The 144179-nt window shown below is 36.7% G+C and overlaps 1 protein-coding gene across 3 annotated transcripts; it reads left to right on the top strand.

Annotated features, from left to right (window-relative positions):
- Positions 1 to 28555: 28555 nt before the first annotated feature.
- LOC131152288 (uncharacterized) lies at positions 28556 to 133557 on the top strand. Of its 3 annotated transcripts, XM_058104100.1 has the most exons (9): positions 28556 to 28944; positions 30037 to 30248; positions 55386 to 55667; positions 58401 to 58523; positions 70763 to 70828; positions 93810 to 93960; positions 125378 to 125598; positions 133033 to 133069; positions 133162 to 133557. In XM_058104100.1, the coding sequence occupies exons 1-9, from the start codon at positions 28590 to 28592 to the stop codon at positions 133278 to 133280; spliced, it is 1566 nt and encodes a 521-aa protein (XP_057960083.1). In that variant the 5' UTR covers positions 28556 to 28589; the 3' UTR covers positions 133281 to 133557. The 3 variants fall into 3 exon arrangements, with proteins under 3 accessions (XP_057960083.1, XP_057960084.1, XP_057960085.1); XM_058104101.1 differs by lacking the exon at positions 70763 to 70828; XM_058104102.1 differs by lacking the exon at positions 30037 to 30248 and having other exon boundaries at positions 28743 to 28944.
- The last annotated feature ends 10622 nt before the right edge of the window (positions 133558 to 144179 follow it).

The following is a 144179-nucleotide window of genomic DNA, read 5'->3' as shown; positions in this document are numbered from 1 at the left end:
TTCAGGCGAGGCGGTTGTTGCTAGAGGGGTCTCAGGGATATGTGGCCTATGTGAAGGAGATATCAAAAAGGGAGTTGAAACTAGAAGATATCCCGATAGTGAGGGATTTTTTCAATATTTTTCCTGAAAATTTGCCAGGAATACCTCCTGATTGGGAGGTAGAGGTTGTTCTTTATTTGTTTTTGGGGACAACGCCAATTTCGAAAGCACCATACAGAATGGCACCGGCGGAATTAAAAGAATTAAAGGACCAGTTGCACGAACAGTTAGACAAGAGATTTATTCGGCCCAGTGTATCACCGTCGGGAGTGCCGGTATTATTTGTGAGAAAGAAAGATGGGTCAATGAGAATGTGCATCGACTATCAAGAAATTAATAAAGTGACTATCAAGAATAAATACTCGCTTCCCTGCATTGATGATTTATTTGACCAGTTATAGGGGGACATAGGTTTTCTCGAAGATAGATCTACGGTCTAGGTATCATCAGGTAAAGGTCAAAGCAGAGGATGTTTCAAAGACGACATTCAGGACTCGGTATGGCCACTACAAATTCTTTATTATGTTGTTTGGATTGAAAAATGCTCCTACAGTGTTTATGGATTTGATGAACTGGGTATTCCACCAATATTTAGATCAGTTTTTGGTGGTATTCATTGATGACATACTGGTATATTCAAAGAGCCCAGTGGAGCACGAGGAACATCTGAGGATAGTGCTTTCAGGTGTTAAGGGAAAGAGAATTGTATGCGAAACTCAAAAAGTGTGAGTTCTGGATAGAGCGAGTTACCTTCCTTGGACACGTGATATCCAGGGGTGGTATCTTAGTGGAACCAAGCAAGATCAAGGCGGTAGCAATCTGTGTATGACCTAAGAATGTGCAGGAACTTAGAAGTTTCCTAGGATTGGTTGGGTACTACCATAGATTTGTTGATGATTTTTCTAAATTGTCGGGTTCATTGACGAGGTTGACAAAGAAAGGAGTGAAGTTTGAGTGGTCTGATGAATGTGAGCAAAGCTTCCAGGAGTTGAACCAGCGGCTTATCACTACACCAGTGTTGATGATTACTTTAGGTGAAGAGGGTTTTGTAATCTATAGTGATGCATCATAAAAAAGACCCGGCTATGTTCTGATGCAGCAGGGAAGAGTGATAGCATATGCCTCCTGATAGTTGAAATAATATGAGAAGAATTACCCTACCTATGATCTAGAGTTAGCAATGATGGTCTACATAATGAAAATTTGGAGACATTATCTCTATAGGGGTAGGTGTGAAATTTTCACTCATCATAAGAGTTTAAAATACTTTTTCACGCAGAAAGAATTGAACATGAGACAGAGGAGATGGTTGGAGTTGATAAAAGATTACGACTGCACCTCAATTATCACCCGGGAAAGGCTAATGTGGTGGCTGATGCCTTGAGCCAGAAATCAGTGGGTGCATCAATATCTGCAATGGCGATACAACATCCGGTTCAGATGGATTTTGAGAGAACTGAGATAAAACTCGTAAAGGGGGAGCATCAAACATTTATTGCCAATCTTGTGTTGCAGTCGACTTTATAGGAAAGAATTAAAGTTACTTAGAGGAGTGATACAAAGTTGGTAGAGCTTATAAAGAAAGTACAGGATGGTCAGTAGGCAAATTTCAGTATCTCAGATGATGTGACCTTGAGGTTCTGTACCAAGCTGTGTGTACCTGCCGACCCTGAGATTAAGAAAGTTATACTGGAAAAAGCGCACCCATCCCAGTATACGGTACATCCTGGTAGCACTAAAATGTATAAGGATCTTAGGGACTCATTTTGGTGGAGCAATATGAAAATAGAGATCGCCGAGTTTGTAGCACAGTGTTTGACATGCCAGTGAAAGCTGAGCATCAGAGACTGGAAGGGTTATTGCAGCTCCTGTACATTCCTGACTGGATTACCGTTGGCACTATACGGACAGGACGCCATTTGGGTAGTCATAGATCGACTAATGAAGACTGCCCATTTCCTGCCTATCAGAGTTAATTACTCCTTAAATAGACTAGCAGAGTTATATATACAGGAGATAGATAGAATGCATGGCGTGCCAGTGTCTGAAGTTTCAGACCGAGACCCACGGTTTACATCCCATTTCTGGGGAAGTTTGCAAGGAGCCATGGGTTCTCAGTTATCGTTCAGCACAGCATTTCATCCTCAGACGGATGGGCAAACGGAGAGGACGATACATGTACTAGAGGATATGCTGCGTGTATGTATACTAGATTTTGGAGGTTGTTGGATCAATTTTTTTTCATTAGTTGAAATTGCATATAATAACAGTTATCAGACCAGCATTGGGATGACACCATTTGAGGCATTATATGGCAGGAGGTGCTGATGTCCATTGTACTTGGATGAAATTGGGAAAGGACATATTTGGGGCCAGAGCTGATACAACAGACTCAGGATAAATTCAGACTCATCAGAGACAGGATCAGAGCAACATAGAGTCGGCAGAAGAGTTATGCAAATACTCGCAAATGAGAGTTAGAGTTTGACATTAGGGATCACATGTTTCTAAGGGTGGCACCATTGAAAGGAGTTATAAGGTTTGGTAAGAAGGGTAAACTGTGCCCTAGATATATTGGACAATTCGAGATTCTTGAAAGAGTGGGTCTAGTTGCCTACAGGTTGGCTTTACTGCTGATTTTGACTAGACTTCATGACATATTTCACGTTTCCATGCTGAGAAAAAATACGTCCTAGATCCCTCCCATATGATCAAATATGTGGCACAGGAGCTTAGTGATGCATTATCTTATGAAGAAGTGTCAGTGCAGATTTTGGATCGGAAAGAGTAGAAGCTACGTACGAAAAGCGTAGCACTGGTAAAAGTTTTGTGCTGCAACCATGCTATAGAGGAAGCTTTTTGGGAATTGGAGGAGCAGATGTGCCGGAGATACCCACATCTGTTCAGTGGGAACTAGGGTTAAGGTATGTATTTTGATTTGTATAATATAGGATAGGTAAAGTTTTGATTTTGATAAGAATGGTTTTGGGAGAGTTTTCTTGGGTTATTGTAATCTCTTAGGACAGTAAATGTAACCATGGTATTCCTCCACCATAAGTGACAATGATTAATAAAATGGTGGTGTTTCTTATTAAGAATGAGAAATGTAAGAGATGGTAAATTTTTGAGGATGAAATTTTATAAGGAGGGGAGAATGTAGAGACTCAGAAAATATAAAAATAAAAGAAATTTTAAGAAAAGAGGAAATTTGGTTTGAGAAACCAAATTGTCGACGGTTTCGTGAGGGCCATAGAAAACTGTCAATGATATTCTTTTTACCGCGGCTCGGTAACAGGTAAAACGATGAAAAGGGATGGGTTAAAGCCCAAACCATCGATGATTTTGTGAATAGTGCAGAAAACCAACGATAGTTTTCTTTGCAGTGAGCCCTATAAGGAAGTCCCGCAAGTCATTTTTCCTAAAATCAAAACAAATCTTCTCTCTCTCTCTCTCTCTTCCATAAATCCATGAATCCCTCTCCTTCTCTCTTCAATTCCAACTTCGTTAAAGCCCGGATTGATGATCAGGAAACACCACAAGGTTCCTAGTAAGATTGTTTGTAACTTAAGTGAAGTAGATTTTTAGTTTGGGGATTCGGGGCACCATCCCAAAACCAGAGTAAGTGGGGTATTTTAGAGTTTTAAAGTTAATTTGGAGTATATAGAGCTTAAGGAATATTAGATGTTAATATTGTGGAGGTTGCGTTGAATAATTTGGGGAAAAAAATGAATTTTAGGCTTTTGAGCTACAAACGCCGAGGAGCGTATGATTTAGGGTGTTAGTGGACCTCTCAGTAAGTCAGGTAAGGATAATAAATTATAGCAGTCTTTTCTAAAAATTATTGGTTGAGAAATATGAGAAAAGGAAATATAATATTTTACCTGAAATTTATTATGATATGAATATCAGATGAAAATTGTGTGGAATATAATTTATACTGAAATGTATTTGAAATTAAGTTAAATGATTTACATTAAGAATAATGAGCCTATGAAATGTGTACTGAAATATGAGATTTGAAATGTGAACGATGATGAAAAGTGATATATACTGAAAAGTGCCTTTTTGAGAAATGATGAAATATGAAATGTGGAAATGTTTTATTAAGAAATGTTGAATAATGTGAAATGAGATATGTATATGTTATTATGAGATGAAATGGGATATGTATATGTTATTATGAGATGAAATGAGTATTGAATTTGATGAAATATCATTGAAATGATGAAATGAGTTGTGAATGCGGGAAATGAAAATATTGAAAAATATGAATATTGCAATGTTAATGCTGCAATGAGAATGATGAAATGTGAATACTGAAATTTGAATGTTGACCCCATGGGTCACACCCAATTTTGATAATGATAAATACTCAAGTATTTGATGGCTATCTAGTTTGTGTGTAGGGTTATATTTGCGGATCAATTGACGGCACATGAAGTAAAGCATGAAGACCCAAAAGATTTGTCTTGTGTTGTAATTCATATTATGTTTATCATTGGGTCAGTAATAGTAACTAGGTTTACAGTCTGTAATAATCTCTGCATGCAGGCAATTGTAAGCTCAACAAGACCGTAGAATGACCATAGGGACCGAATGACTTTAGGGCCCCCTTCGGTCGACCGACGCCAGTTTTTGGGCGTACTTGAAAAGACCCTAGGTTTCCACACATTGTGCACAAAGTCCCCATAATCACTTACATTATTAGGGGAAAGAATTAAATTAAAAATTGGACTTAATAGGCAAATATATGAGAGGTCGGGCGACCGAACCCTTGGAGTTCAAAACTCCTCGGGCGCCCAAACTGTTGAGAAGTCAATAGTTTGACCAGGCTTCAGGTGACCGAACTTAAAATGACCTTATCGTCCTCGGGCGACCAAACCCAACTCAGAGTACTTTTCACCAACTCGGGCACCCAAACCTTTTAGTTCAAAATGAGCCCCGGGCGACCAAAAGCAAGGGTTCGGGCCACCGAACATTAGAACGGGCACTCAAAGTCACGAACAAATGTTTCTGACTTTGATTCAGGCTGTCGAAACATGACACAGGCGACCGAACTCAGTTGAATATCTTTTAACGCTGTGTCTGTTCGGGCGATTGAACCTAGGTTCAGCCACTCGAACCTCGCTAGTTAAAAATTATTTAACTGCGGTGAAACAAGGTTAAGTTGGGTTATTGAGCTTTTAACATTTTGAATCTTTTCTAATTATTCCCAACAAGTCCCCAACGGTTATAATTTTACCCCTACCTATATATATGAGTTCATTTGTGAGGATTAGTAAGAGATTAGCCAAAATCATTAGTATAAATCCTCTCTATCTCAAAATCATATTTTTGCCCAAATACTCTCATATCCTTATTCCCTTAATACATTTTGGTATTGTGAGAGCATATTGGTTGTGTTAGTGCATATTAGGTTTTGCTAATACTCCTATTATTCTTGTTTGATTGATTAAGTTATTTTTAGGGAGTTAGCAAAGTTTATCCCATAGATTTGAATATAATAAATCTTGTGTTGGGATAAACTAGCAAGCTTAGGGTATTTGAATTGTTATTGCAAGTGTCCCATAGCTTTGATTTTGTTGTGCAAAAATATTTTTTACAAGCTATAATATTCTTCAAACTATTCTTGAGCTTATTACATTGAAGGAAAATATTTTGAGTTAGTTTGATTGTTTGATTAGCATCTTTGAAACCCTGATTAGCTACTGAGATTTGATATAAATTGTTTCAAAGATTTAGCTTGTCTTAGAACACTCTTGAACATTATTGTGATCATATCTTGTTGAGTGTTATTTGCACAATATATACACGTCACCAGGCTTACATTTCCTATATTGTTGATGTGTGGTTGATTAATTATACTATGCATAATTGGGTACATATCTGCTTTACATGAAAGCACTATCACTGTACCATTTTAGTGTATTTCAAATACTATTGTATTTCCAAGCACGGGCCTGAAGAAGGAGACTAGCCCCATGAAATAGTCCCGGATTGGCTCTAACCCGGTTAGGAAAGCTAGGTGCACCATCCTGTTAAGGTGTGTAGGTTGAGGTCGGCCCCGCTAATTGACCAGGTTAAGGTTGAGGTCAGCCCTATGCTAATTGACCTGGTTGTAATCAGTGCCGCTCCACCCTTTAAGTGAGCCATTAGTGGAATCCTCGAACTTGTGAGCTAGAGGCGGGGACGTAGGCACAGTTGGCTGAACCCTGATAACATATTGTGTGCCTTGTTTATAATTCTGCTCTTTATATTTACCGCACATGTATGTTATGATCGGTGAATGTTGCGCATGATTTTAATTTGCGCACGTTATATCTATCTGCGCATTTGGAACTGCATAGATAGACCCTAGGTTGTGAATGTACTGCTGTTGAACTAGCTAAACCTATGGGGAAATTTTTAAATTCCAATTCACCCCCCCCCTCTTGGGAATACACCAAAGCTAACAGTGAATATGAGAATGTGAATACTGCAATATGGATATTGAAATATAAATATTGTAACGTGAATACTACAATATGAATGTGAAATGAGAATACTGGAAACGTGGAAAATTGCATTGTGAATACTACTATTGTGAATTATTGAAATGTGGAAATGAAACTCTGATGGATGGATGTATTATTGAATTAAGTACGGTACTGTTGCTAATGGTGATTAAGTGCAACCACATGGGCTCGTGAAGCGTGTGACGTGACAGTTCGAATGAGCCAGTGTGAAGGGTTATTTTGCCCCATGGGTCCAGACCAAGGTATATGGTAGCCCATTCGTACTACAGACGAGTATATGGTATGATTAATTTGATTTAGCCGGGTAGGCCAACCACGGTTAGGTCTAGCCTTCGGGCCACACAACCCTGACCATGGGGGAAAGCATGGCATGGAGTATGGAGAGTGACCTCGACCATGGGGTGAAGCATGGTGTGGAAAATATCCTCAAGGTTGCCATAAGTTACAGACGCAGATGTATTAGTTACCGAGGACACTCATGAGCTAGATGTGAAATGGAAATGAAATGAAAATGAAATGAGAATGGAAATGAGAAATGAAATAGCGTGAGTTAATAATATAAATAATGAAAGCGAAGTAAAACACTCCACCTGAGGGCTTACTGAGTAAGGTGAGTAGCCTGATAAGTATGAGCTAAAGCCGAACCCGAGTTAATCAAGTAAGGATACAAACAATATCAGAGTAGAGGGGAGCTACATGTATAGGCGTATAATCTCCCCTATTCTTGGGAACTTCACTAGTAAACATGGGTGGCATGGAAATGAATTTGGAAATGGAATTAAATCTTGTTAAAGCTTATGTTTTATATTTATTTGATTATGAGTAGAAATGGTATATTTTCTCAGAAGATATTATCACTAAAATGAATATATGTTATGATATAATGAAACTCATACTGCCACACACTGTAGATAATTTATTCCATCTTACTGAGATGTGTCTTATTCAATCATTTTAATATTAGGAAACAGAAATAGACCAGGTGATAGAGCTAAGAGATAGAGGGAAGTTGATACCTTGCGTAGATAGGGTGAGTGTTCTATGCTAAGGATGGAGGATTCCACTATAGCCTTTTGTGTTTCTTTTTGGGAATGTATTAGACATGTATTTATGGATAAATTAACACTCTGGTATGTGTATTAGGTATGGTATGTATATATATAATGACTTTTGTTGTTAGGTTTGTATATATGAGAATGACGGTGTACCTGGTACCCACTTTGGGTCGGATTATGCATAAATGGTATCAGAGGTGTTGACGTGGCCGATATATGACTAATATCTTTTATTTATATTGAAAAAAAAAATGGTATGAAAAATCAGGGCGTCACAAAAAGGGAAGAAAAAAAAAAGAGCCGCAAGCCATGAGATGGAGCTGTTCAGGTCCCCATTGTACTGCTCTCGGGTCCTCTCCAAAAGCTACTACATTGCAGCTGTTCTCTCCCCCTTGTTGTGCTCGTGTTGCTCCAACGGCGTTGCCAGAATGGACAACTGGTGCGTTGGTATGGTTAGGCAGAAAGTAGTGAGAGGGATGGCTGGAGGATGTGAGAGGGAAGGCTAGAGGATGTAAGAGAGAAGGAAGAAGAAGCTGCAGCAGTAGCAAGCTATGGTGGAGAGACGATTTCAATTGCTTCTCGACTAAGCAAATATGTACCAATACACACAAACAATAATCGATGCACTCATAGATAACAGTATTTATGCTCAAGTGAGATCTTGAAAATTTAATTCAAGATAATATATATTCAACAAGTGAATATTCAAGGATACCTCAAAACCCTAATCAAGTATCACACAAATATTTTATTAAATATAATCACAATAGATACTTAGGGTTTAAGCTTGTAAAAGATTTATCAAATAAAATATTCAAGCTCTCAAGACTTGCAATTTGAATGCAAAGACTATGAAGCTAAAAACAAGTTATTCCCAATCAAATATTTATATATGAAATATTATGGGAATAAGCAATCAAGCAAAACTCTCAAGCATATGATAAGGTTCTGCTCATCAGAGATAGAATCAGTGTAGTTCAGAGCTGACAGAAGAGTTATGCCAATAACCGCCACATGAAATTGGAATTTGACACCGGCGCTCATTTGTTTTTGAAAATAGCTCCGTTAAAAGGGGTTATGAGATTTGAAAAGAAAGGTAAGCTTAGCCCTAGGTTCATTGGCCCGTTTGAGATTCTAGAGAAAGTGGAGCTGATTGCCTACAGGCTAGCATTACCACCTATGCTGTCCAAGATACACGACGTATTCCACGTTTCCATGTTGAGGAAATACGTCATAAACTCTTCTCATGTGATTAGTTATGGTGAATTAGAGCTTAGTGATTCACTAGTTTATGAGGAGGTACCAGTACAGATTATGGACAAAAAAGAACAAGAATTATGTAATAAGAAGATTCCTCTAGTAAAGGTTCTATGGAGAAATCACGCAATAAAAGAAGCTTCTTGGGAGCTCCAGAAATAGATAAGATGGAAATACCCGCAATTGTTCCACGGGGTGTAAATATAATCAGGTAAAGTGTAAGTAATTGTGAAATGTTTCTTTTACAGGTTAGTTTGTATATGTAGTAGTTTAGTTAGTAAGTAGTCTTTTGGTTTTGGGAGAATTTTTATTTTATATATGTGATCTCCCAAAACTCTAAATGTAACCACGGTATTCCTCCGCCATAAGTGAGAATAAGTAATAAAATAAGTAGATTATTTTCTTTAAGGGATGATGAATCGTATGGATAGCAAATTTTGAGGACAAAATTTTTATAAAAAAGGGAGAATGTAGTGACCTAAAGCATTATGGTATTTAAATAATAAGAGAAATAAAGAAAGAAAATTGTATTTGGAATTTTAAACAGGGGTTTTGTCGACGAACACAGCACATTCGTCGACAAACATGCTTAAGGGGATCGTCAGCGGGGACATGTGTCTCATCAACGAGAAGATACCAAGAGGCTATTTATTTAGTTCTGAATTTTGTCGACGAAGAATAGGTGTTCATTGACGAACTTCCTTCGTGGCCACGTCAACGAGAGTCAACGAAGTGATGTGTCTCGTCAACGAAGGTCGGTGTATAAATAGTCCTAAACTTGAATTTTAGCACAGATTATTCAAGAAAATCATATTTTCTATCTCCACTTCTATTTCCCTCCCTTCTCTCTAAAATTCTAGGTCCATTCTTCGTCGGATTGACGATCCGAAGCTGCCACGACACTCCTGGGGAAATTCTCTTCAAGTCTGCTGGAGTGGATCGTTGGTGGGGCTAGCTTGGACTCCATCCCAAACTCAAGGTAAGACTTTTTATTTAGTATTTGACTTTCCTATAGTTGTAGAAAATGTAGTATTCGAAGAAATACTGAAGTTTTGTTCTGGGCGATGTTGTTTACAGGGTGTTGAAAGGGGAACCCGGCGGGTGTAGGCCTGGTTATTTTAGGGGCTTTCTAGAAGTCAGGTAAGGGAATAAACTAAGTCAGGATTTTTATGGAAATGTATATATATTATTTTACAGCATTTAATTTTAGATAAATATGTAAACTATAAAATTATGTTAGGAATAATGTTGTTGATCAGACATATGTTTAATATCTAAATTTGTGTGGCATGAGTAAATTTAACATGAAAATGTTATAATGATACAGGATTTTATATGATATATCAGCGTACAAGCTGAGGTTTTACATGATATGTCAGCGTATAGGCCGAGGATTTTTATGATATGCAATACCGGTGTACGGGCTGTGATTTATAAAATGCAAAATGTCGGCATAAGGGTTGAAGATTTTTATAATATGTTATGCAAAATTATATAAAAATGTTAACATGATGGATATGATTATATATAGCCATGTATCATTATTTGGAAGTATGTTGTATGCTATCAGAACCTGGTTGGCTTGGTTTAGGTTTTCACAAAGCACGGTACCATAGCTATATGATTACGATCATGATTATGTTAGTGCTACCGCTTGCCGTACGGGGCAGTGGGAGATTGGCAATCGATGTGGTTTATTGTAGTGTTGACGTCCCTGGTGTACGAACCAGGAGAGGTGGACCCATCATACTTACAGACTTTTGCTTTTGATTCAGCTGTGGTCAGCCAGCCATCGTCGGGTCCCACCTTTAGGCCGCACAACCCAGTCATATGGGGGTAAGACATGACACTAGCCAGCTAACCATCCAGGATGTTTTCTATGCATTATTATAAAATATGAATTATGTTTACGGAAATCCGATATGTTATATCATGTGATGATTATATATATTTTCCCAGATATGACACAGACAGTTTTATCAAGTATGTTTATGTACTGTTATATGTATAACACGAACATACTCATGTTGCCACACACTGATATTGGCTTATTTCCCTTACTGAGAGGTGTCTCACCCCCAAAATTATATAACATTCCAAGAGCCCCAGATAGAAGAGCGAATAAAACTACGCAGCGCTAGAGTTCAATAGTCCTACCTTACCTGAAGGGTAAGTCATTTTGCTAGGGTCGGATCGATTTTGGGTGGTGACCCTAAGACCCTTTTTGGGATATTCTGGGATATGTATAATCTTATGATGGTTGTAGTAGACTCTGGTATTGTGTTGATTGATAATTTGGTATGTATATGATTTTATGTTTCCTGTTGCTTAGGCTTTCGTGTTGTATTTCTAGTATTTCCCTAGTACTCACGGGTCCAATTTGATTATGGTTTACTAGAATTATTATGCTGGATATAATTATGATGAAGGAAAAAAAGTGCTAAAATTAAGTAGGTCGTTATAGGTTCAATCGACTTAATCATAAATGAACTGAACATTCAATCAGCTAAACCATTGGGGGTTAGACACGTGCCAGTTTGGTCGACTGTAGAAGATACGTTCAAAAACTTTCAGTTGACTGAGGCTTGGTCAAATTGTTGACCCCTAAATGGTTCAATCGACTGATCTGAATATACACAGCTGGGTTCGGTCAATTGAATGACTTTCAGTTATTATTTTAGGTCATGATTTTGAGTATAGTTTACCTCTATTTTCATAGTTATGATTTGTAAGATAGAGGGAATTTTTCCAAGTGACGTGCAGGGACCTAGGGTCATTTTAAGATCTAGGCTTTTTAATTTAGCTTAAAAAACCTAGTGTCGATCGACCGTCTTTTCTATGGTCATTGATTTCCTTATGGTCAATTAAGCATTTAAACCTATTATGCACAATATGTTGATTATTACAGACTATAAAAAAACTTATTACAATTACAATACAACCTAAAAGAAAAACAAAAGAACTTCATGTTCCGCTCCTTTGTAATATCATGGATTGTGCCGAATGATGTGCTCGTTTAAGTGCTTCTCGGCTTCCATAACTCATCTGTCATTCGTGCTAAGAAAAGTAAACATGTTTATACACTTAGCACATAGATAAGATACTGTGGTTTGTCACAATCAAAATAGGAGGCAGACTCAAAAAGTCAACATCGCTAATGTCACAATGACATAATGACAATGAAATTCCTAATAGGCTGAGTTAGACTACATATACAAATGACTAGAGACTTACTTGTGTCAAAGGTAGTTATCTATCGTACAAATTAAGCTAATCTATCATTAATGCCACAATGACAGAGTTCCAATGAAGAAATCTACACACATGTCAAAGGTAGTTATCTATCTTAGAAATCGAGTTGGTTTATTACTAATGTCATAGTGGTAAAGTTCCCATGAAAAAAAAAAATTCCTTGTAGATTGAGCGAGTCTACCCCAGTAGATGACTAGTGGCTTGCTCTTTTTTAACATGGGTTCGGGTGACCCATTTGATTGCCAACATGTTTTGTGGCCATTTGAAAATCAAGCAAGATAAATACCAAACCATTTTTTATCTGACATAACTGCTTTTGTTTTAGAAAACAGAGTCGCCATTTTATTTTAGTTTTGAAAAGGAAAAATAAAGGAAATCCTTTTGAAAAAGAGATTTAGGTCGGGGAGTACCATTATGAATAGGGAAGATAATTCTTTCAATTCCTTTTTGATGAAATTTAAAGAACTAGCATCCTATATCATTCATTTTATGAATAGTTACTGTACTTACCTTGTGTGTCTCTCCCTTTTTTGGGAAAGCAATTTTCTGAAAAATAACCATTGAAAATATGGAATATAAGTTGTAGCAAATGGCTACAGCCGGTCGAGTGCCCACTACATACTTCTATTATTTTTATTTATTTTTTACAAAAAACTTCCAAACCTTTAACCTCCCTTAAAAAAGGCTATTGTAAGGGGTTCATAAAGAGGGCTCAAACTCATGGGGACCCTACCTTCTACTTTGTGTCTATCCAAAATGAACATACATTCATAAAGAATTTGAAAATGAATTTGGTGTTAGATCTACAAAGTATAAGGAAACATAACTTGAAATCCCGAATTTTGCTTTTTAGAAAAGAGGCTTGTTAATCTACCCAACATCCATATTTTAGAGTTCATCAAATGATGTTTTGGTTTCTTGGGGAGGAAAACTATAACATCCATTTTGACATCTTTGATTTTTTTTTTCTTAGAAAAGAAGCTTTTTAATATGCCCAATAGGCATATTATGCATATTTCATTAAAAAAGGTGAATTTTCTAAAATAAACAAATTTTGACCTTTTTAAGTATAAAAACCATAAAAAAAAAAAAAATTAAATGATGATTTTTTACTTTTTGAAGAGAAAAACAATAAAATTGACACCACTTATTACTAGAGGACATAAACATATAAATATTATGGTATTTCAAAAAATTAGAGGAGAATACCAAAAGAATGAATCTCCTAAATTATGTCCAAGCCAGTTGATCATCCTTAGAAGGGCGGTCGACCGCCTACATGCATACTCAACAAAATTTCAATTTTCATACAATTTTTATTAAACCAAAGTACAACCCTACTCTAAAATAATCCTAGGTAAAATGTTATTACTTAAAATCAACATGCATACGTAGGAATCATACAAAGTCAATCACATCAACTCACATTCTCAAACAAGCAATAAAGCAGAAAAAAGACATATTAATGAACATTAAATGAAAGATGTAGGACTAACATATCGAGAGGAAAAATTGTCACTTAAGAGGACTATGAAAAGAAAAAGTGGGTGGAAGTATGGAAAAAATGGGAAAAATGATGGAAATCCAAGAATGAGAGACCTCCTCTAAGCATGCACAAAAAAAATCCTCTAAGCCTCTATGGTTCTACTTTCTTTCCCCCTTTGTAGGTATGCCACAAAATGTCTCCTACATGGTCTATTTATAGACCTATGCCACAAAATGTCTCCTACATGGTCTATTTATAGACCTTGAAAAATGGAGGGAAACAACTTTTATTTTTAAATTTTTAAAAATTTAAATTCAAACTAAAATAACTATTGACAGCCAACTAAATTCTTCTCATCTGCTTCATCTTTTGAAATCATGTCTTTGATATCAATAATTTTTCTAAACAACTTGTAAATGATTTGGTTTCTCGACTTGATATGAAAAGGATAAGAAAATGAAGGTGAAGGGTAATGGAAACTAGGTTTAGGCAAGTTTTGGGTTACATATTGATTGCTGTGATAATACCTTTACTATCCTTTATGAAATATAATAAAAACTTAAGCACAAAAGATTAACCTTTGAAAATAGCATCCACTCCTCAAAAAACTGCCCCAGTTGAAATTCTTGATTATCTATAAAATACCTTAAACTACCCTAGTATCATCTAAACAAACCTTTATCTAAAATTTCAAGTCTCTACTTACTTGGAAGCTTTTATTAATAAAACCACACAACAAGTGTAGACACCCCAATTTTAATCGGGCCTCTTTCAAATAGGATCCCTTTATTTTTTTTTTCCTCATCTCATGAAAAATGGAATTAACCTATGGAGTCATGTGTAACCATTTTGCAATGTGAGGTTAATTTTTGAAACATTTTTATTTTTCATTTTAAGAATGTAAGGGCTTTTAGGATAATATTTTAATTCAGTATTATTTTTAACCCAGATCCTGTTTAAAGCATTTTTTTTTAACTAGGTCTATTGTTTTTTGTGTAATCCCAAGAGGAGGGGTGAATTATAAATTTTAAAAATTCTAGGTCAAACTTCCAGCCAGTAGAATTTCACAAACCTAGAGTCAATATAAAGCACGTATGAAATGGACAGATAGATGATTCCACAATTAATTTGCTCCAGATAAATTTAATCAAGTAGGCACAAGATTGTAAAGCAGATAAAATAAATATGACACCATATGTGTTATAGAGGTTCGGCAACTATGCCTACGTCCCCGCCTCCAGCTCGCAAGCCCGAGGATTCCACTAAAACTTGCTTGCAGGTGGAGTGATGCCGATTACAACATCCTTTTCTTACTGGGCAAAGTAAAGGCCAAGTTAGATTGATAGGGCTAACCCTAACCTTTACAACCTCTCCTTAAAGGGGTGGAGAAGACCCACCTCAGGTCACGCCTGGAATACAATCAATCAATATAAATTTTGTGTACAACACAGATGCTTCTAAGCTAAGCATATACGTACAACAATAAGCACAATACTATCAATGCACTTACAAATGATAAGAATTTATGCTCAAGTGAGATTTGGTTAAGCAGTATTTCAGCTCTCAATAAATGTGTATATATTTGTATATACGTGAGAGTGATTACCTTTAATTCAAGATAATGTAGTCAGCATATAATCAAAGGAACTTTGAAACTCTAAATGAATATCTCAACAAAATAATTTTCAAGTATTAAGCACAACTGAGATTATGGTTCATGCTTGCAAAAACGTATTTTATAAAATAACACAAGCAAGCTTTCGAATATGGCAATAAGGATGCCAAGACTCAAAAGCTAATATGAGTTCTTCCCAAATAATATTTATCAATCAAAGAACTTTAACTTACTCTCAGAAAAATATCAAACAATACAAGAATGTGAGAATAACAAGCTTCAAAACATTATATGATTATGCTCACAACAATAAGAATCAAACTCCCTTCAACTTGCAATTAATTTGCAAATAAGGAGTATAAGAAAATAATACTCCTTGTTTTAAAACAATTTTGGCATGCAAGAATATGAGAGAGTATCAAATGTAAGCTTGAAAATGTGAAGTTTAAGCAATGGGAGTTCAAGAAAATCAAAGAGATTTTTTTGCTAATTATAATGCTAGTTGTGTGCTAATCTCAACAAATGAGCGGTATATATAGAATTCCCTAAATTTTAAACTGTTAGGGACACAAAGGGAATTTTTGGAAAAGATTAATTAAAGTTAACCCCTATTTAACATGGTCAAAAATAGTGAACCCGAGAGGTTTGATCGACCAAGGCATGGGTCGGTCGACCAACCAAGCCAAAGATTTGAATTTTTAGGTTAAGCTTGGTTGACCTTTGAGTAGGTTGGTCAACCTACCGAGAGGCGATTCGGAACCCTTCATGGGTTCGGTCGACCTATGCAAAAGGTCAGTTGACTACTCATGTAGTTCGGTCGACCATGGTGATTTTTGAACTAATAGGCCGATCGATTGAGGGTAGTGGAGAAGTAAATTTTAAAGGGCCAGTTGACTAAGCCTTGGTCAACAAGTTGACTTTGGGCAAACAGTGCATCGGTCGACCATTGGATTATAACAGAAGAATGGTTGGTCGATCGAGGGTATTTTAAATTTACTATTTTTCCCTTAATTTGACCCTAAAGATATTCTAGACCCTTTGAAAGGTTTGACCAATTATGAAACGGGTTTTAGGAGAAGATGCTTGGTCTCTATAGTTAATCTATGGTCTTTTGAGCACAAGTTCCTTACCATGCATGCGATGCAATTATTACAAACTATATGATTACATACCCAATAATTTAAATGCATTTACAAAAGGAAATGAGCGTTGTCTTCATCCTTTGCTCTTCATGTTGCCATGCCAGAAGTGATCTTTTGGCTCCTCATGGCTTCCTTGCGTCCTTACCATCCGTGCGTACTAAGAATTAACCTTGTTCATAAGCTCAGTGCACAGGTAAGAAACAACATGATTTGTCATTATCAAAACGGGATCAAACTCATAGAGTCAACATTCTCCCCCTTTTTGATGATGACAAATACAATAAGTAAAAATGGGTAAGTCTAAAATGACTCCCCCCGAGAATATGCATTCAAATAAAATTTAACGTTTATGGTTCAACCATATTCATAATAGAAGACATCTTAAATAAAACTACATTCAAGTTTTGACAAATATGCTCAGATACCAAGCATGTACGTGGAGAATAAAGATCATGCTAAGATAGATTATTCCAAAAAAATACCCAATTTTGCATACTTCTCCCCCTTTTTGGCATCATCAAAAGGGGTAAAGCCTATTAAACACATAACTTTGGGAAGAGTTTAATGAAATTTCGGCAGCATGCCGTTTGAAAGTAGAGCATTTCCCAAAAAAAAAATGTGCATCAAAAACCTGATTTATTTGAGTACGCAATTTATAGTATGGCACATCATTCTAATCAAGCATGCATACTATCTAGTATTGTCCAAGGCAATCCATGCAATAAAGGTAGTACATCCAATATCCATAAGCAAGTCTAATTATGTAAATCATTATGGAGAGCAAATAACTTTCTCACAAGATATGACAAAAGTATATGAAATCTAAGTTTTCAGAGCCATAGTATTTTAATTTAAGTTGCTCCCCCTCAGTTTATGCACTCCATTTTCTCTAGACAGTTTCTCTACTATGCATTAGGCCTAATTCACGTCTAATTTGTATAAATCTATCCTCTTGATGAGGTTTTGTGAAAATGTTGGCCTTTTGTTCATTAGTGCACATGAATTCAAGTGTCACATCTCCCTTTTGCATATGGTCAAGAATAAAATGATATCTAATTTCTATGTGTTTGGTTCGTGAATGTGAGATGGGATTTTTTGAGATATTAAATGCATTAGTATCATCACATTTGATTAGAACTGTGTCATAGTGCAATCCAAAATCCATAAGTTACTGCTTCATATAAAGCGTTTGAGCACAACAACTTCCAGGCGCTATATATTCAGCTTTGGCTGTGGATAGTGCAACTGAGTTCTGTTTCTTGAAGAACCAAGAAATCAGAGATTGTCCTAAAAACTGACAAGTGCCGCTAGTGCTTTTCCTATCTACATTACTACCGGCAAAGTCAGCATCATAATAACTGAAAATCTTAAAAGAGGTATGCTTAGGGTACCATAATCCTAATTCAACAATTCCAACAAGGTACCTAAGTATTCTTTTAACTGCTAACAAATGGGACTCCTTAGGTGCAGCCTAAAATTAAGCACACATACTGCAACGCCCTGAACCCGAAACTGGGGTCCGGAGTGTTATTTAAAATAAATCTCTAATACCATATAACAAAACAGCAGAAGATCTCCATAACAATTACCAGAACACTAAAAATTAACCTTTATTACAATAAAAATCCCAATACAACATTAAGGTTCTGAGGTCATAAAAAATATAAATAAAATACTAAAAATTCTAACCAAAGACCTTTTCTTCCAACCACACTTCCCTTGTGCACTCTGATTACTGTCATTTCCACATGATATCTGAAAAATGTTAAATATGGATAAGGTTAGACACTTCTAAGTAAGGATGAAATAAATTATTATTAGTGTGTGGCCAATGAGTTTTAGTGTATCATATATATATATATATATAACATTTAATACTGTAACATTCATGTTTACATATAAAACAACTAAACAGTTACATAAACCAATATTTCTATCTTCTCATTCCCTGGATTATGTTTACGTGTAAGCAAATCTATCTTTTGATGACCGCATCTGGTGTATACTCAGGCACTCGCTGTGAGACATTACGTATCACCATCCCCCACCAGCAAGCCCTCGGACTAAATCCCAAGGATCAAGGTCCCATAATGAAGATCACGTCTCTCTTTGCTGTGATATCATCAAACATGTCCCTTAGATATATAATTGCACAGTACAATGCAACCATATCCATAAAGGTCTACCCACATTACTATAAACAACCCGTGACCTCAGCAGGTTTAAATTATACAATAATCTAAAATAATCTCATGCCACACATTTAAATAATAAAATCATACTTTAATTACACTTAGCAAAATCTTATACCTCATAATATAATCATATATTCAAATTTAAAACCAACATATACTCAGATTAAAATCAACATAATATCCATATAATTCTATTTTTTTAATTTAATCGGTTAATCTTTGAAAATCGCTGACATAATTTTTTTCTCTTACCTTATCTCAGGAGTGGTACCTACAACGCTCCTATGACAAATCCACTCTAGTTAAAATATTGGTGGTCGAATTTGGAACCCAAGGGTATTTTCCGTTCTTCGATAGGCGTACGTTTGGCCGAGGAAAACGAGGAGAGAGGGAGAGGGGTTGAGGAGAGAGAAAGTAGAGAGAGAGAGAGAGAGAGAGAGAGAGAGAGAGAGAGAGAGAGAGAGAGAGAGAGAGTTGCGTCTAGGGGGTTCATTCCACTAATCTTGTATAACTTATTTTTGGGGTCATTACATTCTCCCCTCCTTAAAAGAATTTCATCCTCGAAATTTGTTAAATATAATCCTAAATAAAATTTATTGTTAACACCTAACACTAGAAAATATCCTAACCTACCCATTCCTACCTTAATCCTAATTCATACCTATACTCTAATAATAATCATTCTTAGAGTTTACAAAATCTATATCCTAAGCACTGATACCACAATGTAATGCCCCAAACCCGAAACTGGGGTCCGGAGTGTTATTTAAACTAAATCTCTGATACTATATAACAAAACAACGGAAGATCTCCATAACAATTATCAGAGCACTAAAAATTAACCTTTATTATAATAAAAATCCCAATACAACAATAAGGTTCTAAGGTCATCAAAAACATAAATAAAATACTGACAATTCTAACCAAGGACCTTCTATCCCACCCACACTTCCACTGCGCACTCTGATTACTGTCATTTCCACATAGTATATGAAAAATGTTAGATATGGATAGGGTGAGACACCTCTCAGTAAGGATGGAATAAACTATTATCAGTGTGCGGTCAATGAGTTTTAGTATATCATATATATATATATATATATATATATAACATTTAATACTATAACATTCATGTTTACATATAAAACAACTAAACAGTTACGCAAACCAATATTTTTATCTCCTTATTTCCATGGATCATGTTTACATGTAAGCAATTCTATCTTTCGATGACCACATCTAGTGCATACCCAAGTACTCGCTGTAAGGCATTACATATCGCTGTCCCCCACTAGCAAGCCCTCGAGCTAAGTCCCGAGGATCGGGGTCCCTTAATCAAGATCGCGTCCCCCTTTGCCTTGATATCACCAAACATATCTCTTAGATATACAATTGCACAATACCATGGTACCATATTCATAAAGGTCTACCCACATTACTATCAGCAATCCCCATGATCTCAATAGGTTTAATTCATACAAGAATCTGAAATAATCTGATGCCACACATTTAAATAATAAAATCATACTTTAATAACACTCAGCAAAATCATATACCTCATAATATAATCATATATTCAAATTTAAAACCAACATATACTCAAATTAAAATCAACATAATATCCATATAATTTGTAAGGATCAATATGGATTGTTGACATAATCCTTTAGCCCCCACCATTCTGAATTTTTTTAAATTGAAATGGATTCTCAAAGCCGATTATTGGTTCTAGATCTTCCATACTAGCAAAACCATTTCTTATATCACTGCACAAAATGCAATAAAAAATAGACAAAAATTGTCTTAAGGTGATGTAGTGAGAGCCAAATGCATTTTATTCAATTTAAAATTCAAAATAATTTGAGCAAAGAGAATTTACAGGGAAACGTCCTTTTTTAAAGAATGAAGAGAATACTATCCATCTTTTATCTTGAGAATCCAGAGGTAATAGAGTCAGCAAAATCCTTCATTCTTAAAAAAAGACATTTCCCTATAAATTCTCTTTGCTCAAATTATTTTGAATTTTAAATTGAATAAAATGCATTTTGCTCTCACTACATCACCTTGAGACAAATTTTGTCTATTTTTTTTGCGTTTTGTGCAGTGATACAAGAAATGGTTTTGCCAGTATGGAAGACCTAGAACCAATAATCGACTTTGAGAATCCATTTCAATTAAAAAGAATTTGGAATGGTGGGGTCTAAAAGATTATGTCAACAATCCATATTGATCCTTGCAAATTATATGGATATTATGTTGATTTTAATCTGAGTATATGTTGGTTTTAAATTTTAATATATGATTATATTATGAGGTATATGATTTTGCTGAGTGTTATTAAAGTATAATTTTATTATTTAAATGTGTGGCATCAAATTATTTCAGATTATTGTATAAATTAAACCTATTAAGATCACGGAGATTGTTGATAGTAATGTGGGTAGACCTTTATGAATATGGTACCATGGTATTGTGCAGTTGTATATCTAAGGGATATGTTTGGTGATATCAAGGCAAAGGGGGACGCGATCTTGATTAAGGGACCCTGTTCCTCAGGACTCAGCTTGAGGGCTTGCTGGTGGGGGACGGCAATATGTAATGCCTCACAGCGAGTACCTGGGTATGCACTAGATGTGGTCATCGAAAGATAGAATTGCTTATATGTGAACATGATCTAGGGAATGAGGAGATAGAAATATTGGTTTACGTAACTGTTTAGTTGTTTTATATGTAAACATGAATGTTACAGTATTAAATGTTATATATATATATATATATATGATACACTAAAACTCATTAACCGCACACTGATAATAGTTTATTCCATCCTTATTAAGAGGTGTCTCACCCTATCCATATCTAACATTTTTCAGATACCATGTGGAAATGACAGTAATCAGAGTGCGCAATGGAAGTGTGGGTGGGATAGAAGGTCCTTGGTTATACTTGGAAAATATTTTTACAAAGTCCAAACGATATTTCAAAAGGATAAAAATTAGTTTTGGAATAAAAAAGCTAAAGAAATATAGAATTTCGAAGTGTTCAGGCGCTTGAGGCAAGTGCTCAATTGACCAAAGAAAAAAGTTTAAACAAACTAGTATGGTATTAGAGAGTTTGGGCGACCGAACCATACGTTCAGTTGATCGAATGGTTACTGCCATTATAAAGTTCCAGACAGTATTGGTTCGGGTGACCGAACGTGTTTGGGCAATTGAATGTGGAGTTAAGTTGACTAAAAGGCTACCGACTGATTTGAAATTCATATTTTAATTGGTTTGGGTGACCGCCATTTGCATGTTACTTGCATATGCATCCCAAAAAACTTCAAACTCTGTCAAATGGATGTAAAGAGTGCATTTCTAAATGGTTTCATAAATTAAAGTCTATGTCAAACAACCCCTAGGTTTTGAAGATTTCCATTTTCCAAACCATGTGTTTAAATTGTCAAAAACCTTATATGGTTTAAAACAAGCTCCTAGAGCTTGGTATGAAAAACTGAGTGGCTTTCTACTAGAAAATGGATTCTCGAGAGGAAAGATGGATAGTACTCTCTTTATCAAAATCCAGGCAAATGATATGCTTATCATTCAAATTTATGTTGATGATATCATATTTAGTGCCACAAATGAGGATCTATGCAAAGAGTTTGCTAAATGCATGCAAGACGAATTTGAGATGAGTATGATGGGCGAACTTACATTTTTTTTTGGTCTTCAAGTCAAGCAAGCCAAGAATGGCACCTTCGTAAACCAATCCAAGTATATAAAAGACATGCTCAAGAAATTTGATATAGAAAATGGCAAGGCATTGGGAACACCATTGAGCACTTCCACAAATCTTGATAAGGATAAGCAACGAAAACTGGTAGATATCAAGTACAACCAAGTTATGATTGGGAGTATGCTCTACTTAATGGCTAGAAGGCCAAATATCATGTTTAGCGTTTGCATGTTTGCTAGATTTCAAGCCTTACCTAAGGAATCACACCAAATAGTTGTTAAATTTTTTTTATGATATCTGATTGGTATTATAGACTTAGGTTTATGGTATCCAAAGGACACATCCTTTGAAATAATTAGCTACTCCGATGCGGACTATGTCGAGTGCAAAATTAACCGCAATAGTACAAGTGGTAAGTGTCACTTCCTAGGACGTTCTCTGGTATCTTGGTTTTCCAAGAAACATAATTTTGTGGTTTTATCTACAACTGAGGCTGAATATGTTGCCGCAGGTAGTTGTTGTGCTCAAGTATTGTATATGAAGCAACAACTTAAAGACTACAAATTGAATTATGAGTCTGTGTTGATCAAGCGTGATAATACTAACGCCATAAACATCTCTAAAAATCCAATATCACACTCAAGAAAAAAGCACATAGATATAAGACATCATTTTCTTCGAGGTCATGCAAAAAGAGGATATTAATCTTGAATTTGTGAGCACGAATGAATAATGGGCCGATATATTCACAAAACCCCTTCAAGAATATCGTTTCATCTTAATAAGATGTGAATTAGGCTTATTGCATCCTAGGGAAGTAGTTTGAGGAGAATTAGTTTATTAACTTAAGTATTTTGGGGTAATTTCTAGTAATTTGGCAAATCTCAAGACATTTGGCCGACCAAACGGAGTGTCCAATCGACCAAATACTCTTATATTAAGTGTTTTTAAGTTCTTCAAACAGTTCGGGTGACCGAAGGGTGAAGGTTAGTTGACTGAACCCATATTAAACTAGGTCGCTAAGAGTATTAGGTGTTTCAGTTGACTGAACGTACTAAAGACAGTCAACCGAATTCTTTGGACTGAATAACTCATCCAGATGATCGAACACCTACTGTGTTAGGTGTTTTTAAAATTCAGGATGTTTGGGCGATAGAACTACTCGTTCAGTCGATAGAACCTTGTAGATATAAAAACTTTATCTCACATCAAAACCCTAACTTTTGCCTTTTCAGTTCCCCGAAACCTATTGCTCTCTCACCCGAAGGTGAATCTCAATCTATTCTACCTCTTTACACTTCAATTTTGCTTCTTAAACTCAAATCTAAGCTCCAAATCTTCGATTTCTCAGCTTTCCAACTTGAAAATCATGCTTAGAAATAAGAATGTTGCATGAAAGACTCCCTCCTCAAGTCACGATGACATTGAGGTTATTCATCGTTGGCTCTTGACTCCAGGAGCTAAGAAAATCTACAATGTACATATTCGATCTTTGGAACCTATATTAGGTAAGAATCTTGACATACCCTTTATGCAAGAACATTTTCCAAATATTCCTAGTAGGTTCGCTGATTTAGGTTGTGATAGGTTTGTTACTTATCAACCCCAAGGGGTATATCCAAACTTAGTACGCCTATTCTATGCTAATTTAGGACGAGAAGGTAACCAATAAACCACGCAAGTCATGTCCAAATCATTTACGCTCACTCCCAGCAATATTGCAGCAAGGTTCCACCTTGTGGTGACTTTGAGTGTCCTAGAGTAGGACCCAGTTGGATAATGTAACCTGACTTCACTCCCCAAGCATTTTTTCCACTTGTTTTATCTGAGCCAACCAATAATTATGGGCATTCCTCTTTATACAAAAATCTCACTCTTGAAGCAAAGATAACACACCTACTCATCACTTATAGCATCCTTCCTAGGACTAGGTCAAGGGATCACGTATCATATCTGGATTGTTTTGTGATGTGGTCCTTGTATACTGGAAAATGTTTAGATCTTCCCTCTTTCATCGTCAAGTGGATGATAGTCAAAGAGGAAACCTGTAGAGTCATTCTACCTTATAGAGGGGCTTTAAACCTCATTTTTGAACATTTTGACCTTGCTCGTCTTACCACTTTATTCGTCAAAAAGAAAATCATCTAATATATTATCATCTAACACGGTCAAACAAATAGGCTATGAGTTGGCCGATGTACTTGGTTCACGTGATGATGTGAATGTACTTGTGGAGGAGGAACATGAATATGCACGTAGGGATGATCCACACCATGAGGAGCCATCTGCTTAAGTTGGTCAAGTTGCTTTTATTTCAGATTATGCCTCCATATTAGGAATTCTTCATGATCTTCGCCAGCATATGGACTTCATATTTGACACTTTGCAGTGAGATATTCACTCAAACTTTAGTTCCTTCAATCAGCGTCTCGCTAGAATTGAAAGCAGCACAGGTAGTGCTTCCTTGTCAAAAAGGAAAGCACCAATGGAAGAAAGTTTGAGTGAAGAGGACGAAGATCATGATGAGGAGGATGAAAGCTCATTCGGTGGAGATGATATCGATGAGGACTAGATGAGAGTCATGCTAGCTATTAGAGAGAGTGATCTTTGAAACATTTTGTATTCTGGTTGTACTTATTTTGTTTGTTGCGATTTTTCAAACAACTTAATTATGTTTGATTCATGATATTAATGAATATATGCTTATTTGCAATCATTATAAGCTCTATGTGGAAATACTTACCATGTATGCATGTTGATTACTGAATGTTGATTGTGACTTTCTGCTGATGGCTATATCTTTGTGAATATCATGCTGGTTATTGGCAAACATATGTTTGCTATTGCTGTCTATTTGCCTGGTTGTACTACAATGCTAAATTTTTGTTGAAATTCTTTTTGCTAATGTCCAAAGGGGGAGAATAATAAGTAAAATGAGATTTCTAAATGATGAATATTTTTTTTAAGCTAAATGCAAAAATTATTATAATATACCTTTTTAAATTCCAAGTAAAAAAAGGAAAAAAAATTTAGAAAAGGAGAAAATTTAATCACAATTGAGCTTAAAAGAATGTATTTACATTACTTATTTTTATTGTTTATGCTTATTGTGAGGGGGAGTTTTATTAAGGCTGTCTCATTTTGCTCTTTTGTTTGTTATCACCAAAAATGGGGAGATTGTTGGCCTTACAAGGTCTGATCTCATTTTGATAATGACATACCAAAGCATCTAATTGTGCTATCAAGTGTATTTACAGATATTGTAGTTTGACAGCACAATGAATGATGAATAATGGAAAGTTGTGAAGAACACAAGTAAATCAAATATGGCAATTAAAGAAAGTCTTGGATGAAGATCAAGCTTAAGGATATGAAGACCTAATTAGTTTATGATGTGTATTGTAAACTAGGCTTCATGTAAGTACTTTTTAATTGATGTTTGGTACGAAACTCTTAGGATAATCACTTGGACTTAGATACCTTTTTTAAAGACTTGGAAAATATTTTTACAAAGTCTAAATATTATTTCAAAAGGATAAAAATTAGTTTTCGAATAAAAAAGATAAAGGAATATTGAATTTCAAAGTGTTTGAGTGTCTGAGGCAAGTGCTCAGTCAATCGAAGGCAAAAGTTTGAACAAATTGGTTTGGCATCATAGAGTTTGGACGACTAAACCATATGTTCAGTCGATCAAATGACTATTGCCATTATAAAGTTTTAGACAGTGTTAGTTCAGGCGACTGAACGTAGAGTTTTGTCGACCGAAAGGCTACTGCCTATTTTGAATTTTAGATTTTAATTGGTTCGGACAATCAAACTCCTAGTTCAGTCGGCCAAAGTGCATGATAAGTTTCGCGAATGGCCGAAAATCTTTATGATTTTCAAATAGAATGTTACCAAAACTTGCACAAACGGTCATAATTCAAACCTAGCTATTTATAGTTGTGTGAGGGCAAGACAAAACATATTGATTTACATTGAAAATTGCTCCTGTGCGCCATTTTTGTTGAAACTATTTTTCTAGTTTATTCTATCAAGTTTTAAGCTTTCAAAATCTAGAAAACTGAGCCAATTTATTTGAGCTTTTTAGCAAAAATCTTCTGAGAGTATTGTAGTGTTTATTGTGTACAAATCCGATTTGGTTAGAGATTTTTTATTTGTACGAAAATCAGTTCGTGATTTCTCAATGAAAAAACTGACGGCTCTATATTTGAGTCGTTGAGAAGCGGAAGGGTTGTTTTTGCTTGAGAGGCTTCTCCACTTACTGAAGGAGAGAGGTGTCTCCACCTACTGATCGGAGGGATTATTGAATCCTCATAGCGAGTATTTTGAGGCAAGGACATAGGCACGGTTGCCGAACCTTGTAAAAAATCGGGTGTCACTCTTTCCCTTATCTTCTTTATTTTCCAAGCATATTGATCTTGAATTGTATCTGTTGTGTATGTTGTGAATGTGTTACTTTGATTTGTGAATGCTGTGAATGATTTGAATACCCATATTGATCAATCTTTGTTGTAGTTATGAATTTAAGTTTGATTAAGTCTGCTAGTATCTTATTGCATTGGTTCATTACTCATAAGTTCTAGCCTAAACTCTTGTGTGACTGAGTATGCTTTTTATCAATATTAATCTTTTGTAAATATTGTCAATAGTGTGTAATTGATTACATATTGAAATCTCATTTCAGGTTCTCTCATATTTAGGAATATTGGTATTAGTACAGTTGTTTGCTGAAAATACTCTATGGTCATTCAAGTATTTAGATCACTTGTGAAAAACAAATTGAAATAGATTAAACTTTCGTATTAAATTTTAAAATACTCAATTCACCTTCCTCCTGGGATTACACCTCAACTTTCAGTATGTATCTTTTAATCTAGTAATTTTTTATTGCTAATTACTAAATTTAGACAATCCCATTTATTGAATAACAAATTTAATGTATAAAAAAAATCAATTCAATTGTTATATTACTAATTTAAGGGATAAAGACAAAATTATAAGGAGATTTTTTTTTTTATGGGATGGTTCAATTAGAAAAGTATAAAGGTAGATCATTAAATTAAACCTAACTTATAAAACAAATACTTGACTGTAATATAGTGATATTTTGACTTTGATGCTAAATTGTTAAATGAAGCCTTTGAAAATTTTGATTTTCGAATATCCCTTCGCTGTAGACAAATTTATTGAGTACTTAATATATAAAAAGAATGATGATAAATTTTTATAGCCTATACTTAAATAATTTTATTGTTGAACTTCTAATTTTATTGTTGAACTTTGTGTCACTCAGAAAATTAGTGTTATTTTATAATCATGCAAATAATGCTAATTTTTATGGGGTGAAAAAATTATTTAATATTTGTTGTCAAAATTTTGATATGCTATACTTAATTAAATGGTTTTCTATAGATAAAGTTTTCTTGGTTTTATTTATTTATTTATTTTTCTTTTGAAGTACTTTCCTGTAGAACATGGTCTCAATTAATATATATATATATATATATATATATATATTCGCGCCCGCGCATGCACACACACATATTTTTTTTAATAAAAAGTTGATAATATTAAATGATGACATGTGCACGAAGAAAGTATAAATTTTTTTAGTGTTATATATCAACTTTCAATGCTCACAATCAAAAACAAAAAAAATAAAAAATTCAAACAAATTGTTAATGGATAATAAATGCTAGTAATAAATGCTTTTCAGGTTTTAATAGCATTAATAGCTATTTTAGATCCATTAAGGGGTGTGGGGGTGGAGGTAGTTGTCCATCTCAAAGAGGTAGAATACTCTAATTTCGAAAAAATTATACATTCATGGACGTGTATTGTAGATGTTAAATATATATCAAATTAGTCGTTCAATCATTAATATCAGATATATTAAAAATATAATTTATTTTTAATACGTATATAATTTAGGAAATAGGTATACAAGTAAGTTTGCTATTAAAAAAAAAATATCATAGAATAAACAATAAGCGACATAACATCTTATCATTTATTGGAATTAATTGACATTTTCACACTTAGTAAATTTTAACAAAACATATAATATCACATTACTTGTGATTTTCTTTAGTGATACTTTTAAATATTATCTATTTTTACATTTTAAAATTTCAAAATTTCTATTTTTCCTTCAACCGGTCACTGCTCTTTCTATGACTTTAATAATAATAATAATAACATTTGCTTTCTTCACATAAAAAAGAAAAGAAAAAAGAAACTCAAATAAATATAAAAGCTTGCTTAAAAGTAAGAATCCTATTAAATCCGCCAAGAATATGAAGTTCAGACTATGAACACATCAGTGGCGAGCGGATGCTGCGGCAGCACATTTGTTCTTTCCTACCCTCCTCATTCTCATTGTCATATACATCAAATCAACTCATACCTACCAACACTTCCAAATTTTTTCAAAACTGGGTCATCCCAGCATCGGCCAAAGTCACTGATAAAACCATCAAGCAGCAGAAGTAATTTCACAACCGGAAGGTTCCTGCAAACCATCATAGCATGCTCCGGAGACTCTCCCTCGAAGGCGCTCCGGCGGATTCTTGAACTGCCGGGTGTTCACCAGGGCCCCGCCTGCTTCGATGCTCTCAGTGCAAAGCTTGTGGAGAAAGCTGGCTTTCAGTACTGTTTCACCAGCGGTATGTGGTTGTCTATTTGCATAATACGACATTTTATGAGCTTAAACTGTATTGACTGATCCCAGTTGGTTATAGTTGGGGACTGTGAATGTCGGGGATGATTGATTTTGGTTCCAACTTGTGTTTATTTTGTTCCCAGAACATCTGGGTGTGTTATGTTTTGTGTTAGTTTAGTGGTGGTTGTGCTGCTCATGTTATCCGTCCTATTTGCCACATTGACCAAGACTGCACATTGACTGAGACGAGGTACTTAGTTTGATTCTAAGCACCTATGAATTTGGATTTAGGGTCTGCGAATGTTGGAAATGGAGTGTTCTTTTGGTTTTCATATTCTGAAATAGTTATAAGAATGATTGTTTCTCGTTAACTTTTTTTTTTTAATTTTATCTTCTTGATTCTTTTCCTGGTTACATTTGTGTTGGAGTGGTTGTCAGATCGTTCTTGATCACAGATCCATTATACACAGAACAACTCCTTTTCTTTGACTTTGGTCGAGTATCTGTAGATGTTTTTTCAAATTTTGACATCTAAGTCTTTTTTATGTCTAATTTGTTTTTGTGACGGTGGTGTTTGTATTGAGGCTGTGTTCTTTTTATTGCTGTACATGCGCACACATGCACACACACATATTTATTTATTAGTAGGAGTTTAACATTGGACATTGCTGCAGTCAGTTCTTTGGGTTTTATTTATTGTTAATTGTTATATTCCTTTTGGATATTGGGTTTTCGTTGAAACATAAATTTTCTTAATTTTGGTAGCTTCTGTAACAAATATTGGTTGGACAGTTACTTTAGCAGGGTCATGGAATTTGTGGACAGCATGTAAATAGGAAAACTGCGGGTTCTGTTACTTATGCCTCCAAAAATGTGTGCTATCATTTAATTTTTAGTTGAACTAACAACCATTAAACGTAATATAATACCATTTAACATTATGGTTAAATACAATTTAATTATTTTAGGATTATTGTATACTGATCTGAATTTGAGCTTGTTTGTTTCTACTTCTCAGTTTTTTTTTTACTTGTTCTCATCAAACTTGTTCAAACATAGAAACAATTTTATTTTGGTCATTTCATGCATTCTTTAGGGTTTTCCATGTCAGCTGCAAGATTAGGGTTGCCGGATGTGGGTTTTATTTCTTATGGGGAAATGATGGATCAAGGGCAACAAATCACCCAAGCTGTATCAATTCCCGTAATTGGGGATGGCGACAATGGTTATGGGAATGCAATGAATGTCAAGAGAACCACCAGAGGATTTATTAAAGCTGGATTTGCTGGAATTCTTCTTGAAGATCAGGTTCATATTATTAGTAAATTTTTACTACCCATGAAAATAGTTGTGTTATATTAGACCATTTGAATCAACCCCCTTCCCCTGTTCCCACCTACATATATGGGATATTTTAAGAAGTGAACATTCCCCTGTTTTAGTTAGAGTAAAACTTTGTCAAATCATCATGACGTTAGTATTTTAATAATTCATATGGGATGTCTGTGTAAAAGAACAGACATACTGGATAGACCTGCATGGAGAAAAAAAAAATAATGCAGCTGAATGCAAATGGTTGGGATAAAAAGTTAATTGTTTTTAGTTATTTCCTTCCTTCCCCCTTCTTCCCCTTCTCCTTCTCCTCCTCCTCCTCCTCTTCTCCTCTCTCTCTCTCTCTCTCTCATCGAAGTCTATTTCGAATGCTCTTTAAATTTTTTATGCAAAGAAATTTTGAATTGATGCTTGATTTACTTTCATGGCTACTTCAAAATTGGCTTACTGCTACAAGCAGTTTTGGGCAGGTTTGGTGTGTGTAATTGTAGCAGGTATACGTCTAGGAGTTGAATTCTACTAAGCCCTAATTTTGAGATTTGGGAACTTGGCTAAGAAGTGTTCGCTACCAAGGATGGGTATTGGACTTGTTATTTATCAACTAAAAAAAGGCATGTTTTGTGTATGAGTGAAACTATTTTGGTTTACTTGACAGGTTCCCAATAACCCCGTTAGTTCCCTTTCTCAAGATTGTTTAGTTGGTTTTCATTCTACAATCAAGGAACCAAGCAATTTTGAGTTAGTCCTCGTTTACATCTAAGAAAATTGTATATTTATATAATTCTTATTTACATGAAATTGATTGGTTATTCAAAATATTATTTGATTACGTCTTTAAACATTTTATTAGTAACTATTATTACGTACTAAATAAATTAATTAGTGTGAATATAGGTTAAAACTTTTTAAGCAAAGGAGTACTTCACTATAACTTGAAAAAATGTTCTCCTTTTCTAGTTTAATGTGTACAAACAATTTTAATATTTGATTTTTATATAAAATAATGGGTGCCTCATGATTGGATAGCCATTACAATTTGTTATGTGCTTCCATTGGCATTACAACCAACACAACACCAACATGACCTAAAATGATGATCTATAAGATGTCTAGCTTAGTGTATAGTGGAACCGAACAAAAACCAAGCTGTTGGCTCCTCTAATCATGTTTTCTTGACATGCATTTGCTTGGGATTTTGAGGATTCTAATTATGAATATGGTGTTTTTCAACATTGAAGTTTCCATTAAATTTTTATTTACATGGCTAGGATGATTTTTTCTTGAGTTGTCGTCCTTGCCTTGCTTTGGACAGCCTTTGCGGCCTAGTTTTGTGAGATCTAGGGCTGGGGTTAGTGTTGTTCACATGTCGTTCACCCTGTTCTTGGTTCCTTTCTTATTTGTTATTGGTCCATATATCTCATATGCGTGCACATGAATGCAAGTAAGGATTATTAAATTTGATTGATGTCATTGCATTTTGTTTTAAGATATTGAGTGTAGAAATAAAAACATACATATCTTTACCTTGTTTTTTGAATTGAGAAGTATTTGATTCTGTGGCTATTGAGGTGTAGTGTACAAGTGTATATTGTTGTATAAGATAACTCTAGTGGACAATATTAATGAAAGCAATATTAAATTAAAAATACTTGACATATAAGTTAAAAAATAATTTTTAATCAAACTGATAAGAAAAATAGAAAAATGAAATATTGCTAAATTGAAACTCTCAATTTCATGTAAGTTAAAAGAAATGTATTTCTTGTCATCACAGCCCTCAATATCAATTGTATCTCTTGTATGGTTGTACCATTATTTTGTCTATTTTCATAGTAAATACAAATTTTATCTTGATGTGACAAGAATATTTTTGTACTCATCACAGTGACATTTGTCTTGTGCCTATAGAAAATGCTAGGGAATGAGTAGTTTTATTGCGTTTAGACAAAGACTAAAGATACATTTTCTCTTTGCCTTATTTAGTGATTTGATATACATAGTTGCATGACATTTATTAATAGATTGAGAGCATCAAATAAAGTCACTTTTGCTATATAATGAGGCACTTAAACATTCAAGCAAATATAAATTTGCTTGAAAAAAAACTTTTTACATATGATATTGCCCAAAATTTCACAATTCTAATATTTTTCAATCATTTTTATTTCTCCCACAAAAATATAAATTTGATTTTTTATGGAAAGGTTCCCGATGTTTATGGTAATTAACACGTAAATATATTTGTTTGAATTCAGATATGAATGAATCAAATCTGTAACTCTTGTTATCTTTTCTATTCTTTTTAACAATTCACATTCATATTCTTACCTCCTATAAATTTATCTATATATTTTAACATAGCAATGGTGAATATCCAATAGTGTCTTGTAAAAATTAATTTAATAAATAAGTTAGTTCTGCCAACGGAACAGCAAACAGCAAAGTAAAAAAGATTTCTTTCCTCACTTCAGCCCACAATTATTTCCTTATTTCTCAATTCGTTATTTTGTATAGTTAGTATATATTTAGTTTACATGTATAGGGCTTGACAGATTATAGTTTACATGTATAGGGCTAGAATCATGCTAGAACTTATTTACTTTCCATGTATAGCATTCTTGTAAAGTCTATATATAATATACAGAACTCAAAGCCAAATGATTCGGCCATTCACACAATACTTTGACATGGTATTAGAGCTAGCCGGCTGCTAAGTTTTTTTTTCCCCTTGGAATTTTTGTCTTATCGGTTTAGGAGGTGTCTCTCGTTTCAGTGGCTGTTGTGGTTTTTTTTTTTTTTTTTTCTCTCTTCTGGAATATTTTTGTTCTCTGTTCTTTCGGTATTTTTGTGGCTGAGTGGCTGTCGGCACAGCAGGTTTTCTGGTTTGCCATTTATTTTAGTGCAGGCAACAGCTCTCTATTGCCGTTTCTGGTGCTTTTCTGTCTCGGCACGATAAGTTTCTATCCTTGTGATTCTCGGCACAGCAGGCAACAGCTTTCTGTTGCTGTTTCTGGTGCTTCTTTGTCTTGACACAGCAGGTTTCTGTCCATTTGATTCTCGGCACAGTAGGTTTCTTGGTTCAAGATTTATTTTTTAGTGCAGGAAGGTTGTTCTTGGTTCTCTCTGTTGCTGTTTCTGGTAGTTCTCTGTCCATGTGATTCTCGGCACAGCAGGTTTTTTGGTTCAAGATTTATATTTTAGTGCAGGCAGGTTGTTCTTGGTTTTCTTTGTACATGCGTTGATTTATTTTTTGGGCTTCTAGATTTTCTGGTGGTCTTTTTCTTTCGGCAGTCTGCTTTTTTGGGCTTCTCGATTTTCTCCTTTATTTAGCATGGACTTCACACCTGTGTGTGCCAAGTTTATGGGCAACAATTATTCTACATGGGCTTTTCACTTTGAACTTTTCTTGAAGGGAAAAGTTCTTTAGGGTCATATTGATGGCACGGATTGTGCACCCAATCCTGATAAATCCAAGGAGTCAGCGGCTTGTCCTTCATGGGTTGTGCTTGGTGCCAAGGATTCAGCGGCTTGTCCTTCATGGGTTGTGCTTGATGCTCAGATTATGTCTTGGCTTCTTGGCTCGGTTGAGCCACATATTGTCCCCAACTTGCGACCTTATCGCACCTCTCAATCCATGTGGACTTATTTAAAAATAGTATATTATTAAGATAACGGTGCCGGTCGTTTTCAATTAGAGCATGCGATTGCCATGTTTCAACATGACAATCGTTCCATCTAAGACTATTATTCAGGGTTTCTGACTCTTTGGAACGAGTATTATGATCTGGTTACTACAGATGTTCTTGTTGCCTCTCTTCACATTATTCAACGTCTTCACGAGACTAGTCGTTGTGATCAGTTTCTTATGAAACTCCGCCCCGAGTATGAATCTGTTCGCTCGTCTCTGTTGAATCGCTCTCCTGTTTCTTCTCTTGATGTTTGTTTTGGTGAGTTACCTCGTGAAGAACAACAGCTTAGTACTCAAGTTACTCTGGCACAATCTTATGGTATTTCAGGGTCTGTCCCTGTGGCTTATGCTGCTTAATGACGAGGACTGTCTGCGCATTCTAGCACCTTGCAGTGTTTTGCTGCAAATAATTTGGGCATATCGCAGCTAATTGTTCCAAGAAATTATGTTCTTATTGCAAGAAGAAGGGTCACATTATCAAAGACTACTATATCCGCCTGCAGAATCGTCACAGATTCTGGTGGTGAATATGTGTGTACTGAGTTTCAGACATTTTTGGCTTCTAAAAGTATTATTCATCAACGTTCATGTCTCGCTACTCCCCAACAGAATGGAGTATCCGAACGGAAAAATCGTCATCTCCTAGATGTGGTATCTACTCTCTTGCTGGAATCCTCTGTTCCATCCTTGTTCTGCGTTGAGGCTCTGAAAACTGTTAGTCATTTGATTAATCGTTTACATTCTTAAGTCCTACTCATGGAGTCTCCGTATTTCCGCTTATTTGTTAAGCAACCTAGTTACGATAACCTCGTACCTTTGGTTGTGTCTGTTTTGTTCATTTACCTCTTCATGAGCGACATAAATTATATGCTCAATCTGTTCGATGCACATTCTTGGGATATAATGTGTGTCAAAACGAATTTGTTTGCTATGATCCTTCATTACATCGTACACGCATTTCTAGCAATGTTATTTTCTTTGAAAATCAACATTTCTTTCTTGTGTCCTCTTTACCCTCCTCTTCTACTGTGATTCTCCCCTCCTTTGAGGAGTAGTTCTCGGATCCTCATCAAGTCAGTTAAACCAAGTATTGTGTATATGTGACTCTCCCGCCCATAGTCTCTTTCGGTAGCTCATCCAATATCTGATCCTACCATGCTCCAGATTTAGTCAATTGCAGCACTTCCAGAGCCTTTGGTACGTCGCTCTTCTCGAGTATCTGTACCCTCGGATAGGTATGGGTTTCCCTCTTCAAGTTTTAGCAATTCTATTTTAGCTTTTATTGCTGTATTGTCCAAATTAGATATTCCCGCATCCTACTCACATGCTGCCAAGCATGATTGTTGGCGACACGCTACGTAGGAAGAAATTGCTGCTCTAAAGGCCAATCACACCTAGGACATTGAGCCTTGTCCTCCCACCATTGTTCCTTTGGGTTGTAAATGGGTTTACTCAGTCAATGTCCGATCTGATGGAAGTTTGGATCACTGCAAAGCTCGCCTTGTTACACTTGGGAATAATCAGGAATATGGTGTCAATTATGAAGATACCTTTGCTCCTGTGGCTAAGATGACTACTGTTCGTACGATTCTGGCTATTGTTGCTTCCAGTGATTGGCCACTACATCAAATGGATGTCAAGAATGCTTTTCTTCATGGGGATCTTAAAGAGTGTATTTATATGAAGCCACCCCAGGCTTGTTTCCCTCTCCGACTTCACATGTGTGTAAGCTTCGTCGCTCTCTTTATGGTCTCAAACAAGCTTCGAGGGTCTGGTTTGATAAATTCCACACCACTTTATTACGATTTTCATTCAAGAAGAGCAACTATGACACTTCTTTGTTTCTTTGAAAATCAGACATGGGTATTATTGTTTTTTTGGTTTATGTTGATGATATTGTGATTGCTGGTTCCGATTCTGCTTTACTTGCTCAACTCAAGACTCATCTCTCAGAGTCCTTTCATATGAAAGATCTTGGGTCTCTCACATATTTTCTTGGTCTTGGGGTGAATCGTAGTCCCTTTGGTATTTCACTCAATTAACATAAGTATACTAGTGGCTTGGTTGCCACAGCTGGCCTTCAGAAGGGTACTTCTGTTGATACTCCCATGGAATTAAATGTCAAGCTTCGCAAAGAGGAGTATGTACTTGCTGATCCCAGTTTATATCGAAAGTTGGTGGGTGGTCTTGTATATCTCACCATTACTAGACTAGACATTTCTTTTGCTCTACAACAAGTCAGCCAATATCTTCAGACTCCTCGTCATCATCATTTGGCTGCTTTCCGTAGGATCATACGCTATGTACAGGGCATTTTTGCCTGTGGTTTATTCTTCCCTGTAGGCAATTCTACTTGCCTTCCTACTTATAGCGATGATGATTAGGCTGGTTGTGCAGATGCACGTCTCTCCATCATTGGTTGGTGTGTGTTCTTAGGTGATGCATTGATCTCTTGGAAGAGTAAGAAGCAAGATTGAGTTTCTAAGTCATCGATGGAATCTGAATATCGGGCGATGTCCGAAATTAGTAATAACTTCCCAAGAGGTGGGGGGGTGAATTGGATTCTTTTTAATTTTAATATTTTTTTTAAGCTTTGCTTGTGACACCAAGAAAAAACACAATGAATAACTAATAATCACACTTAAAAATACTGAAATTTAAATTCACAAGTCAATCAATTAAACTTAAACAATTCAACCACTCAAGCAAAAATCTTAGTACTTTTATCAATTTCCCTGTAGATGCTCACAACCTTCTTTAGATAACCTCTTCGTATGCACTTCTCTTGATTAAGATTTTCTCAGATTAACCAACATACTCCCTTTTGGGTTTCCGCAAACGGTTAATCAAAACGTACTTTCTAAATATCAAGAGTCTTTGTTTCTTTCTCTCTTTAGAACCTGCAACCTGCACTTTAAATCACACAACAACAGCTTGTACTAAAAATAGAAAGTAAAGAAGAGAGAAAGAGACAAAGTTTTTACGAGGTTCGGCTTCAACATAGCCTACGTCCTCGCCTTTGGCAAAACACCAAAGGGTTCCACTATAGTAGTTCCGTTACCTGGTGGAACAACGCCTGTTTACAATCACTCCTTGGCCAAGGCTAGAGCCCGCCTTCTCCAAACAATATACCCTTGTTTGGTCAATGATCCAACAGCCTGGAATCGTCCAAAATCTACAAGAGAAATATCAAGAAGCTGGTGTACAAGAGATGCTCACACAAAGAGCAGGTTAGTACAAATTGAAACTATGTACTTCAAAAGATAAATATCAAGAAAGAAATACACTTTTGAAGCTTAACAAGGATTTCACCAAATTCCTTTTCTCCAGATGAGAAATCAGTAATCTTTCTTCAGGAATTGATGAGCAAGAATATCAGAATCACAGCACTTTTAGCTTGCAAGAGATTGATCAAGGTGAGACTTTGAGAGCAAGAAAGCTTGAGAGATTTTCAATGCTTGGTGTAATTTTGATTTACAAAAACCATGTATTTATAGGCTTTCAAACAAGTTTCCTTATTGCAAAAGTTTCCTTAGAGAGTTTCCCAAGTTGTTAGAAAATTTGGAGCTCAAAACGGATATTTTTAAAAAATTAGATTTTAAAAAATTTGCTCGTTGAACAGTGTTCAGATGTCTGAAGAGTCGAAGTCAGTCATCTGAAGTTCCTAAAACCCCTTAAAAAAATGAACTGGACACAAGATCAGATGTCTGAAGAGTGGGTTCAGATGTCTGAAGTGTCGGGTTCATATGTCTGAAGTTTCGAGTTCAGACGTCTGAACAGCTATTGCCTGTTTCTGTTTTGTTCCAGAAAATCTTCAGACGTCTGCACTTATTCTTTAGACGTCTGAAGTAATTCTTCAGATATCTGAACATGAAGTTCAGCCATCTGAAGTTACCACTTCAGCCATCTGAACTTAAAAGTTCAATCATCTGAACAACCAAGAAGCTGTTTTAGAAAATATTTTTCATTGAAAATGATTTGCTCTCTTATTCTGATTTTTACAAGACTTGTTTCAATAATCGTAAATAGGTCTTTAGGTCCTCATAATCTCTTGGAAGAGCTTCAAAACATATTTCAAACAATATTTAACTTTGAAATACTTACAATATGTTTCCTAAGACTTTATATGCCATGCTTGAGATCATTCTCATTCTTTGCTCTTGAAGTTCTTTGTATATTTGCTTGAGCTGGCTTTATCTGCAAATGCCTTAGTTTCTCTCTTGATCATTTGTTAGTTTATCTTCCTTGATGACCCACACTTGATCTATATTTCCTGAAACACAAAAACTCAACCTTTCCAAGTTAAATTGTCCTTTGTTTGTTATCACCAAAACTAATTGAAAGACCTTGTTTAGGCCAACAATGTCTCTTGCTTGTTCTGAAATTATTTGGCTTCGAGGTTTGCTTGCTGAGCTAAATTTTTCTAAGACCGATCCTTAAACTCTACATGCTGATAATACAAGTGCTATCTAGATCACAGCCAATCCTGTCTATCATGAGCACACGAAGCATATTGAAGTCGATTGTCACTCCATCCGTGAAGCATTTGAAGCTCGTGTTATCACTCTTCCACATAATTACACTGAATTACAATTTGCGGATCTCTTCACCATGGCTCTCACTCATCATCGACATTGCTTCCTAAGTAGCAAATTGATGCTTGTTGATCAACCCGCATCAATTTGAGGGGGGCTGTCAACGGAACAGCAAACAGCAAAGCAAAAGATTTCTTTCCTTAATTCAGCCCACAATTATTTCCTTATTTATCAATTCATTATTTTGTACAGTTAGCATGTATTTAGTTTACATGTTTAGGGTTTGACAGATTATAGTTGACATGTATAGGCTTGAATCATGCTAGAACTTATTTACTTTCCATGTATAGCATTCTTGTAATGTCTATATATAATATACAGAACTCAAGGCCAAATGATTCGACCATTCACACAATACTTTGACAAGTTCCACAGATGGTTATTGAGCTTGCACATTTGGATTATGGGAGAGAATTTTTATTTTCCTCTTAGTAGAGCACCTATGAGGAGGAGTGAGTTAGTTATTGTTTCTAGCATGAAAAGGGATAGGAGTAGGCTTAAAATAACTTGGAATGAGGTAGTGAGAAAGGATTTAAAAGCCCTAAGTCTAATAGAGGAAAATGTTCTCGATCAGGTGAATTGGAGAAAAAGAATTATGTAGCTGACCGCACCTAGTGGGACTTAAGGCTTCTTGTTATTGTTGTTGTTCTTGTTATGTTATAGTTTTTGTTGTTATCTATGCTAGACTTTAGAAAAATCTGATATTAGGTACTGATGTTTATGTCAGGGTGCCATTTTGTTTCTTTTGATTTTATGTTATATAGCATATCTACCCAAGGAAAACAAGAAGGAAATATATAGCATATCACATGAGAGGGACATGCTAATTAATTATTATATCATATTATATTTATATATATTATATATGAACAATATTAAAATTTTATAACATTCTGTGTTAAATAAATCCAATATAAATAGTAAATACATATGCTTCTTCCAAATTCATTTTTTATTTTTTCAACATTTTCAATATATTACTTCTTTAATAATAAATAATGATAATTTATTATAATTCTTTATTCATAAAACAATGTGCCATCATATCTCTAAAGCATGCTATAAAGTGTGAGAGGAGTGTCCAAAGTGTGTATCTAAGAAGTGTAAAGTGTTTGACATTGAAAATACTCTTTAAAAATTGTGGACCCTTTTCTGAAGTGTTCCATACATGTTAGAAGAATGTTTGATGAGTTTGGGTAAGGAATATGGACATGACATGAACGCAACAACCTCATAGCAGTGCCATATTGTGGTTTTAATCTTACATTTCTTATTTTAGAAATATTTTTAGTTTTATCAGATTAGAATGAGTTGTTAACGGAGATAATTCAGGCAATTAGGCTGTAAATAATGCTGATTAGGCTGTAAATAATGCTGAAAATCTGGCAGCATTTAAGTGCTCAAAATCAGGCAACAAGTATGTAAATCTCTTCTATATAATGAAAGCAAACCTGATGGTAAGGGCATTCAAACAAAATTAACATGGTATCAGAGCCCCTCTTCTGATTCCGATGTTTTGGTCTTAATCACTGGGGTGCGATTCTCATCGCCTTTTTTTATTTTTTATTTTTATTTCTCTCAGTTTCAGCAAGTTCTTTCTAGTTTTTTGTGCGTGTCGGCCTTCTCTGTGGCGTCCACTTTGGTGGTTTTGAGTTTTGTTTGGGGCTGTTGGAATTTGTTTTTTTTTTTTTTTTTTTAAAGTTGCGCACGCTGTCCTTCGTTGCGGGTTACTCATCTCGGTGTTGTTCTCGTGGTGGTTGCACATCTTTGTGACTTGTCGCTTTGGTGTCAAATCTATTGGTTGTAAATGGGTGTGCTCAGTCAAGTTTCGGTCTGATGGGTCACTTTCCCAGATATAAGGCCCGTCTCGTGGCTCTTGGGAACCGACAGGAGTATGGTATTGATTATGAAGAGACCTTTGCACCTGTTGCCAAAATGACTACTGTGTGGATTATCCTTGCACTTGCTGCGTTGCAGGGCTGGTCTCTCTGGCAGATGGATGTGAATAATGCTTTTCTACATGGGGGTTTGAAGGAATGAATCTATGTGTCTCCACCTTTTGGCATGTTTGCTACACCTTCCTCAGAGGTTTGTCGGCTACGCCGATCCTTGTATGGACTGAAACAGCCTCCGCGTGCATGGTTTGATAAATTTCGCTCTACCTTGCTTGCTTTTCATTTTACTTAGAGTCAATTTGTTTCCTCTCTTTTTCTTCGCAAGACTTTTGGAGGAATTGTATTGCTTCTGGTATATGTTGATGACATTGTAATTACTGGCTTTGATACTGAGTTCATTAAGCAATTACAACAGCATCTCAAAGCCTCTTTTCACATGAAAGATCTTGGTCTCCTGCAGTACTTTCTTGGCCTTGAGGTGCAGCTTACTCCGACTAGCATGTTGTTACACTAACACAAATACATGAAAGAAGTGATTTCATTGGCTGGTCTCCAATCAGGTAATTCTGTTCTTACTCCCTTGGAGGTAAATCTTAAGCTTTGTCAAGAGGAAGGTGAGTTTCTATCATATCCATCGTTGTATCGGCAGCTTGTTGGGAATTTGAACTACTTAACAATTACTCATCCTGATATTTCTTTTGCTGTGCAGCAAGTCAGTCAATTTATGTAGGCTCCCCGACATCTTCATTTAGCCGCTGTCTGCCGCATTATCCGATATCTGAAGCGCACCTCTACACGCGGGTTGTTCTTTCCTAAGGAATCTTCCTTACAGTTGGTGGGGTATAGTGATGCTGATTGGGTCGGATGTGCGGATACTCGTCGCTCTGTTACTGGCTGGTGCATGTTCTTAGGCCATGCTCTCATTTCTTGGAGGCAAGACAGAGTTTCCAAGTCCTCCACTGAGTCTAAGTATTGTGCTATGTCTTCTGCATGCTCTGAGATCACATGGCTTCGTGGGTTATTGGGTGAACTTGGTTTTTCTCAGCTTCATTCGACTCCTCTTCATGCTGATAATACCAGTGCTATTCAGATCGCCACTAATGCTGTCTGCCATGAGCGTACGAAACATATTGAAGTCGATTGCCATTCCATACGTGAATCCTTTGACAAACGAGTGATTACTCTTCCTCACATTTCCACCGAACGTCAAACTGTAGACATATTCACTAAAGCTTTTTCTCGGCACCGGCATCAGTTCTTGGTTGACAAATTGATGCTTCTTGGTTTACCAACATCAATTTGAGGGGGGATGTTAATGGAGATAATTCAGGCAATTAGGTTATAAATAATGCTGATTAGGCTGTAAATAATGCTGAAAATTAGGCAAATAGGCTGTAAATAATGTTGATTAGGCTGTAAATAATGCTGAAAATCAGGCAACAACTATGTAAATCTCTTCTATATAATGAAAGCAAACCTGATGGAAAGGGCATTCAGACCAAAATTAACATAAGTGTCTTAATGTGTTTCTAGGTGTTGCTAGGCTTTTTTAATGCCTACAAATAGGATGCTTTGTAGAAAAAATGTTGGCGGGAACTTGGATGTGATTGAAATTTAGGTTTGGGTGAAAGACCTTCACTCTTTGTATATGTGTATTGTATGTATGCATATTTATGCTAATATTCCTGGAAGATATCATTTTCTTGAAGAGCAATAGCCGTTGCTACATTAGCTTTTCCATCAAAATCGTACATTCTGTGGGACAAAATTTTGGCATCCTACATATTTTTTTGGTTGTTAGCAATAATTAGAACTGGAAAATCAATGAGGAATATCACAGTAATATGACGTTCACAAAAGTTTCTTATTGGGAAAAATGTTTGTCACACTTATTCTGAAGTTAATGGAGGAAATTCATCCGTAGACACATACTCTTCCCTCTTTTTTCACTCTCATCCCCATGGCTGAGCATAATCTCAACAGAAATCTTTTGATCTGAGGCTGGAAAGAACGAGATTAGGAGAATTTGCGGTATTTATTGAGAAGAATATGACAGGGAGTCATTGGACAAGGTGCCTTTGTTGGTAGCAAAATGGATTTTTAAAGCTTGTGCTTGATGTGATCTTGACTGAATAGTTTCCTTTGAAGTAGAAGATTTGGCCATTTTGATTTTTTAGTGACAATACTGGCATGTATTGGTAGATTTTTTCAAGTGGGAATCAAGTCAAACAGTAAGGATTGTTTAATCTTCTTGCCTGCTGGTTTGAAAGGAAGTAATTGGAGATTACTTGTGGAAGATTTACGGGGCTTGGTAGGTTGGGGTGATTCAAATGACTCTGATTTCAATGGGGACTGAGTCTTAGAGAATAATACAGTCAAGCATCAGTGAGTGAGGCTATGAAAGGAGGAATTGAATTGGATTCACTTGTTTGTGGGTGGTGGTGTGTGAAATGTGGCAGGTGTGGATCTTTTGGTGATGGGAAAAGTTTTCCTGGTATAGTAGGTGGTTGGTTTTCAGAGTTTGGCCAGTGGTAGGAGCTGGAAGTTCTGCTCTGGTTGTGGGGAGGAAGTTTTTTTATTCTGATGTGGTGGAGAGGTTGAATCAAGAAGCTACCAGCATAGTAAGGAACGAAGTGCAGAGGGAGAAAAATGTTGAGGGAGCAATTGCAGTTGCTGGTTATACTCTTAACGACAATTAGGTGTTTTGCAGTATTTAAGGCAGAAGCAAACCACACCAAATGGTGCGGAAAGCAAGCATCTCTTAGTACTTCTTGAAAGGTTTATATTTTTTAAAAGCCAATGCTGGCTGGTTTTGAGATGCCCAAAAATTTTGAGGAAAAATGACTTAATCAGAAGATGCATAATATTATAATTTTAAAGAGAAATGATGATAATAACTTTTCTCTTATGGACAACCTAATTGATTTGAGGGATGGATTAAGGGAGAAGGTTAGTGGGGGTGATCTATCGATGCCGAATAAAAAAATGGGGCAATGATTTTGATGAGGATAGTGATTTCGATAACTTTGCAGGTGATGGTCTTCAATGTTACTTGATGAATTTTGTGAGTAATATTGGTATGATTTGGATTCTTTAGCAGTTGTGGAAGAAGTGTGGATGCTGGCCATTTGTGGGGTTTTTTCTGTTTTGATGGAACAGAGTGCCCGTGTTTCTACTGGGAAGGGGCTAGCTTTATCTTTTCTTTGGGACTTGTTTGGGAATATGGCTTCTCTTTGGGTTTTCAAAATAGGGTGCTTTAAGCGAACATGTTTTTTGGTTGTCCAGTGGGACTGGAAGGCCTTATAATCTTGATTGTGTTTTTATTTATTTATTAATTAATTTTTTGGATTTTGTTTTATTATAGTTGGATTTCTTATCCTTCTGTATTACATGCCTATTTACTCTAATAACTTCTTTTCTTTTTCAATCCAAACAAGAAAAGCAAGATTTGGATTCCTCAGATTTAGTGAGTGACATTTCCTACTTGTTAGTGACTCTTTTATAAGGTCTGGAGAGTGTTCCCATGGGTAAGGAACTGCAGGCAACTGATGTCAAAAGCGATGATATTTTGCACTCTCCTGCCTCTCCTAGGAAGGAGTGAGTGCGAAGGATATTGAAGCCAATAACTGCTGGATAAGATAGGTTTGTGGTTGTCTCCTTCTGGAGGACAAGATGTGAAGTGGATGGTCTAAGGAGCAAGATGGAAAAAGGTCAATGTAAGCTAGCTAATTTAAAGTGTTTCTCTAAATTATGATGGAATGGGGTCTTTTAATTTAGTTGTGATAGGTTTTTTCTTTCATTGTTTTCATTTTTTCTGTAATTTTCTATTTTTCTTTTGAAGACTACTTAACATTTAGATTTTAATTATCTCTCATCTCTCTCTCTCTCTCTCTTTTTTTCTCTCTCTCGATAGAATGTTCAGAGCAAGATGAAAAAATGTCAATGTAAGCTAGCTAATTTAAAGTGTTTCTCTAAAGTCTAAATTATGATGGAATGGGGCCTTTTAATTTAGTTGTGATAGGTTTTTTCTTTCTTTGTTTTCATTTTTTTTGTAATTTTCTGTTTCTTTTGAAGACTACTTATCCTTTAGACTTTAATACATTCTGTGTGTGTGTGTGTGTGTGTGTGTGTGTCTCTCTCTCTCTCTCTCGATAGAATTCTTGGAGCAAGATGAAAAAATGTCAATTAAGCTAGCTAATTTAAAGTTTTTCTGTAAATTATGATGGAATGAAGCATTTTGATTTTGTTGTGATTGGTTTTTTTCTTTCTTTGTTTTCATTTTTTTTTTTTTGTATTTTTCTGTTTTTCTTTTGAAGACTACTTATCCTTTAGACTTCAATTCTTTCTTCTCATTCTCAATAAATTTCTTTTGCTCTAAAAAAGGTTGGTGGCACTTTGGAGAAATGCAATTTGGGTTTTAGTGAAAGATCTTTGCTCTTTATCCCTTCCCCTTCCTCTCTCTCTCTCTCTCTCTCTCTCTCTCTCTCTCTCTCTCTCTCTTTCTCTCTCTCTTGACAAGATGTTCGAAAGTGTGATATGTGGCCCCTTCCCTAATATTCTAATAGAATGGTTTGAATTGTCCTCTCTTTTGGGAAGGTCTTTCATTATATAGGCAAGACTGCCAGTTATACAAGGAAACTTTAATTTGGACATGTTAATTACACAGAGTGATCTTAGGAAGCTATATATGGTAAGCCAGCTAATTTACATAGAGTGATTTTAGGAAGCTATACATGGTAAGCTAAATCTCCTCTCCTATATATGCAAGTATATACAACCTAGATTAATAGCTATTAACGAGGCATAATTTATGGCCTTCTATTGACATCCTCCCTCAAATTGATGCGGGTTATCCATAAGCATCAATTTGTTTGTAAGAAAATTATGCTGTTGCTGTGTGAGGGCCTTGGTGAAAATATCTGCCACTTGAAGATTGCTAGACACATGAGGAAGAGAGATAGTCTGAGCTTCAAACGCCTCAAGGATGAAGTGGCAGTCAACCTCAATGTGTTTAATGTGTTCATGCAAGATGGGATTGACTAAAATGTGAATGACACTAGTATTATCCGCATGAAGAGAAGTAGGACCACTTGGAGAGAAGCCAAGTTCAGCCAATAGCCCTCAAAGCCAATGTATGTCAGTGCAAGCTTGGGACATGGCCCTATATTCGGACTCAGTAGAGGACTTTGAAACACGGGCCTGTTTCTTGCTTTTCCAAGAAGTAAGAGCCGGACCAAGAAACATACACCACCCCGTAGTAGAAAGTCGAGTGTCACTGCACTCGGCATAATCAGCATCTCTATATGCTACAAGATCAAGTGAAGTACCAGAAGGATAGGAAAGTCCCCAAAAAGCTGTGCCATGGACATAGCGAATGATTTGTCGAACTATAGCCATATGAAGGTGTCGAGGAGAAGCCATGGACTGACTAACCTGTTGGACTGCCTAAGAAATATCAGGTCTAGTAATTTTAAGATAGACTAAGCTGCCAACCAGCGTACGATAGGCTACAGGGTCTGATAACAAGTCACCCTCTTCTTTGTGCAGCTTGAGATTAAGTTCTATGGGAGTATCAAGAGGGGTAGAGTCCTGGAGACCAGCAGCAGCCTCCAAATCTTGGGCATACTTGTGTTGTGACAGAAAGATACCATGTGAACCAGCAGTAATTCTAGACCAAGAAAATACGTAAGAGATCCCAGATCCTTCATGTGAAAAGAGTCCTGTAAATACTGCTTTAATTGGGAGATCAGAACCGAATCAGTACCCATGATGATTATGTCGTCAACATACACCAAGAGAATGACAACACCAATCTCAGTTTTGCGAAGAAAAAAAGATGCATCATACTTGCTTTTGTGAAAAGCAAACTTGAGTAGGGTAGAAGTAAATTTCTCATACCATGCACGGGGGCTTGTTTGAGACCATACAAGGAGCGACGCAACTTGCACACTACCGAAGTAGGGGTGGAAAGTAAGCTTGCAGGAGGACACATATAAACAGCATCCTTGAGATCCCGTGAAGAAAGGCGTTCTTCACATCCATTTGGTGCAAACCCCAATTTTGAGAAGCGACAATAGCCAAAATTGTGCAGATGGTGGTCATTTTGGCTATTGGAGCAAAAGTTTCCTTGTTACTCCATGTTCTTGATTATTTCCAAGAGCTACTAAGCGGGCTTTATACTAGTCCAAACTACCATTAGACTTAACCTTAATAGAATAGACCCACTTACATGATTACATCCAAGTGGAGTCACACCTGCAGGACAATCCACCACTTCCCACGTCTTATTAGCCTCAAGAGCATATAGTTCCTCCTGCATGGCCTGCTGCCAGCATTTCTCTTTGACTACCTGTGAGTAACCAGTAGGAGTGGCGCAAAGGAGTAGATGGCAAGACAGGAGCAGAAGGGGGCAGCACTGGAGGTCTTCGCTGGTATACCATGCCTGGCTGGAACCTTTCAATATGAGTACTAGGAGCACTAAAAATGTCATCAAAAGAAGGCGAGACAACAATGGAAGACTCTGGTGAAGAAGACATAGGAAAGTGTTGTGCCGGGCACCCCACTTGTGCCAAACACCAATACTACAACTATTGCTATTGAATATATAAGAAACTAAAGCAATACAGAAACTAATAATAAAACAGTAAAAAGAACAAGACAAGAAATTAGCGAGGTTCGGTATAGAATTACCTATCTCCTCGGGCGCCGACGATCAATCCACTACTTCTTGACAAAGTACAACTTCGAGGTGTGTTTTACAAATGAAAAGTTGAGCTCTTTATATAGCTTCAACCTTAAGTCCAAAAAACACTTCTCTCCAATGTGGGACAAATAATACAAAAAATTCAAAATAACTTTTTATACTAATGTGGAACTATTCTACCAATGTGGGACAAAAAACAACAAGTCTCCACCTTGACGATAAATTCAACAAATTTTTCAGTAACCAATATTTTCTGGAGTTCCACATCATCGGCGCCTCCAAAAAATATTCAGACTTGCCGGATATTGATCAAGTCCAAACAATGTTTGAACTTGATTGTTGTCACAATTTTGGTCAACATATCTGCGGGATTTTCAATTGTAGTAATCTTCTGAAGAAGTATCTTGCCTCCATCAATAATATCCCACATAAAATGAAACCGAACGTCGATGTGCTTCGTTTGTGCATGATAGACTTGGTTCTTTGCCAAATGAATAGCACTTTGGCTATCACAGAACACAACAATGTGCTTTTGAACAACTCGCAAATTTTCAAGTAAACCTTGCAACCAAATAGCTTCCTCAACAGCCTCTGAAGCTGCCATGTACTCTACTTCTGTTGTAGACAAGGCAATGATAAACTGTAAGGTAGACCTCCAACTCACTGGACCATTAGTAAATGTAAAAACATATCCAGTAGTTGATCGACGTTTATCCTAATCACCTGCAAAATCAGAATCCACATATCCAACAACACGTTGATCAATAGTATTATTTTTCTCAAATACTATACCAACATCAATCGTATTCATAATATATCTCAAAATCCATTTCACAGCTTGCCAATGTCCTTTACCTGGATCATGCATATTCTGCTCACCATACTAACAGCTTGTGAAATATCAGGTCTAGTACAAACCATTGCATACATCAGACTACCAACAGCACTTGCATAAGGAACCTATGACATATACTTACGTTGCTCATCTGATTTAGGAGATAAAGCCGCACTAAGTTTGAAATGAGGAGCAAGAGGAGTGCTTAAGTTTTGATTGCTCTGACATACCAAAACTCTGTACTACCTTCTTCAAATACTGTTTCTGAGACAAACTAACTCTTCCTCTTATTCTGTCTCTGCGAATCTCCATGCCAAGTATCTTCTTTGCTTCACCAAGATCTTTCATCTCAAACTCTTGATTTAATTGACCTTCAACTTGTTGATTTCTTCCCTATTCTTTGAAGCTATCAACATATCATCAACATACATGAGTAAACATATAAAAAATCCATTTTGTAGTCTGCGAAAATAAACACAATGATCATGTTTATTTCTGATGTACTTCTGACCCATCATAAACTGATGAAATCGTTTGTACCACTATCTTAGAGACTGTTTAAACCATACAACGATTTACCCAGTTTACATACCCAATTTTCTTTTCCAGCAACCTGAAATCCATCTGGCTAAGTCCTATAGATTTCCTCTTCCAAATCACCATGTAAAAATGCAGTTTTTACATCGAGTTGAACTAGTTCAAGATCAAATTGTGCTACCAAAGCCAACAAAATTCGAATGGAAGAATGTTTAACAACTGGAGAAAATACCTCATTATAATCAATGCCTTCCTTCTGTATGTAGCCCTTAGCTACCAATCTAGCTTTGAAGCGAACATTATTTGCATCTTGAAATCCTTCTTTCTTTACATAAACCCATTTGCAACCAATTGCTTTCTTACCATTGGGTAGCTGGGCTAGCTCCCAAGTCTGATTCTGATGAAGAGACTGCATTTCTTCATCCATCGCTCTTTTCCACTTGTCTGATTCAGAGTTCCTCATTGCTTCTTTGAAAGTGTAAGGAACATTATCATCTACAATTGGAAGTGCATAGGCCACCATATCAGTATACTGAGTAGGTTTTCGAATTTCTCGTCTTGGCCTCTGAGAAACAATTGATTCTTGTTACTGTGAAGATTCTTGAATTGAAATCTCCTCTTCTTGTACACTATTCCCCACCGTAACTGGAGAGTTACCTTGTGTAGTCTCATTTCTCACTGGGTTTCCGAAAATTGTCTCAACCTCCATTTGTTGTTGAGTACCACTGGTCTTCTCTTCAACTTGTGACTCCTTGGGTATTGTTTTCTTCATTATCGCAAGTTCATCAAAAGTCACATCCCTGCTTAAAATCATTTTTTTCGTCTCTAGACACCAAAGACGGTATCCTTTGACTCCTGCACTTATCCCCAAGAATATTGCTTTCTTGGCTCTTGGATCCAACTTAGATTCTTTAACATAATAATAAGCCATAGTACCAAATACATGTAAAGAATCATAATCACTAGGAGGCTTTCCAGACCATACCTTATAGGGTGTTTTTCCTCTTATTGCAGACGATGGTAGACGATTGATGAGATGACACGCATATCCTCAGCCCAAAACCTTTTGTCTAACCCAGCGTTAGACAACATACATCAAACTTTCTCTAACAAAGTCTGATTCATGCGCTCTGCCATCCCATTCTGCTGTGGTGTATCTCGAACTGTGAAGTGTCAAGCAATACCTTCATCCCAACATACCTTCATAAACAGGTCACTTGTGTATTCACCACCATTATCTGATCTGAGCCGTTTAATCTTTCTGCCAGTTTGAGTTTCAACTAATTTTTTCCACTTAAGGAAAATATCACACACTTCATTTTTATGCTTCATAGAATGCACCCAAATTCTTTTGCAAAAATCATCAACAAGAGTGACAAAATAATGCATACCACCCAGCGAAGCCGTTTTTGTGGGCCCCCATACATCTGTATGGATGTAGTCTAAAATACCTTTAGTCTGGTGGATTGCTGTGCCAAATTTCACTCTAGTATGTTTTCTCAGAATGCAATGCTCACAAAATTCAAGTTTGCACACCTTTGCACCCTTTAACAAACCTCGCTTAGCTAATTGTTGCAAATATTTTTCTCCTACATGTGCTAATTGCATATGCCATAACCTGGTTGTATCTGAACTTGCATCTTTATCAGAAACAACAGCTGCTGAGCCAATAACTGTCCTAGCGCACTCGATTTAATCTTCAAGGTTCCATATTTTAAAGTGATAGTGAACCCTTTAGATTCTAAGGCACCAAATGAAATCAGATTCTTCTTTAGGCTTGGAACATACCTAACATCAGTCAAGGTTTTAATAATTTCCTCTTGACATTTCAACTGTATTAATCCTATTCTAGTTGTTTTACAAGTATTATCATTTCCCATAAAACAACTCCACCATTTAATTCTTCAAAATTAAAAAACCATTCCTTTTTGGGACACATGTGATAGGAACAACTAGAATCCAAAATCCACTCACCAAAATAATGTGACGAAGATGTTCCAACAAGAGAAAAATTTGACTCACTTCCATCATTATTAGCTATATTGGCATTAGAATGTGCTTTGCCCTCATTCTTCTGCTGTAATTTAGGGCAATTTTTCTTCCAATGCCCTCTCTCACGATAAACGGTGCATTCATCTTTAACAGGTCTCCCACGAGATTTACTCCTCCCATGAGATTTACTCTTTCTTCCAGGCATACGACTCTGAGAATGTCCCTTTATTGTTAGTGCTTCTGCTGTTTCCTTATGGACCCTCGGATCCTTCTTTCTGCATTCAGTACTAATCAATGCAGTACAAACAACATCATTAGTAACTTTATCTTTCCCATACAATAAAGTGGTGGTCAAATGTTCATACTCATCAGGGAGAGAATTTAGTAACAAATGGCTTTATCCTCATCTTTCACCTTTTTATCCAAATTTAACAAATCGGCCAAAATTTTATTGAAAACATTTATGTGGTCATTAATTGAAATACCTGGTTGATACTGGAAGCGAAACAATTTCTTTTTCCAAACTCTTGGTCATAAATGTATCTTTCAATGTCTTCCACAATTTCTTTGTAGATGTCTCCCTCATAACACAACATTTCTGATTTTTAAGGAGACACAGACGAATCGTACCACATGCCTGACGATTGGTCTTTTCCCAATCTCTGTCACCCATATCTACTGGTTTATCATCCAAAGCAATATCTAGTTCTTGTTGATACAAGATGTCCATCACCTCACATTGTCACATACCAAAATTATTGGTACCATCAAATTTTTCCACCTCAAACCGAGCATTAGCTATCATCTTCGATGATGATGTCGAAGCTGAAGGGGCTGGAGTTCGTGTGGACAACGTTTCTTCTACTGCTGCACTAGTTTCTGTCATCTTCTATATATTCAATAGCAACCAACAAAGCAAAAGGCCTAGGATGAATAGTACGTACGAACTATGTCAACTCTGTTTTATCCTATGAAATCCCACTTTGACCAGGCCGACCTCCAGGGAGCGACTGAGCCGCAATGGCCTTTGAGCACTCGCTTAGACAAGGTTTTTCTTCGGTATCAAACGTGGAATCAAGGATCCTAACAGAGGAACACCTCCGTATCGACACTATTCAACCTAGCTCTGATACCAATTGTTGTGTCGGGCACCCCACTTGTGCCAAATACTAATACTACAACTATTGCTATTGAATATATAAGAAACTAAAGTAATGCAGAAACTAATAGTAAAACAGTAAAAAGAACAAGAAAAGAAGTTAACGAGGTTCGGTATAGAATTACCTACGTCCTCGGGCGCTGATAATCAATCCACTACTTATTAACAAAGTACAACTTTGAGGTGCGTTTTACAAATGAAGAGTTGAGCTCTTTATATAGCTTCAACCTCAAGTCCAAAAAACACTTCTCTCCAATGTGGGACAAATAATACAAAAAATTCAAAACAACTTTTTATACTAATGTGGAACTATTCTACCAATGTGGGACAAAAAACAACAAAAAGAACCATTGATTTTAAAAAAAGAGCACATTCCTTGAAACACGAACTTGATTAGAGTTTGGATCATAGCATAAATAACCCTTTTGTGTGAAAGGGATGGATTGGGCAGAAAGCTTGTTTCTGTTCGGTGGGGGAAGATGCATAAAACATACACACCCAAAAATGTGAAGATTTGTATAGGTAGGATTGTGATGATAAAGCCTGAAATATGGCGACTTGAAATCCAAAGCTTGGGAAGGAAGTCTATTTATAAGAAAGGTTGCTATGGTAAGTGCTTCTACCTAAAACATAGGAGGAACCGAAGACTCAATGAGCATGGTCTGGATAACATCTAAAAGATGACGATTCTTTCGTTCAGCTACTCCATTTTGTTATGGAGTGTTTGTAAAAAAACGTTGAGAGATAATACCTTTAGATTGCAAGAAAGATTGGAACTCATGAGACATATATTCCCCACCCGAGTCGGACTTAAGGATTTTAAAAGCAGCTGAAAATTGAGTGTTGACAAGAGCTAAGAACAGTTTGAACATATGAAAAACTTTTGATTTGTGCTGCCAGAAATACACCCATGTATATCTGCTGTAGTCATCGGTAAATGTCACAAAATATTTGTGTTGGGCATGAGAAACAATAGGACTAATACCCCCAGACATCACTATGAATGATCTCAAAACTGTGGGTGGCTCTACTTCCTTCAGAAGGAAAGGGTAAATTCTTACTTTTTCCAAGTTTATAAGTTGTACAGTCAGGAAACATAGTGGAAGAGGAATGCTCTTTTTTATTCAATAGACTAGATTTCAACAAATAAGATAGAACCCTAGAATTAGGATGACCAAGGCCCTTATGCCAGACTTGATTTGACACTCTAGACTAAATTCTTACTTTTTCCAAGTTTATAAGTTGTACAGTCAGGAAACATAGTGGAAGAGGAATGCTCTTTTTTATTCAATAGACTAGATTTCAACAAATAAGATAGAACCCTAGAATTAGGATGACCAAGGCCCTTATGCCAGACTTGATTTGACACTCTAGACTTAATACAAAGTAAGAAAGTACAGAGAAAGAAGGTAAGCTTAGTGGAACAGGTAGTTGTAGAGAAAAGAGACATCCATGCTTAGGCCCCTTTGCTATCAATTGCCCTGACATCTAATCCTGCACAGCACAACCACCATGAGTAAAATGTACATCATAATTTTGATCCACAAGCTGACCAACAGGAACTAAATTCACAGAGAGATTAGGTGATACAAGAACATCCTTAAAGGAAGAAGATACATCACCAACTGCCACAATGGGTAGAGCACTACCATTGGCTGTTTGAATATGTGAAGAGCCACAAGATTCTCTGACATTACTTTAACCATGGAGAGAATTAGTCATCTGATTAGAAGCACCTGAGTCTAAGATCCAAGAAGGAGATGAAGAACCAGTACCTTGAAGACCCAATGCTGAAAATGCACTCACAATCATTTCTTGCACCTTTTCTCAAGTTAGAAAAGGTGCTGGAGGCTGTAAAGCAACATCAGAAGTTGCAGCAGTAGCAGCAGGCATAGCTGGCTGTAAGTCACCAGTAACAACAGCATGATAGACCTTGTTGGAGCATGAAGTACGAATTGTACAATCCTTAATAATGTGCCCTGGCTGCTTGCAGTAATTACAAAATTTCTGAGGACAGTTAGGTGCAATATGGCCATATTTCTTGCAACTATAGCACTGTGTGGTGCTCATGTCACGACCCTTCCCCTTGCCATGAGCAGCATAGGCAACTGAGACAGTATTAGAAGCAACACAACACTGCTCCATAATATTCTGAGTATTGAGGCGTTGTTCCTCACGCAAGATTTCTCCAAAACAGGCCTCCAAAGTCGGAACAGTATCTCTATTTACTAGAGAGGCACGAATAGATTCAAAGTCAGGCTTCAATTTCATTAGAAATTGGCCTCTTTGGCTGGTTTTGTGTACGTGTTGTACTGTCGCCAATCCTGCCTCCAATCCTTCTGCAGAGACCGTGGTTGTAACAAGGTCGGAATAATCATTCTCACAAAATCAGAAAACTTGAGTAGTAGTCTTGAACTGATAGATCACTTTGAGTATAGTTTAGCAATGGCCAATTCAAGCTGGAAGCGCCTAGCATTGTTGTCTTGGTTATAGACTTGCTTGAGATAAATCCACATAGCCTTTGCAGACCTATGAGGATGCAGAGAAAGAATCAGATGTGGCTCCATAGAACCAAGAATCCAGGACATGATTAGATTATCTTTGGCATCCCAAGCTGCCTTGTCGGCCACAGACCTTTCCGCAGTAGAACCCCCTTTGCTGCTGCCATCTATGTGTCCCCACAGCTCTTTACCCTTGAGAGTCTCCAATTGAAACTCCCAAGCAGCATAATTTTTGCTAGTGAATCTGACACAAACATTATCTGACTTCTCCATAAGCACTGAGGCTACGACTGAGAAAACTAGGACTGAGATTTCGTAGAGAATGGCTCTGATACCATAACAGAATGGTTCGAATTGTCCTCTCTTTTGAGGTGGTCTGTCATTATATAGGCAAGACTGCCAGTTATACAAGGAAAACATAAATCTGTACATGTTAATTACACAGAGTGATCTTAGGAAGCTATATATGGTAGGCCAGCTAATTTACATAGAGTGATTTTAGGAAGCTATACATGGTAATCTAAATCTCCTCTCCTATTTATGAAAGTATATACAACCTAGATTAATAGCTATTAACAAGGCATAATTTATGACCTTCGATTGACATCTCTTTCATATTGCCATTATTTTTATTTCTCCTTCTTTTCATCCTCCTCCTATTCTCCCCTAATCTTTGTTTCTTTTCTATTCCTTTCTTTCCTTTTTGTAAGCTGCTCAATTTCTTACTTTGAAAGCCCCTATCTCTCACTATTCTCCTTTTCCTTTTCCTTTTCTTTCTTCTTCTTCTCTCTCTCTCTCTCTCTCTCTCTCTCTCTCTCTCTCTCTCTCTCTCTCTTTATATATATATTTATATATTTGTATATATGTTTGTGCATTTAATATTCTATGAAAAAGAACCCTATTGGAGGCTATATTACATGTAGTTGACTTTGTAAAGTTTATAGAGATGAATTTCTCTCTAAAGGGGAACCAAGTGCACAAAGCTCCTGACAAAGCAGGGTCTTGGCGGGGTAGATGCATGTAGCCTTACACCCTTACCATGACTCCTAGGTCACAGTAGATCAACATCATTGTTGGACTATGGCCCTCCCTTCTGATGAAAATTCCTTTTGTGGTGCATAAATCTTGAACATGCTATATGTGTATGCAATCTGCATTTCTTCATATGTTTAGAACTCTTATCTCTTATGATATTCTCTCATGGCAAGGTATCTCCAAAAGCTTGTGGTCATACACGTGGTGGGAAAGTCGTGTCTAGAGAGGAAGCAGTGATGCGGATAAAAGCTGCTATTGATGCTCGGAGAGAATGTGGCTCTGACATTGTTATTGTGGCACGGACTGATTCTCGTCAAGCAATTTCTTTGGATGAAGCACTTTGGAGATCACAAGCATTTGCTGATGCCGGAGCTGATGTTCTTTTCATTGATGCACTTGCTTCGAAGGAAGAGATGAAGGCATTTTGTGAAGTTTCTCCTCTTGTTCCCAAATTGGTATGTTTATTCTCTCTTTGCCCTTGATAATATTATGAAGCAATGGGTGTCAATGTTCTATGAAGAATGTGGTATAAGCGAAAAAATATTTTGAATTGTCCATTTATTTGTTTATAATATTTCATGATTATGAAAATTTGCTTGATCTGTACTTGAACCTGAGTTGTAAAGAGTTGGGATGGACAGTGTTCCTTGTCAGGCTTCTTGTCTGTTTGCTTGATTATGTGTGTGCTCACATTTTTTTCTGTTTTGTTTGTTCATTTTTTATTTTCTCAGTATTTTATCTCCAATATTTGAACATAATTTTGTTTAAGCTGTGCTGCATATTGTTCATTGTTTAGTTTCTCATTAGCAGTGATTATAATATTGTGATGGGCAATTGTGGTTTGTCATCCTATGAATTTAGTCATATTGTTAATCATGTTATTTTGCATTGTTTTAATGAACCTTAGGTAATATAATGATGTTATGAACTGTGCTTCTCCTTGGATTCTTGGTGTCCTGAAATCAATTACACCATGATAGGTTTGATACAGTTGAATCTGACTCTTATGAGACATGGTATGGTTTAGATGGGTCATTGAAGTGGAAATAATTTCAACTCCTCATGCAAAATACTACTGCCTAAGCATTCTTGCTTAATGTGTTTTATTTATTTTTTTTAAAATAGATTTTTACTAATTGAAGAACAGGAAAAAGAAGACACCTGAATGGTTATTGCTGTACAGAAATCCTTTTGAACTCCTTGTGATTGAGAAATGTGTCAAATTTTTTGATGGGCAACATGGTTGGGTACATTGTGAGGTATTGAGCTTGCTTGTGTAATTTTCTAGTCTTTGTTCAGGTGGGTGCTTTTGTATGTCCCAAAATATGATGAAGTAAACTGGATACTTATGGATATATGTGGCATCCAAATCTTCATTTAGGCATTGATGCTGACATAAATTGTTTGGGAAGTTGTAATCCAAATTTCTCAGGGCACTCACATTTTGGTTTAGTCCAAAGTCAATGCTCGTTGGTGCATATGTCATAATGCATATTGGTATCTCCTTCAGTCTTAGTTTATGTATTAGTGAAGTTTCTCTTTCTGTCTCGCTGTGTTACATGCTCTATAGCATGTACAGGAATGTGAGACATGTTGCTGACAGGTTTCTCCCACTCACTAACATATTTAGCTTATTCAACATGAGAGAGGGGAAAAGAGAGGAATATATTTTCTGTAGGCTGCAATGCTCGTGCCCATACAATATTTTCTTAATTTGTTTCTAACTTTCTATAATATATTTTAATTGACATGGGTGAATATCACATGCAGAGATGTCATTTTCCCCTGGGATATAGATGAAGAACGTTGTACATTTAATAAATTGCCTTGTAAGGATTGATGATTCATTGAAATAGATCCTATACATGAGTGGACACTGAATTGTGTAATGTTTATAACTCTATATATCTGCAAGCCCCAACCAACATTTATTTCTGGTTGTTTTAGACTTCTACCTGGGGGAGCCATTATTTTTGGGGTCAAAGAAGAGATAAAAATCAGAATACAAATCTTTGAGGACCCCCAGAGATTTTGACATCAGGAAAACATAAAAATACAGACAAAAATACATGTATTTAGTTACAAAAGTGCTGCCTTCCAATTTCATTTAAGATCGGACAGTGATAATCCCCAAAAAAAGACCAAGAGAGTGGCCCCATATGAAGCTAGGAATATCAATTTTCACGTAGTTGCCATGAGCAGGAGGTAGCCATTGTTAACTTCTGGTCAGGAAGTAACTTTGTGTACTGTTATGTTACATGAATATTTATTTTAAAAACCTGCTCTTGTGTTTTCTTGTGCTGATGGGCTCATTTGGTCTTTGGTTGGAAATTCATAGAGAGTAGGGGTTTAATCGGTTTATTACGGTTCAGTTATGGGCCAAAGTGAAAACCGAACCGAACCTTGTGGTTTTAGTCTTCCCCATTTTAAACCGAACTGAATTTATTGTCCCTTGGAGAACCAAACATTTGGCGGTTCGGTTACGGTTTTTTAGGTTTTTAACTGATTTTCTAAATATTGAACAATTGCTTTTCACAAGGGTTGTTGAGAATCTATTGGGCATTTTGATTTCTAAATATTAAATGGACCAATCATGTATTAACTACTAATTAAGTAATTATATTAATTTATATATATAATTTAAATTTAAATCGGTTTTTTTCGGTTTTTCGGTTTGGTTATATTTTGGAAACCGAATCCGAAACCGAAACTGAAAATTTACATTTTCTAAGACCAAAATTGAAACCAAATACCGAAAAACTGAATCGCTTGTGATTTTGTTCCAGTTTTAGTTTGGTTTTCGGTTTTTCGATAATTTTTGTACACCCCTAATAGAGAGTTGACAATGACATTATCTGGGTATTGAAATTTAGAACAAAGTTCTGCAACTTAGTGTTCTACATAATTGTTTGAAAGTTGTCTCTAAATCTCTGAGGGGGCAGAGGTTGATGATGTATGGAGAAATTGCTCTCTTATTATTGAAATGTTTGAAACCCTTTTTAGTAGGGACATCATTGGTGAGCAAGCCTGCAAATACCTATCCATGTATAGATTTTCTCAATAGCATGAGATAGCCTCAGATGGATCTTGGTCATATATATATATATATATATATATATATATGTATATATTGTACCTGTGTGTGTAATAAGTTGTATATCTGACAAAGCTCTTTTATACCTGTGTAGGCTAATATGCTTGAAGGTGGTGGGAAAACACCAATTCTCAATCCTATTGAACTTGAGGAAGTTGGATATAAACTTGTTGTTTATCCACTTTCTTTGATTGGGGTTTCTATTCGAGCAATGCAGGTCACATCTCTTCTACTTTTTTATATAAATGGTTGCGTTTTGCTTATTTGTATTGGCTAACATAATCATAATTAACTTAAAAAAATGATTTAAAAACTCATAATGGCTGATATCTGCGATTTTCTGTCCTGTTAATGAACTGAACAGTTTTGTTAATTGCTTAAACAGGGCAGATGGTGGCATGATTCTTATTATTGTGCACCTTAATGGAGGCAAATTTTATTTTGTTTTGTGTTGTACATGATCACTGTGATTTGGGAATTTTGGTAAAACAAATTTGCATTTCAGTCATGAGAAGGGCTCAAGGAGGGGTTGTATGTAATTGTGTTCTTGATTACCACATTGATCATATTTGATGAATATTTGAATTGGCTTTAACTTCTACTCTCATTAGACTATCAAGGGAAAGTGATTGATTTGGTTTTGATTTTGGTACTTATGCATATATATATATATGTTTTTTTGAAAGTTACGAGTGGTTATTTCTTTAGCAGTCTTATATGCGAGATAAGGAAGTACATCTGTAAACACATGCTTCTTGGAGCCTAACTATTTTGTTGAGGCATACGGATGGAAGACTGCTTGTACTGCCCTCTAGGCATCTTTACAAGAGGAGTAGGTCTAGAAAGTTAGGAATTTCATTTTGGTTACAAATCTGAAAGAAATTGAAGCTTCAATGAAGAAGATATAGCAATTGCGGTTAGAGAGGGAGAAGAGAAGAAGAAATTAGAGGGGAGTAGACAAGTTGCCAGTCCCTGTTAAAACCGGAGGAGTCCATAGGTGTGCTTGATACACATGGGTGAGAACTAACTTGACCCAAAAGCTTAAGCCTATTGGGTCTTGGGCTACACTATGTATATAAGCACCCATCAAATACTCACTTTTTCCAATGTGGGACAAACTTCACAAGTGGAATTATCAACAATCTCCCCCTCACTTGTGAGTTCCAACTGCTCCCTCTTGAACGGAATTCATCTTCTCCCTCATGGGACAAATTCTCCAACAGTTTGCTCAAGTGGGCCATCTTACGTGTCTCGGATTGTGTTCCAAATGGCACCTCAAAACCAATGTCTTCCCCACGTCTTGACCCAATTAGGATCCATCATGGCAGCTTAGATGATCCTTTGTAGCCTTGATCACACACTCCCACACCCAAAGTTATGAACCGTTGGCTTTGATACCACTTGTTTGATTCAGAGTTCCTCATTGCTTCTTTGAAAGTGCAAGGAACATTATCTTCCACAACTGGAAGTGCATAGGCCTCCATATTAGTGTATCGAGCAGGTTTTCGAATTTCTCGTCTTGGCCTCTGAGAAACAATTGATTCTTGTTGCTGTAAAGATTCTTGAATTGAAATTCCTCTTCTTGTACACTATTCCCCACCGAAATTGGAGAGTTACCTTGTGTAATCTCATTTCTCACTGGGTTTCCCAAAATTGTCTCAACCTCCACCTGTTGTTGAGTACCAATGGTCTTCTCTTCAACTTGTGACTCCTTGCGTATTGTCTTCTTCATCATCGCAAGTTCATCAAAAGTCACATCCCTGCTTAAAATCTTTTTTTTCGTCTCAAGACACCAAAGACGGTATCCTTTGACTTCTGCACTTATCCCCAAGAATATTACTTTCTTGGCTCTCAGATCCAACTTAGATTCTTTAACATGATAATAAATCATAGTACCAAATACATGTAAAGAATCATAATCACTAGCAGGCTTTCCAAACCATACCTCATACGGTGTTTTTCCCCTTATTGCAGATGATGGTAGACGATTGATGAGATGACACACATATCTAACAGCCCTGACCCAAAACCTTTTGCCTAACCCAGCATTTGACAACATACATCGAACTTTCTCCAGTAAAGTCCGATTCATGCGCTCTGCAACCCCATTCTGCTATGGTTCTCTAACTGTGAAGTGTCGAGCAATACCTTCATCCTGACATACCTTCATAAACGGGTCACTCTTGTATTCACCACCATTATCTGATCTGAGTCGTTTAATCTTTCTGCCAGTTTGAGTTTCAACTAATTTTTTCTACTTAAGGAAAATATCACACACTTCATTTTTATTCTTCATAGAATACACACAAGCTTTTCTAGAAAAATCATCAACAAAAGTGACAAAATAATGCATACCACCCAATGAAGCAGTTTTGTGGACCCCCATACATCTGTATGGATGTAGATTGCCAAATTTCACTCTAGTATGTTTTCCTAGAATGCAATGCTCACAAAATTCAAGTTTACACACCTTTGCACCGTTTAACAAACCTCACTTAGCCAATTGTTGTAAAGATTTTTCTCTTGCATGTGCTAATCACATATGCCATAACCTGGTTGTATTTTTACCTGCATCTTTCTTAGAAACAACAGCTGTTGAGCCAATAACTGTACTACCTTGTAAATAATACAAGTTATTTTCCTTATTCCTTTCATCACCACCAGCGCACCTGATTTAATCTTTAAGGTTCCTCTTTCAAAGTGATAGGGAACCCTTTAGATTCTAAGGCACCCAATGAAATCAAATTTTTCTTTAGGCTTGGAACATACCTAACATCAGTCAAGGTTTTAATAGTTCCATCTTGACATTTCAACTGTATTGATCATATTCCAGTTGTTTTATAGGTATTATCATTTCCCATAAAAACAACCCCACCATCTAATTCTTCAAAATTAGAAAATCGTTCCCTATTGGGACACATGTAATAGGAACAACCAGAATCCAAAATCCACTCACCAAAATAATGTGACGAAGATGTTCCAACAAGAGAAAAGTCTGACTCACTTCCATCATCATTGGCAATATTGACTTTAGAATGTGCTTTGCCCTTATTCTTCTGCTGTAATTTAGGGCAATCTTTTTTCCAATGCCCTTTCTCACGACAAAAGGCGCATTCATCGTTAGCAGGTCTCCCATGAGATTTACTCCTCCTTCCAGGCTTATGACCTTGAGAACGTCCCCTTATTGTTAGTGCTTCTATTGTTTCCTTATGGACTCTCTGATCCTTCTTTCTGCATTCAGTACTAATCAATGCAGTACAAACAACATCAAAAGTAACTTTATCTTTCTCATACAATAAAGTGGTGGTCAGATGTTCAGAATCATCAAGGAGAGAATTCAGTAACAATATGACTTTATCCTCATCTTTTATCTTTTCATCCAAATTTAACAAATTGGCCAAATTTTTTTTGAAAGCATTTATGTGGTCATTAATTGAAATACCTGGTTGATACTGGAAGCGAAACAATTTCTTTTTTAAATAGAGCCGATTTTCCAGACTCTTGGTCATAAATGTATCTTCCGATGTCTTCCACAATTTCATTGCAGATGTCTCCCTCATAACACAATATTTCTGATTTTTAGTGTGACACAGACGAATCGTACCATATGCCTGACGATTGATCTTTTCCCAATCTCTGTCACCCATATCCACTGGTTTATCACCCAAAGCAATATCTAACTCTTGCCGATACAGGATGTCCATCACCTCACATTGCTACATACCAAAATTATTGGTACCATCAAATTTCTTCACCTCAAACTGAGCATTAGCTATCGTCTTTGACGATGATGTCAAAGTCGAAGGGGTTGGAGTTCGTGTGGACAGAGTTTTTTCTACTGCTGCACCAGTTTCTGCCATCTTCTATATATTCAATAGCCACCAACAAAGCAAAAAGCCCAGGATGAATAGTACGCACTAGCTGTGTCTACTTTGTTTTATCCTATGAAATTCCACTTTGACTAGGCCGACTTCCAGGGAGCGATTGAGCCGCAATGGTCTCTAAGCATTCGCTTAGATAAGGTCTTTCTTAGACATCAAACGTGGAATCAAGGATCCTAACAGAGGAACACCTTCGTATCGACACTATTCAACCTAGCTCTGATACCACTTGTTAAAATCGGAGGAGTCCATAGGCGTGCTTGATACACATGGGTGAGCACTAACTTGACCCAAAAGCTTAAGCCTATTGGGTCTTAGGTTACACCATGTATATAAGCGCCCATCAGATACTCACTTTTTCCAATGTGGGACAAACTTCACAAGTGGAATTCTCAACAGTCCCTTGGTGCTTTTGTACAGCTTCAGGTATGCTCTCTTTGTATATTAATAATAAGACGTGAGGGACAAAATACCACTCACACCACCTAATTACTAAAATAACATATCCTATCTCCTATTACTCCCCCTTAAGGAAGAGGGGTTCAGATATCAATTGACCCTAGTTCTTTGCAACAATTAGGCAAGGTGGGTTTAAATAAAGCATTTGTGAAACCATCTCCTAACTGGGCCACAAATTTAACAAATAGAGTATTGAAAACCTTCTTCAACCCAGCATCCCTCTTAAAATGACAGTCAGCTTCAATGTGCTTTGTCCTCCCATGGAATGTTGGGTTGCTAGCATTATAAATGGCAGCTTGATTAACACAAAACATTTTTGTGGACTCTGCTACCAAGAATCACATGTTTGACATAATAGATCTTAACCACACAATTTCACTAATACTATGAGCCCTATAGCTTAGTGTTCTGATTCCGCATTGGATCTTGCTACAGTAGTTTGTTTCTTGCTGCACCAGGTAATAAGATTACCCTACACAAAAGTACAATATCCAGCAGTAGTAAACCTTTGATATTCAACAAAGCTAGCCCAAATTAGATTATCCTAAGATTTCACAGTTTCTATTGCTCATATATATCAAACCTCTACTAAGGGAGCTCTTGAGATATTATAGAATCCTACAAACAAAATCCAAGTATGCTGCTTGGAAATTTCCACTAATAACTCTCCACCTCTATGCCAAAATTTGTTTGGGAGAATTTGGATCAATCATGACTTTGATCACTTGCCAAGAAAGAGAAAAATGGCTTGGAGGACCCGGGGTGTATTCTAGGGGATCACTCTGATGCATAAGTTAGGGAATTTGGAAGGATTATACGTTCACAATAGTAAAAGTATGGATGAGAATGAGATAGGATGAGATGCTTTGCCTTCCTTGGGGGTGGGGGGGGGGGGGTCCTTTTTATAGGCATTCATGATACCCCTTATTGATTTCCCTACTAATGGATCATAGGGGTTACATTTCGTATAGGTTACTAGGGATTAAAGATTGGTGTGCAAACCCTTGCTTTAATTAATAGAAGTTACCTTCTTTTCATTAATCCATCGATGCCTTTTTAGATTTTGGTCTTACATTAGTTAATGCTGAGTTTAATGCTAGGGTTTCTTTAAGATTATATCAGTTGCCCCCCCCCCCCCCCAACTCTCGAGTCTTAAGAGTTACCTTTTTGGTTCGAGAGTATATTGTATTTACTATAAGTCCTTTTATTATCACCAGACTTGGATTAAATCATCAATTAGGCATCTTTGAGCTTTATGAGCGATGCTCATTAGATGGACCAATACTCTACCGAGCGATGCTCGTTTCTTGTTGCCTTATGAGTGGTGCTCATCAAATGAGTCTATACTTTGCTGAGTAATGCCCACCTCTTGCTGCCTCATGGACGTTATTCATTAGATGGATGCTCTTGGGTCTTATGGGCAGTGCTCATCAGATGGGCTAATTTTTGCTGAGTAGTGCCCGTTTCTTGTTGCCTCATGAGCAGTGCTCATCAAATGGGCATTTTTATGCCTCATGAGCGGTGCTTATCAGATGGATCAATTCTTTGCCGAGCAGTGCCCACCTCTTATTGCCGCATGAGTGGTGCTAATCAAATGGGCATTTTTGGGCCTCTTGAGCGGTACTCATTAGATGGGCCAATTTTTTGTTGAGCATTGTCTGTCATTTGTTGCCTTATGAGCAATGCTCATTAGATGATGAGAGTCAATTGGTTTAGCTCCCAAGATAGGTTCAACCCTTTCTTACACTATACAATCTCAATGCCAAGAAAATAATGCAGGGTAGGCAGTCCTTGATTTGAGAATTTTCTTGAAAACACTACTTGAAATGTGCAGTATGCTTTATTCAATGCTAGTGATGATGATATCATCAACATACACTTCTAAAAGTACCACATTTGTCTTCTTTTTTGCAAACATAGACTGAATGATAAGAGTAGCTCTAGATGGAACCAAATGCAGAGATCGCCATACCAAATTTGTCAAACCAAGATTGAGGAGACTGCTTAGGATTATAAATGGGCTTATTCAACCTACATATCCTACTCTACCATGAGCAACATACCCGGAGGCTGCTCCATGTACACCTTTTCTTGCAAATATCCATTGGTTTCCTGGAATCTCCATTTTAGGAGACCTCTTAATGATAGGGAGATGGTAAAGCTGTCTTCTTTGTTATCTTATTGAATAGGAGTAATCTTTTAGCGTGGAGGGATGTTTTCCTGGTCTTTGGATCAGTCGGGAGTGTTTTATTGTAAATATTTTTTTGAATTCTTGACTCACTCCAATTCTTCTTCCCCACTCTATCATTTCATCTGGAAGGCTCCTCCAAAAATTATGGCTTTCACTGGGTTGGTTGTGCTTAATAAAATTAATACTAATAACTTGCGGCAAATTATGAGACCTTTGAAGGCTCTCTCTCCGGATATATGTGCGCTCTGCTACAAAAATTCAGAGACAGCTTCTCATCTTTTTTTGCACTGTGAATTTTCTTGGAGGATGTGGAATATGCTTTTTGGTATTTATGGAGAGCTGGGTTTGCCTTTCTTCGATTGGTGAATTAGCTATTTCTTTCAAAGAAAAAGGACAAGGCAGTCCTATGGAAGTGTGGAATGTTTGCAGTTTTATGGGGGTTATGGTTGGAGTGTAATGCAGGATATTCAATGGAAAGAATTTAAATGTGGTGCTGGTTTGGGAAAGAATTCAGTATTTGGCCTCACTGTGGTGCACTGGTTTGGATTTTTTTCAGAGGAATTAGTTTTACATAGAGATTGGAGGAACATTTTGGAATGCTGATTTTTTTATTTTTTGGTATTTTTTAGCTGGTTTTACTGGATAATTTCAGGTCTTCTTTGGGGAGATGTCTTATTTTCCCTATGTAAATTCTCTTCCTATGAATAAAATTTTCTTTTGCTGTTAAAAAAATATCCATACAGGAAGGCATTATTCACATCTAACTAGTAAGGGCCAATCAAAATTAATTGCGAACGAGATCAATACATGAATGCTATTTAGCCTAGGAATAGGAGAGAAGGTCTCAAAATAACCAGTGCCATATGTTTGGATTTGGACATGTACCAGGTTGCAACTAAGTGAGCCTTTAGCCATTCAAGTCACACCTAACCAAATCATTACCAAGAGGAAGATTCACCCTGTCCCTTGAGTGGTCATGGTATACATTCTTACTATCAACGGAACAGCAAACAGCAAAGCAAAAGATTTCTTTCCTTATTTCAGTCCACAATTATTTCCTTATTTTTCAATTCATTATTTTGTACAGTTAGCATATATTTAGTTTACATGTATAGGGCTTGACAGATTATAGTTTACATGTATAGGGCTAGAATCATGCTAGACCTTATTTACTTTCCATGTATAACATTCTTGTAAAGTCTATCTATAATATACAGAACTCAAGGCCAGATCATTCGGCCATTCACACAATACTTTGACATGGTATAAGAGCCAGCCGACTGCTAAGTTTTTTTTTTTCCCCTCCGAATTTTTTTTTGTCTTCTCGGTTTGGTGGCTGTTGTGGTTTTTTTTCTCTTCTTGAATTTTTTTTTTGTTCTCTGTTCTTTCGGTACTTCTGTGGTTGAGTGGCTGTCGGCACAACAGGTTTTCTGGTTTGGCATTTATTTTAGTGCAGGAAACAGCTTTCTGTTGCTGTTCCCGGACTTCTCTGTCTCGGCACAGCAGGTTTCTATTCTTGTGATTCTCGGCAAGTAGGCAAAAACTTTCTGCTGCTGTTTGTGATTCTCAGCAAGCAGGCAACAACTTTCTGTTGCTGTTTCTGGTACTTCTCTGTCTTGGCACAGCAAGTTTCTGTCCTTGTGATTCTCGGCACAATAGGTTTCTTGGTTCAAGATTTATTTTTTCAATTGCAGGAAGGTTGGGCTTGGTTCTCTCTATTGCTGTTTCTGGTGCTTCAATGTCCTTGTGATTCTAGGCACAACAGTTTTTTTTTTTTGGTTCAAGATTTATTTTTTAGTGCAGGCAGGTTGTTCTTGGTTTTCTTTGTACCTGCGTTGTGTATTTTTTGGGCTTCTAGATTTTCTGGTGGTCTTTTTCTTTCAGCACAATCTGTTTTTTTTTTTGGGCTTCTTGATTTTCTCCTTTATTTAGCATGGACACCGCACCTGTGTGTGCCAAGTTTACAGGCAACAATTATTCTACTTGGGCTTTTCAATTTGTACTTTTCCTGAAGGGAAAATATCATTAGGGTCATATTGATGGCATGAATTGTGCACCCAGTCTTGATAAATCTAAGGAGTCAGCGGCTTGTCCTTCATGGGCTGTGCTTGGTGCCAAGGATTCAGCGGCTTGTCCTTCATGGGCTGTGCTTGATGCTTGGATTATGTCTTGGCTTCTTGGCTCGGTTGAGCCACATATTGTCCCCAACTTGTGACCTTATTGCACCGTTCAATCCATGTGGACTTATTTAAAAACAGAATATCATTAGATAACGACGCCCATCGTTTTTCAGTTAGAGCATGCAGTTGCCATGTTTCAACATGACAATCGTTCCATCCAAGACTATTATTTGGGGTTTTTGACTCTTTGGAACGAATATTCTGATCTGGTTACTCCGGATGCTCCTGTTGCCTCTCTTCCCATTACTTAACGTCTTCACGAGACTAGTCGTTGTGATCGGTTTCTTATGAAACTCCGCCCTGAGTATGAATCAATTCGCTCATCTCTGCTGAATCGCTCTCCTGTTCCTTCTCTTGATGTTTGTTCTAATGAGTTACTTTGTGAAGATTACTGGCTTAGTACTCAAGTTACTCTGGCACAATCTCATTGTAGTTCAGGGCTGTCCCTGTGGCTTATGTTTCTTAACAACGAGGACCACTTTTTATTCTAGAACCTTGCAGTGTTTTGCTCAAAATAATTTGGGCATATCGTTGCTAATTGTTCCAAGAAGTTCTGGTCTATTTGCAAGAAGAAGGGTCACATTATCAAAGACTGTCGTATCTGCCCACAGAATCGTCAGGCCCATGCATTATAGACTTCTGTTAGTCTACTCCCCACAGTGACTTTTGCGGCCCTTGGCTCTTCAAGTGTTTGCTCTGTTCCCGCACCTCCTACAGCGAATTATAGCACACTTGAAATGGTGCAACAAATGCTAATTTCGGCATTGTCAGCAATGGGGCTCCAAGGTAACAATTCTACTAAACTCTAGTATGTGGACTCGTGTGCCTCTAATCACATGACGAATAATCCCACTACCCGGTGTCATGTTTGGCCCTACGTTGGTCAATCTACTATTCAGACCGCCAATGGTAGCTCTTTGCCAATAGCTGCTATCGAAGATGCCTCTTCTAAGTTCACTTATGTGTTTCTTGCTCCTTAGCTCTCCACGAATCTTATTTCAGTTGGTTATTTAGTTGATAACAATTATGCTGTTAATTTTTCTGGTAATGGTTATGTTGTGTAGGACCAGGTAATGGGGAAGCCGATCGCGAAGGGACCTAAAGTGGGGCGCTTGTTTCCACTACTTTTTTATGTTCCAGCACATTCTTCATTTTCTTCTATTAAGTCTTTTGCTTGTAATAATGTTTCAAAACTTAGTATGGTATGGCATCGTCGTTTAGGCCATCCCAATACCCAGATATGATCTCATGTATTGAACTCTGGTTTACTTGGTAATAAAGAACATTCTTCTTTATCTTGAGTGTGCCTTTTGCAAACTTAGTTAAAGCAAAACTCTTCCCTTCCCTTTGCATGCTAGTAGAGCTTCTCAGTTGTGATCTTATCCATAGTGATGTTTGGGGACCTTCCCTGGTTAGTTCACATGAAAAATTTAATTACTGTGTGACTTTCATTGATGATCATAGTAGATTTACTTGGGTCTACTTTCTTCGCTCTAAATCTAAGGTTTTTCGTACTTTCATTGAGTTTTTAGCGTATGTTGATAATCAATTTTTTTCTTCTATTAAGACATTATGCACAAATTTTGGTGGTGAATATGTATCTACTGAGTTTTAGGCATTTTTGGCTTTTAAAGGTATTATTCATCAATGTTGATGTCCTGTTACTCCCCAACCAAATGGAGTAGCCAAACGGAAAAATCTTCATCTCCTAGATATGGTACATATTCTCTTGCTAGAATCCTCTGTTCCATTCTTGCTCTGGGTTGAGACTCTAAAAACTACTACTTGATTAATCGTTTACGTTCTCAAGTCCTACTCATGGAGTCTCCCTATTTCCGCTTATTTGCTAAGCAACCTAGTTACGATAACCTCCGTACCTTTGGTTGTGTATGTTTTGTTCATTTACCTCCTCATGAGTGACATAAATTATCTGCCAAATCTGTTCAATGTGCATTCTTGGGATATAATGTGTGTCAAAAGGGATTTGTTTGTTATGATCCCGCATTTCTAGTAATGTTATTTTCTTTGAAAATCAACATTTCTTTCCTGTGTCTTCTGTACCCTCCTATTATACTTGTAATTCTCCCATCCTTTGAGGAGCAGTTCTCGAATCCTCATCAAGTCAATTCTCGTTTTAAACCAGGTATTGTGTATACGCGACGCTCCCGCCCACACTCTCTTCCGATAGTTCATATGATATTTGATCCTACCACGCTCCAAATTCAGTTAATTGCAGCACCTCTAGAGCCTTTGGTACGTCGCTCTTCTTGAGTGTTTGTGTTAAAATCCCAAGTATCATTGTAAATAATTAACAAATTAGGAAAGTGGGTAAATGTGGGGGATTTGATATTATTCGTTAAGGAGATTATTCCCTTGTTTAGAATAGGGAATTGTATTATATAAGATTGGGATGTACATATGAAAAATTAATTCAATAGAATTCATAAAACTTCTGCTTACATGGTATCAGAGCTAGGGTTTCTCAACCTTAGCTAACTATGGCCAACGGCACCGTCAACAGCAGAGGGTTGACCTCGTTTGCAAATATCGATGGCGACTCAAAGGCCATATCTGATGGGGGTTCAAATGGACTTGACAACTTATCCTTTCCACTATCAGTGGAGAAATTAAACGGAAAAAATTTCCGTGAGTGGGCTCAATCCATAAAATTGGTGATTGACGGAAAAGGGAGGCTAGGCTATCTTACCGGCGAACAGAGGAAACCAGACTCTACTGATGTGGTTGCCTTGCAAAAATGGAGGTACGAAAACTCCATGGTCACCGCTTGGCTCGTCAATTCAATGCAGCCGTCACTCGGGAAAATCTACCTGTTCTTGCCAATGGCGAAGGACGTTTGGGACGCTGTTCATGAGACATATTCCGATGTCGAGAGTTACTCGCAAATCTTCGAAATCAAGACCCGATTGTGGCAAATGAGGCAAGGTGAGAGAGGCGTTACTGAGTACTTCATGGAGATGACCCATCTCTGGCAAGAACTCGACTTAAGCACGAACGAGGAGTGGGAGTAATCCGGCTACAGCACACGATACCAAAGGAGGCTTGAGAACGAAAGGGTCTTCGAGTTTCTTGCCGGCCTGAACCGAGATCTGGACGACGTGAGGGGATGCATCCTTGGCCAATGACCTATTCCTTCAACTTGAGGGGTATTCACAGAGGTTAGGAGGGAGGAAAGCAGGAGGCGTGTAATGCTGAGGCCCCAAAATGATCCTGTCAGGTTGGACCTACTCGTATCCGCCCCAAATCTAAATGGGCACACTAATGGGCCTGATGTCTCAGCCCTTGTATCAAAAGGCCCAGGGGGATCCAGCCAACGACCACAAAAAGGTAAATTATGATGCTAGTTTGGTAATGATCTCGTCAATTCAAACATCGGGCCAGTCTTCTTCTGGTTCCCTAGCTCACCAAGGTAATTATCTATCAGCTTTAAATACTACATCCTATTACAAATCTCCATGGATAATTGACTCGGGCGCATCTGATCATATTATTGGTTCTTATCAATGTTTTTCATCCTACTCACCATATGTTGGGAATTTGAGAGTAAAAATTGCAGATGGCTCTCTCTCACCAGTTGCTGGTAAAGGAAGTATTCGCATATCCGACTCAATCACTTTACAATCTCCTACATGTTCCCAAGTTGTCTTGCAATTTGTTATCCATCAGTCAATTAACAAAAGACTCGAATTGTTCTGCTAAATTTGTTTCATCTCATTGTGTTTTTCAGGACCTATCATCGGGGAAGACGATTGGCACTGCTAAGGCGCATGAGGGTCTCTACTACTTTGAGGAGGTAAGCTTGAGCGAACTATGTAATACTGCAATTTGTGATTCTGTATCTATTTCTAGAGATAGTGAACTTTTGTTATCGCATGCAAGAATGGGTCATCCCAATTTCCAATATTTAAAATGTTTGTTTCCGTCCATTTGTTCAAATAAAAAATCTCCTGAGTTTCAATGTGAAGTGTGTCAGCTTACAAAACACCGTCATACTTCTTTCCCATCATCCATGTACAAACCATCTTGCCCATTTACTATGATTCATAGTGATTTGTGGGGTCCCTCACGTTCACTCAATCGCACCAATACAAAATGGTTCGTTACGTTTATTGATGATCATACTCGTCTTTGTTGGGTTTACTTGCTAAAAGACAAAACTGAAGTCCGCTCCATTTTTATTAGTTTTCATTCCATGATTCAAACACAGTTCCAGACTAATATTCAAATTTTACATACTGATAATGGTACGGAATACTTTAATACTATTATGGGAACTTATCTTCAAGAAAATGGGATTGTTCATTAGAGTTCTTGTGTGGATACCCCCTAACAAAATGGGGTGGCGGAATGGAAAAATAGACATATACTTGAAGTAGCACGGGCATTAATGTTCACTACCAACATGAAAAACTATTTTTAGGGTGATGCCATCTTAACAGCCACACATCTCATTAATCGAATGCCAAGTCGAGTACTTTCCTTTGTCACTCCTCTTCAGAAATTCCAAGAACACTTTCCTACCTCTCGACTTCCATTCAGTCTCCCGCTGAAAATCTTTGGTTGTACTACGTTTGTTCATGTTCATGCACACAACCGGGATAAATTGGATCCACGTGCCGTTAAATGTGTCTTCCTTGGTTATTCCCTTACTCAGAAAGGCTACAAATGCTATGATCGGGTCTCCAAAAGGCTGTTTGTTAGTCTTGACGTTACTTTCTTTGAAACCACTCCTTATTTCCCAAAGCCCTCTCTTCAGGGGGAGACATGGAGTGAAGATCGGTCCTTTGAGCTCTTTACTATTGAACCTGCGTCATCTGAACCCGTCCCACCTATTGAGCCTTCCGTTGCTTCATTCCCTGACCCATCTATCGAGCCTTCCATTGCATCAATTCCTGACCTGCCAAACACAACAGAACACTTAACCTCAGGGGGAGATACAAGAAAGCAAAACAACGCAGACATACTGGTTTACTCAAGAAAGCCGAATACAAAGAACAGGGAGAATCTCATACCCAAGGCACCAAGAACGTCGAAACCGGTGTTGGCTCCAAATAACCATGAGTCCATGCCCAATCGTGATCTGGTAATTGAGCTTTCTTCTGATAATCCTGTACTTGATGATAACAATTTACCTATTGCAATCAGAAAACAAACCAGGTCATGTACTCAATACCCTTGGTCTAAATACATGTCTTATAAAAGCTTGTTTACAAGATATCATGCTTTTGTCTCTAACCTTGACAGGATGAGAGTACCAAAGAACATTTAGCAAGCTCTAGAAATACCTAAATGGAGAGAGGTAGTCATGGAAGAAATGCGGGCCCTAGAAAAAAATGGAACTTGGGAATTGATAAATTTGCCGAATGGGAAAAAGCCAGTGGGTTGTAAATGGGTCTTCACAGTGAAATATAAATCTGATGGGACGATTAAAAGATATAAAGCCAGACTTGTTGCAAAAGGATTTACACAGACTTACGACATTGACTATACACAGACATTTGCACCAGTGGCAAACTTAAATACAGTACGGGTCCTCTTATCCTTGGTAGCCAATTTAGATTGGCCACTACAACAACTTGATATTAAAAATGCTTTTTTTAAATGGCAAGTTAGAAGAAGAAGTATACATGACTATACCACCTGGATTCAGTGGGAAAGGTGAAGAAAACAGAGTGTGTAAACTCAAGAAGTCCTTGTATGGACTCAAACAATCTCTTAGAGCATGGTTTGACAGATTTGCAAAAGTAATAAAGAATCAAGGTTATCAACAAGGGCAATCAGATCATACCCTATTCTTCCAGCAGTCTGAAAGAGGTGAGAAAACAATTCTAATAGTGTATGTTGATGACATTATCCTTACTGGTGACGATACAGTAAAGATGGAGAGATTGAAGAAAGTTCTAGCTGCTGAATTTGAAGTTAAAGACTTGGGACAAATGCGGTATTTTTTGGGCATGGAAGTGGCGAGAACGAGAAAGGGAATTAGTGTTTCTCAGCGAAAGTATGTTACTGATCTCCTAATTGAAACTGGCATGCTTGGATGCAAACCTAGCGAAACCCTGATTGAAGTGGTAAAGAGGGTTGAAGACTGTGGAATACCAGTTGAAAAGGATAGGTATTAGAGGTTGGTTGGCAAGCTAATCAACCTATCACATACTAGACTAGATATTGCATTTGCAGTCAATGTAGTAAGCCAACACATGCATTCACTAAAAGAGGCCCACTTAGATGCCGTGTACAAGATCCTTCGATATCTCAAGGGATCCCCGGGAAGAGGACTCTTCTTTAAGAAATGTGAAAGCAAGGAAGGAGAGATCTTTACAGATGCAAATTGGGCAGGATCAGTGGAAGATAGAAGGTCCACCACAGGTTATTGCACATCCGTCTAGGGAAATCTGGTAACTTGGAAAAGCAAAAAACAGAATGTGGTGGCTCATAGTAGTGCTAAAGCTGAATTCAGGGCAGTTGCTCAAGGGATATGTGAAGGACTGTGGTTACGGAAACTCTTGGAAGAATTACAGGTCCCGGTGAAATTTCCTATCAAACTCTATTGTGACAATAAGGTAGCTATCAGCATCTCTCTCAATCCAGTTCAACATGACAGGACTAAACATGTGGAAATGGACAGACACTTTATCAAAGAGAAAATCGAAGAAGGAATTATCTGTATGACTTATGTACCTACCAAGGAACAAACTGCAGATATTTTCACTAAAGGGTTGGGACGACAGAGCTTTGATGATCTCATTAGCAAGTTGGAGATGATTAATATTTATGATCCAACTTGAGGGGGAGTGTTAAAATCCCAAGTATCATAGTAAATAATTAACAAATTAGGAAAGTGGGTAAATGTGGGGGATTTGATATTATTCGGTAAGGAGATTATTTCCTTGTTTAGAATAGGGAATTGTATTATATAAGATTGGGATGTACATATGAAAAATTAATTCAATAGAATTCATAAAACTTCCGCTTACAGTTTGTACCCTCGGATAGGTATGGGTTTCCCTCTTCAAGTTATAGCAATTCTGTTTCAGCTCTTACTATTGCATTGTCCAATTTAGATATTCCCACATCCTGCTCGCATGCTGCCAAGCATGATTGTTGGCGACACACTATGTAGGAAGAAATTGCCGCTCTAGAGGCCGATCACACCTGGGACATTGAGCCTTGTCCCCCCACCATTGTTCCTCTGGGTTGTAAATGGGTTTACTCAGTCAAGGTCCGATTTGATGGAAGTCCGATTTGATGGAAGTCTGGATCGCTACAAAGCTCACCTTGTTGCACTTGGGAATAATCAGGAATATGGTGTCAATTATGAAGATACCTTTGCTACTGTGGCTAAGATGACTACTGTTCGTACGATTCTGGCTATTGCTGCTTCCAGTGATTGGCCACTACTCAAATGGATGTCAAGAATGCTTTTCTTCACGGGGATCTTAAAGAGTGTATTTATATGAAGCCACGCTAGGCTTGTTTCCTTCTCCGACTTCACATGTGTGTAAGCTTCGTCGCTCTCTTTATGGTCTCAAACAAGCTTCGAGGGTCTGGTTTGATAAATTCCACACCACTTTATTACAATTTTCATTCAAGAAGAGCAACTATGACACTTCATTGTTTCTTCGAAAATCATACATGGGTATTATTGTTTTTTTGGTTTATGTTGATGATATTGTGATTACTGGTTCCGATTCTGCTTTACTTGCTCAGCTTAGGACTCATCTCTCAGAGTCCTTTCATATGAAAGATCTTGGGTCTCTTGCATATTTTCTTGGTCTTGAGGTGAATCGTAGTCCCTCTGGTATTTCACTCAATAAACATAAGTATGCTAGTGACTTGGTTGCCACAACTGGCCTTTAGAAGGGTACTTCTGTTGATACTCCCATGGAATTAAATGTCAAGCTTCGCAAAGAGGAGGGTGACTTACTTGCTGATCCCAGTTTATATCGGAAGTTGGTGGGTGGTCTTGTATATCTCACCATTACTAGACTAGACATTTCTTTTGCTGTACAACAAGTCAGCCAATATCTTCAGACTCCTCGTCATCTTCATTTGGCTATTGCCCGTAGGATCATACGCTATGTGTTATAGCTGGAGCTAGGAGACAGCCAGGAGCTGGAGCTGAGTTGGAACGCAGTGAAATTAATCTCCATTTTATCCCATGATTGTAAACCTCCCATTTATGATTGATTATGTTTAAATTGTGATTAAATTGTGATTTAAATATCAGCCCTATAAATAGAGGGCTAAGGAATACAAGATATGTACAGTGAAAAGCTCAGAGAGCAGAGAGGAGAAAGAGGAGGAAGAGAGGGAGGGAGAGAGTGAGAATTGTAATTTTTTGGCGAAATGGTGAATATTTGGTATGTGCTTCGTGGACGTAGGTCAATATTGACCGAACCATGTTAAATTTCTGGTGTCACATCTTTCTGGATGCTCATAGGTTCTTAACAAGTGGTATCAAAGACCAGCTGGAGCAGAAAAGCCAAATCGGAAGTGATCCCGAAATCAGAGCTTTGTCCAATAGATCGAAACTGCGTTTTGATGCCACCATCACATTCAGCTTGTCGAGACGAAGAGAACCATGCAAGCCGGAGCTCCAACGGAGTTCACACGAAGGCTCATGCGCCTCGCTGGAGCAAGACCCTTCGACACGCGCCGGTGACCAGCTCCTCACGCATTGCAGGCGTCTTCCTCGCCCAGACTGCCTCGACCTGACCCAACCCCTATACACCCTCACACCGGGTCAATCCGCGAATCGGTACCCGACCCGGATCCGACCTGCTGTCTCATAACCCGGCTACGTCAGCGTCGCTGAGTCAACCGCCACGTTAGCCGGGCCCCACTGGCACATCAACAGCCACATCAGACGAGGGTGGCACGTCAGCAGATAGACCCACTGCCACGTCAGCAAGTGCCACGTTAGCTGCCACGTCATTTGCCACATCAGCAGAGTTGACCAGGTTTGACCTAAATCTTTGACTGAGCTTTTCGGAGTCGTTTTGGGTCCGTTTTTCGAGCGACTTGAACCATTTCTAGGGTTTTCGATTGTTCCAGATCCAACCGCACTATCCATTTGAGCTAATTCCATCTCTAGATCAGCTAATCGAGATATCGAATGAAAAGAGTTCAAAAATCAAAATGTTCAATGGCAACAATTGCGGTTTCTGAAAGATGCAGATAGAAGATTATTTGTTTGGGATGGAATTGCACTTACCATTGAAGGGTAAGCTAGCTTCCATGAACGAGAATGAGTGGGAGTTGCTTGATAGAAAAGTCCTCGGAGCCATCAGAATGACATTGTCGAAATCTGTGGCGTTCAATATCAAGCATATAACATCTACCAAGTCTCTGATGGATGCGCTCTCTAATATGTACGAGCAGCGTTCAGTCGCAAACAAGGTACATCTCATGAAAAGACTATTTACGATGAGCATATTTGCAAGTGAAAGTTTCAGCAAACATTTGAATAACTTCAATGAGTTGTCTGATCAACTCGCCTCAGTCGGGATAACGTTTGATAATGAGATTCAGGCCCTATTGATTCTCAGTCAATTGCCTGAAAGTTGGAATGGTGTCGTTACTACCATTAGTAGCTCCGCAGGAAAATCGAAGCTTGTATACGACGAGGTCGTCAACATGATTTTGACGGAGGAAATCAGAATACAGTCGAACCATGGCTCCACTTCGAGTTTAGCCTTGAATATGGAGAGTTGAGGCAGAGGAAACAGGCATAGACGATCAAACAACAGCGGCAGATCTAGGCCCAGGCGATCTAAATCCAAAAATCCCAGAGGTACTCAGGACACAGGTTCTCAGAGCACAAAAGTTATTGAGTGCTGGAACTGTGGAAAAACTGGTCATTACAAGAACCAGTGTAGGAGTCAGAAGAAAGAATATGAGATGAGGGCAAATACAGAAGCAAATATTGCTTCCGAAAATAATGAGATGTTGATATGCTCTTTGGAGAGCAAAAAGGAGTCTTGGGTCTTAGACTCCGGAGCCTCATTTCATGCTACATGCTGTAGAGATTGCCTAGAGGAGTACACACCAAGTCATTTTGGTAAGGTGTACCTTGGCAACGATCAACCTTGCGACGTAACCGGCAAGGGAGTTGTGAAGATCAATATAAACGGGTTAGTATGGAAGTTGAAGGATGTCAGATATATTCCAGACCTGAGAAAGAATTTGATTTCAATTGGTCAGCTGGCAGATGAGGGATACACGACGAAATTCATTGGCGATGAATGGAAAGTTTCAAAGGGTGTACCAACGATTGTGTGAGGTAAGAAAAGCGGAACACTTTTTCTAACCTCCAATGCCTCCATGTCTATTTCAGTTGCTGCAAGAAATGACGACAGCAACATCTGGCACCAACGACTTGGTCACATGAGCGAGAAGGGACTCAGGGTGATGCACTCAAAGGAAAAATTGAGTGGTCTACAGTCAGTGCAGATTGACATGTGTGAGGATTGTATTGTCGGGAAACAGAAGAGGATTAGTTTCCAGATAAACACCCATGCCCCAAAGAAGAAGAGACTAAACTAGTCCACTCAGAATGTGTCGGGACACAACAGCAGAATGCTGAGAATCCTAAGGTGGAGGAACCGGTGGAGCAGATCGTCACACCACCATCTCATACTCCAGCTCCGGAGCTTAGGAGATCTACTCTGTCCCATGTACCAAACAGAAGGTATATTGATTACTTACTTCCTACAGATGGAGGAGAGCCCAAATGCTATGATGAAGCATGTCAAGTGGCAGATACGAGCAAGTGGGAGCTTGCGATGAAGGATGAGATGAAGTCCCTCACCTCCAACAAAAAGTGGGAACTAGCTAAGTTGCCAAAAGGCCTGCACAACAAGTGGGTGTATAGATTCGAAGAGGAGCATGACAGCTTCAGAAGGTACAAGCCTCGGTTGGTAGTCAAAGGCTTTGAACAGAAGGAAGGGATTGACTACACTGGCATCTTTGCACAAGTTGTGAAGCTGACAACCATCAGATTAGTCCGCAGGAATCGAACAGACAAGAAGGTGGTGACTATAGAGAAACTGAAGTTGTGTTCAACTTCAGTTGGTCTTCATGCCTGAAGACATATTTTGAGCACATCATTTATTCATGATACTGGTTGAGGAGGCGTTTCGTTCTCAAAGTTGGAGATTGTTATAGCTGGAGCCAGGAGACAGCCAGGAGCTGGAGCTGAGTTGGAATGCAGTGCAATTAATCTCACGCGGTGAAATTAATCTCCATTTTATCCTATGATTGTAAACCTCCTATTTATGATTGATTATGTTTAAATTGTGATTAAATTGTGATTTAAATATCAGCCTTAAAATAGAGGGCTGAGGAATACAACATATGTACAGTGAAAAGCTCAGAGAGCAGAGAGGAGGAAGAGGAGGAAGAGAGGGAGGGAGAGAGTGAGAATTGTAATTTTCTGATGAAATAGTGAATATTTGGTGTGTGCTCCATGGACGTAGGTCGATATTGATCAAACCACGTTAAATTTCTGGTGTAACATCTTTATGGATGCTCACAGGTTCTGAACACTATGTACAGGGCACTTCTGCTCGTGGTTTATTCTTCCCTGTAGGCAATTCTACTCGCCTTGCTCCTTATAGCGATGATGATTGGGCTGGTTGTGCGGATACACGTCGCTCCATCATTGGTTGGTGTGTGTTCTTAGGTGATGCATTGACCTCTTGGAAGAGTAAGAAGCAAGACAGAGTTTCTAAGTCATCGACGAAACCTGAATACCAAGCGATGTCTCTTGCTTGTTCTGAAATTATTTGGCTTCGAGGTTTGCTTGCTAAGCTAGATTTTTCTGAGACCGATTCTACACCTCTACATGCCAACAATACGAGTGCTATCCAAATCACAGCCAATCCTATCTATCATGAGTGCACGAAGCATATTGAAGTCGATTGTTACTCTATCCATGAAGCATTTGAAGCTCGTGTTATCACTCTTCCACACATTTGCACCGAATTACAAATTGCGGATATATCTTCACCAAGGCTCTCACTTGTCATCAAAATTGCTTCCTAAGTAGCAAATTGATGCTTGTTGATCAACCCGCATCAATTTCAATGGGGGCTATCAACGGAACAGCAAGCTGAAAAGCAAATGATTTCTTTCCTTATTTTAGCCCACAATTATTTCCTTTTTTTTCAATTCATTATTTTGTATAGTTAGCATATATTTAGTTTACATGTATAGGGCTAGAATCATGCTAGACTTTATTTATTTTCCATGTATAGCATTCTTGTAAAGTCTATATATAAAATACAGAATTCAAGGCTAGATCATTCGGCCATTCTCACAATACTTCGACACTTACTTCCATTGATTTTTACATCCAATGTATGCTTTTGCCTAAGGTTAGCAAGGTCTTCAACTTGTGTGGAAGGGATAAAAGTATATAGACAAGGTAAAAGAAGCAATACTAATAGGAAGGTGAAGAATTGAAAGATAATGAGGAATAGGATAAATAACTAAGGATTGTTATGTACAGGTTTGGGGTACCTTCTTAGTGTGCAATGGGGAAATCCAAGTCACATTGGGATGAATCTTCATAGCCAGAAGTCGAGGCAGTAACGAGCAACAGAGGCAGCTGCATGGTGGTATTGGAGTCTATGCCTGCTCTCTATTGCTTCATCAGGTCACTGGGGAAATGGAGTAGATGCTTTTTCTAAATGAGTAAGGGTAGGAATGAAGGGATCAACACATGAGGGGGGCTAGAAATCATTGATGGACTTAAAATAGATTCATCTAAGGAGGGCCTAATAGTAGAGAATAAGGTGTCTCCTAGTAAAGGTGACATCTGCACTAACATAGTTCTTGTGAGTGTGGGGATCATTAACATGTCTATCCTTTCTTAGTTCATAGGTACCCAACGAAAACACATTTAACAGTACAAGGAGAGGAGTTATCCTCCTAGTGTATGGAATGTGACCAAAACATGTGCGCTTAAAGACATGGGGTACAAAAGTGAACATGGATGTTTCTAGGTGCATATTAAATAGTAAAGACTGGTCTTACGTCAAGCAAATGTTTATTGTATCGGTCAGCTACTTTTTTTTACCAATAATGTTGAATTGTTGGTGAATAATCCCTTTGGCCAAGCAAAAAGATTGAAGCTCATTTGAACAAATTCAAGAGCATATCTTGTACAAAAATTTGAATACCAAAGCCAAAATGAGTTTTTATTTCCCGATAAAATTGAGCGAATGTAGTCAAATCTGTCTTAATCATCCAGAGAGGACACAAAATATTGACTACTAGTTAAATTTTTTACTCTATATGGACCACAAATATCTGAATGAATAAGAGATAAAAAGAAAATTAACTATGAGACTGAACTTTAGATGAAAAAGACATCCTAATCTCCTAACTAACATGCTGAACACCATGGTTTTTAAAAAAATCAATGTGTAACGGCCGCTACAGACGTTTCTTAACAATATTAATGGCTTCTGAGACCGTGAAAGGGCGATATCTCTAAAGTAATCCAATTCACAATGGTAACAGCCATTATGGTATCGTAACAACCGTTATGGACTGTTACGGGTTGTTGGTGCCAGATTAGCTGTGAATGACAAACAAGTTTTTGAATCCTTTATTTGTGTTTCCCTTCGCTTTTCCCTTTATGAAGCTAACTCAATTTTAAGTTGGTTCATTTAGTTAGTGATTTTTTTATTAAAAAAGTTCATTTTTAAGTTTATTTTCCTTGAAGTTTTCATATTGTTTTCATATTCAAAGGTGCAACTCTTAATTGTTTGAAAAGGTTTGTGTTCAAGAGTTTTAGAGATCCTCATATAATGTCAATGAAGTCCTTACTCCTTAGTGAGTTTGATTGTGATGGGGGTATTGCTTTTGGATGAGATTTAAGAACAATATGGATGTAGTACTGACTGTTCAGATTTATTTTGGGATTTATCATTGTCGCGACGTCTTGGACGGAACGAGGCGAATGAAAAATTGTATTGTTAATTTTCGGGAAAAATAGGAATAGAGTCGCCGCTAACCTTTTAGTGTGGTTAGAACACTTGATTACTACCCAATTAAGGGTAGAATCGGTCTACGTTACCAAAGCAGGGATTGGGAGTTCAGTTACGCGAGGAGAAGGTACGAGCACCCCCTACAGGCCCGTTCTTACGAAGGGTACCTAATTAATCAAGAATTATCCCAAAATAAACTTAATAGTCTTCTATCTTACTCCCTTTGAAAAATTACGAGACTATAATATACATGCAACAAATATTCACAAGATATATTTAATATAAATATTCCCTCAGAACCGGGGTACACGAAGCTTAAAAAGCACATACCCTTTTTGTTACAATCATCGAGATACGGAAAATCGAGAAAATATGTTACAAAGTACACTCCTGACATTTTGAAATTTCGTAGGGTTTTCTAAGTATGAAAATACTATTTCGGAAGATTTTGGATCTAATTCAGGATGAAAAGTTACCAAAAATGATTTCTAGGTCTCAAAAATATTTTTTCTGATTTTTTCAATAATGTGGAATCCCTAAAATTAATACACACTATATGGAAGTAATTAAACTCCAAACATGCAAACCAATCAAAACCTAAATATAATACACATAAATATAAGCATGAAATGATTACACTCCTAAATAATAAACAATAATAAATAATAAAAAAAAAACCTTAAATATTGTATAAACAATAAACATGACAAATACTAAATAAATCAAAAACCTTAAATAACATGTAAACAATAAACATGGTAATAAGAACACTCTAAATAAACATGATTTAAATAATGCAACTACAATAATAATATGTAGACTTTAAACAAAAAAGAAGTTGAAAATTAATACAACACAAACCTAAGTAAATAAACAATAAATATGAAATAATAAAAATAATATCAATATACAATAAAAACTTAAACTTTAAATGTTAAAACCCAAACAAAACCAAATATATATATATATATATATATGTACATGCATGTGTGTGCATGGAACTTACTGTGGGTGTTGCTGGAGCTGGAGAAGATGACCGGAGAGCTGGGCACGGCGACGGCGAATGGCGGGAAGCAGCGGCAACTATGACGGCGAGGAGGATGATGGAGCTGCTGGGTTGCTGCTCCTGCAGGGTTGCCGGAACCATTGCGGGTGTTGGTGGTGATGTTGGTGTGAAAGCCTAAGGATTGCGGCGACTCTAGGAAGATGGCTGTGCGCAGTGCGGGCGGCGGAGTGCTCCGGCGGCTGTTATATGGCTGGAGCTGATACAGTGGCGTTTGCAGGTGGTCACGGGGTGCTTAGGGGACTGTCGGTGATGAGACGATGACGATGGAGCTGGTTGAGAGGATTGCTGAGTGTTAGCGTGTGATGACGGAGAGGATATGACTAGGTGTGTATGGGGATGCTTGCCGTCGTGAGAGAGAGAGAGAGAGAGAGAGAGAGAGGGCGATAGAGATGAGAGAGAGACGAGGGAGGAGATTGTGTTGATGTGAGGTGTCGAGGGTGGAACCGTGAGGGATGCCGGTAGTGCCATGGGGCTTGGATGGAGGCAGGGGGGCTGTTGCGGTGAGGGTGTTTGGCCGTGGGGGGCAGTGCGAGATGATTGAGAGAGTGGGAGATGGCTGTGTGGTTGTGTGGATGGGAGAATGAGTAGATGGGAAGAATGATGCAGAGTGTAAGAGATAACGATGCCCCCTGTGGCATGTTCTCTTTTTTTTGGTGTTCTCCTCCCTCTTTTATAAGCCTTAAAAAAAGCCTAAAGAAAACCCTAAAACCCCTTGTGAGAGTGCCGCTCCTTCCTTCCTACGCATGGGCCTTGCGTGGTCCATGCAAAAATACATCATTCTCTTATTTTTATTTTTATTTTCTTTTCTAATTATAAAGCCCAATAAACAAAAACAAAAATTTTGGGACTCACTTAAAAATACCGGGACTCAATTAAAACATTGAGACTCAGTTTTAAAAAACCGGACTTATTTTGAAATTACCGGGACTCGATTTAAGAACTGGGACTCAATTTAAAATACCAGGACTCATTTTAAAATTACTGGGACTCAATTTTTAAAGCTCGGGACTCGATTGGATATATCAAAAAGGATCTTTCCATTCTTGGGGTACAAAGTCAACTTTTTATTGCGCGGGGTCTTCTCAGAAATGTCTGGTTAAAATTGGGGTGTCTACAATCATATGTGCCTCCATATCCAGTGGAAAGTTTAGAGGGGATTCCTATTATTGAGGATGGTGGTATGGATAATAAGCAGCACTGTAATGATGGAATTCTCCCTGCCTCTATGGAGGAGATTTCTTTGGAAGGATTTAGAAGTAGAACAATTGGTGGATAATAGGGGTTTTACGATTGCTTAATATTGGAGGAAACAAAGACCAACTTGGTAGTGGTTAAAGGCAAAGAAGGGCTAGAGAGAACTAGCTAATTTAAAGTGCTTGGTTGATTATTGTTACTTTTTTATTTCAGTTTTTATTTTAAATTAATTTTTCCTTTTAATTTTTGATGTTTTTTTTTTTAAAGGACTTCTTGTCCTTGTCTAGGTTGTAACTGCTCTTTCTTCTATCTAATATATCTATTTAAAAAAAAAAATGGTTTTAGAGATCTTCAAATTGGAGCATTCCTTTAATTTTATTTTTATTTTTGATAAGAAGGAAGATACGATTTACGAGAGAAAGTAATTACAATCAAGAAAGGGCAAAAAATCCTTAGAAAGAATGCCAAAAATAAAATAAAATAAAATAAAGGAAATGAAATTTAAGAAGGAAAAACCAAATCAAAAGGAAAAAAAAAGACAAAATTCCCCATAGAAGCTAACTAAGAAATCACCTTTTCAATCCCGTGCCACTATAATTAAAAATTCTCTGCAAATTCACGAAAAATTTACACCTGCAAAGTGCATAAGCCTTAACAAAAATAAAATGAAATAAGCCTCTCTATGTAATGTGGCCTTTCTAGGATTTGGCACCTTGGAGTTTATACTGCCTGAAAGCAAGGTCTTAAATTTCGATTTCGACTCAAATTTCGAAGCTCCAAAATACTAAAAGTTGGACAGAAATTTCGATTTCAATTTGAAAAAATTATGAAAATCAGTAGTAAAACATGGAATTCTTTTATAAAACTTTAGGAATGGTTAATAGACATAATAATGTAAGTTTTAGGACATATTCAGTTAATGTGCATTAAACATATTCAATTAATACAAATGAAATTCATAAATCATTTAAATATTATTTATTATACAAATAATGATAATTTAGACATGAATGGTTAAATAAAATGTTGTTGTAAGTTCATTTTTTCATATAGTTTCAAAACCCCTTGAAATCTTTTGTTTTGATAAAAATATAAATTAAAATTAAGAGAGAAATTTCACTTCACTCCTAAATTACTCATTTGAACTCCAAGAAAATTTCATTTTATAGTAAAATGTCAACAAGATTCGTCAAGCTTTCAAGATTTCGATAAATTTTAGATGATTTGTAGAACTTTTGACAAAAAATATGTAAGACAGGAATTGACTGCCATTTTGATTTCAAGGGTGATGGAAACTGGAAAATTCAACAGAAATTGCAACAATTTCGTGGAAATATAAGGCCATGCATGGAAATGTTTTGGCATGCTTCACAGCCCTCAGGCAAGCCTCGATTGAGCCTTTAAAAACACTTTTAGCAACATTTTGAATTCATATAAGTTTCATTCACTGTAGAAGATTCAGCAGTTAGTGAAGTGCAGATGCTGAAAAGGTTGAAGAAATATGTATAATAATGGGACTTGCTACCTGTCATCTTACTTAGAAAACTACAATGAATGCAAGTAAACCACAGGATTTCTTGATTAGAGAGCCAATATGATGGATAAAAAACAAGGTTTACACTTAGATTTTCACTAAAATTTAAAGGCCTCAAAGATGAAATTTGATGTCAATGATGATTTTAATGTAAAAAATGATTGAAATTAGTAACAAAGCATTGGATTGTTTATAACTTTATATCAAATTCCAGAAACTATTAGTAGACTCGATAATGCAACATTTAAAAATAAAAAAATTGTAAATAGAAAAATTCAATGATAGGTATATGATGTACAAGGTGCCATAACTTTAATACAAGAACCACGTTAAACATATTCAATTGATATAAATGAAATTCATAAATCAATTTAATATTAGTTATTGTGCAAATACAACTAAATGAGACATAAAAGGTTGAATAAATGTCATAGCTTAAATCTAGGTCTTGTCCTATCATCTGAAATGAAGACGATAAATTCGACATGCTCAAGCTCCAGGGCTTAGATTTTGGGGTTGTAAATTTCTATAAATTCTATATGTTTCATAAGAAAGGTTGTAAATTTTTATTTCAAATTAATTTTGAGGCTACAAAAGTATGAAAATCTCATTGTCAAATTTTCAATTTCAGTTTTGAAATTAAAAAATCATGGCATGGAATTCTTTTATGGAACTTTAGAATTGTTAATAACCATAATCGTGCAAGATTTAGTTCTAGAGTACTATAAATAAAATTAATCAATGGCACACATATTGTGTAGAATTCTTATTCAATTATTATTAGATGAAATTCATAAATTGGTTGGATATAATCTATTTTACAGATATAGATACTTTGGATATAAATGGTTAAATAAAATATTGTAGCCAACATCTAAGTTTAGTTTTTATACAATTCAAAAGTCTAAAAGCTATCCTTCATAGCCATCACATAATCTTTAGTTTTAATGAGAAAAGAAGATTAATTAATAGAGAACTTACAGTCTGAGTTTTGAATCTCAAATTTTAATTTCAAAAAAAATTTTATTTTTAGTTAAAATTTCAACATGTTTCATTAAATTTCAACAAATTTCGCTAACTTTCGAGATTTTGATAAATTTTGAATGATTCAAGGAAATTTTGATGAAAATTTTTGAAGATGGAAACTGATTGCCATTTTGATTTTGAGAGTTGGGAAGCAAAAATTTTGATGGAAATTTTCATTGAAATTTAAAACCTCATAAGTTCGAGTATGTTTTATTTCAATTACATTGCGTGTGTGACTAATCCTTTTCACATATCAGGCAGTATTATGTATTACTCTAATTGAGTTTTAAACAGTAGATCTGGTTGCACATAGTATTGCCCTTTGGGTTTCTCATAGTCATATCGATTGTTGTGCCCTTACAATCTAGGATTTCTGGTGATTATGAATCTATAATATCGCACACACATGACCTAAAGATGGATGGAAATTCTGCTGATGATTGTTAGCTTTTATGTGACTAGATGTCAAAAATACAAACAAGTACCAACTTGCATAAATTTACATTGATATAGATCTTATTTGTGATTTGTGGACGTGAGATTGACTTAACCAAATCTCTCTTTTTTTTTTTAATATTTGTATGAAGATCATATATTTGTTAGCAATGGACCTAGATATGTTAAATGGGTGGGTATGGGTCAAGATGGGTAGGGTCATTTATGACCCATTTACCCATTTATATAATATATTTGATCCATTTATGATTCATACCCATTTAAACATGGGTCAACCCATTTACCCACTTAATTTTAAAGCATGCAAAACCAATTGTTGAATGCAGGATAAAATTTATAACTATTTTCAAACATTATCATTGTCACATCTTCTTGCCGTCTTTAAAGGTTATTCAATCTATTACTCGATTGAAAAATATGTATGTAATTACTTAAATTGCGTACATGCATGCATAATTAGCTTGCATAACCGAATTGAATCGAGTACTTATAATTGCATAACTACATACATATTTGAACCAAGGTGTCAATAGTTACAAAATGATGTATATATTTACGTGTTATAGTATTAATTACGTAATAAATTATATAGTTATTCAATTTCAAATGGTAGTTGTAGCAAATACTATAATTATGTATCTATATAATTGTGGACATATCTTAACCAACCCGTTACGTAATTACGTACATGCATACATGCATATTAATTCATTTGCATAACCAAACCCAACCAATTATATACACTCATAATTGCATAATTATGTACATATATTTAAATCAAGGTGCCCATAATTACAAAAATTATGTATATAGATTTCCGAAGTATAATAGTAATTTTGTAATTAATTATATAGTTTAATTTCAAAGAGTAGTTGTGGCCAATACTATAATTACGTACGTATCTACAAATTACGGACATATCTTAATCAACGTATCTACTAATCACGGGCATATCTTAATCAACCAATTACGTAATTACGTACATGCTTGTGTGCATATTAATTGGTTTGCATAAACGAATCCAACTAATTGTGTACTCTCATAATTGCATAATTACATACACTCATCAGTAAAACAAACTAATTATGTACATATAATTACGTAATTACTTGCATGTTCAAACCAAACTATCAATATATTACGAAATTATGTGCATGGATATATGAATTATAGAATTCATTACGCAATTATGAATTTTAATTTCAAATGATATGTCTAACTAATATTATAATTACGTTATCTATATAATTACAGACATATCTAAATTGAACTATTATGTAATTACATACATGCATGCATTTTAATTGGTTTGGAAAACCAAACCAAATCAATTTTGTACATACATAATTGCATCTATGTACACATTCGAACAGAATTGTCCATGATTATAAAAATATGTCGATATATTTTCAAATTATAATATTAACTATGTAATTTTTCTGTTTAATTACATAACTTCATAATTACGGACATATTTAAACTGAACTAGGTATGTATATATATGAACCTGTTGTGCCGGGCACAAGTTTCTATTGAATATATAAGAAATTAAAGCAATGCAGAAACTAATAATAAAATAGTAAAAAGAACAAGACAAGAAATTAAGGAGGTTCGGTATAAAATTACCTACGTTCTCAGGCGCCGATGATTAATCCACTACTTCTTGACAAAGTAAAACATTGAGGTGTGTTTTACAAATGGAGAGTTGAGCTCTTTATATAGCTTCAACCTCAAGTCCAAAAAACACTTCTCTCCAATGTGGGACAAATAATACAAAAAATTCAAAACAACTTTGTATACCAATGTGGAACTATTCTACCAATGTGGGACAAAAAACAACAAATCTCCACCTTGACGATAAATTCAACAAATTTTTCAGTCACCAACATTTTCTGGAGTTCCACATCATCGGCGCCTTCCAAAAATATATAGACTTGCAGGATATTGATCAAGTCCAAACAATATTTGACTTGATTGTTGTCACAATCTTGGTCAACATATTTGTGGGATTTTCAGTTGTAGCAATCTTCTGAAAAAGTATCTTGCCTCCATCAATAATATCCCGCATAAAATGAAACCGAACGTCGATGTGCTTCGTTCGTGCATGATAGGCTTAGTTCTTTACCAAATGAATAGCACTCTGGCTATCACAGAACACAACAATGTGTTTCTGAACAACTCGCAAATTTTCAAGTAAACCCTGCAACCAAATAGCTTCCTTAACAGCCTCTGAAGCTGCCATGTACTCTGCTTCTGTTGTAGACAAGGCAATGGTAGACTATAAGGTAGACCTCCAACTCACTGGACCATTAGCAAATGTAAAAACATATCTAGTAGTTGATCAACGTTTATCCAAATCACCTGCAAAATCAGAATCCACATATCCAACAACATGTTGATCAATAGTATTATTTTTCTCAAATACTATATCAACATCAATCATATTCATAATATATCTCAAAATCCATTTCACAGCTTGCCAATGCCCTTTACCCGGATCTTGCATATACCTGCTCACCATACTAACAGCTTGTGAAATATCAAGTCTAGTACAAACCATTGCATACATCAGACTACCAACACCACTTGCATAAGGAACCTGTGACATATACTTACGTTCCTCATCTGATTTAGGAGATAAAGCCGCACTAAGTTTGAAATGAGGAGCAAGAGGAGTGCTTACTAGTTTTGACTGCTCTGACATGCCAAAATTCTGTACTACCTTCTTCAAATACTGTTTTCTAGACAAACTAACTCTTCCTCTTATTTTGTCTCTGCGAATCTCCATGCCAAGTATCTTCTTTGCTTCACCAAGATCTTTCATCTCAAACTCTTGATTTAACTGACTTTTCAACTTGTTGATTTCTTCCCTATTCTTTGAAGCTATCAACATATCATCAACATACAAGAGTAAAATATAAAAGATCCATTTTGTAGTCTGCGAAAATAAACACAATGATCATGTTTATTTCTAATGTACTTCTGACCCATCATAAACTGATGAAATCGTTTGTACCACTGTCTTGGAGACTGTTTTAAACCATACAACGATTTACCAAGTTTACATACCCAATTTTATTTTCCAGCGACCGGAAATCCATCTGGCTGAGTCATATAGATTTCCTCTTCCAAATCACCATGTAAAAATGCAGTTTTTTACGTCGAGTTGAACTAGTTCAAGATCAAATTGTGCTACCAAAATCAACAAAATTCGAATGGAAGAATGTTTGACAACTGGAGAAAATACCTCATTATAATCAATGCCTTCCTTCTGTGCGTGGCCCTTAGCTACCAATCTAGCTTTGAAGTGAACATTATTTGCATCTTGAAATCCTTCTTTCTTGACATAAACCCATTTGCAACCAATTGCTTTCTTACCCTTGGGCAGCTAGGCTAGCTCCCAAGTCTGATTCTGATGAAGAGACTGCATTTCTTCATCCATTGCTCTTTTCCACTTATCTGATTCAGAGTTCCTCATTGCTTCTTTGAAAGTGTAAGGAATAATAATCATCCCCAACAGGAAGTGCATAGGCCACCATATCAATATAACGAGCAGGTTTTCGAATTTCTCGTCTTGGCCTCTAAAAACAATTGATTCTTGTTGCTGTGAAGATTCTTGCATTGAAATCTCCTCTTCTTGTACACTATTCCCCACCGTAACTGGAGAGTTACCTTGTGTATTCTCATTTCTCACTGGGTTTCCCAAAATTGTCTCAACCTCCATTTGTTGTTGAGTACCACTAGTCTTCTCTTCAACTCGTGACTCCTTGTGTATTGTTTTCTTCATCATCGCAAGTTCATCAAAAGTTACATCTCTATTTAAAATCATTTTTTTCGTCTCTAGACACCAAAGACAGTATCCTTGGACTCCTGCACTTATCCCCAAGAATATTGCTTTCTTGGCTCTTGGATCCAACTTAGATTCTTTAACATGATAATAAGTCATAGTACCAAATACATGTAAAGAATCATAATCACTAGGAGGCTTTCCAGACCATACCTCATAGGGTGTTTTTTCCCCTATTGCAGATGATGGTAGACGATTGATGAGATGACACGCATATCTAACAGCCTCAGGCCAAAACCTTTTGTCTAACCCAGCATTAGACAACATATATCGAACTTTCTCCAGCAAAGTCCAATTCATGCACTCTGCCACCCCATTCTGCTGTGATGTATTTCAAACTGTGAAGTGTCGAGCAATGCCTTCATCCTGACATACCTTCATAAACGGGTCACTCGTATATTCACCACCATTATCTGATCTGAGCCGTTTAATCTACTTAAGGAAAATATCACACACTTCATTTTTATGCTTCATAGAATACATCCAAACTCTTCTAGAAAAATCATCGACAAAAGTGACAAAATAATGCATACCACCCAACGAAGCCGTTTTTGTGGGCCCCCGTACATCTGTATGGATGTAGTCTAAAATACCTTCAGTTTGGTAGATTGCTATGCCAAATTTCACTCTAGTTTGTTTTCCCAGAATGCAATGCTCACAAAATTCAAGTTTGCACACCTTTGCACCCTTTAACAAATCTCGCTTAGCTAATTGTTGTAAAGATTTTTCTCCTGCATGTGGTAATCGCATATGCCATAACCTGGTTGTGTCTGAACCTACATCTTTCTCAGAAACAATAGCTGCTGAGCCAATAACTGTACTACCTTGTAAATAATACAAGTTATTTTTCCTTATTCCTTTCATCACCACCAGCGCACCTGATTTAATCTTTAAGGTTCCATCTTTCAAAGTGATAGTGAACCCTTTAGATTCTAAGGCACCCAATGAAATCAAATTCTTCTATAGGCTTGGAACATACCTAACATTAGTCAAGGTCTTAATAGTTCCATCTTGACATTTCAATTATATTGATCCTATTCCAGTTGTTTTACAAGTATTATCATTTCCCATAAAAACAGCCCTACCATCTAATTCTTCAAAATTAGAAAACCATTCCCTATTGGGACACATGTGATAGGAACAACCAAAATCCAAAATCCACTCACCAAATTAATGTGACAAAGATGTTCCAATAAGAGAAAAATCTGACTCACTTCCATCATCATTGGCTATATTGGCATTAGAATGTGTTTTTCCCTTATTCTTCTGCTGTAATTTTGGGCAATCTTTCTTCCAATGCCCTCTCTCACGACAAAAAGCGCATTCATCTTTAGCAAGTCTCCCACAAGATTTACTCCTCCCATGAGATTTACTCTTCCTTCCAGGCATACGACTCTGAGAACGTCCCTTTATTGTTAGTGCTTCTGCTGTTTCCTTATGGACCCTTTGATCCTTCTTTCCGCATTCAGTATTAATCAATGCAGTAAAATAGCATCATAAGTAACTTTATCTTTCCCATACAATAAAGTGGTGGTCAAATGTTCATACTCATCAGGGAGAGAATTCAGTAACAATATAGCTTTATCCTCATCTTTCACCTTTTCATCCAAATTTAACAAATCGGCCAAAATTTTATTGAAAGCATTTATGTGGTCATTAATCGAAATACCTGGTTGATAGTGGAAGCGAAACAATTTCTTTTTCAAATAGAGCCAATTTTCCAGACTCTTGGTCATAAATATATCTTCCAATGTCTTCCACAATTTCTTTACAGATGTCTCCCTCATAACACAATATTTCTAATTTTTGGCGAGACATAGACGAATTGTACCACATGCCTGACGATTGATCTTTTCCCAATCTCTGTCACCCATATCTACTGGTTTATCATCCATAGCAATATCTAGTTCTTGTTGATACAAGATGTTCATCACCTCACATTGCCACATACCAAAATTATTGGTACCATCAAATTTCTCCACCTCAAATCGAGCATTAGCTATCGTCTTCGATGATGATGTCGAAGCCGAAGGGGTTGGAGTTCGTGTGGAGAGTGTTTCTTCTACTGCTGCACTAGTTTCTGTCATCTTCTATATATTCAATAGCAGCCAACAAAGCAAAAGGCCTAGGATGAATAGTACGTACCAACTGTGTCTACTCTGTTTTGTGAATAGTACGTACCAACTGTGTCTACTCTGTTTTATCCTATGAAAATCCACTTTGACCAGGCCGACCTCCAGGGAGCGACTGAGCCGCAATGGTCTCTAAGCACTCGCTTAGACAAGGTCTTTCTCAGGCATCAAACGTGGAATCAAGGATCCTAATAGAGGAACACCTCTGTATCAATACTATTCAACCTAACTCTGATACCAATTGTTGTGCCGGGCACCCCACTTGTGCCAAACACCAATACTACAACTATTGCTATTATATATATAAGAAATTAAAGTAATGTAGAAACTAATAATAAAGTAGTAAAAAGAACAAGACAAGAAATTTACGAGGTTCAGTATAGAATTACCTACGTCCTCGAGCGCCGATGATCAATCCACTACTTCTTGACAAAGTACAACTTTTGAGGTGTGTTTTACAAATAAAGAGTTGAGCTCTTTATATAGCTTCAACTTCAAGTCCAAGAAACACTTATATCCAATGTGGGACAAATAATATAAAAAATTCAAAACAACCTTTTATACTAATGTGGAACTATTCTACCAATGTGGCACAAAAAACAACAGTACCAAACCAATTGCGTACATTTATAATTGTTCATAATTATTAATTACAAAATTGTGTATATAGGATTTTTGAATAACAAGATTAATTATGTAATTATGTAGTTTAATTTCAAATGATAGGTGTAGCCAACAATTAATATAATTACATACCAATAAAATTAGGGGCATATAGAAATTGAACCAATTATGTAAAGTATGTACATGCATGCATATTAATTGATTTGGAAAACCAAAGTAAATCAAACTACTTACATATACATAATTGCATAATTATATGCATATCGTAACTAAGTTGTCCATAATTATAAAATTATGCATGTAGATTTCCTAATTATGATACAAATTACATAATGATATAATTTAATTGAAAATGATAATTATAGACAATACTGTAGTCACATACCAACATAATTATAGACATGTCTAAACCAAACCAATTATGCAATTATGAACATACATGCATATTAATTAGTTTGAAAACTAAGTCAAATTATGTACGTAATTGTATAAATATTCAAACTGAACAATATGTAATTACATTATGCATGTAGAAATTCAAATTATAATACGAGTTACTTGTAGTATATTTTAAAATGTGATAAATTAAATAAATTAATTACTATTATAATTAATAAGGTAGGAAATTTAAATTGGTGGATGGGTTAAGTGGGTACACTCATCTAACCCATTTAATAAATTGGTCATCCATTTATGATCCATATAATTACATGGGTGTACCCTAACCCTTTTATTTATGATGGGTATGGATGGGTATTGCCGCCACTAAATGGGCCCAACCCCCGGGGGAGGGGGGTGAGGAAGCTTGTATTCCATAAACCTATCTGAGTTTTGTTCTGTTTTTAAGAAGTCTTATTCTTCTTCAGCACTTTGCATTTTATTTTTCAATCTGCAGGATGCTTTATCTGCTATCAAACGAGGCTGTATCCCTCCTCCTGGAAGCATGCCGTCTTTTGAAGAAATGAAGGAGATTTTAGGTTTCAATGCTTACTATGAAGAGGAGAAGCGATATGCTTCTAGCACCAGTCTGCTATCTTCACAGAAAGGTGGGTGAATGTTATTTATCTTAAATACAGCAAGCTTAATCACAAAGAGAACTTGTTTATTGCCTAGTCTTTTATCCTGGTTAGTTAGGGAAACTTAGCACATGGTGTGAACCACTATTCTGCAAACCTTTTGGGGAGCTGGGATGAAATGACTTGAAAATTTAGATGGAATCCTTTTAGAGAGCTTTGGGTAGCTTTCTGGAAACTCTTACGAAATTTTTTGTGGAATTTCCATAAACCTTTGCATCTTTTCTGATCCCCACTTATTTTTATATTGCAGTTTTGCAGTTGCCATATGATTTGCAACTATTTTTCCCGCTTCTCTCTTCCATGTTTACAATTTTCCTGCCCCATTCTAGTAGTTATGGATTTTGACGAAAAAAATTGATCATGCTTGGGGATTAGTGCATTAGTGGAGGAGAGAGATAACTGTTCAATTGCACAAATGCAGTATTTATATCCTGACATTAAAGATGTAGAACATATAGTTACAAAATAACCCTGAAATAACTAATATTCCTACCAGAGTCTGATTTCCCAAACTAAAATAAAATCCATAATTTCCTTAGCCTACAGTTGAAATGGGTGTGCCATATTGGTTGCCTAGGTGGTCCTCTATCAATTGGCTTCAAATATAATTTGGAATCTTGAATGTACTAAGTGAACCCCTCCCTTGGACCTGGTCAAACAGGGCGAAAAATGATTAGAATTCCTTTCTTAGCATTTTATGATCAAGACAAGCCACTATCCTCAATAAATCAAGCAATACGAACCTAGAATGGGTCACCACCTCTAACTTAATTTAATCTAAATAGTAGGTACCTACACAACCTATCACACAAGGATTGCCACTCCTCAATTTCGAGTGGTAGGAATCACAACCACCATTATCTCAATAATGTAACTTGATAGGAACCCCTAAGAATTAGCATCTTGAAATGGCACGGTCTTGAATAAATGGGATCCAATTAACAACTGAAATTTTTTTAGTAAACACTTATAAGAAAACAAACTTTTGACTCTAGAATTGGAAAGGCATCTTAAAGAAAGTATCGGGTTCAGGAATTAAGTTATAAACTGAGAAGTTCCACAAACATTGGGAAAGATGTTAAGCACCTCAATTTGCTCTTTTAGTCATCTTTTTAGAAATTTAGTTTTCTTTGATCCTTTAATAAATAAACCTGTTAGATCACCACTTTATCTAAAAGCTTAAGCTATTAGGTTGTGGGCTAACAATGTATATCAAGCCTTAACACTCCCCCACACGTGCAGCCTGACAACATGTGGACAAATAAACACACGATAAATTAAACTCATGGTAGGGAATACCATAATGTTTTAATTACCACACAATAAATACGGACAACAAGACTAGAACCAAGGACCTCCTGGTAACTAGTTCTAATACCTTGCTAGATTACCACTTTATCTAAAAGGTTAAGCTGTTAGGTTTTAGGCCAACAATGTATATCAAGCCTTAACAAAACCAAACAAGAAATCCAAGCTTAGTTCGTAAATAAAGCATTCAACTACATTGAAGAAATAAATAAACACATGAAAATAATCTAGCTTGGAATACCGTGGTCTCATTTGTGAATTGAACTTCGAATCTGTTGAAGCTTCAAGCAGTTGCGGTCTTGTGTAACAAAACATAGGCGTCGTTATTTATTGATTGCTTGTGCTCCAAGCAAGGCAATAATATATCATTCTCCGAATTCCTAGTAAGAAGCACCCTAGACTTATTTATAGCCGAATTGAGAGCACTAGGGTTAAGATTCAATCTTGGAGGCTAAGAAAGCTATCCAAGGGTTTGAAATTGCTCACATAAACAAGGTGTCTTTAAGTGCTAGGCATTGTATTTGAGAGAAATAATTATGAAAAATGAGAAAATAAGGAGTGAGCACATTGCTAGACAATGTGGTGCTTGCTTATGGCATTCACACCTAAGCTACTTCACCTCTTTTTTTCTTTTTTTTTTTCTTTGCCAACACTAAAATGTTAATCCATTTTAATCCGTGCAACACATGATATAAAGAGAACTAGTGAATACAACTAAACAATGGATGTATTATTGAAGAAATAGTCTTGAAATGATTTGTATTTTGTAATTCCAAATGTGCCATCATAGAAGAGATTTCACTTAGGCCCAATAACACAATGTTGGGACTAGGATGAGCTTGGGGTCTATCGTAGATTCAAGACTTGGATGGGCTCAAAGTCAGAGAGTGGTGGCTTGATATGGGTACTTGAATTAGCTCAAGGCTAGAGATTGGCTTAAAGGTCTTTAGGCTAGGATGAGTGTGAGGCTCAAAATGGATTCAAGATGTGGTTCAAATGAAAATTAGAGAATGGTTTACGGCTAAGATCAATTCAAGGCTCGAAATAGGATTTGAATGAGAATGGCTTAGGGATGAGAATGAGTTTGAGATCCCAAGCAGCTCAGGGCTAGGATAAGCTCATGGCTACTTCCTACTTAAGGATAGGGTGTAATTGAGGGAAAAAGTAAAGAAACAATGATGTGAGCAAAAGGGAATGATGGCATTTGTGCAAGTTAAATGGGGGTGTGCATATGTTTGCGGGGGCTGCACACTTGAGTTCTTAATATTAGATTCAAGACCTTCTTTTCCTTTTTACTATCATTCTTTTCCTTTTGTGTACATGTTTCACGAGTCGAACACTTCACACCGTGTGAAGGGCCATGCAGCATTAGTTGTAGCATACTAGCTCAACTAGTCAAAAAGGAACTAGTAGTTGTATACAAGGTTAACTAGTCAGCTAAAAGTAAATCATGTATTCACCACATGAGCTAGTTCTCAAGCATTGAATACAGAGCATAAGATAAGTGATAAACTGATAAGAAAACATAAAGTAAGCATGACTCAAGCGGCAAACCATAATGCAATGCAATTCGTGTACTACACACCTTTGTAAGCAATGTGTACTTAGCAAGGAAAGAAAGCAGGCTAAACACATTTACAATATCTAGTGAGTTATACAAAGATTGATGAATACTTAGCCTCCCCTAAAAAGCTTTCTATGCTAATCTTACTTTGTCATTAGGAATCATTAGTATGATTGAGTATTCATACTCTTTATTTCCCTTAAGTCATTAATCTACCTAAAGTAAAAATTCTACTTAAGTATTTACATGATGGTTACCCATCCAATGTGCACCAGGCAAGTGGTAACAAGCAAGCATGAGACCTTAAACAAGCTTGGCTCGTGGCATTCTTCCCCAACTTAGGTGATTGACATCCTTGTAGACTTTGATGCTAAATACTTATCAACTTTATCTACAAACATATGCATGTCTTCTGCTCACATCCAAGGCCTTATCATTTCACTAAGAACTCATTTTGTTGCCGCCTCGATGATGTGAACTACTTCTCATTTGTAGAATTTTTTTTATCTTTAGTAGTGCTTTGACAGTGTTGAATGGCTTGAGGCAATTGACGTGAAACACATGATGCACCATTATTCAAGTTGGAGGATCAATCTTATATTCTTATGAGAGACCTTCCCAACTTTGGCCAATATAAGGTCCTTTATATTTGCGTAGTCTCCTAGGATCGATCATTTGGAACTACTTAATATTGAAAAGTACTTTTTTGAAAAAGTACTGAATTTAATAAGTGTTGAACTGAAAAAGTGCTGAGCCCCCTTTTGGGAGCACTTAAAAAAAAGTACATTTTGCTCTTATCACTTGAAATAAGTACTTATAAACAGGGTTTTGTTTAGTTTGAACTAAAATAAGTACTTAATGAATAGAGTGCTTTTTTGAAACACCTTTTTTTAGAACTTTTAAGTGTTTTTTCAAAAGCAATCCCATATAGCTTTTTGGACACTTAAAAGTGACTGTTCACATGCTGTGGCACTTTCGTAAATAGTCTGAATTTTTGTGTCAATTTCTTAGTTTAACAAATTCTCACCCCAGCCCCCCCTCTCCCTCTCGCTGAAATGCAGCCCCATCTATCTCCCTCCTCCCTTCTTCCCAAGAAATTTTCCTTCATTGGACCTCCACCATCATTGCTACTGCCACCGCATTGCCCCTCCTTCACCGCCTGTACTTCGGAGATTTTGTGTGTAGAACCATCTCCTTTACAAAATTGCAGCAACCCTCCTCTCCCCCTCCTCCTCCACAAGCCTCCGCCATCATCACCACTGCCGCTGCTGCCTCCGCAGATCTGGTTCCTAGCACCATTTCCTCGAAGAATCGCATCAACCTTCCTCCTCCTCTGCAAGCCTTTGCCATCATTGCTTGCTTCCTCCCTGGTCCACAAGCCATTTGTGCTTGCGATGCTGTTGCTTCCGCTCCCCCTAGGTGTCCTCTCCTTCGCAGATCGCCTACCGATCGCCTCTCTTCGCAGCAGCCATTTAATTTAAATTAATACTAAATTTAATTAAAATCTTAATTTAATTAATAATATTTAGCATAAATTAATATGATAAATTGATAATCATAAGTTATAGATATATATGAGTAACAACTTTATGGTTAATAAAAAAACAATCTTTATATTATTTTTCTAACAAAATTTAATTATGAGTATTAGTTAACATAATTAATTAAACTATTAATTAGAAGAATATTAATAATTTTAATTTGAAATATTAATTTAAAAATAATCTATCATATATTATTTTTATTGTATACTAACACATTAACTATTAATGAACTATAACATATAAATTTAACAACACTTATAATAAAAGTGAGTATCCAAACAACACTTATTTGATTTGCACTTATAATGAACACTTATTTTTTGATACAACCATACACCACTTATGACTTTTAGTACTTTTTCAGTTCAGCACTTATCATCAGCATTTTGATTACAAGTGCTGATTAAATAAGTGTTGTTTGGATGCTCACTTTTATTTTTAAGTGTTCTAAAAATCTGCATTGTTATTATATGAATAATATTATTGTATTTCAGCATATTTTGTAAGGCTGCACTTGGGGAGGACTCTGCAAAAAGGAGTGGGCTGGGTGTTATATTTCTTGTTTTGGACTTGGCCCAAATAATAGAGAAAGAAGGCAAGTCTTTTTTAATAAATTGGGCCAATTATTTGATCAGGCTCAATTTTTAGGAAAGTCTGATTTGGAGTCAAGGGGAGGATCTCGTCCTTTGGGCTTCATGCGCATGGCTTATGCTTTCGGTAATAGCAATCCAGGTACTTCCTTGCTGGAAACCAAAAATGGGCAGGCCCAAAATACTATCCCTAGAACCCAGAAGCCAAGTATTGAGAAGGAGGACCCTATACCCTTTAGAAGTGCACTCTATTTCCAGTCTACAGTTTCCAAGTTATGAGTTGAACTGATTAGGTTTCGGAAAGAACTCAGAATAGCAGCGGGGAAGATTCAATACAAGATTGTGGTGTTAAAAATGCAACAAGTTTTGAAAAGGGATTAGCAATGGTTCTTGTCTTAATTATAACAGATTTGGCTGAAACAAGGTTTTTGCTCATTAGAGGGTGGCTTGTATGGGTGCTGAGGTGAGGAAGGTGTTTGAAGAGAAGGGAGAAATCTGGTGAGTCAGTGGCAAGGCTATTACAAAGAGATTCTGATGTAAGACAAGAAGCAAGACCTTGGGAAGATCCTTGCTGGAGAATTATTAAGAAGAGTAGGGTTAAGGAATGTTGGGTTTAATTAGTAGTTTATTATGTATTTTGTTTAAGTAGTATGGTATTATGTGTATTTGGGGGGCTTATTTGTAATATTAGTGTAAAGTATGAGTTTGTTTGTAATGCAATGTAGTTTTAGGGGTATGTGTGTAATTTCAAGTGTTTAGAGGCTTTCTTATAAGTAGTGTGTGAAAACCATGATGTAGGCAGTTATTGATGAATGTGACTTGTTAATTGAACATGATGTTGAGAATTCCACCTGTGAGCTTGTCCCACATTGGAAAATTAGAGTGGATGATGGGTGCTTATATACATGGTTGGGCCCAAGATCCAATAGGCTTAAGCTTTTGGGTCAAGTTGGTGTTCCCCATGTGTATCAAGCCCACCCATGGGCTCTTCTGGTCCTAACAAGTGGTATCAGAGCTGACAGTTTGTAACTCTAGGTGAGCGACATCGTAAAAAGTCGAGACATGAAGCTAATTCTCCTGACATGCTAACAGTTGGAGGACCAAGTGTGTGGCTGAGGCCAATAAGGATCATCTAGGCTACGGATGGATCCGAATAGGGTCAAGACGTGAGAGGTAGGATTGGTTCAAAGGCACGTGGAATGCAATGCGACGCATGTAAGGTGCCAGTGGTAAGGCCCACTTGAGCAACTGTTGGGGAATTGGGTTTACTCCCATGAGGGAGACGATTTCCGTTCAAGGGGGAGCAGTTAGAACTCACAAGTGAGGGGGAGATTATTGAGAATTTCAGTTGTGAGCTTGTCCCACATTGGAAAATTAGAGTGGATGATGGGTGCTTATATACATGGTTGGGTACAAGACCCAATAGGCTTAAGTTTTTGGGTCAAGTTGGTGTTCCCCATGTGTATCAAGCCCACCCATGGGCTCCTCCGGTCCTAACACATGAGTTGCCCCCTCGTATCTCCTCTCTCCTTCCTTCCCTTTCCTTCCTCTGCTATTTCTTCTAAATTCTCCCATGGCTGCAGAACCTTGATGCTGCCCCTGCATCAGATTCTAAAGGAGAGCTTAGCATAGTGGAAGATTTGAATGCTAAGGAGGAGGTTGGGTGTCGTAATGGGTAAGTAAAGAAAAAGAGAGAAAGAAAGGGGGGGAACATTTCAGATGCAGAAAGTGATGGTATTACTGAGTTTAAATGCAATGGGGGCTGTCGTTGGATGATATTCGAGAATAATATGGGTATGTTTTGGATTCTTGTGAAGAGATAGGGGATTCTTATGTCCATCCATGTTGGAAGGTTTGGATGGAGTTTCTCTTTTTGATAATGATGGTCCCGTTAACAATTTACAGTGAAGGGATGGAATTTCGTCTACAGCCATGGAGGAGGTTCCTAAGAAGGAGTTTGAAGCTCAAGATCCTTTGGATAAAATGCACTTCAAGTTGACTGATTTTGAAGGAAATGAAGTGCGCTTGGATGGTGGCAAAAGTTGAAAGTTGAAGGGTCAAAGGGAATTAGCAATTAGCAAATTTGAAGAACTTGGTAAATTATGATGAAAAGGGGTTGAAAAGAGGCTTCCTTGGTTAATATTGTCTAGTTTTATTTTGTGATCTTGATAGGTTTTTTTAAATAAAATAATTTCCTAATTAATATTTTTTTCAGATTTTATATTAAATAAAGTAATATTATTGTTAGCTTATATTTATACTCTTACTAATTTTATAATATTTTTTAGAATTCAACAATTTCTAATTGATAAACTAATCAAACCCTAAAAACATATGGAGCAATTTGTAGATTTGCAAAGGGGACAGATGGTGCCATGGTCTACAACCATAAGGGGAGGCTGAATGGGTTGGGTTGGTATGTTTTCGATAGTGTTTGATAGTGGAGGCAATACAATGACGAGAAGGAACCAGCGGCAAGAAGCAGAGATGGTTTTTGGTGACGGTGGTGGAAGTTGAAACTGGCGATGAAGAGGAGGAACGAGCAATGAGATGGTTTTTGGCAACAGCGGTGGAAGGTGGCAATGGAGGCAGGAGGCAGATACAGCGGTGGGAGGCAGAGGAGGAACCACCGAACCAGAGAAGTTTTGGAGGTTTTGCACGTAGTCTTGATAGAGAGAGAGGGAGAGAGGGGGGAAGAGGATAGTTTTTGTGAAGTTACGTAAGTGTCATCAAAAGTCATTATAATTACAAAAATGCTTCCGCCTTTCTATAGTACTACTTATAAGTGCGTAAAAAGCAATCCCATTTAACTTTTCCAAATGCACTTATTTTATTCTCAGATAAGTGGTTCAAAAAAGTACTTTTTTGCAGCAAGTACTTTTTTGTGCAAGCCAAACACTACTCTTTTGTGTAATTATTTATTTTAAGTAATAAGTTCTATAAGCACTTTAAAAAAAAAACGCTCCCAAACAAAAGCAATGCCTTCATGAGAGTGGAGGGGGGGGGGGGATTTAATCAATTATGTTGGCCAAGTCAATTTAATCATCCAAAAAGAACCCCTAAGCTAATAAGTAACAAACTTGAGAGTAAGTAAAGCTGCCACAACAATGGAAGGACACATTAAGGAGAACCTTGTCAAAGATCTAGTTGCTCGTAACATCGTGAAGTTGGTGGAAAACAGCAAAGAGTACAAGTTATGGTTAAAGGATCACATTTTGTTAATACATGGAAACCAATTCTTCGTTCATCAAGTTTGTGATGTTAAGACGATTCTGTAGTGAGAGTGTCATGCCACCATATGGGCAAGCTTACCACCTAGGATGGCATTGGACTTTGCATTGTAGGAGCAGAGCTATTAGTGGCTATACATGTGAGATGAGGTGGATGAGTATCTCAAACCAATCTCACCTGCTAGCAAAACAAGGTTCAGTAGAAGAAGACTACATGGTTATTAAAGCCTCTTCAAGTGCCACAAATACTAAGGGAGAGTTTCTCACTTGACTTTATAACCGGCCTCCTAAAGTTGAGGACATTGGTCTATACTTGTGGTTATAACCATTATAAATAGGTTATCGATGTACTATATTTTTATTCCAACACTGAAGTACTACTCGAAAAAGTAGATGACACAATTATTTTTTACATCATTAAATATTTGGGTGCTCCTCAGTGATGGCAGAGGCCCTAGTGATGATTGTATCCCTCTCTCTAATGTTCGACTTCAAACCTTGACCACTTGTCTCGATTGAAACTCCCTCCCCAACTCCTCGAAATGATCATTTTTTTTTTCGTTAACAATCGTTTGCACCTCCCCGACCCCTTGCGATCACTTCTTGATATTCTCAATCACTTGAAAAATCATGAGCTGAACCTTAGTCTTGCATAATTTCCTTTCACCATTCTTTTGTTCACTCTGGTCCTCTCTTATCTGTCCCTTTAACTTCTTTGGATTGCCTAAGGCCCTTGCTAGTGCTCAAATCAGGGATGCGAGAGTTCGCTTCCCTCAGAATTGAGAGGAAAGTCTTCTCTGTGGTTTAGATGGACTCCTTGACTTTCGTTTTTACAGAATATGTTGGGACATTTGTCTTATTCATTTTGTTTGCGAAGGAAGAACTAGTTTGGATCTGTGAAAATGGTAGGGGTAGATACATATGCTTGGCGAAAGGCAACGATGAGTTTCTATCCACTGTCTACATTCCAAAGGGCCATCAAAAGAAGGGGTGGATGGCTTTTCTCAAAGCTAGCTGGTAATTTTGCCGACCACCGTTGAACTTCTTGCTAAAAGTGTCAGCTACAGGTGTTGGGACTATGGTTCATCGAATATTAGTTTAGAGGCATCTAGTGTGAGGAGAAGTGTGTTCCAAAGACTTCTTCCGTATTCATCCATTGCATCACTCGAAGGAGGATCTAAGCTAAAGACGGATTTAGAAATGGTTACCTTGCACAATCATAGAGACTGTACCAAGCAGATAAAGATGAAAATTGTTTGGGTCATTAAGGAAAAGGGCTCAAATGCTGATAGCCAATCCAAAACTGCATCAGAATTTACTAGAGAATCAAGAATAGGTGGCTGGGCTGAGTTCAAAGGAGTGTCCACTTTTAGTGGAACCTATGATAAACTACGCTAAGAAATAGGATGCAAACTTTGGCAAGCAGGTTGATATAACAACAGCATATCATGTTGAATCGATGAACTTAAATTTTGAAGGGGATTTGGAAGAGTGTTCAATGTTAGATTCAAATGAGGAGATAGGCAACATGTGTGAGTCCAAGAAGGAGCTTCTAGTTGATAAGATGAGAGCTGAATTCGAGGATGAAGGATTGTTTCATTTGTTCAAAAAATCCCAATGAAGACCTAGACGAGGTTGAGGCTAACAAGGAGGATAATTCAGAATCGAGTTTGCTGCAAATGGAGAGTCTTAGTATTCACTCAAACTCAAATTTTGCACAAGCAAGCAAAAATTTTCCCATGTGCAATTGTGACTAGATGAATGTTTTAAATGCTTGAGAAACTTGTCTTTTGACCCTGGCCATAGGCTTAGTCCCTACCTTGTTTTCTAAGTCAGTCGTTCCTTGTTGTGATATCAGGGGAAGGGGGGTGGAATCTTACTAGGAAAACAGATCTTCTTTCGGGGGACCCTTGTACATCTAAGAGTAGTAAAGGCATCCTACCCATCCCTATTAATCCGACGCGTTCTTCGGTAACTTTTTGCCACAAGGATGATTTTTCTAAGTGGGAGGGTCTTGACCTTAGCTTTAAGAGAGGTGAGAAAGATTGCCTTGACTCGCAACAACTCCTCGAAGGTATGGGTTTGGAGTTGTTTGACCTGATTGGTAAAGTGGTTAGTTTGGGTTTGAGTCCTAGGAAAATGAGAGAAGAAAGAAGAAAGTCTAGAAGGAGTTAAAAAAACTTTGTGTTGTCAATCAATTATGGGGGGGTGGGGGGGGGGGGGTTGAGAAAGGAATCAGGAAGGGTGGTAAACGCATTAAATTATAAAGATAGTTGGAATGTGAGAGAATTAGGGAGTTTGAGGAAGAGTAGTTTGATTAAGTAGGTAATTGGATAAAAGCTCCCCCAATATTGTACTTATCTAGGAAACTAAATTGGAATCGATATATAGGGGATTGAAGACTATTTGGTGTGGGCATTGTAGGGATTGGGAATTTTTTCCTTCGAGAGGCCCGTCAGGGGGCATTCTTGTCTTATGGGATTTGCGCTCTACTTTGAAAGTGGATACCTTGACGGGGTTTTTTCCTTTGTCGGTTTTATTCAAATTTAGAGGGAGGGGTCAGTGGTGGGTCTCTTCAGTCTACGGTCCTTCTAGACCTACCTTGAGGAACTCCTATTCAGAAGAGCTCAACTTTATTTTTGGCTTTTGCTCCCCTAGGTGGATCACAGGAAGTGATTTCAATGCAATTTGATTTCCTAGAGAGAAGAACTACCTTGAGTATGCTTAAGTTTGATTCTTTAATTAGGGATTGCGAGTTGAGAGGTCTTCCTTTGGGGAATACTTCATTCACTTAGTCAGTTTTTTTTTTTTTGGGGGGGGGGGGGGGGGGGGTGGGGGGCTAGAGCGATAGCCAGATTGGATAGATTTTTGTTTTGTCGTGAGTGGGAGGATGAGTTTCCTAATCTATCTCATATGACTCTTCATAGGACAACTACCAATCACTTCCCTATTTTGTTGGAGTCTAGTAAGGTGTCGTGGGGTCCTACACCTTTTAGGTTTGAGAACATATGGCTTAACCATGCGACTTTTAAGCCTTTGGCTAGGTATTCATTGGGTGAGGATGTGGAGAGGGGTTGGGATGGATTTAGATTCATAATGAAGTTAAAAAGGCTGAAGGAAAAACTAAAAGTTTAGAATAAAGAGGAGTTTGGTGATGTTAGGCTTAGAAAATCTAGTCTTTTGGGCGAGTTGGCTGGTTTTGGGTAGAAAGGAGGAGGAGGTAATGTTGTCGGACAGTGAAGAGGCTAGAAGAGTCTCTATTAAAAACGAGTTGGAAGAGGTGATCTTTCAAGAAATGAGGAGTTGGAGACGAGATACAAAATTTAAGTGGGTGAAAGATGGTGATTGTAATTCCTTTTTTTTTTTTTTTTTTCTTTTTTTTCCCATAGATTAGCCAATGGAAGTAAGAGGAATAATTTGATTGGGGAGCTGGAGTTGGGGGATTGTAGGAGCACTAATGATCAACGTTTGATATCTTCTATTATGACTAAATTCTTTTGTAATTTTTATTTAGAGGATAGTCTTAATAGATCTGCGATCGAGGGTTTAGATTGGGATCCTATCTCTACTGATCAATTGCTTTGTCTAGAGAGACCTTTTGATGAGGAGGAAGTGGGGGGTGGGGGGGGGGGGGGTTGGTTTTTGGGATGGATAGAGATAAGACTCTGGGTCCGGATGGGTTTCACATGGAATTCTTTCAATATTGTTGAGAGATAGTTATGACCGATTTGACGAACGTTTTCAATGAGTTCTCTAGGAATGGGATTTTGAGCAAGAGTATCAAATCTAAATTTATAGCTTTAGTGCCTAAGAAGCTAGATCTTCTAAGGTGAAGGACTTTAGACCTATTAGTCTTGTCACTAGTGCATGTAAGATTATCACTAAAGTCTTAGAAAATAGGTTGAGTGCGGTGCTTAATGATTCTATTTTTAGAGCCTAGTGTGCTTGGGGAAGGGGGAGGGTGGGGGGGGGGGGGGGACAAATAGTGGATGCTATCCTGGTGGCTAATAAGGTGGGGGAGGACATCCTTAGGAATAAAAGGAGGGGGTTTGTTTTTAAAGTAGATTTTGAGAAAGCTTATGACGGAGTGAACTGGAGTTTCCTAGATAAGGTGTTCATGAAAAAGGGTTTTGGGGAGCGATGGGGTAGGTGGATTAGGGGCTGCCAATCTAATATGTGGTTTTCTGTTATTGTTAAATTGTGAACCTAAATCTTGATTTACTGCTTTGAGAGGCATTAGAAAAGGAGATCCATTATCCCCTTTTTTGTTCGTACTTGTAGCTAATGTTTTAAGTAGGATGGTGGATAGGGCGGTTGATAACGGGTTGGTTAAAGGATTTGGTGTGGGGAATGACAAGGGTGGTAGTCTCTCATCTTCATTTTGCTGATGGTACGATTTTCTTTCTTGATGACCATAATCTTTTGTTTGTAAGAAATTTGATTATTCTTAATGTTTTTTAGAGAGTTTATCAGCTTAAAATTAATATGGGGAAAAGTGATTTAGCAACTCTAAATGTACCCAATGAGAGAACTAGAGTTTGGGTAGCAAATGCGAGGTATGAATCGGAATGGCCCTTAATTGTTTAGGGGTTCCATTGGGTGGGAATCCTAGCGGGGTGGATTTTTGGAGTCCAGTGGTGGAGAGGATTACGAAGAGATTGGATGGTTGGAAGGGTGCCCTTTTCTCTTTTGGTTGGAGATTACGCTTATCCAGGCTTGTCTATCTAGTATCCATTTGTATTTTTTTTTTTAATCTTTTTTTAGAATTCCTGTGGGAGTCACGAACAAGCTTGAGAGAATTATGAGGGATTTTTTGTGGTCTGGTGTGGGGGTTCATAGGGACCATTTATTAAACTAGGTAGAGGTTAGTAAGTCCAAAAAGGGAGGGGGTTGGGTCTTGGTAACTTGTTGTCCACAAACACTGCTCTTTTAGCTAAATGGTTGTGGTGCTTCCCCTTGGAAGATAATTCCCTATGGCATATAGTTATTTGCAATAAGTTTGGGTTGGATGAGAATAGGTGGGATAGCAATGCTAGCTTGAGATGCTCTTTAGGGAGTCTGTGGAGGTCTATTTCCCAGATTACTACATTTTTACCCATGTCACTTAATTTATAGTGGGCTGGGGATTCAGGATTCATTTTTGCAAAGACCCATGGCTCGAGAATGATTCTTTTTCGATTTCTTTTCCATGTTATTTTTAGATTGTGCTCTAAGCCAAACAAAGTTATTTCTGTCGTTGTGAATAGTGGGAGTGGCTTTTTATTATCTTGGAATCTTCAGGCTTGTTTGGTATCGTTGCTGTTTTCTGTTTTTCCTCAGTAAAAAAACGGATTATAAAAGCGTGTTTGTTTTTGTTGTTAGTTTTTTTGTTTCTGTTGCTAGTTTTCAACATTTTGCCAAAAAATCGAAAACTAGATTTTATGGTTTTCAATAGTTTTGGCAACTTGTTGCCAGAAATTTCAATATCTAGAAATAATTTTTTTGGATTAAATTATTCATTTTATACACTTTTAAATTAAAATCAAAATTAAACGATAATATAAATTTAAATATAATTAAAATAAAAATATACACAAATTTTAAAAAATAATAATAAAGCCAATTACAAAATAATTTTACTATTTTTCAATTGTCATGTCTAATAAAATTTTTATTGTAAACCAAAATTTGAAAGTAGAACAATTAAGTAAAATAAATGTAATAAATTTTATTTTTAGTATAGTTTTTTTTTTTAATGTCTATTATTTGTAATTTTATTATTTTAATCGTATTTTTATAGTATTTTGATTTAAAGATGAAAATGAGCTTTTTTTTTATTAAGTTTTTAATTTGTATTATTTTTATAAATATTAACTAAATAGGTTGTTGGTTTCTACTTTCTAGTTTTTAGTTTTTGTTTCTAGTTTTAGTTTTCATTTCTCTAATTTTTGACAGTGATACCAAACAACCCTTTCATTTCAGGAGATCTCTGAATGATAGGGAGATGGTGGAGTTGTCTTCTTTGTTTTTGTATTGAACAATTGCAAATTATCCTCGGGTAGGGATGTTCATTCTTGGTGTTTGGATTGTTCAGGGGTGTCCTCTTGTAAATCATTCGTTGAATTTTTTACCTATTCAAATTATCTCTTTCCTCTTTATTCTGTTATTTGGAAGATTACAATTGCCCCAAAATTTAAAGCGTTTACTTGGTTGGTTGTGCTTAACAAAATTAATGCCTATAACTTGTTGTAGATAGGGAGACCTCTGAAGGCTCTCTCTCCAAGTGCTTGTATGTTCTCTTTATACGAACTCCAAAATAGCTTCTCACCTCTTTTTGCATTGTGATTTTTCATGGAGGATTTGGAATAAATTGTTTAGTGTTATGGAAGAGAGTTGGGTCTGACCTTATTCTATGGAAGATTTGTCAATCTCTTCTTTTGCAGGCTTTGGAAGAAGGAAAGGGCAGCTCTATGGAAGTTGAAACCTAAGGTGTAGTCCCAAGAGGGGGTGTGAATTGGGTTATTTAAAATTTTTCTTATGAGTCCCTTTTCGAAATCTCAGCCTTTTACAATTCTTTTTAAAGACTTCTTATTTTCTTGTTGATTAGGCAATCCACACGAAAAGCTTACGTATTCTATTCAATCCACGTCCACAACATAAACAACCAAATAATCAACTATTCAAACCAATCAAACACAATACAAGTAATCAATTAATGTATGCTTTGTAGTATTCAGCTTAATTATTAGCAGCCCTATATATGAATGTGTAAGTCCTGTAGTTGGCCTTTGAACTAAAAATTAAAATAACATCTAATCACTCTTTTCAATAACTCCAATTTTAAATGAACCCTTAGTTAAAAGAATTTAGGAGTTGATTAACCAACGTACTCCCTTTCGGTTTCCGCAATCAATGATGATCAACCCAATCAATTTTAATCTTAGGTTTATTTAATATCCAAGGTTGTTTGTAAGATTAACACGTCCACGCAGTTTATATTTTTGTTGGAATTTAAAGAGAATAAGAAAAGAGAGTGAGACGGTGTTTTTACGAGGTTCGGCTTACCCCAGCCTACGTCCTTGCCTTAGGTCAACCACCTGAGAATTTCACTATACCTTGTTCCTTCCGGGTGGAACAAAAACCTTTTACAATAACCAACCTCTTTTTTAGAAAGAGAAACCTCCCCAAGCAACAACTTATGCTTGGTGCAACGATCCAACTATACTTTGAACCGTCAAAGATCTACTAGAAAGGAACGGATATCTGCATACAAAAACACTCTCAAACACAGAGCAAGTTGTACAAGTTAAATCACTAATCGTACTTCAAAACCAAAACTAAATAGAAAATATGAAGTTCAAGGTTTAGAAGTCACCAATAGTTCTTTCTTATTGATATAGAGATTTTAGTTGCAAATCAGAACCAAAACTTTTTTTAATCAACCAGCAATTTCGTAGAGTTTCCCTCAGTAAAAGTGTGAGCAAGTATGAGCTTTAGGAGAATTTTAGCGTAGAAAGCGTGTATTGCTTGAGTGTTTATTTTCATTAAGCAAAGGAGGTATTTATAAACTTAAAGAAAAGTTTCCTCATTTAACATGGAGTATTTAGGCAACTTTTCAAAAGATATTAAATCGTAAAATTAATTTTGAAGAACTTTCCGTATAGTTTGAAATTCAAGATCTTCGTAGAGTCAATCGGCTGACTCACTCGACTGGGTCAACATTTGTATTGGTCAATTGGCTGGACAGGCGACTGGGGACATTCTGTCTGCCAAAAATTTATTTCAAGAAAATGTTAGTCGACTGACTGAACCACGTTCAAAATGGTCAGTTAGCTGGGCAAGCAAGGATGTCAGTCGGCTGATTGATTCTAGTTCAGAAAGGTCAGTCGGCTGGACAGGTTTTCAAAGATAACTTGGGTCAGTCGGCTGACTGAACCACGTTCAAAATGGTCAGTCGGCTGGGCAGTCCTCTCTTTTCAAATATTTTTTTATTTCTGATTTTTAAAATCTAGCTTACTTGAAAAACTCAAATACAACTTTTCAAACACATTTTCAAGGGTTTTTCAATTGCTAGTCTCTAAGTCTTTGTATCTTAAGGAGTTTCACATATCTAAATAGTAATGAATTGACATACTTACAAATGTCCTTCTAAGCATTATCTCCTTAATCACTAAGTCTTGCAACTTCTTGAGGTTCAGTCTTTACTTCAAGTCTTGCTTAGCCTTTAAGCTCTTCATTTGTCATTCATTGCTTCAATATACTGAGAAACTTTCACTTGATTGACTTTGATTTCCAGCTTACTTCCATGATTAACCATGAGTGTCCTTTTACTTAGACTTGAAATAAAGCCACTTAACAACACATATTAAAACATCCTCTATTTGTTATCATCAAAACAAGATTGAAAAACCCAGTTAGGCCAACAGAAGGGTTGCAAGTATGCAGTTTTATGGGGTCTTTGGTTGGAATCCAATGTGCAGATTTTTTTTTCCAGGAAGAAGTTGAATTTGTATTTGGTGCGGGAAAAGATTCAACTCTTTATTTATGGTATATCAGGTTTGGTATTTTTAGAGAAGCTAGCTTTTAGGATTTAAATAGAGATTGGAAGAATCAGTTGGATTGATTTCTATTTTTTATGTTTTAGTTTTTGTCTGGTTTTTTCCAGATTTTTTTGGGAGATACCTTTTCTCCCCCTTGTAAATTCTCGTCCTATTAATTAATTTCTTTTGCTATGTAAAAAAAACAAAAAAGAGAAAGAATGGAGATTGCCCAAGTCTAATTAGAGAAACCTATTAAGCGAATGAAGAAGTGGGCTTGTTAGGGGAGAGGATCATTGCACTTCAATGTAGGAGACCTGGTGCTTGTTAAGCTCCATCCAGAAGAGATTAGGTCATTATAGTTTCTTAGTTTAGAGTTCATATGCATACCCTGTACATTGTATCTTATTATATCCTTCCCACAAAGCCTGGGTTCGTTTGACCCTGAACTGCCCTATCATACTTGAGATGGAGAAGGATGGTCTATCATTCTCATTGCTCGTTATGAAAGCTAAATGGTTGGTTGGATAGCTGCTTCTAATTTTTCTGCCCCTCTAACATTTTCTTCAAAATGACTTTGACATTTTTGTTAGTTTCTTTGAGTGCCACATTGGATTGTATTTGGTATCACAATGAGTTATACATTTGAATGTCGTAATGTTGAAGTAATAGGTTAACCTCACTTTTAAAGTGTGATACGTTGTAAATTATTTTCATCAACATCCCAAATCTGTGATTTTGTTGCCCTGAACTGAGCCTCTTTCTTTGTGTTGAGCATGAAATAGGAAGTGGTCTCTGCTCACTTAGTGGAATCTTAGGGGAATATCCTTTGGAAAGTTATATGTATCAGTGTCCATTGGTGATACTGATAAAACTCCTGTGTCAATTGGATTCTTGGGTCACCTTCCTAATGTCAATTCCCTAAGTGTAAAAAATGCTACGGAGTTGTGAATTAATCTAGATTAGCTAATATTTGGCACTTGTAAGGCCATTGAACATAATTCATTTAAATAGTTACAATAATGCTAGTCATGTTGTCTTGCCTAGCATGTGTCCATTCATATGGGGGCCAAAAATACCACCATGCACCTCCTCGATTAGCCTTATTAATTGTTCCTTCCCTTCAGAGACTAGATGGATCCCCTTATGCCTCCTTTGTACAATCTTCTGTAGGTAAAATATAAATTGCATCGCCATACAACTTAAAGTTCACCGCCCTTAATCTAATGGAGGAAAACGCTCTTGATCGGGTGAATTGGCAGAAAAAGATTCATGTAGCTAACCCCACCTAATGGGGCTTAAGGGTTGTTGTTGTTGTATACAACTTAAAGCTCATGCCTGCCGGCTCCACCACGACACTCTCCATGAGTTGGCATATCTTTTTGACTTGGTGATTAGGTTTTCAATATCCTTGTATCATTTATGTTCCCTCTTTTACTTCTTCATTGTCTTTGTGCCAATGAGCTGGCCTATCCTTTTTATGCTATTTTGAACAGGCATGTGAACCATGGAAGATTTGGTGGCTAAGATGTTGGCAAATCAGTTTTTATCCCTAAGCAAGTAGTGGAATGTGATTTCTTTGAACTTTCTTTTGAGTGTGTTAAGATGGTCAAAGTATGTCCCTCACTCATTCCTCTTTTATCATTTCATCTTAATTTTGGTAGAGAAGTCCCTGAATTCTTGACTCCATAATCCCCAACTGTAATGCTGGTTCTAACTAGCTCAGAGTCTCATGCAATCTGTGTACTCACTAACGTTGTTAATTGCGATATAATTTAACAGTTGAACTTAATGGCAAACAGTTTTGTCACTCTTTCCAGTGAAATTAACATGAAACCAGCCTCCACTCCCTTCTTGTTTGAGGTTCCATTAAAGGATGTTTTCCATCCTTTATCCTCCACCTTTCATTTATCTTCATTAGGAAAGGGAAGGATTCCTGTACACTCAATCCTTCAACAGGGGATGGATGTTACACTACTTGGCCTGACTGCGTTTTGGACCACAAACTGTATTGATAGTATTATCCACTCTTGGTTTTTGTGTTCATGATAGGCTGGCTGAAGAGGAACTTCAGTTGTCGAACCTTCATATCAATTGTACTGAACATGCCACGGAATAATTTCTTATCTTTTGTCTTGTCCATACCGAGGCTTGCCCGGTCTTCTCAGTGATAGTCAAAGTAACTTCATTCTTATGAGTTTTGACTAAGATGGAACACCACCTTTTCTCCATTTTCTTCCTCCACCTTTTGTGCTACCATTGTCCTTATGACACTCAAATATGATGAGGTATAACAGCAAGGATACACTGGATTGTGAAGCTGTTATAATTGGGGACTTGATCCTTTTGAAAGCTTTGTGATATTCATAATCCACTGGCATTGTGCATCTTTTTTCAGTATTCTAGAGATTGGGCTACGAAAGTGAGTTAGTCATGTTATGAGCAGACAATCAGTATTCTCAAGATTGGGCTACGAAAGTGAGTTAGTCGTGTTATGAACAGACAATGTATTACAACCTCTGCAAGAAATTTTACTTTTTTGAGTTCTTTAGTGTGGGCATGTTCATGATGCCCTTAACCATGTTGGGATCCACCTCAATTCCTGATGCAAATAGCTTTAGGGATATAAGAAAATTCAGAAATGAAGACAGAGATTTCAGGATGGTGTTTTTTTGCACCGTCTTTGACTCAAGCGACTACTAAAGCCATAAAATAATGAAAAGACGACTGCTGTGAATTTCAGTTCAGTGAATAAGACAAATTATGTGAACCACTGCAACTTAATTCTCAAATCAGTACCTGTTTTGGCACTGTTTCAGAATGGTAACAGCGGATTTCTGCTAGCCTCTTGTGCCTTTAGCTGCAATGGAGGGACTGCGCCTTTCGCTGCGATGGAGGGACTAGTAGGCACTGCAGGGTTGAATCCATAAAACCCTTGCCTCCAAATCTTCATAACCCTTGCTGGTGTTGAGCTGAGCTCTGGAGAGAAATCTTTTCAAAGATAAAATTGCAAAATCCCCCAGCAAAGTGGCTGAAGAGTCCTATTTATATTAGGCCTAAGCTTCCAAGAGAAGCCAACTCCTATTTTGGACATGAACCCCTCTAAAAACCACTTACGTTCTAAATCCCCTCCAAAAATAACTACAATTACAAAAATACCCCTGAATATTACAAAAGAGACCGCCAAAGCTAATTTCACCAAAATGAACCCCAAATTTCAGAAATTACAAAAAATACCCCTTGCATCCATAAATTGAAACACTTGATATAACAACAACAACAACAACAACAAAACCAAGCCTTAAATCGCATTAGGTGAGGTCGGCTATATGAATCCTTTTCTGTCAATTTATGCGATCATAGACCATTTCTTTTGATAGATTCAGGGCTATTAAATCCTTACTCACTATCTTCTTCCAAGTTATTTTAGGTCTACCCCTACTCTTTCTACTACCCCCTACAATAACTAACTTACTCTTCCTCACTGGCGCACTATGTGGCGTACGTTGAAAGTGTCCATACCATCTTAGTCATCCCACCCTTATCTTATCTTCTATAGGAGCTACACCTAACTTACTGTGAATATATTCATTCCTTAATTTATCTTTCATTGTTATACCACTCATCCATCTAAGCATTCTCATCTCATCAACTTTTACTTTTTGGATATTCTGTTTCTTTGTCGCCCAACATTCTAATCCATATAGCATAGCTGGTCTTATAGACATCCTATGAAACTTCCCTTTTAATTTTAAGGGTATTCAACAATCACAAAGCACACTTGAAGCACTTCTCCATTTTACCCAACCTGTTTTAACTCTATGCATTACATCATCTTCAATTTCTCCTTCAGCTTGCATAATAGATCCAACTTATCGAAATCTACCAGTGCTATTTATTTATTCATCATCAAATTTAACTGTCTCCAATATTCCTCCTACCATTACTGAAATTATATTTCATATAATCTGTCTTATTTCTACTTATCCTAAAGCCTCTAGATTCCAAAGCCTCTCTCCATAATTCTAACTCAGTCCGTACTCCGCCCCTAGTTTCATCAATTAATACAATATCATCTGCAAACAACATACACCATGGAACATCATTTTGAATACTCTTAGTCAGTTGGTCCATCACTAAAACAAAAAGATAAGGGCGCAAAGAAGATCCTTGATGTACACCTATGCTGATTGGAAATTCTCTAGTTTCTCCATCTATAGTCCTTACACCAGTTATTACTCTATCATACATATCCTTAATGACATCAGTATACCTACTACATACACCTTTTTTTTTTCTCTAAAACCCACCATATAACTTCCCTAGGTATCCTATCATATGCTTTCTCTAGGTCAATAAATACCATATGCAAGTCCCTCTTCTTTTCCCTAAACTTTTCCATTAATCTTCTTAAAAGATATATAGCTTCTATGGTAGATCTTCTAGGCATAAAACCAAATTAATTTTTTGAGACCTTCGTTTCTAACCTTAATATTTGTTCAACTACCCTTTCTCATAGTTTCATCGTATGATTCATAAGTTTAATTCCACGATAGTTATTACAATTTTGAATATCTCCTTTGTTTTTGTAAATAGGTATTAAAGTGCTTTTCCTCCATTCATCTGACATTTTCTTAGTTTTTATAATTGTATTAAATAAATTAGTTAACCATATAATTTTATTGTCATCTGAGCATTTCCAAACTTCCATTGGGATGTGATCCGGTTCTATTACTTTCCCATTTTTCATCTTCTTTAGTGCACACTTAATTTCGTTAACTCTAATTTTGCGAATGAATCTCATATTTTTAGTCTTTTCCTTATTTGTTAAATCTAAGTTTAAGCCTTCTATTTGGTTTTCATTGAACAACTTACTAAATTAACTTACACCATCTTTCTTTAATGTCTTTGTCCTTAACCAAGACAATACCATCCTCACTTTTTATACATTTTACATTTCCTGAATCCTTACTCTTCATTTCTCTAGCTTTAGCAAGTTTAAATATATCTCTTTCCCCTTCTTTTATTTCTAATCTATCATACAAACTATTAAATGATCTATATTTAGGTTCACTAAAGGCCTTTTTTTTGCATCTTTTCTCGCCTCCTTATACTTTTCAAAGTTATCCATGTTTCTACATTTTTTCACGTTTTATACCTTTTTTTTTTTGTCTTTATTGCTTTGTGGACATCTTTATCCCACCACCAACTTTGCTATTCGAGAATCTTCCCATTGATTCACCTAAAATCACTTTTGCTTTCTTTTTAATAGAGCTAGCTAATCTACTCCAAGGAGCATTTGTATCTATCCCATCCTCTATAATCCAAACCCCATCTTTGATCATTTTTTCTTTAAATTTTCTTATATTTTCTTTCTTTAGGTTCCACCACCTAGTTCTCTTACACTAGTTTATTTTATCATTTTTCTTCCATTTTTTAATACATATATCTAACACTAAGACTCTATGTTGTGTGGTTAGGCTTTCACTTGGAATAACTTTACAATCCTTGCATGATAAACGATCTACCCTCCTAGTTAAAAATAAATAAAATTATTTGACTTCTATTTTGTCCACTTTTAAATTTATTAAGTGTTCTCTCTTCTTAAAGCGAGTATTCATTATACTAAAATCATATGACATAGCGAAGTCTAAGATCATCTCCTTAGGCTCATTTTTGTCGCCATATCCATATCCTCTATGTATCCTCTCATAAATTTTATTATCCCTTCCAACATGTCCATTCAGATCTCCTTTTATAAATATTTTCTTAGTTCCTAGTATGCTTTGTAAAATGCTATCCATATCTTTCCAAAATTGTCTCTTATGATTTTCTGCTAAGCCGACTTGAGGAACATAAGCACTAATGATATATATTATCTCTTGGCATAATACCATCTTGATTTTTATAATTCTATCCCCTACTCTGTTTACATCAACAACGCTATTTTTAAGTTTTTATCTACAATAATTCCTACTCCATTTTTATGTTTTTCTTTTCCAGTGTACCAAAGTCTAAATCATGATTTATCAATTTATCTAGCTTTTTCCCACACCTTCTTAGTTTCTTGAAGGCAAATTATATTAATTCTTCTTCTAATCATTATGTCCACAATTTCCATGCTTTTACCCGTAAGTGTCCCTATATTCCAAGTTGCTAATCTAATCCTAGTTTCTTGAACTGACTTCTTTACCTGCCCATATCCCAAATGATGCAGGAACCCTCGCATATTTGACACCGTATTCGGGCGCCGACACAGCGCGTTGCTTCGGGGTGATGACCTCGTCCACCTTCTTCCACTTTGCGCTACATCCGGGTGGTACAAGTGCAATGTGTCGCTAGTGGGGGACGCCCTTGCAAATATTCAGTAAATATTCATATCATAGCAATTTGACAAATTTTATGCTGGCTGTCAACTACCTAATGCAACCCTCCTTTACCCGGGCTTGGGACCGGCTGTGTGTTAAAAAATTAGGACATTAAGTGCATCATAAGTGGAGTTAAATTGCAACACTTGATATAAGCAGAAAATTAAATAAAGACTGCTGATTGCATCATTCCCCGCTTCTTAGAAAAGACTCGCCTCCGTGCGAGTTGTGATCTTGGCGGCCCGGCAAATGTTAGGGTCAATCTTCATGAATTTATCCTTATTGATCCATGAATTCTCATAATCAGTTCTCCCAGCCTATTTTACCAAGAATCTGAAACAAATTCCAGCCCTAGTCTTCACCTCTCGCACATGTATGACAGAAATGACTTTGTGGAGAGTTCTTGCACTCAAAACACTTTGTATATCACCATGGAATGGGTACAAATCAGCCACATTAAAGATTGGTGATATATCCAAGCCATGAGGGAGTTCAGCTTCGTAAGCATTTGAAGGTTTTTTGAGAAGAAGAATAACCATTCTTATTTCATTTCAAGAGACACGATTAAAAGATAAATAGTAGAGGAAGGCCACCAATTACGAAGGCCACAAAATCAGCAAATCAATTCAGCAGATCTCTAGGCTAGAAAATAGGAAACAGAAACTACTAGAATCTGAAATTACTATTTCAGATTTTATTTGCAAAAAATAGAATGTCCTAATTTAATCCCTAGAAATCCAACACCTCCCTCAAGTTGGAGTGTAGATATCTATCATGCCCAACTTGCTTACAAAGAGCTCAAAACTAGGTCTGAAAAGTCCTTTGGTGAAGATATCAGCTATTTGTTGAGTAGTAGGAACAAAAGGCATGCAAACAGCTCCACTATCAATCTTCTCTTTTATGAAGTGTCTGCCAATCTCTACATGCTTCGTGCAATCATGTTGTACTGGATTTTGAGCAATACTTATGGCAGCTTTGTTGTCACAATACAACTTTATTGGCATGTTCACCGGCATCCGCAACTCTTCAAGAATTCTCTTCAACTATAGCATCTCACAAACTCCATTAGCCATAGCCCTATATTCTGCCTCAGCACTGCTCCTTGCAACCACATTCTCTTTCTTGCTTCGCCATGTGACCATATTTTTTCAGACATAAGTACATTAACCTGATGTGGATCTCCTGTCAATAATTGAGCCTGCCCATTATGCATCAGTGTATGCCATTATGTTCTGCTGTGTGGTCTTCTAGAAGAGTAAACCCTTGCCTGGTGTACTTTTCAAGTATATGAGAATCCGATAAACTGCTTCAAGATGTTTCTCGTAGGGTGAATGCATAAACTAGCTTGCCAAACTCACAATAAAAGCAATATCGGGCCGTGTATGTGATAAGTAAATTGACTTTCCCACCAACTTTTGATACTGAGTTGTATTCACTGGATTACCTTCCTTGTCATCTCCAAGTTTCTGATTGGGATCTATTGGAGTGTTTGCTGGCCTGCAACCGCTCATCCCAGTCTCCTTAAGAAGGTCAAGGACATACTTCCGTTGGGAAACAACAATCCCTTTCTTCGACTTAGCAACCTCCATTCCAAGGAAAAACCTCAGAGATCCTAAGTTCTTGATCTCAAATGTTGATGAGAGGGAAGTCTTCAATCGGTTCATCTCAAGTATGTCATCTCCAGTGAGAATTATATCGTCTACATACATAATTAGTATCACTATCTTCCCATACTATGAATGTCTTATGAACATCGTATGATCACCTTGCCCTTGAGTATACCCCTATCTTTTAACAACTGAGTGAATTTATGAAACCAAGCTCTTGGTGACTGTTATAACCCATATAACGACTTCTTCAGTTTACACACCTTTGTGCCAAACTTTTCACCAAATCCTGGTGGTGCATCCATGTACACTTCTTCCTCCAGGTCTCCATTGAGAAATACATTTTTTTTACGTCCAACTATTGCAGAGGCCAGTCACGATTAGCTGCAAGTGACAAAAGAACTCTTATAGGGTTTAGCTTTGTGACTAGGGCGAATGTCTCCAAGTAATCAATGCCATAGGTCTGAGTGAATACCTTGGGACCAATCGAGCTTTATACCGTTCTAGAGAACCATCAAATTTATACTTGCCTCTAAACACCCATTTGCATCCTACAGTTGCCTTTCCTCTAGGTAGATCAACTAACTCCCACGTGCCATTTTTTTCAAGAGCTTTCATCTCCTCGAAGACAACCTCCTTCCACTTTGGAACTTTCAGAGCATCCTACACAGTACTAGGAATCTCCATACAAGACAATTGTGAGGTAAAAGCACAAAAAACAAGTGAGAGATTTTCATATGACACATAATTGGATAGTGGATGTTGGGTGCAAGACCTCACACTCTTGTGGACAGCAATGGGAAGTTCAGAGTCACCGAACTCGGGATTGGAACCAGACTCGGGTTCAGAACTAGAGGACTCAGAACTCAAAGATGAAATCGACTAAACATGAGGTAAAGGCTCGGTGAGGACACTAGTTGGAGGGTTTATGGATTCTGGAGAGTGTGAAGGATTGGAAGACCTTTTCTTTCGAGTTGTCCTCTGTCCTGAGTAGACAATGTCAAATGGTACCAACGCTGTGGTGTTTTTTTTTTTGTTTCTCCTTTGTTAGTCATTATAGGATCATGAACATCATGAGATGGGACTGTAGGAAGACCTGCCTTTTCAGTATCTTAAAAACTTAACTCACTTTCTCCTAGTATAATAAAGCTTGGGTTTTTAGGTTGAATAATCAAAGTTGGAGAAGGATCATTTTGCGAGTCTTCAGTGTGGAAAAAATCATGAAACACAACCGAATCTTTTTTTTTTATTTCCCCCTTGAAGATGAGGCATAAAATAGGGATGTAATTCAAAGAATGTAACATCCATGGTAACAAACATTTTTTTGGAAATGGGTTCAAAACATTTATACCCCTTTTGAGTGGGAGCATAACCAACAAACACACATTTTGTGGCTTGGGGTTCAAGTTTTCCTCAATTATGACTATGAATATGACAAAAGTGGTACAACCAAATATCTTTAGTGGTAAAGAAGAAGACAGCCGATTTTTTGGATAAAACTTATGAAAAACATCAAAAGGTGTTTCAAAGCTTAAAACCTTATTTGGCGTTCTATTTATGAGATATGAAGCAGTAAGAACGACTTCACCCCAAAGATATTTAGGTACCTTATTGGTAAAAAGCAATGCCCAAGCTACTTCCAATAAATGTTTGTTTTTTCTTTCAGCCAAACCATTTTGTTGCTGAGTGTCGACACAAGAGCTTTGATGAACAATTCCTTTTTCAAGAAAAAAATGGCCCAAAATGTTTATGAAATATTCTCAACCATTATCACTCCACAATATTTGAATATTTTTTTTTGAAATTGTGTTTGTACCATGGTGTACAAATTTTTGAAAATTTTTTCCACTTCAGATTTTTCCTTCATCAGATAAACCCAACTTAATCTCGTGTGATCATCAATAAAAGTCACAAACCATTTTTTGCTAGAATACATAGATGTTCTACATAGGCCCCAGATATCACTATGAATCACTGTAAATGGTGTTGTTGATTTGTAGGGTTGGGTGGAAAAGGATGCACGATGATGTTTAGCAAATTGACAAACTTCACATTGAAAAGAAGATGAACTTTTATTCCGAAATAAATTGGGAAACAAGTATTTTAGATATTGAAAACTAGGATTGCATAACCTATAATGACATAACATGATATCATTATCCTTGAAAATAGAAACAAAATTTAAGCAAGTACTTGACATTGTCTACTCGAGTTAGGTCCATCGTCAAAATAATAGTCCATCCTTTTCCTTAGCACTGCCAATCATCCTCCCCATGGTCAATTCCTAGAACTCACAATATGAAGAGTAGAAAATAGCTTGACATTGATGATCAGAGGTAATTTTACTGATGGACAACAAATTGGGAACGTGGAGCACATCATGGAGAGTTAACAACAAAATGAGTTTGATAGTTCCTATCCCAGCAATTATTGAGAGTGAATTATCTGCAATATTGGCCTTTTTATTGCCTGCACATGGACTATAGGATGAGAACAATTTGGAGCAACCAGTCATATGATTAGTTGTGTCAAAATCAATTATCCAAGAATGAGCATAGTTAGGAATAACACCTAAAAACGTAGTAGCAAGAGAGTTACCCTTCTATACCAAAGAACAGGACGGAACCAAAGAACAAGACGGAGTTAAGGACAGTTTTGGAGATTGAAACAATTTGTACAGGTGCTCTAATTTCTCCTTGGTAAAAGGGACTGCATCGGAGTTGGTAGAAGGCTCCTGAGTCTCTTCCGCAGTGGTTTGGTAGGCGTGTGACTGTCATGTTTGGATTTTGGCTTCCAATTTGCTTGTTTACCATGAAGCTTCCAACACGTCTCCTTCTTATGCCATAATTTTTTGCAATGCTCGCACCATGGTTTCTTACACCCGTCGTTAATATCAGCACCTCTTGACACGAGCAGAGCTCTCAGGTTCCAGGTTGAAACCGGGTTCGGTGTTGCGCAGCATGATTTTTCTCCTTGACTCCTCACGTCTAAATTAAGAAAAAACTTCCTAAATAGAGGGCAATGGCTTCCTACCGAGAATGCAGCCTCAGACTTCGTCCAAACTCCGATTAAGGCCGGCTGAAAACATGTAAACCCTGTTGTTTTCCTCTCTCTTCTTGTGGCAAGTGTGGTCGTTCGAATTCTCCCAAACATCATCATTACACTGATCAAAATCCTGCCATAACATTACCAATTCATTGTAATAGGTAGTAACATCGCGATCATTTTGCTTGGATCTTCAGAGTCAAGTTTTCAACTCTGGTCACAATTTATGTGGAGTGATCAAGAAGGATTGGCCAGTCGAGCTAGTATATCGAGGCAACTAGCTAGCTATCACTTGAGTCATACTCATATGCAAGGCACACGACAATGCAAATGGTAATATAGTGAGGTTTGATAATTACCATTTTGTTCTCAATATCCTCAACCCTCAGTCCACTAAAATAAAAATAACTTTTAATTTCATTGTTTATTTAAATCCCTCGGATTTTTTTTAATAAATTCCTTTTGGTTTTGGAAATGTAACCTTTTGGGCAAAAAGTTATTTTGAATCCTTTCTAAGCATTTGAGATCAAGATAAACGACTATCTTTAAACAATATAAATCAAGCGAATGGAAGTCTAGAATGGACCATTACCTCCGGCCTACCTTTTTAAATTGTAGGAACCAACATAACTATCATGCACAAGGACTCTGATTCACTTTCAAAATGGTAGGAATCCCAATGTACTTTTATTCCTCAATATAAAATATAAAATAACATAAAAATCATTTTATGTTATTTTCATATATTTAAATATTACAAACCTAAAAAATTGTCTGGTTAGTGTTCAAGACTAGGAAAATAATAAGTAGCTAGTATGGTATAACTTGTATAACCCTTACATAAGAGACGAGTGTTTGGATTATTGCAACTCTAGGTCAATCAAACTCGGCTTATAATGAAAAGAAAAAGGAATACATGCTCATTAGAAAAGGGGGAAAACATAATTTTAACACAAATCAGTCAACAAACAACCACACAACATGAACATCTAGAATATATAAATAAAAATAGAAAAATAAATAACAAAAGCCAAGCTATCTAGCTAGCTCTTTAACATAGTATCAACATCCAAAGCACTATTTAATTCTTTAGCATCAGTAAGACCTTTCCATTATCAAAATCTTTATTACCATCATCATTATTCTCATCAAATGCATTAGTGGACTGAAAATCTGCTTAGATCCTCAACCAACATATTGATGTTTGAACTTGAAGTTTGAACGAGCTAATAAACATCAACCTAGAAAAAGAAAGAAAAGTTCATAAATTTGTCAATATTAAAAAAAACAGATTATTTTTTAGCTTGTCCCCTCATTGTAGCTGCACAGGAAGAACTGCTAGCCTGTAGCACTAGTAATTTAGTATAATTTGTCCAAGATCCTACTATGATTGTACTGACTGATTCTACTGCTCCTACTATAATTCTACTCTGATCCTACCATTTTGTGATCCAATTTGTGATCACATATGCAATCAAGATCGTTTTGTAAAGTAGGATTGTAGAATTATAGGATGGGGAAGGGCCATTGAGCACCTCAATTAGTCCTTCCGATATTCTTTTTTGGAAAATTAGTATTCCTCAACTCTTAATAAAACAAATAAAAAATCCAAGCTCAGGTCATAAATTAAGCATTCAGCTACGCAGTGGAACTAAATAAACACATAACAGTAATCTAACATTGAATATAATATATCTACATACATACAATTATTTGATGACATATGAATTCTACAACCAATCTAAAATAATGAATAATCAAACAATAATCCAGATATAAACAAAACATATAGTTACCAAACACAAAATCATGTATTATAAAGCACAGTTATTACGCATTATACTAACATTCCATCAAACATGGAGCGAGCAATAATAAAAATTTAGTCTTTATACCATATAGGGATCACATATTTAATCAAGCATGAAACAAGCAACAATAATTGTTAAAACTTGATATCCATTATTGGTCCCACAACCTAACAACTTAAGCTTTTAGGTGAAGTGGCAATCTAACATAGTATTAGAGCAGGTTACCAAGAGGTCCTGGGTTCTAGTCTCATTGCCCGTGTTCATTCTGTGGTGTTTTAAAAAAATATCATATTCCTTGTAATGGATGTTATTTATCGTTTTCTTATCTCTCTATGTGCAGCTGGGCTGCACATGTTTTGGAAGGAAGGGGGGGGGGGGGGAGTGTTAAAAGCCTAATACATTGTTGGCCCCATGACCTAACAGCTTATACTTTTAGGTAAAGTGGTAATCTAATAAAAAATATATATAATCTTTGCATCATCTATGTACCATGACTTGATGCCTATGACTATGAGGAAGGCTCAAACTGAGTGATCCAGCAGAATGAAAATATATGACATAAACAACAAGAGGAATAAATACAGTTTTGGACCTTGGTTCGATGCCAAGCCCATGTAGAAGACTTAGGTTGTGTAAACCCTAGGCATACAATTTAGAATTATAAAGGAAAAAAAATCAAAAAATTAATCTGATACAAATAATGAAACAAATAAAGGTGTTTTAGCCATGAATTTGCACTTGGATGAAACACTCAGTTTCCTACTTTTTTCTTTCTTGAATGGAAAATAAAGTCGCTAATAGTTCAAAAGACTACATAAAGGGTGGGGGGGGGACACAAAAAAAAACAAAGTTTACACTTTTGTTGTGGTCTTGTGTAACAGAATTTTAGCAGGGTTTATTAGTTGGCACTTGATGCTTCAGTGAAAACCTAGGTTCTTATTTATAGGCTAACCAGGAGCCCTTGGGTTAGGGTTCTGTCTTGGATGCTAAGATGGCCATCCTAGGGTCCAAAATTGCTCACAAATTGATGAAGGGTCCGTTGATGGGCCATACTTGGGAGAAATAATTGCAAAGAAAAGGGAAAAAAGGGGAGAGCAGTGGTGCTGGCCGCCTGTGCTATGCCCTAATGTCATTTTGCCCTTGAGCCTTGTGCTCCCTCTTTTGTCCTCTTTATGCAGCTTTGAGTCTAAGTTCTATGTAGCCCCCAAATGAAAATTAGGCTTTTAAATGTGTTTTATGACCAAAATACCCCTGCAAGGTTCAATAAATTGCAAACAACGATTTTTTCATGAATTCGGGCTTAAATACATTCAATTTGGTGATCAGGTTTCAATTATTCCATTTTAAATTATCAAATTTTATGAACATACTGAAATGAACACGATGACGTGAGCCAATTTGGGGTATCTACATAATATCATATAATTCTGAAAATTGTAAGTTCAGTAATTTTGATTTAAGTTGACTAGTTGCTTGTGGACCTGATTTAGTTGCATATGAGACTTCTAAATTTCTAATGGTTGGTGTCTGTCTGGTTCAAGTTTATTATGGAAAGCAACTGCATTGTGCAGCTCCCTTGTTTGACTATTTACTGGCCTTATGCTTTTTTTCCCCCAGTCCATGCTGAAGAGAGACTTCGAGCACATTTTCTTGGCACTGGATAATAACTATGTCATTTGAATTGAGACCATAATATGGTGTGGCCACATTTTCCAGTTTCCTGAGTAGATTCAGTTTTCTTTAAACAGTGGTGCAAATGTATCCATATCCTCCCTAATCTTCTCAAATATATGTTCTTTGTCAGAAAGCAGATATATAGACAATATACAACAAAGGTCTGAAGATGATACAGAGAAGACAGGTCAAAGTTCTCAAGATCCTGTGGTGGAAGTGATAACTCCTGATGTGTACACTAAATATGGTGCAGATGGTTCAAGGGATCCTTTTTCTGGGATGTGGTCTTGGACATTGAGAATCAAAATTACTGGAGGAGATGGATTTGAGAAACTTGACATCAGGATTCCTGTAAGTCATTTATATTTTTATCTAGGTCAGCATTGATATACTGTGACTGCTCTGAATTTCATTTGTGTTCTTCTTACCTCCACTTTAAAGCTGACTGATTAGTGTCCCTGTCGCATCCATCCAAAATCAGATCAGATCATGCAACCCCAAACCCGCTAGGAATATATAGAATATTATGCTAACAACTTTTGTGTGAGTTCTTATTAAATTTGGCATGGTTATGTTCTTGCAGTGAGAAAAAGCATTTGAATTTTTTAAGGTTCTAATTTGTAAAATGCACCTGCTCCTTCATTGAATAGCTGAGACTATTGGTGTAAATAATCAGAAAAATTCACAGAATATTCTTCAATAGCATGAAACATGTGGATAACTTTCAAGCTACGGTATTGAAAATTGTGGACATCTTTTTCTAATATTAATGTCATTTTTCAGACATGCATTTCTTCCTCTGAGCTAAAATTAATTATTTTCTATTTTTTTTTTCTTGTGATACCTAAAAAAAATTGGTCAATTTTTTTTTTCTGGCCTCTTCTTATAATGTTCCTCTTGTTAAAATCCTATATTCTAAAATATTTCTGATGCTGAATTATTCTGAAATATATTTTTATGATCATGTTTAGCTTGCACAAGTCTATGGCTTGTTATTTATTTATTTATTTTTCTATTGTTGTGAAAAGATCATTGTTGAAGCCAAGCAAACGAAGGGAGGGGGTCCTTCAAGAGAAAGGAATAAGAGAAAAGTGTAGAAAACATCAAAGATTTAAAAAAAAAAAAAATGAATTCATTGGATGAGGTTGGAAGTGATGTTGGATGAGAGAGGAAAGGAAAGGGGAGAGAACAGAGACAGTGGGCAAAGATGGAAGAGAGACGAGAGAAAAGGGGAGAGGCAGAAGAAGAGAAGGTACAGTCGAAGGAAAATGGTGCCCCTGGGGAAAACAACTGAACTTCAACTCATAATTTTAAATCCAACTGTAAAAAAACAATTAAATTTAGGGGATTTTATATACGAAATATTTTCTTTGACGAAAAAGATATAAAAGCACTTGGTAGTATTTTAGCTTCCTAGCATGACTCAAGTGCTAGTTTTCTAATCAAATTACTAAAAAAATATTGTGGAAATAGTATCCTAAAAATGTGGACCCAAAATACATATAGAAATTTTGAATAGAGAAAAAAAAAAAAAAAAAAAACACAGCGGTTTATGAGAATCACAATTTTGTCCCTATAATTCCTAAAGTTCGGCTTTCAGCCAAAGTTTTTCTTCCATTGAGAAGCCTCACTGAAATCCCCCTAGCGTTTAGGCTCCAATTTTGGCTGGATATACTTGAAAGAAGCCATAAACAATGACTCTAGAATTTTCTTGAATATAATGTCTTTATTGCAAATGTCATCAATGCCTGTGTTCATTGTTTCGGGCAATCACAATGGATGAGCCACCATCAATGAATCTGTTTCCCTAACCAAGAAGCTTTGCCTCTGCCAGCTATTAGGTATGAGTCAAAACTCAAAAGTCTCAGATCTGATAGTGCACACCAGGAAAAAGGAAGTGAAAACCTAACATTAATTCATTTCTATTGTTCTTGAAGCTGCTATTTATTTGTAACTTTAAACTGTTTCTATCTACCAATTAGACAAGTCCAAGTGAAAAATCTGCATGTCTTTGTTGTTCCTTTTCCATAGATGAGCCAATTTATTGCGATGAGTTTCATGACCGAGTATCTTTGTTATAATAGAGTATGCTATTTTAGTAATTATGTGGTTTGAGTGGGGGAATTTTTGTCTTTTTTTTATTTTTTTATTATTAGTATATAAGAGGGAAGACCTGGAGCTGGAGAAATTGCTGCCTGTTTTTTTTTTTTTTTTTTTTTATTCTTTTCTTCTTCTCCTCTTCTCTTCTTCTCTATTCTCATCCATCTCTGACTTTACAACATGGTATCAGAGCATTAATCTCCTTCAAATCTGACTTCAACTGAGTTGATTTTGATACTTTTTTTTCCCTTATATTTCCTTAATCTGTTCTCAGATGTGATTTTTTGGTTGGTTTTAGAGTTGTTTAGTGACACTTTTCCTCTCAGCTAGGCTGTGCAGCATCCTTGGTAGGCTGCTGTGTCTGCTTGTGCTGATGTGAAGTCAATTATATTGTTTCCTGTATAGTGCATCCTCGCTGTTCCATAGGCTGATTGTGCATGATGACGCTATTTTGATGCTGCATTTCTTGCTTGCTTGCAATCTTGTATTATCTGCTGGCTGTTTTCAATTGACTTTCGATGACTCCATTTTCTCTTCTTGCTTTCAGTTGCTTCTAGTAGCAGCCAGCCATAATGCCTGTGGCTATTGGCAGGTTGTTTATTTGAGTACCTGAGGAGTTTTGTTGTGGTCTGTCCTGTTCTTTGTGGTCAAGTAATTCCTTGCAGGATATTGTAACTTCAGTTCTAATCCTAGTTGTTGCCAATCTTTGAAGTTCTAATGCTGCAAGTGCATCTTTGAAGTTGTCAAGTGCTGTTCTGTTCTAGTGTGTACTGCCTGATTAATGCGATGTTGTATTGTTCATCCCATATACTGGTGTGTGCTGATTGCAGTGCATTGGGGGTGGTTTTGATGGCTTCTATAGTAACATACAGATCACAGCCACTGGATCCACCAACTACGTATTGTGGTATCAAGTAGTGCATGTATTAATGCAAAAGGTAAGTCCAAGTATTTGCTGCATTCTCCTCCATCTCCAAACTCAAAAGGATTATGAAAATTGGATGAAGAAGTAAGACATATTGATTGTGCGGTTGTCAAATAGCATGGATCCACAAATTGCTGTGAACGTGATGTTTCATAGAACAGTAAAGTTGTATGAGATGATATTTGTGAAAGCTTCTCACAAGATAAGAATCCACCTCGTATTCTTTGACTGATTTGAGAAAATTTTCAAATATGTCCAAGAAGGCAGGTATGTTATTGAGTATTATAGAACTTTGGTATGTGAGAGGAACATCTATGAACTAGTTAGTTGTTGAGTGACGAGACAACGAGCAGAGTTCTTGGTTGCCAAGTTTCTATCTGGGTTGAGTCTTAAGCTTTCAACCCATATGCAATCAAATTCTTGCCCATGAAATGAGTGAATCCATACCCTCCATGAATGATGCATATTCTAGAAGTCCAAAGGATGACCAAAGATGGCTCTTAGTTTTCTTCTCAAACTTCTTCCCGTGATGGCTTAGTCATGGTTAACATGCCTGTAACCATGGTAGGGGAAGTTTTGCAAGAAGAGAACAATTTTTGGATGGCAATCATGGCCGAGGTAGTGTATCAGGATGAGGAGTTCATCGTGGCAATTGTCACATTTGTGCACATTGTGGCAAGGACAACTATGCTGTTAATTGCTATTCCAAACTCCATTATACACCAACTCTAACCAATAAGTCTCGTGTTTGAGGGTGATTTTATTGTTGACACTTCAAATGCATCAAGCCGCTCCACTTGGGCATTGGAAATATCATCTACCATGTTCTAAGAGGAGTATAACAATCTTGGTCACATGGTTTGACACCTCCAAACTCGGTCTTCTATATCTAGTGCTATGGTGGTTCATTCAAGTATGGCTGGCTCGGACATTTTGCCTATTTATCTTCCTCACCCTAGGTTGTTGATTTTGGTGCCTTATGACAAAAAATAAAAAAATAAAAAAAAGGGAGCCCAGTGCACAAAGCTCCTGCGTATGCAGAAATCGGGAAGGGCGGACCACAATGGGTCTATAGTATCCAGGCTTACCTTGCATTTTTGCAAGAGGCTGTTTGCACGCCTTGAACCCATGACCTCCAGGTCACACAACGACAACCCGTGACTAGTCCTCCTAATTTATTTCGGCCCTTGAAACGCACTCTTTAAACTCGAAGGTTACCTTTTCAATTACACTTGTTTTTGGTTGGCAATATTCTTTTTTTCCCCTTCTATTCCTCTTTCCTTTGTGTTATACATGCCTAAATTTCCTTCAACTTCTTGTTAGTCAATTAACTAAATCATATAAATGTTTTGTGATCTTTTTCCTTCTCTTTGTGTTATTTAGGATTTTGAGACAAAGAAGGGGATTGGTAGAGGGCTTGAGAAGGATGCCTTTTACTATTTTGGTGGTGCTGGATTGTGTTCTTGTCATACGACTTCAATTTCTAGCCACAGCCTTTCTTTATATAATGGCATGCTCATTTGGGTCTTCCATCCCTTTTAAAACTGCAACAAATTTTTGCTATGTTCAAGTCTATTTGTTGTTTTGAGTGTTCTTCTTGTCAAATAGGAAAAGCATATTTAGACATTTTTTCAGTTTAAAGTCAAGTCTTATAGTAAATCATTGTTTTATCTTATTAATTTAGAGATTTGGGGTTTGTGTAGAGTCATGAAATTTGATTGGTCATCAATATTTTGTGTCCATGGATGATTTTTCTCGTATGACTTGGATCTATTTGTTAAAAGACCTATCTGAATTTATTAATGTATTTACTTAATTCCACTGGGAATTAAAAATGTAGTGTGGCATTGGAATTCAAAATTTTCAACTTGATAATGCACTTGAATTTGTAAAAATGAGTTTTAGTCCTTTTTGCTTGTCCAAAGGATTCATCAAGCATCATGCCCCTAATAGAATAGTTAAGATTGAAAACATAGACATTTACTTGACATAGCACAATCCTTACTCTTTCACATGCATGTTCCTAGAACCTTTTGGACCAATGCTAGTTTTCTGCTTAACAAGATGCCCTCCAGTGTTTTATGGGGGAAAATTTCCTTCTTTTTTTTCCACCATCTATCTAGGATCATCCATGTTCTTTGTTGTTTCTGGTATTTATGGCACAAGTTTTGTTCATGTACCACTATTTTTCCCTTCCCCATTTCAACTTCTAGTTTTGGAGATACATCCCGTGATTTAGATTTGCCAATTTCTTATGGATAGTTACTTGAGTATACCCAACTGTCCTTAGTTGCTTATTTTATTGCTCATGTTTCAGTTCTTCACCTTTCTAGTCTTGTGCGTTCTTTTTCCTTGTCAATTTCCTTTTCCTCTCCCTTCCTCATATGTTAGCGCTTGCTATGCTTGGGTGGAAGCATGCATTGGATGTTGAAATGGATGCCTTGACCACTCAAGGGGCATTGGACTTGTGGAAGCTCTTGGTAAGGAGTTGGTTAGATGTTGTTGGATCTTCACCATCAAATATCTTCCTGATGACCGTATCAAACGACTTAAGGTTTTTTTGGATGCAAAGGGATGCACCCAAATTTATGGCATTGATTATTTTGGGACCTTCAATCTTGTTGCTTAACTAACTTTTGTTCATGTATTGTACTTGTTGGTAGTTAATTTTGATTGGCCCTTGTACTAGTTTGATGTGAAGAATGCCTCCCTGTATGGAGATTTTCTAAAAGAGTATACATGTATCAACCTCTTGGGTATATTGCTAGGTGGAGGATGGTAAGGTACTTAGGTTGCATTAGGCGATTTATGTTCCTAAGCAGTCTCAAGCTTAATTTAACAAATTTAGTATAGTGGTCTATATTTGGTTTACCTGTGCTACTCTGATCATTAAGTTTTTATCTATTGTTACTTTGGTCAAGGAGTGGCATAGATAAGAGTGGCTTAAATAAAAAATCAAATTAAGGACTTGGGTACTTTGCATTACTTTCTTGGTATTGAGATGGTATGGTATAAGAAATGGTTAAATCTATACAACAACAAACCAAACCTTAACTTCCACTAGGTGAGGTCGGCTACATGAATCCTTTTCCGCCAATTTATGTGATCATGTACAATTTCCTTCGACGAATTCAGATCTATTAAATCATTACAAATGGTTAAATCTGTCTTAATGAAAATATACCTTGGACTCGCTAAGTGAGACCGGTATGTTGGGAGCTAAACCAGTTGATATGTAAATTTGTCCAAGGATGTTGGACTGAACTGTGAAGACAATTATCAGTATGGGCAGTTGGTTGTTGAGTTGACCTACTTGATTGTCACTAGATTGACATATATGCTGTGGAGGTGGTGAGTCAATTTATGGTATGTGCCTCCATCTCTGGTGGAAGGTTGGAAGGGGATTTCTGTTTTTTATGATGGTGTATGGAAAATAAGCTATAGTGTAATGATGGAATTCTACCTACACCTGTGGAGGAGATGTCCAGGAAGGATTTAGAAGCTCAATAATTGATGGATGAGATCGGTTTACGACTGAAGGTAACAAAGTTCATCTTGATGGGGGTAAAAGTAGGGCAAAGAAGGGCCACAGAGAACTAGAAAATTTAAAGTGCTTAGTGAACTACGGAGGAAAGGGTTTAAAGAGGGGTTTTCTTGATTAATACTTTTTTGGACTACCTGTCCTCGTCTAGGTTGTAACTTCTCTGTTCTCTATCTTATCTTCCTTTTTATCAAAAAAAGAAACAAGAAAAAAGAGAGATTATTATATTCCATCAACCCTTATACTCTTTAAAAACATGAGGTACCACCCTTCATGTTATTCTACGCCTCTCTCTGTTCCTCTTTTGTGCACCTCTCTGTGCTCGTCACCCATCTCTTGACTTGATCCTAAAGGTCATGCCCATCACTAAGGAGCATGCTACTAACTAAAACAATGACATAATATATTTCTTTAGTTTTACTTTATTTTTTGTCATTTTCCTTGAAAAGTGCTTTTACCATTTTTGTGGTGCTAAGTCATGGAAATACACGAGGAGCTGTTGGAGAAGCAAAATATACCTGGATGGCATTTGGATTGCAATGTAACTGCTTCATATACCTGCTCCCCCAATTCATTGTGCCACATCAATTCAATAAACTCGTCCATTAGAATGTCAAAATGGCTGTAGTCATATCATGTCACAAGACTCATAACTATCTACAATCATACATTTAGCAGTCTTAAATAACATATTCTTGTTTGAAGACACCATTGTTCACATGAGATGCAATTCTCTGTGCCCCTCAACATTTCCCTCATTTTAAGTATACATTTTGGGCCTTGAAGCACTTGCCAGATTTAACCTTTTTGTATTTTCCTATTTTATCATCCAGATTTGTCATTATTTATTTCTTTATTTGTACTTGTATTTTTGTCATCTTCCTTGAAAAGTGCTTTTACCATTTTTGTGGTGCTAAGTCATGGAATTACTCGAGGAGCTGTTGGAGAAGCAAAATACACCTGGATGGCATTTGGATTGCATTGAAACTTAAAGTGGTTTTATTTTATTTTATTTTTTCATTTGCAGAAAATTGTCTTGTGCAACACTCATTTTGCTTGGTTATTGTGCTCAATTTTATTCCGAAATATGAGTACTCCTTTCATAATCAATTTGCGATCTCTCCAATATGTGGCCTCCACTATATAATTCGTCTATGCATTTCATGTTGTACCAACTTCTGTTTGAGGAAAGCAATAATTTCTTTTTCATTTTTCACAGGCTGGATTTTTGGAAGGGATAAAAAATATAGTTCCAGGTATTGTGTCACTATTTTATGAATTTGCTTGTCTGTGATTTAAGTTCTTGAAAATTTAACAGAAATTAGTGTCACCTTTGTTTGCTGTGCAGCTTTGGGGGGTGTAAACCTCAAAGCATTGTTGGATGATGCAGCTGAGGAAACTAGAGGGAAGGTCCTGTTGGATTTGAACGACCAAAAGGGTGATAGAATTCAGATCATTCTCGAGTAACTTGTCCTCCTGAATTTGGACGAGCTCCTGTGTGCATCTTAAACTTGTATAAGTAATTGAATAAAATATACTTATATCAATATCTGCATCGTATGATGAGCTTGTATGACTAAAGAAAGACATTAAAATGGCTGGCAATTTCTTTGTCAGAAATCTCAGCTGGAATTTTCAATATGTATGCATGCATAAGCATCATATTCTGAATCTGTTGAAGATTAGTCCACCCGTTGAAATAAAAAAAAAGGATGAAAAATGAGTAAATCTTTGATTTCTTCAACTTTTTCAAGTAATGCTATGGAAATTGAAAAGCATGAAAATTATAGGTTCAGATCAAGTAAGAAATGTGCTGGAAAGCCATGGTAATATTGAAAAATAAATAAATAAATAAATAACCCTCTAATCTTATGACAATTTCTATGTTTCTCAGGAGAGTGTTTCTCAAGAGAGTATAAAACTACGATAATTCAAGTTATGTTTGGTTCATGAAATGCTTATACCTAAGAATAACAAGTATTTAGTTATAATAAAATAATTCATAAAGTGAATATATTATAAATTTATAACAAGAAATAGATGAGGAATAACTATTTTAAAATTTTATTATTGAAATATTTACTCTTTTGTTATTACATGTAGAATGAAATTGTAAGAGATCTAAGGAATAAGTATTATCTCCATCTTTTTAAAATTTTCACTGTATTTAATTTATTTTTTAAAAATATTATTTGAAAGTATTTGCTCCATTTAAAAAAACCCTGACCAAGCCATGGATTGCCCAAAGAGGAATGCTCTTACCTTATTTCAAGAAGAATGTCATCGAAAGGAGAAACATGGGTTCAGGGTTGAGATCAAGAAGAAGGATTGAATATATGTTAAAACTGATTCACTCTAAAAATGAGCAATTTGGAAGCTATCCCAAATATAGAAGTTCAGTCGTGTAATGATTAGGTTAAGAGTCAAATTGTGGAATGTAGTTTGATTCTAAATTTTGTGTAATTCAAAAAAAATAAAAAAAATAAAAAGTTTACTAAATACAGTTTAGATTCAATTCTTGAGATATTTGAGATTTTTTTTTACGAAATTAAAACAACGTGAAATTTAATTTATGAATTCTAACACGCACTAAATTAACAACAAGAAATGGGAAACAAGCACAATGAAATAGACGATGACAAAATTAAATACCAAACATAGTCCTACGTTTAATCATTCATACGTTTAATCATTCAAGAAAAAAATAAATCTCATGTTTGAAACTTCAGGCAAAAACTTAAAGATAAAAACTTTATTAATTAACTTAAGCATTCCACCTTAAAATCTTCAATCAACTATTAACAACCAAAATTAAAATTTTAACATAATCAAGAACTTAACAAAATGTAACTTAAAAACTGAACTTTAATAATGACCAAAAAAAAATTAAAAATTTCAAGACTTAAATTAAAATACAACTTAAATAGGTCGGATTAACTTAAGCAATTATTTAAAGGAAAAGAGAGAATAAAAGAGAGAGAAAAGAAGAGACTTGGAGCAAAAATTTATCTAATTAAAATATTCTTAAATTAAAACTAACTTAAACAAAAATTTAATCCTTACTTAGAATTGAAATAAACTAAATTCTTAACAAAAAGTAATGCTACACTATTGAATTCAAAGAGAGAGAGAGAGAGAGAGAGAGAGAGAGAGTTGGCCGTATTTTGCAGCAAAGCTGCTGCTATGTCTGCGCCCACGGCCTCCTCCTCAAAAAGCTACTTTAAAAGAAAATAATATAAAACCCTACCTCCAGCTACCCTCTTTGACTTGTCAAAATAAAACTAATAAATCACCCCCAACACCTCTTGCGTCAACTTGCATGGTCGGGTCACATCAAGACCGAGGCCACTTTTTTTTTTTTCGTGTCTTCTTCTTTTCTTTTTTGTTTCCCAGTGCACAAGCACGGTTTTGACCTTCCTACAGCCTCTAGCTCTCAAAATTCAAAACACGAAAGTTGTAAAAAATTTCCTCATCTTTTGACAACATTTTGAATCATCTTCATCAGAGCTCGGATGAGAAAGTTATGCCCAGATTACGAAGTAATGTCGAAATAGTCCATAAAAATAGCGTATGGTAACTTCACGTCCTATTTCAACCTTGATGCTATTAGTATTTCTCAAAACTCAAAACATGATAGTTGTAGAGGGTTCTCTTAGCTTTTTACAACATATTGAATCATCTGAATCGGAGGTTGGGTGAGAGAGTTACGCATAGATTATGAAATAGTGTCGAAAATGCCCTCTCTTTGCGTGCATGGCTTGACTTCTGAAAATTATCCTTTAAATGTCCATGAAAATCCCGGTTGCTCACGGTCTTGATTTGGACTCTGCCTCACGTACACGACACCTCTTCATGCTCACGACCCACGTACATTTTAATCTCGAATTTAATTTCCATAATTTTTGTTGCAATAATAAAATACAAAAATCCATAAATTATTTGAAATAACATTAAATATTACAAATTAGGTGCAATGCTAAAATATTGAACATACGTAGGCATTTAATTAAAATTATAATCTTTAATGCATGGATTTAAACGCTTAATTACGCAACTTTGACACGTAATCACACCCCCCAACTAAAGTTTTTATAGTCCTTAGCAAATAAAATAAAACTAAAAAAACTACCAAATCCTATCTACCTCCTCTTTCGCGGGAAACACAGCTGCATTTACCAAATGCAACAAAACTTTAAACCCCAAGGTCGATCTTAGTGGATGAGTTGTAGTTTCATGAGGGTTTCCAAGGTGATACCCACAAACACCTATTCCAATGAATATTAAATGAATGTACATGCAACATGAATATACCATTTCGCATACATGAGTATCACCAAATTACACACAAGCTCATACACAATTCACGTAATTCTGAAGCAAGTCATTCATGCAAGTTTCATCATTAGATAATCATTAAGAACAGTATGCTCACATAGAATCAACCAACAATTACAATTCAGAGTTAATGTAGTCATATAAAGTCAAGTATAAATAGGAGAAATCTCGATGCATGTGTAAGGTATATGACTCATTACACTCAGGATATCCATGGACACCTACAAAACGATCGTTTTGACTCAGCCTAACTGGTATACCCTCAAAAACACTCGAAAAGGATGATTTCACTCATCATATGTGAGGAGGAGTGTCGGGATTCAAACATCCCACATATTATAAGGAACAATGCTAAATGTATGGAGTGGACTAGACTGAGAACGATCTAACCTATTTATGAGGTGTCAGGTCCTTCACCCTAACATCTTCTCACCTACTCGTCATATCCAACCAAGGCCACCCTAGATCAACTTATTCACAATTTAGGCGTGAATATATCTAAGGCATTAAGCGGTTGAAGAGTCTTCATATGTGGACAACATGTGTCATGTCCCTAACTTTTTGTGGTAGTTGTTGTAATAACCCAAGAAATTAATCACGGCCTTGTCGATGAACACAGAGGATTCATCGACGAGGGTACATGAGGATCTCGTCAACGAGGACACGTCTCATCGACAAGAAGATACTGAGATGGGATTTATGGCAGTCTGAAATTCATCGACGAGGGGTGCAGGTTCGTCGACGAACTTCTTCAGGGACTTGTCGACGAGATGACGTGTCTCGTCAACAAATCTGGGGCTATAAATAGCTAAAACCCAGATTTTTGGCAGAAACTGGTGTAGGAATTTTCCATCTCTCTCTCTCTCTCTAAACGTCCCTCTCCCCTTCACTCTTCGATTCCAGCTCCATTTCTCGTCAGATCAACAATCTGAGACTACCACGACGCTCCTAGGAAAGTTCTCTGCAAATCTACCAGAGTGGATCGTTGGTGGGAGTGATTCGAATTCCATCCCATTTCAGGGTAAGACATTTTATTCAGTATTTGCCTTTCCCATAGTTATATTAAATGTTGTACATAGAAAAATAATGATATTTTATTCTGGGAGATATTATTTTCAGGGTGTTGAGTGGGGAACCTTGCGAGTGTAGGACCAGGCACAATGGGGGGCTTTTGCAGAAATCAAGTAAGGGAAATATGATATACTAAGAGTTTTAACCATGTTATCAGAGATTTTATGTATATACATGTATGCCAGTTTATTATTTAGTTTTTACAGAATAAGAGTTTTTAATGTATGTGTGGCCTGAGTAGATATTTACTTGATATAGAATCTATACAACTTTTCCAGCATATCATGTTATACAGTATATACAGGTATAAACAGATATTTATCAGACAGATATAAACAGATTTTATTAAGTTCAATATATTACAATATTTACAGAATGCCATGTTTTCCTAATGCCATAACACTCAGATTATATAGATAGATTACACAGATAGATTATACAGTCACATATACAATTATAGCATCTAGATGCTGCAATTATATTATTCAGATATACACTCAGTACAGAATTATAGTATTATGGTTATTTTGGAAACATGATGAAAACAGTAAAGATAGTTATAGTATATATATTTATACATTATCAGATCCTTGAGAAAATAGTACAGACAGATACAGTTTACAGAGCACGGTATCGTTGCTATTTATAGAATAGAGTGCAACCACATATCTCAGATAGTGTGTGGTTACCGTCAACCACGCTCGGAGTGGATGCAGCTCCCCAATTTCTGGGTTGAGGGGGCCGATTTGATGAGGTAGTAGTCCAGTTCCGTACCTAGGAGAGGATGCAGTTTGGCCGAACTGAGGAAGGGTAGAGTCCAGTGACTTACCTAGTGGGCCAACCAGAGTTAAGTCCTGCCTACGAGCCGCACAAACCTGTCATGAGGGCCTGGTTTGACGAGGTAGTAGTCAAGTTCTGTGCCCAGGAGAGGATGCAGTTTGGTCGAACTGAGGAAGGGTAGAGTACAGTGACTTACCTGGTGGGCCAACCTAAGTTAAGTCTCGCCTACGGGCTGCACAACCCTATCATGAGAGGTCAAATCATGACATACAGACTTCTAGGGAAAAAGCATAGTTATGTATATGTATACAATTTTACAGCATTTTATAAATATAGTATGATATTAGAAGTATGAAAAATAGAAAATTCAAATGATACAGTTATATTTTAAGCTATGATAAATGTAAGATATGTCTTTACTGATTTGCCAGCTTATACAGTTTCAAATGTATTTATTATAGTTATGCAACTTGATTGCCACACGCTAGTAATAGTATATTTCCACTTATTGAGCATCGACTCATCCCATTACTTTAACATTTTTCAGGTGAACCGGCTAGGCAAGTAGATCAGGCTCGCGGATAGAGTGTTTTCTTGATTGCCTTGCCAATAAGGTAAGTGTGTTCAAAGGGTTGTGTTTTTGGGTAGATGGTATTGGTGTGAGATATAACTATGGTTGAGAACACTGAATTCTGGTGTTGTAAATAAATAAATATATATATATGGATGTAAGATTTTACGTTTCTGCTGTATAGGTGTGTTTATTATGTACAGAAATACCTCAGTGTCCATCTAAGGCCTGAGATGCTCTAGCAAGGATATCAGAGTAATTTATTTATTAATTGAAAAAAACAATCGGGTTGTTACAGTTGTGTGGTGCTGGTATTATTATTATTATTTTCATTCTAGTGCAATTTTATTTCACTTTTTCTCTCCTCTGCTCATTCTTCAATTTCTTCCTTTTCATGGTCAATTGGGACAATCATTACAGTTCTTTTATCGTCTTCATACTACCTATGTAAATTGAGCTTGGACAGTAGCTTATGAACTAAGTCTATATCTAGGGGCAGCTCAGCCTTCACATCTTGAGTAGGCTACAAGACCTAGGTTTCTATTTCCTCACTAGATGTCACCTCTAGGCTAACAAGTCAAAAATAGAGACTAGTGTACAAAGAATATCCAAAAAAAAAAAAAAGGGGGAAAGTTGAATTTCATGAACTCTGAGCTGACGTCAAAAACTCAAAAGAACGATAAATGGCTCATTATATAGTTTAAGTGTGTAACTCCTAAGTTATATGCAAGTATGTAAAGAATATAAGTCAGTGTTAACCTTGGCTTAATCATCCATATTCAAAAAAAAAATTTCTTAATGTATTTTCTCATCCCCCCCCCCCCCCAAACTAAAGTGGAACATTGTCCTCAATGTGAAAGCATAAAGGAAGTAGAGCGTACCTAGGTGGAGAAGTAAGGAAAAAGAAAAACTAAAACTAAGGAAAAATGTACCTGAAGATTAACTAAAAATAAAACAAGATAAAACAAAATGAAAAGAAAGGGAAGAAAAAAAAAACATCATAGTCTGTCTGGCAAAGGCTCTGAAGGAATTTCATCTGGTGGGTGTAGGTCTATAAATTGAACCAGCGAGTCTTCAAATTTGAGTCGCCACAATGATTCTATCTTGTTACCTAACTCACTCTAAAAATGAGTAGTTCGGAAGTTATCTCAAGTATAGGGTTCAATCGTGTAATATTTATCCCAATGGTCATATCGTCTCCTTAGGGAATGCAATTTAATTCCAAATTTTACGTAATTCCAATCAGAAAATAATAAACAAAAGGGTCACTAAACACAGTTTAGATTCGGGTTTTCTAGGATGTTGAGATTTTCTTTTTGACGAATTAAAAGAACATGCAATTTAAATTCTAAATCTTAACGCGCACGAAATTTATTAGTGAGAAATGAAAATCCTGCGCTTGATTAGGCCAGAATTGAAACATGCATTTGAACTTCGGAATAAAAACTAAAGACGATAACTTCCCTATTTAATTTAAGTACACAATTAAAATAAACTCATTCAAACACAAATTCAATAAATACCAAATTTCTAACGCATTTAAGAACTCAAACCAAAATTAAAACTTTAACCACTAAACAATAATTAAGCACGATAAAAAATCAGACTTTAATAAAACTAAACTTAAACTAAATCGAACTCAAAAAAATTTAATTTTTAAGAAGACAACTAATCTAAATCCTAAAGAATATATATATTGTATTTAGGAGATTAAACCGAACTTAAAAATAATACTCAATCAAACACTAACTCTAATAATAACACTAATTAAGAAGGGAAACAACACAAATAAACTTTAATAATAATACCCAAACAGTATCAAAAATTAAGACTTTAATTAAAATCCTACCAAAAACAATAACAATTATTCAATCCTTAAAAGCAATAATAATAAAAAACAATTAAAAGAGCATATAAGAAAGAAAAGAAAAAGAAAGAGAAATAGAGAGAGATGGAGGAAGTAGAATAAGAATAAAGCTGGCCGTGGGCAAGAGTTGCAGCAGTAGGTAGGGGAGAGCAGCAGCAGCAGCCGTAGGCTCCAGTGCTCGGGTCTTTCAACACAGCAACAGCCAACAGAGGGCATCTCGGGTTGAAGGAGGAGCAGCGGCCAGTAGAGAGGGTCTCGAGTTGAAGGAGGAGCAGCAGAGCAATGGCAGCCTTCTTAGGTTGGGACCTTCAGTAGTAGCAACGTAGCAGGACATAGTAGCACAGCAGTATCAGCAGGGAGAGGCTCTCGGTTGGCAGCAAGGGAGCTTCGACTTCGTGGGCCTACAGCAGCAAAGAGAGGAAGAGAAGTAAAGGAGAGAGAGAGAGAGAGAGAGAGAGAGAGAGAGAGAGAGAGAGAGAGAGAGAGAGAGGAAGGGAGAAGGAGAAGGAAGAGGGAGAGAAGGGACTTCGGGTGATGGCAAAAGGGGGCTTGGTGAGGAGGTTCACGGTAGCAACAGTATATGTTCCAGCAAGAAGAAGAAAGAGTAGCAGCAGGAAAAAAAATTCGAGGGGGGGGGGGCAGTAAGAGAGAGAGAGAGAGAAGAAAAGAAAAAAGAAAAAGAGAGGGAGAGACCGAAGATTAGAGAGAGAGAGTGAGTCTAGAGAGTTCAAGTCGAGAAGGAGGAAGCTGAGGGAGAGGAAGGAAAAGGGAGAGAGGAAAGGCACCAAGACGAAGGGGAAAGGAAAAGGAGAAAAGGAGAGGGAAGGAGCTGTTATCGGCAAAGAAAAAAAAATACTTAAAGCCTCCTTTTTTAGATCCCTAAAAGGGTCTGGCTGCATGGCTGGGTTAAATCACAAATTATTTTTTATTATTATTTTTTCTTTTCTTGTTTTTTTCTTATTTCTCCTTTTTTCTTTTCCTTTTTTTTTTCCTAGTGAACAAGTCCGAGTTTGACCCTCCTAAAGTTCATATCTCTCAAAACACAAAACACAAAAGTTGTAGAGCACTCCCTCAGCTTTCCCTAAAATTTTGAATTGTCTCGATTGGAGTTCAAATGAGAAAGTTATGCCCAAAATACAAAGTAGTATTGATTTTTGCTTCCAATAATTGCCCTACGATAAAAAATACTAAAAATTCATAAATTACTCAATAAAACCCAAATATTATAAATAGAACACAATGTTAAAATATTGAGGGTAATTAGGTATTTAATTAAAAATATAATTCTTAATGCATGAATTTAAATGCCTAATTATGCAATTTAGGCGCGTAATCATTATCTGCACAAAAGTTACCCTCAAATAAATCAATACATTCTAAGGTACCAGACAAAACATGTGCAGACTATCTTCCTTGTTTTAACAAGAAAAGATCTTTATTCAGTATATTTTTCAGGAAATTCACTTCTTTAAGAACCGGTCTTCGAGGCAAAGTTGTCAGAGCAGTTACCTTTGGTTCTTCAAAAGTATCAACATTAAATTTTTTACCTAGTTCCTTGAAAATTAAACATTCCCCATTCTGCTCACCCTCTTTATCGGGTGTACCCATCACCGTACCACTGTGGGGATTTGTTTCGGCATTACACTCTTTGACACTTACCCCAGTAGGGAATGATGGTTCCACGACTGTCAATCTCTAAGGGTAAGGTATCATAGGTTGGTACTCCTTACTGGTCTCGGTCTCCACATTAACTGACTTCTTCAATCCTAGGCTCACTTCCTTTGATTTTTTTTTTACCTCATCCATCTCAGTTGTAACTTCAGGTGTCGAGACAACTGGTTATCTGTCGATGAGTATCTTAGGTTGGGGAACTTCTTTTCCACTTCTCAAAGTAATAACGACATCCGCTATCTCAAGAGAAACATTATGTATTTGTTGATGTTGGTGCTGGTATTTTTAAGGATTAAGCTCAGGTTCTACCAAAAATTCCCCTTTTTAATAAGATATTCAATTTCTTGCTCAACTCATTAATGGTGTCCCGCAATTCATTCAAGGTCTGAGTATTAATTTGCATATATTCCTGAAATGTATTAGCCACATGTGCCATGCTATCCTCAAAATATGTCGTCGGTGAAATAGGAGCTTCCTTAGGTTGAAATTCTTGAAGTGCATAGCTCTAATAGATTTACGACGGCTGATACTGAGGTGGAGGAGCATCTTGATAATATGTTGGCTCATATTTACCTCCACCACTGATTGCGCTGATAGGTTGTACTGCCATGGATGCCTGATCACATGGTGTATTTCATTGTCAGACACTTTTAGCTAAGTAATCAAAGAATGATAGTGCCTGATCCAGGTTCCTTACTGAACAGTTCCCCATTGCACATAGTTTGGACAAATTATTCGCAATCACGAGTAAGAGCTGTATAGAAATAATTGACTAACCTCCATGATTCAAACCCGTGATGTGGACAAGTACTTAGCAGATCCTTGAACCTCTCCCAACAAGCCCGAAAAGTCTCATCACCCTTCTGTATAAACTGAATGATTTGTTCCAGCAAAAATTGAGTTCTCTATGAGGGACAAAACTTATGTAGAAATTCATGCTCCATATCAGCCCAATAAGAGATAGAGTGAGGTCTCAAAGAATTAAACCACATCTTCACCCTATCCTTCAAAGAGGAAAAAAATAGACGAAGTCTAGTAAATTCATCAGTTTTAGCACGAGGGAAGAAAATATTGCAAGTCAACTTAAATTTCATCAGGTGCCGATAAGGAATCTCGGATTTTGTCCCATAGAACTGAGGTATCAATGACGTCCTCCCGCGCTGCATCATGAAATTAAGTGCGTCATTAGGTAAAGCGGTGTAAAATGGTGCAATGGTGCATGTAAGCTGCAAAAATTGCATAAGCGTGCATGGTGCAGGTGCAACCATATTTTCTTCAAAACTCAAATTTTATTTTTTTTTTTTTCATGAGAAAAATTAAAATAATAGGGAAAACACTAATTTGAAACTAAAACTGACATTCTCCAGCAACGGCGCCAAAAACATGACTCACTCTAAAAATGAACAGTTCGGAAGTTATCCCAAGTATAGGAGTTTAGTCGTGTAATAATTAGCCCAAGGGCCAGATCGTCTCCTTAGGGAATGCAGTTTAATTCCAAATTTTGTGTAATCCAAAAAAAAAATAAGAAAAGAAAAAGTTTACTTGTAACACCCCGAACCCTTAAATCTAGGTCTGACGCGTTATACTTGATAAAATCCCTGATAATCCATAATCAACATATACGCAGCGGAAAATATAAATATAATCTCCTAAAATATAATACCAAAGTTTTCAAAATCTATCTACCAACCATAATAAATTAATCATCCACCTGTATTCAAATATATACATATCTCCAAACATTATCCACAAATACCAATATTCACAACACCAGTATGTTTCACAACCATTCATAAAATCTAGAAGACTCAAAATATAAAACATAAAATATCTACATTCCCAAAAACATAATTAAAATGTTTATACCCTTCTTCTTGTATCTCCCAAAAATTCTATAAAACCTCAAGCTTTCTAAGCTCGATCTCAAGGAAATCCTGAAAAAGATAAATTCATATTCGAGTGAGACACATCTCAATAAGGGAAGAAACAATATATTAAAACAGTGTGTGGCTAACATGAGTTTATATAACAATATAATATTTAACATTTGAAAATCGTTAAGACAATTTCT

The sequence above is a fragment of the Malania oleifera genome, chromosome 3 (genome assembly GCF_029873635.1).
Source record: "Malania oleifera isolate guangnan ecotype guangnan chromosome 3, ASM2987363v1, whole genome shotgun sequence".
In the NCBI taxonomy this organism is placed as follows: Eukaryota; Viridiplantae; Streptophyta; class Magnoliopsida; order Santalales; family Ximeniaceae; genus Malania; species Malania oleifera.
This window is presented reverse-complemented; position numbering and strand designations above follow the sequence as displayed.

Bases quoted from the DNA above. Each gene is read 5' to 3' on its own strand.
- LOC131152288 (XM_058104100.1), top strand. From the start codon at position 28,590: ATGAACACATCAGTGGCGAGCGGATGCTGCGGCAGCACATTTGTTCTT. The intron at 58,524-70,762 runs GTCACATCTCTT...TGTGTTTTTCAG, and splicing joins TTTCTATTCGAGCAATGCAG to GACCTATCATCGGGGAAGAC. The intron at 125,599-133,032 runs GTAAGTCATTTA...CATTTTTCACAG, and splicing joins AACTTGACATCAGGATTCCT to GCTGGATTTTTGGAAGGGAT.